We start from the raw sequence: 144,179 nt of genomic DNA, 5'->3' as shown, positions 1-144,179 counted from the left end.
AAGGGAGTCTGTCAGAGCACGTGTTTTGACAACGGTCCCAGCTACATGCCCGTGTTTTGACAGATAGCAGTTTGAAGCATAATAGCATATAAATGACAGATAGCAGTTTGAAGCATAATGGCATATAACACGCTAAGTTCTCGATTTTTAACATGCTTTGTCTTGTCAGAGTTGGGCAAGGTGGCGGGTAGTGTACGCATTTTGACTGTCTTGTCTTCTTAACTAGAGAGAATAGCGCATGCGCAAGGTAGCTGTCAGAGCACATGTGTTTCTTTTGTCGGAATTGTAAACACAAGAAACCATCTGCGTCTTACTCTAAGCTTCGATTTTCTGTTAAGTTATGAAGAAACAACATACCTCGGAGAGACGTTTCATCTTCTTAAGTTAACCTCAATTCGCCCTTACTTATAACGAATGCCACGATGCTGAGCGGCAGATGCATAAGGTAGTTGTTTGACAGCTTCAAGATAGTGGGTAGGTAGAAGATCTTTTTTAAGTTCATAAGTCGCAAGGTACCTGTTTGAACATTGTCTCGAAGACATGCGCTGTAACCTATCCTGCCCCCAACACTACAGAGCCTCTCTTATAAACCCAAACCGTCCAGCGGCGTTTCTACTCTCCGAGACCTAAGCAGCTGTACGGGAGGCGCGCGCATTTCTATGAGCTTGCAAGGAGCGTACACGTGTTCGACCTAGCATCAGTAGCCAGTCTGAATCTCAGCTGTTCACATGACGAGCCAGTTATTGCAACACCATATTTTCATATGTAAATGTTATCTTAAGTACGAGTCGGCTCGACGGGTATGCGATGCGTTTCTTCAGCAATTTTCTGGTGAAGTGCCACCTCCACGAGCACAGATTCACGTAATTGAAAATAAATTTGAAACTACTGGCTCAGTGCTCAATAAAAAACATGCGCGCACAAGAATAGTTTTAATAGAGGAAAAGCTAGATGACACTAGTGCGAATCTTGAACGGTCACCGAAAAAATCACTCTCAAAATTAGCACAACAAGTAGGGGCTTCAGTTTCCTCTGCACACAGAGCTACAAAACTGTTACACATCAAACCTTACAGGTTTACAAGGGCACACTGTTAAAAACCTGATGATCCGGCCACAGGAGTGAGATACTGTGAGTGGTATCTTCCATCACTGAATGATCGTTTATTCTAACCACAGCTTGTGTTCTTTTCGGATGAGACCTGGTTTCATCGTAATGGCCCTGCGATCCGCCATAACTCTCGCTATTCGCGCGCAGAAAATCCAAATGGTGTTTATCAAGTTACTTATTATGAAGGATGACACTTCCAGCATCTTTTATAAGGTAAGAATTCATGTAAAAGTATACACGCTCAAAGCATGGCGGCCGGGCGCGCCGTAAGTTGGGCTGAGCCAGCTGCTGTAGCGCAGAGTACAAACATCCCGCACTCGCTCTGGGTTTATAAGAGATACCCTGTATGATCACGTATGTGGATCATCCGCAGGTCTACAGGCGAAGGTTACCCACTAGGTCCACATACGAGAACTGCCCACGCTACTAGGTCAACAGACGAGGACTACACACACTACTAGTTCGCGTATGTGGGCCATCCATGTGAACAATCTGTAGGTCCACTGATGAGGCCTTCCCTTTCTACTAGGTCCAAAGATGAGTACTGTCCACACTACTAGATCCACACATGTGGAACATGCGTAGGTTCACAGGTGAGGACTACCCATGTATATGGTCCATATATGTGGATATACGTCGGTCATCAGATGAGAAATGCCGTCGCTACTCAATCCACGCATGCGAACCATCCGTAGGTCTACAGACGAGGACTTCCCTCACTACTAGCTCTACATATGTGCACCATCCATAGGTCCATATGCGAGGACTGCTCATGCTACTAGGTCCACATTTCTGCACCATCCCTAGGTCTATGTGCGAGGACTGCCCCCGCTACTATGTCCACATATGTGGATCACGCATAGATCAACAGACGTGGATACCCATGCTGCTAGGTCCACCAAGTGATTGTGAACTATCTGCAGGTCCATAAGAGGACTTCTCTCGCTACTTGGTCCACATTCGTGGACGATTCGTATATCCACAGGCGTGGACTCCCTACGCTACTAGGTCTACGTATGTGGACAATCCGTAGGTCCACAGACAAGGACTGACCAGGCTACTAGGTCCACATATGTGGACCATCCGTTGGTCTACAAATGAGAACTGCACACACTACCAGGTTCAAATAAGTAAACCAGCTTGTCTGTGGACCTGCGAGCGGCAGGTAGACTTGCTCTCGTCTATGAACCTTCTCGAGGAATTCAAGATATTCATACAATACAGCAACATCTACTCATGATTTAACTTTTACGAACCTGGTACGATTTAGGCGCCGGTAAAAATTACAAATGTATCCCTATAAAAGTATTAAAATCAGTCGAAAAGGAATTCTTCCAGTGAATATTCACCCACAAAGGAAACCCTGGCTAGTTGGATTCTCAAAAAACACCACCTAAATAAACGCAGTTTTAAGGAAACCACAAAACACCCCTAAAATGTGGCGTGAGGTAGTCTGCCATTGCTTTTCACAGTGAGGCAGAAACTTCTATTGTAGAAATACTGACCCTATGAGAGAAGTTTTCAGACCATCTAGACATAATAGTCGTATTCTGAATGTCATTACTTAGTACAACCCATAGCTCCTCAGCAGTTTGCACATCGTCACAGCTATAATCGAGGCTGAGACTTCAGGGGAAGCTAGTGTATATTACGGTCTGTGCTTCGAGACATATGCAAAAGCACTGCATCTATAATGCTACAACCACATGTGGGTGAATAGGAATACCGAGCTTGAAAATACTGATTTCCCATGTCCACGGATTGTGGGTCCGTCACCAATGCGTAAGAGTTTTCAACTGTTCTGACCGATAGAAAATTCTATCGGTGCGTTAAGCTAAAGTATATATCTATACTATAATTCCAAATTTGGATATTATTGTGACTATGAAGGCCGAAATTGCGGGGGCCTGACGGAGGGTTAAAATGCCGAAGCAGCGGAAACAATGCGTGTTGGGCTAGCAGCGAACAAAACTACACTCCTGACGAATTGTCGAGGCACGTGATAAGGAAGTTCCTTGGAAGGAGCTAGAAGCGGGGGTAGAAATAAACAAGGCGCCCAGTATGATCTGGAAGTGGAAACTGCGATAGTCGTCCGGCTGTTTATATAAAGAGCGGAGGAAATTTAACCATCATTGTCATCCTTTCCATAAGATCGGTCGCTCGCGACGCCACCAGAAAGATTTCCTTTTACGATGAGAAAGTTTTCAAAATATTCCTTCCACCTGTCCACTGTTCAGAACTCCCAGTTTGCTGTTCCAACATGATTCGGAACTGTTCCGAACTGGTCTAGAGTGAGAACTAGAAGTTCTGGTCATGTGCACTAAAATCTGTACAACTCCATCCGAAGAGTCATCGGCAAACTATAGTATTTGTCGAAAGTTAACCCTGCATTTCTGAGATTTTGGAAAGTAAGGAAAGCAAGGAAAACGAGTTATTTAGATGGTGACAGTGACCTTTGTGAGAACAGTTCAGGTGATGAGGACGAATTAGAGATGAACATAGATATTGAGAAAAAAGAATGCAAATTATTAATGTAACTAACGATTCAAGCTGTACAATTAGATTAGGCCTATAATACTGAATATTTTTACTTGATTCAACAACGTCTTTTTCTCGATATTTTAATCCTGATGTAACCATATTATCAGTATACCTCTGTCCAGGCAAGTACTGCGATCTGCTGTCCTTACTTTGTTGTAATGCGTTCCACTCCGTCAAAAGTCTCGTTTTTGGTCATGCAGCGTCGGATGTAATTCACAATAGAGCAAGAGAATTTCTGACTTATCACATTTATGTCCTGTATCTGAAGTAGACGAATAACATAACGGCAAGCCCTTTGAAACTATATTTAAAAAAAGGGCAGAAATTGTTTTCTTTCTGCTCTTGAAATATAAAACAATGCACATTTACGGCAGAGCACGAAATTACGCGATTTTGAAGACACATTAAGGAGACTGACTAGAAAACACCTCGGTATGCACTAATCTACTTACAGTAGGAATAAGGAAACTAAATATACTTAATTATTTCTGAGAATTCGTGATCTTATTTTACAAATTATATGCACTTCCAAAACATCAAACCGTAATAAGTAAATATTATTACCGAGTGAGTTGGCCGTGCGGTTATGTTCACGCAGCTGTGAGTTTGCAGTCGGGAGATAGTGGGTTCGAACCGCATTGTCGGCAGCCAGAAACATGATTTTCCGTCGTTTCCCATTTTTAAAACAGGCAAGTGCCGGGGCTGTACCTTAATCACGACCAAGGCCGCTCCCTTCTCATTCCTAGCTCTTTCGTATCCTTGTGCCACCGAGAAACCTTCGAGGTGTTAGTGCGACGTTAAAAAAAACTTCTACCTTCTGTACATACTTACATGTACACTCACCTTGTCCATTAATGATCCCTGGAATGTCCTTCTTGGAACCTGTTTATAAAGGTACCACTAAGATACGAACTCGGATTGCTAGATTCAGTGTCCAGAGTGCTAACCATTACACCATAGTTGCTTATCCAATGAACTATGTCTATGTCCACGTTCAAGCGCAAGATGCTCTGTCCATGTAGGTTGGACCCTGTTTTGAATTTTCATTTTGAGTTGCCCAATCCTGGTGCTGAGGAGGGGGTTTCTCTAAAACGGTATAATTTATAGGAGGTATATGGGAAGCGGGGTTGGCGGGGTATTCACATTAGCTAGAAATAATTTTGCTAGTAACCAAGTATTAAAATATAATAACAATGAATTTTAGATATTAGATTTCACATCAACAACACAAGAAAGTTAATCAAGTTTGGGGCATATAGAACAGGGAAAAGAGGAGATGTAAAATGAGTGAATGAACGGGTTGGGCGTCGAAAAATGTGGTAGATGTATTATCGCTGATGGTGACTTAAATATTCCAGATGTGGTATGGGATGGAAATTTAAACTCTGAGAAACGTGACCAACTTTCAGTAACATATAAATAATGCACAGTAGCGTTTTCTACCTATTCAATACTAAGTTGTATTTACACTATTTACATTACATGGGACTAGTTTCAACCCTACCCGGGGTCACCATCAGCCATATTAAAACATACACAAAATATATGGCGAAATCCTAAAACATGTTCAATACGGACCAACAATATGAAGTTCATAACCCTTAACAACTTTTAGTAAGTAAGTTGATCTAGGAAGGGGGATATACCGAACTGTAAAAGAAAATACCAGGGACAATAACTTGCTGGATGTATTCCTGGTCAAACCTGAGGAATTTTATTTAAAAAAAAACAGATGTAATAGAAGGAACGATTGATTATAGCGCAGTTATGTTAGAAATTATTGAAAAAACGGAGAGAAAAGAGAAAGGACGGTAGTTAAAATGTATAAGGCAGACAATAAAGCAATAATTCCTTACGTTGCAAAAATTTTGGTAAGTGGATAAACGGAGGGGAAATATGGAATTGCTATGGGGAGAACTCAAAAATCAAACTCTGGAAGAAGAAAGAGTGTTTGTGTCAACTTATCGTAATGGGTAGGGTTATGTTAGCTTAATATGCCGTATTAAACCTGTATTTGTATGTTTCGAACACCCATTCTAAAATTTAAAAACGCATTATTTATTAATAACATTACGATATTAAAACTACCGAGCTCGATAGCTGCAGTCGCATAAGTGCGGCCAGTATCCAATATTCGGGAGATAGTAGGTTCGAACCTCACTGTCGGCAGCCCTGAAAATGGTTTTCCGTGGTTTCCCATTTTCGCACCAGGCAAATGCTGGGGCTGTACCTTAATTAGGGCCGCGGCCGCTTCCTTCTCATTCCTAGGCCTTCCCTGTCCTATCGTCGCCATAAGACCTATCTGTGTCGGTGCGACGTAAAGCAACTAGCAAAAAAAAAAAATTAATACTGTTATGTATTACATTTATAAAACCCACCTAAATCCATCACTACTTACAGTGGCGGTAATTAGGAGGGGGCGAGCGGGGGACATTCGCATTCGCTTCCCCCCCTCCCCGTTGTGGAGAGAACACTACATTTTTATTCTATTTTTGCCGCCTGAAACTAGGAATTATGGGAATTATTAAAAAGAATTTGTACAAGCCCTGTTGTCTTATCATCTGGTTCTTTCCTTTAATTTATTTAGTTATTAACAAAATTCTTAGAGGAAATACGCACAAAATGTGGTTCTTCGCGACTAACCTATTCGTACAGCACCACAGCAATTAGCGACGACTCGCGCAGCAGCATGTTGCATGAGCTGAAAGGAAGGGTAGCAGGGGTATATTGTTGCAAGGTCGCGGGTACTGAGGTAAGATTAATCCGCATTCCACACGCATTCGTCAGTCTCTTTAGTGTCTGTTTGTTTGTTTGTTTGTTTGTTTGTTTGTTAGTGTGTAGTCAAATACTAAACTATTTTTAATGGTGTGATCACGACGTACTTCTATTTAATTGTAATACATGTGTAATTATAGTTCCTTTGGTGAAAAATTATTATATACTCGTAGTATTGAATCATTTTTTTAAAAAACTACTTTTTTCTCCAAAGTTGCTTTACGTCGCACCTACACAGATAGGTCTTATGACGACGATGGGACAGGAAAGGGATAGGAATGGGAAGAAAACGACCGTGGCCTTAATAAAGGTGCAGCCCCAACATTTGCCTGATGTGAAAATGGGAAACCAGGGAAAACCATCTTCTGGGCTGCCGACATTGGGGTTCGAACCCACTATCTCCCGAGTACTGCATACTGGCCGCACTTATAAAAACTATTATTACCTCACTTAAGTTGGTAGACTGTCAGCCTCTACCTCTTTGTTGAAATTTTCTCAGAGCGCATCAACGATCTAACCGTTTAGCTTTCTTTTTTTCGGTTTTGAAGTATACGCCCCCCCCCCCCCCCCTTCTCCGACTAATCGGCCGCCCGCTATAGCCGTCAGTCCGCCACTTCGAAAACTATTCGCCGCTACTGCCTACTTATTGTAGTTTACAATTACACTAATGCTAAATAAATTATTCGTTTCTCCAGCTTCTCCAGATGACGCTGATTGCGCACAGAGCGATTCCCTGAGCGTTTCAACATGCTGCATAACGAACTGGTTCGGAACGGTAATCTGTAAAGTGCTTGTGCATTCACAGTTGTTGGCATCGGTTCTGAATAAATTCCGAACTCGTTCCAAATTCTTTGTTGGAACAAATCTAATACCACCCATAGAATTCCATTTCGTTCACCAAGTTATTTCCAAGGAGTCCCTCGCCTGTCGAGTGGAAGTGGGACTCCGTTACCCCCATAGATCTGAGGCTAGGTTAAAACGTTATGAGCGTGCTCGGTGAAAATTCTGTGAAGCAGAATGGTACCATACTTACACCCAGTCGCAGAGAGAATCTCTCCTCTGGCGGGTTAGTGACCAGCGGTAGATTGTATAGCCCTAGCCGCCTGAGCACAAGGAGGGCCGTAACTCAGAATATGTCCGAGATGCCCACACCCATTCCATAGCAACTGGTACCCCGACTCTCAGTACCCACTGACTAGGCCACTCAGCCGTAGCTCATGGTTCACGAACTGGGACGTGACTACAATAACCCACACCACGAACTATGGGGAGTTTAATCTTACAGCATCGCTGTAACTCTCACACCACAAACAACACACTCCTCCATCAAAGTAATACACAGTTTTCCGTACACTTTAGATACCGAGCGCCCCGTCGGAGGGACTGCTTTACAAGTGCTGACCAGGCACGGAATTATTATTTGTTAATTTATGAGACTGTCTCCAAGTAGCCTGTGCATGGACTAGCCCTCGGTGCGCAACGCTAGTAACCAACGAGTTAGCCGAAAAATGTATCATTTCAAATAACGGACCAATTATTTCTTGTTTTTTTGTTTGTTTGTTTACAATTTGCTTTACGACGCACCGACACAGATAGGTCTAATGGCGACGATGGAAGAGGAAAATGCTAGGAGTGGGAAGGATGTGACCGTGGCCTTAATTAAGATACAGCCGTAGAATTTGCCTCGGTCTAGAAAGCCAAGAGTAACGGCTGAGAAGAGTTGTTGTGCTGACCACACGGCACCTCGTAATCTGCAGGCCTTCAGGCTCAGCAGCGGTCGCTTAGTACGCCAAGACCCTTCAGGGCTGTAGTGCCATGGGGTTAGATTTTTACCTAGCATTTGCCTGGTGTGAAAATGGGAAACTACGGAAAACCATAGTCAGGGCTGCCGACAGAGGGGTTCGAACTCACTATCTCCCGAATTCAAGCTCACAGCTACGTGACCCAAACCGCACAGCCACTTGCTCGGTACGGACAAATTAAATTGAAATTATGATTTTACTCACTCGAGACAAATGTTTCAAATTCCCTATGGGAATCGAAATCTACATCACTGAAGAAATTATAGCCAAACATTTGCTACTTAAATATCGATAATTAACCCGAAAGAGTCACGGGGACTTCATTATGGAAATAATCGGGCGACGCGTTTATTGATCAACTGTAAAGCTACGGTTTTCGACGCGAGGATTCAGCACCTTTATTACTCATTCATGAAGTCGCCAGCTCATGTCATCTCAATTAGCAGCTGAAGTGGAAGTAATTCTTATTTTCATGCTTTTCGCTCAAGATTACGTCTCACGAGTGACTGGAAATTAATGAAAGGGGCTAATGCAGACATTTCTGTAAACACCTCCCTTCATAACCGTGCGCACTTCAACGTTTACCAGCCTTACAGGCAGCTATTTCAAAATGTTCGATGATTACATCAACTCTTTAGCCTATAGTCCCTCTAAAACTTTGTGTGGTATACTGTATAACATTCATCTCTGAGTCTATGTCAACTCAGTGCTATATTGGACTCGTTATTCTATCTGGGATTTAAGATATGTTCGAGGAATCGGAGCTGCTTGCAAATAGCACAGCTGAGAAAATTAAATCACACTCCCACCGCCAGTTTATACAGAAAATATAGACCATCTTTTACTAGCATACAGGGCGCAGAAAAACGTTGATTCGTAAATTAGTATTAGTTGGTACAAATACCGGTATTTTGAACATAGGAAGCATAGGTCTCCGGTGATAAGTTTCGGTTGCCTACCTCCCTGACGCATTTTTTGCTGAGAAACTATCCGCGTGGCTTCCCTTCTGTCTTTCTTGTGCCCTTCCATCTGTCCGTCGCCACTCCTGCACATCGTGTCCGAGAAGCTCCGGGAATGTTCTAAACAATACGCAAATTCCTGTTGCGTCGATATGAATTGTGCCGCCAAGGTGGAGGGAGACATTTTGAACGCCTGTTCTGAGGTACTGTAATTTTGTCCGTTTTCATTGTATACAGCTAAAATATAAACAAAAAGCAAACAGCGTGTCACGTTTACACTCGAGCATCTGGGAGATTGATAGCCGAACTGAAACGTTTAAGTGCGCGTAGCCCCGAATCTAATTACGGCAGACCACAATCGTTCCCATGTTCACAATACTTGCACTTTTCGCATATAACACTCGTTTACTTTAAGAAACATCCTGCTCCCTGTATAGATCATCCTGCACTTAACATGCAGACAAGTTACAAACAGTGTTTATATTCATATCAGTAGGAAAATGCAGACAATTTCGGAAAGAAGTTCCTACAGGGCCGATTAGAGAACTGGGGCGTGGCTGGCTATGTGTGCAGACTAGCCAACCTAACAGAGGGGGTGCCAACCTTACAGACCCAAGTTCGATACTCAAGAGTGCAAGCATAACCTAACAGACTCCAAGTTCCACACATACGCTAACAGCATTAGAGTGCAAGCTAAACCTTACAGGCTTAATCTAACTACACAAGATGGCGGGTATACACTATTCTTATGGGCCTAACTTTAGAGAGTTACCTCAGACGCTCACAACTTGTAAATTAGGACCTAGGCCTATTAGTTTCATGGCCTTAACTTTTGGAAACTGACGCAAGGGCTATTAGCCAAGATGGCAGCTATACAATATTATTTTGGGCCTAAATCTAGAGAGCTACTTCAGGGGCTCACAACTTATAACGTATGACCTATTAGCTTTATCGGTCTATCTTGCCGGAACTGACGCAAAGGCTAAAGGTAAGAAGTCGGCTATACACTATTCTTATGGGTCTAAGTCTAGAGAGCTACCTCAGGGGCTCATAACGTGTTACTTAGGGCTTATTAGTTTTATCGGTCTAACTTTTGGGAACTGACGCATGGGCTTTTAGGCAGTATGAGAACTATACATTATTCCTATAAACCTAACTTTAAAGAGCCACCTCAGGGGCCAAAAGCTTGAAACTTTGGACCTATTAGCTTTATCGGCCTAACTTTTGGGAACTGGCGCAAGGATTATAAGGCAAGATGGCTGATATACACTATTCTTATGGGTCTGACTCCAGGCAGCTACCTCAGGGCTCCGGTGCTGAGCTAGGAATTCTGAACAAGTTGGCGACTATACATTGTTTTGTGTTGATGATGATGTTTGTTGTTTAAAGGGGGTTAACAGCTAGGTCATCGGCCCCATACATTGTTTTATGGGACTAGGGAGGTGGTGTAAGGCCTAATGCGTACGCATTGCTCATATGGGCATAACTTTGAAGGGTTACTTCATAGACTCGGAGCTGGGCGACCGCGGAGTCAACTGCACTAGCTTCTGTGCTGATGCGTAACTCTCCGTTGTTTTTAGTGTCTGGAACACTCATTTTTTGATTTAACTTTTCGGTATCATAGATTTGAACCCTGGAGACTTGTAATTGCCTACCGTAACATTTACATCACTTAGAGAACCGGAAACCAGTTCGCGCTGCAATTGTAGGAGAGGCTGTGCATTTTTTTTTTTACTTTATGCTGAATAAGTGACCTGTGCATTTGGAAGAGAGAGATGGTGTTGAAACTTAGCAGTATATCAAGTCTATAGATTCCCAAAGGGTAGTGTAAGTTATCAGCCACACAGCATACACGAAAGTGAATTTGGAAATCCAAATAGATATTAATATGGTACATTTCATAAAATCATTTATGCGGGTGGAGCGCTTTATGTCTGTATGCGGACCGAACGTATGGCAAATTAACACTCATCCAGACCGGGCGAGTTGGCCGTGCGGTTAGGAGCGCGTGGCTGTGAGCTTGCATCCGAGAGATAGTGGGTTCGAATCCCACTGTCGGCAGCCCTGAAGATGGTTTTCCGTGGTTTCCCATTTTCACACCAGGCGAATGCTGCGGCTGTAACTTAATTAAGGCCACGGTCGCTTCCTTCCAACTCCTAGGCCTTTCCTATCCCATCGCACCATAAGACCTATCTGTGTCGGTGCGACGTAAAGCCACTAGCAAAGAGCTCATCCAGAATTGTAGAATATTAGCTATAAACATGCATATGTACGTAATATTAATTACTTACCTTGACTATTGGATGTACTCCATCGCAGAGGTCCGTAAGATATTATCGAACATTTTTCGCGATAGCATTTTTGCACAAAAAAAGGCATAGAGTCATTCCACAAATAAGTTTTACGCCAATCAAATCCCTTACAGTTATCAGATAGTGTTTGAGATGATCAGTCTGATTCATCATCTTCTAGTTTGAGGTGTTGCATGTTGTTTCCATTTATTTCCCTGAATTACTCTTTTCTGGCGAATTATCTCAGAATTTTGGTATCAAACAATAGTGAAAAGTCCTCTGTAGGCTCGGCCACCATGACAAAATATGAATGTAAAATTGATCCTTGATTAATATATCAGAATAGTACTGGTTCCAAGTTACATCAGTGCCTTCGTCAGCTGTTTCGTTCTCCGGGGCACCTGAGAAGACTCAGTAAGTAAATTTCCGTCTTCGGACACTTCAAATGATAAATCACCTTTATCTACGTCCATAGAGTCCAAAATTGAAGCAATTTGTTGCTCATTGACTCTATTCTTACTAAACATGTGGCAAATTAGCTATATAAATCGCAAATAGGCGGTCTCAAAACTCATGACCCACGCTCGGCTGAACACGATGCCTCTCACAGCTTGTGCAAAGCTATCAGGGAGATAACGCAACTCTATTCAAGGATTCCCCATACAGTCAGCCATCTGTTGAGTTTTTTATTACTATGTGCGCCGGTGATACTGGATCTCTGAACATTTAATATATTAAATTCCGCTCGCAAGCGACCTGCTGTGGGATTTTATATATTAAATTCCGCCCTCTAAGTTTTACGTCTTAGAGAGTGAAGCACGGTAGGTGCGAGTTTGTCTTCTCGCCAGAAAACTGGCTCTACGAACAGGCTCATTAGTCTTGGAAGAATTTGCTGAGACAGGAAATACAAAGTTGATTCTTTCGTATTTAGCCTTGAGCTCTTAATTACGATGTCATCCAATTCTGAATACGATACAAACATCTATCCATCTTCCGAGTTTGAAAACGGTCTAGCTGAGTGATAAGCAGCTTGAACACTGGACGGTCATCAATCCAAAGGGTCGATCTAAGAATGACACAGAGGTGATGTTGAAACATATCTACATACCAAGTCTACGCTATATAGACTTAGGCTGAGTAGTTCAGGAGGCAGAGCGCCAGTCTTTTGAGTCTTGAAAACTACCGGGTCATCAGCCTAAAAGGTTGATCTAAGAATGACAGAGAAAGGTATAGCATCATATCAAGTCTTGCACGAAAGGGCGAAAGGGCAAGGGGTAAAGGGTACTAAAGGGCTTCTTCTTCCTCTTATTATTATTATTATTATTATTATTATTATTATTATTATTATTATTACTACAGGTACACACAGGAGTGAACGTGAAGTGAAATGTGGTGTTGTACCATTAATTTCTGTTCATTAAAAGTAATAGGCATATTTAAATTTCAGTACGAGTGACTGTGCGATTCGTTTATGATGAAGAGTTTTAATGCTTAAAGACATTTTCTAAATTCGCGTACCGAAACATGAACGATATAGCGTATAAAGACCCTGTGTTCGAAGACGATTATATGTTACTGCCTGATAGGCGACTTACTGCCTATGCTAAACAAGGTGCGTGGATTATGAAACGCCGGGTAGTCGCTCACCCCCCCCCCCCCCCCCGCCCTACATGTCGAGCACGCGTCTGCTGTTCAAAGAACTGGCGGGAAAATTCTCCTAAGTAGTCAAACAGACCACACAACCGACATTATTATCACATACACTCCCCTGTTACTTCATCACAACTCTTCAGGAACACAGATTTTCTGTTTACACCACTATTGAACCCTTAAAAGATACCATTGCCAACATGGAAGACAGCATCAACAAACTAATGCTAACTACGGCGACCAAGAACAAAATCATGTACTCGCTAATCAATGTCCTGAGTTCCAGCCAGCTATTCCAGTTAAATGGAGCATACCAATCCACGAAAGAAAACAACCCAATCCAGACAAACCCGTGTACTTACATCCGCACAGTCCACACAGAGTCGCAACCTGCCGTAACCACAGAAGACATATTCACGCAAACTGACAACAATAGTATCCATCAGTCACATATATAACCATTCAAACAAACAAACAAACAAGTCAAACCTCCACCTCTGAAAACTAAAGGCACTCAGGACCAAACCCATCTAGCTGGCAAGGGACCGAAACCGAAACGAGTCCGAAATCGAGCCATGTTAAATATGATTCAAATCGAGCCGCCCTCTAGGGCAGCCAACTAGTATTCTTTGGTGTTTTTTCTTTGGTTATGAGGCAGCCATCATTTGTTAGTTCAGTTCGCGTCAGTCACTCCACATCTTCAGACGGATTCATTCTATTAAACTTGTTCCTTTTTCGTGTTCAATAAAGCTCTACTCTAAAGTAATGAGTGTCACATTTAAATTCTTAATCTACAGAATCATTAATAGGTTATGGTCCCAGAGTCGCGCGTGTGAAAGTGATGATATAGAAAAACAAGAAAATGAAGTTACGTTGTACAGGAAACTTCCGTAACGTGTCGAGAAAGAACAAGAATTGGCGTCGTCTGCGATAATGCGCATCGAAATGCTTTCAGAAGACTGCTTTGATACGATACGTGGAAAAAATCCAAACGAAAGCATTACACATAAGAAAAATTATGCGAGGACCTACGCAAAGGGCGCAAGAGAGAAGCGCGAGGCAAATGCAGAGAATGCGGCCGCAGTGACGGCGTGGGAATCAAGAGATAGAAAGGCTATGCCAGATTTACTTCTGAAGAACTCTTCAATCGAGTTGAAACAGATGAAGGATTGTACGTCGAGAAAGCTTTGCCGAAGTTGGAAAATGTCTACCAGTTCAAAGGCCCTGCAAGAAAACAACCTGCTGAAACGAATAGTGATTCAACGGATGAATGAGGGAGACGACATTCGTGATAACCTGCAGAACATACTTCGATGCTGTTGAATGACTCAGTGATATGGAAGCGCTGATATAAAATGACCTACTGCCGATATTGTTACTCTACTATTTACCAGCGATTTTTGATTGTTTTCGTATCGCGATCGAGTCACGGGATGAACTCCTGAGCCCCGAAACATTGCGTATAAAATAGTTGAGGAATGTGACGCGCAATCAAGTAACCGACAAACTCATGTGCAGAATGCGATGTTGCTGCAGAAACAAAACAATAAGAGTATTCAGATCTGCAGGAAATCAGGTAAATCGAATAAGCATGACGGTGACAAATTTAGGTCTCTCAAGTGCAAAAAGCCGGATTATAACGCAGCAAATTGTTGATAGGAAGTTAAAAGTGATCAAAACAAAAAACAAGACGGCAAATATCTCGTTGGCTCAGTCGACAGACAAGAAACGGTGGTGATTGTATAATGGGTGTACAGCACACATGGCCAAGAACGTTGACAGTTTATAAGTCAGTCCATTAAATCGAACATTTGTGAAACACTGAGCCTGGCGATCTCCAGCTCCACGAAATTCAGTGCCAAAGGTATTGCATTGTTGGTGACACGAGTGATCGAACGTGATAAGATAGTTGATTTGAGTTAAGTTCTGCATGTGCCGGATTTACGAAACAATATACTATCTTTCGGGAGGATTTTTGACAAGGGTACAGTCGTGTGGCATTGGATGAACACAACGCTGAAGTTATCAACAAAAAGGACAACAGTGCACTTTTGCACGCGGATTGGGTCGGTGGACTGTACTTTGTGAGTGACTCACGCGTGATCGAGCCGGAAAATGTTGTGAAGACAGAAAATCTTTAGTGTACTGGCACAGGAAGATGGGACACCCGAAAGCCAAATATCTTCGAGAAGCAGCGAAAAACCACACAGTGCAAGGACATCAGTGACATTGAAACGGTCATCGAATGTGAGGTTTGTTTTCATGGGCAAATGACGTCAGCCGTTTCCAAAATCGTCTCAAAGGAAACGTGCTCCCGGTGAAGTTATACACATGGATGTGTGTGGGCATATCAAACTCGAATCAAATAGTCGTTCCAGACACTTCGTTACATTAACAGAAATATCTACACGTTGGAGTGAAGTTCGTCTTCTACGGAAGAAAAGCGAAGTACTTCATGAATTCCAGGCCTTCAAAACTATGATTGAGACTTAGTTCGTCAAGGAGATAAAGTTCCTGCAATCTGGTAACGGAACGGAGTACGTTAACAGGTATTTTGAAGACTTATTGAATAGTTACGGCATTAAACGTCGATTGAGGGTCCCGAACAACCCGCAGCAGAAGTGAGTAGCAAAGCGGAAAATCCACATCTTAGTCAAAATGGCTAGGTGTCTACTGATCCAGTCTGGACTTCCACCTTTGTTCTGAGCAGAAGCAGTGTCAACTGCAAATCACATCCGGAAACGCTGCCCAACTGCTGCACTGGATGGAAATACTCCCTTTGAAGAGTGGATGGGAGAATGACCAGATGTGGGCAATTTTCAGGGGGTTGGTTCGTTGGTCTACTGTTCAAATCGAACCAAAACACAGGCAAATTTGAGCCACGCGCGCGAAGTGGCGTGTTCTTGGACTTTGCACCAGATTCCAAGGCCTTCAACATTCGGATCCCTGAGGAACGTCAAGTGGAGATTTCGCGCGATGTGCAACTAATGCAAGAGCTTCGGGGATTCAAAAAATTGTATCGACCATGTGTCGCGACGTTCTAAGAGAAAGTTGCAATATCATGTGCAACGTGAATCACATCTGTAAGTAGGTGATTCTTAGATGTCACATGTGTACAAAAACAAGAATAGGCTCGCTGGCCTCATTTCAGTTATAAACGAAATTACGTATTCAGGCATAGTGTACTACATAATTGCTTTGTGGGCCCCCTGAGCCCGAGGGCATCCCCGCAGGGCGGGCCCGTTAGTAAATCCCCTGCACACAGCACTGCATTTAAATGCTATTATTGTAACCTTGGGCAATGTTCTTGTTGTCAGGTACTCTGAAATGCGATTCCTGATTGAATGGTGACAGGCTATGGCTGTATGACTCATCTGAGATTGTATTATCGTTTTAATTTGATGTGTCCATGTTAGGTAGTTGTGGAGTAATTCATTTATGTTGCTAATGTTAATCATGTCTTATTCTGTCTTGGTACTACTTCCCCTCCTTTCATTTGCCTTCTTCTGCAATGTGCATGTACTTCACTTATGAGGCCTGCTTGTAATGAGGTGTGGTCTTAATTTCTTGGTGAAACTGTGATTTCCTTGACCTGGTTTATTGTAGTCACTGTGGATTGGCTTCTTCCCCTTGCATATTTTTTGTTAGATGTCTGTGTACTTAATTCTTGCTCTGGGGTTTCATTCTCTGCTAATTATGATGTGACCTTGTGCTGGTTAATGATGTCAGTTTTGGCCATGTGCTTGAGTGAATTTTTCATTCTTCCTGACTTTTCATTGCTAGTCCTGGTTGGTTGCTGCATGTGTTGATCCTTGGTCATCCTTACCTCTTGTTGCTATACCTATCTGTTGTTGCTGGTGCTTCATGGTGGTTTGTGGGTTTATTTCCGGATTCTGATGTGGAGTACAGCTGGCTGATAGCTGAAACGACCCTTCGTTTTTATTGTGACTTCATGTTGGGATTTTGGTTGTGGGTCTCGCAATTGTCTTGTAGTTATCGGTACAGTTCCTTACCTAATAATTGTGGAATCTGCCCTGAAATTAAACTTTTACGTTAAATCTTCTTTTGCTGTTTATTTTGCTATGGATTATAGGTGTGTATTTTGTAAATATTGTCATTTTATGGATGTACACTGACTTGATCATGTCTCATTTGATATCTTGTGATACGAGAGCTTAAGTTTCTTTTGAATTGTATCTGTGGGTGGGATGTTGTATGTGATATGGTATTATTGTTGATGATGATGCTTGTTGTTTAAAGGGGCCTAACATCGAAGGTCATCGGCCCATGGTATTAACGGAGAAGTTTTCCTTTGCACCCTACTGCTGTGTATGTGTAGTCTCCTCCGATTGAGCTTATTTGCATGCCCTATTCCTTAGCTCGTGCCTTGGGTATTTCGTCATCTGGTTTAGTAATCTAACCTCTTGTAAACCTGTTGCTTCTGGCTCTTCCTGGCATGTATTTTTTAATTCTATATTGTTGCCTGATTCTAATCTAACCGTTCTAGGTTCTATTCCAATAAGTATGGGATCATTTGGTGTAGTTCCCGGCCGGTTGCTAAAATTCCTTTTCTGTCATTGGGGCATGGGGCCCAATTGATTGGTTGATTGATTGATTGAAGGTTCTTCTCCAACTCGAGAGCTTCGTCATCGTGTTATCTATCATTTCTACACCGTTTATGTTTTATATCCCGTGAATTCCGACTGGCTGGAATGGTGTCTGTGTTGATTAGCATATTCACACGGGGAGGGTTCTCCTTATCCCACCATATTATTAGTCCTGAATTTTCCAGTTGTTCTTTTGAACACTTGATAGTCTGGATAAAACACCTGTGCTCATTATGTTCAAAGATTATTTATATGGAGTTGAACTTTCCTTCAATTTTGGCCCTTGTTAATGCTGCGTAGAGCTGGTTCTGTAATACCATTTTCATTCCTTGTCCGTTGTTCCCTATCATCCTTTCTATATTGTCACCGTCATGGGGTGGTCGGCCTCGGTAATTGTTGCTTTGTAATCTCTTGCGGACACACCTTATGTATAGCCCTCCATCTATTATTATGCTACCGAGGTCTTAAGTTATTGCCATTGCTTCTTTCTTATTCTTGGTCGGTTTTCATGTGATCTCTGCGTTATGGTTACGGATGGTTTGGTTTACCAAATTTTTCTGTCCTTCTACTACCTGTTTTCCTAACCTTCATGTTCTGGGTTATCTGGTTTCTGTAGATGGTTTATCGTTATGAGTACTGCAACGTTCATCTAGTAATAAGCTAATCCATTGTTACCTCCCTGTACCCTCCGTTCATTTATCCTTTCTTTTCGTTGTCTTGGTATCTTTCGGGTATCTGTATTGACCTTTGGAATTATGTAATGTGTGGAAGAATGCTAGTGAAAATGAAAATGAATGTGGGAACTACAGTATAATGGTCTTCGACCTAATAAATTGCTGTCTGATAGTCTTGTTTGGTTTATTAAATTTTACTTAATTTAGCTGGGATTAAATTTACTGTAACTTACCACTGGATTCCATGACCCATCTTAAATATTCAAAATTATTACTCTGTTCTCTTGCATTTACTCTCGATATCAGTATATTGAATTCTTGGAACATTCAGTTATTTTCCCCTTTTCTTAATATGTAATGCTTACTAAAACGATGGATTATTAAAACCATGGCACATAAACTGGTACTTCAAGTAAATTAGTGTATATTGGCTTACACGTCAGCAAGCAAATGTAAAACATCTTCATTATTTTAGCGATCCTTCGAAAGTCAATACCAACAACGTGAACTGACTTAGTTATGTTAATGATGTTACTTGTGTGTTTAACTTAAGCTTAAAATTGGAGCAGTTCTCTCAAGTCATTTTAAGCACGCGGAACTTACTGTTACTCCTCGAAATTTACTAAAACGTTACAAAAAGCGTTTTGAAAACCTGGTTGGAAAAATTACGTGGTCCCTAACATGTGTGGTTGAGCCATTTTAGTTCAGTGTGGTCTGTAAATTTGCACTTTGTCCCTCGCTTTCTGCTCGTGTGTGTGGTGTTTCAGTTTTATTCGCGCGACGTTACACTCATGCATCTGCTGATCGGAGAACCAGTGTGAGATACCTATGGTTGGTACGATTGAACTACAACGTTATGTAGTCAACTTGTGTAGTGTATGATGTGATGCTGGACCCGTTGTATCTCTTCTGGTCACACTTAATGTGTTCATCAGCTGGTACATGGTGAAGATCTGCCTTCCTTCAACCAAGTAAGACCATTCCATGTTTATTGTACATGAAATTTTGGACGGTCACCTTCTGTAATCAACACATGAAGATTTGGTTTGGACATTGAAATTGTACCATATAACCTGGTATCCACCGTTTTAAACTTTTCGCCTCCGTGTTCTGGCTTCTGGAGGGGAGAATCTGTGACATGAATATGGGCAACCCTAATTATTTGGACATATTTTTTGTGTATGGGGATTTTATCTCCACTTATCATCCATTGTTTGAACCGCCGTTAATTAGTGTGACCAGCCACGTCTGTATATCTAAAACTGTTATCTGCGATTATTACGTCAATAGCTGCGATCTTCTCTATTCGCTCTATAAGCGAATCTATAAGTGCGCACGTGCGCAGGACTCACTTGTGAGCTGTGCTTCTACTTCAGCCTTCTCGGCGAGTTGAGTTGTGTTGCGGGTGGGCTCCAAGATCGAAGGAACAAGTCGTGTTCGTTGGGAGACATGTTGGAAAGCTTAAGGGATGGAATTAAACACTCCCGGATAAGGCTATGCCTTAGTACGTTTTCAGTTTGTTATGTTCTTCTACTTACAATAACTTGATATTTTAGTGATTCTTTCTTATGTGAGAGTGTTTACCGCTGCCTGTGGTGCAGGCAGGCATTCTACCACTGATATGTTAATTCTGATGTAAGTTTGATGATATTGGATTACACTAAATTGGATGCGGAACCATCGATATGTAAGTAAACATTCATTTAAAATTGTTTTAGGAGATCATCTACTTCAGTGGATTATTTGGAGGAGACATTATTTACAAACGTGGTCATGGAATTTTCAACAACATTGACTAGACTGTTTACGAGCCAACCTTGGTACCGAAACTGAATGTTAGGCCTATCTTGAGTTTTCGCCAATGTAGTCAAGACTGAATCAAAACTACGTTCTCTTCAGTACTCGAAAATTTAGTAACCGACTCAGAAAAGTTAAATCTGCATCGTTAAGATTTCCATATGTAAGCGAAATGTAAATTTAATTACGTGGTAAATTGGAAACGCGCGGTGCGAGCATATGTCTTATGTCACTCAATTTTTTAGTATTATTGATATAATTGTACGTGTTTTGTTTTCTGCTCCATATGCGGTATGCATATATTTTGGTTTTCGGGTTTATTATTATTTTGGGGTGTTTTTCTTTCTGTCTATTTTCCCTAATCTTATTATGTGTCCTCTAATTGTATCCTAAAATTTTGTGTGACATTCTGACTTGGTGATCTGTTGTAATGTAATCCTTTTCTTGTCGGAATCTTCCGGGCTTAAATCTTATCTCATATGCCCATTGTCGCGGTTCCAAGGCCACCTCGTATTTAATTTAATAACGACCATCTTGGTCGTGTGTAAAATTATTTCTTATATGAAATGTCAAATTCAATGAATTTAAATCTTATCATTTATGTATTATTACTATTCGGTAACTCCTCGGTTGTAGAAAATCGAAATTTGTTTGTGCGGTTCTTGAATTTTCTGGTGGTTAATGCTCACATCTTTTATTCTCACCAGTGTTTGTTTACTTTCTTATCTTTTGTTGCGTCACTAGTTTACTTATCTCTTATCTTGTGGACGCTAAAATTTTGGAAGGCTTTGCCTGTTATTGGAATGAAAGATAGCTTGGCTTGAGTAGCTGCAGGCTCAGTTTGTGTGCGTCATTGTTCTATTTTCACTGTGGAACATAATTTTTTTATCTTCCCTTTGTAAAATTATAATTGGTTTGGGGAATATTTTCTACTAATTGTTATTTATCATTTAATTTAATTATCTATTGTGTAAATTTAACTATTGATCCAGACATATTTTGTGTTTGTGTGTGTCAGAGTTTTGGTAACTGTTTAAAAATTCACATAAGAATTATAGCAAACAATTTAAGATTAACCAGATTAATTGTGACTGGCCAGTATTCTAATTTGAAAGGTATACCTTAACATTAAATTTAAAAAAGTATCTGTTCATAGTACTCATCTAACTTTTAAGTATTCTTACTTTTTAAGCAATGATTTAACTCAATATCTGTTTCTCAAAGTTTGTTTCCACGGTTTTACTAAATTTTAATGGTGGGAACTTTCAACTATAAATTTTTATGAACTTTAATAATTTTATTTATTTACTTATTACGTAATTATTTCAAACCACATTTATTTCTCCTTGAATTTATTATTTTAAAGATAATTCAATTGTAAATATTAATGAATTATTCATTCCTTAAGTAAACATTTTTTTTTGCTAGGGGCTTTACGTCGCACCGACACAGATAGGTCTTATGGCGGCGATGGGATGGGAAAGGCCTAGGAGTTGGAAGGAAGCGGCCGTGGCCTTAATTAAGGTACAGCCCCAGCATTTGCGTGGTGTGAAAATGGGAAACCACGGAAAACCATTTTCAGGGCTGCCGATAGTGGGATTCGAACCTACTATCTCCCGGATGCAAGCTCACAGCCGCACGCCTCTACGCGCACGGCCAACTCGCCCGGTATATTTTAATTTAACTTTTAATTTTGACTTATTTGGTAGCTTCAGTTACTTTGACCTGGCAACCCCTCAAGTATTAATTTAAGATCCTGTCCTCTTATTCCTTAATTTTCTGGGCCCTCCACGCCTTATAGTTAATGCTAAAGCCCCACGGTAAGTTATTTTGTGCTTTATGTTGATATTGACATTTCTGTGTATTCGGTGTTGTATGTGTCCTTGGGCGTTGCAATGTGCAAGTGTATTATGATGTTCTCCTCTTTCTCGTAGGAAGAGAATGCAAGGGAAGATAGAACTGGAAGATTACGACAAACGAGTGATAAGGGACACCATCGAAAACTTCTATACCATCAAAAAAGTGGTGCTTACTCTGCAGAAAAAATTAAGTGGAAGTGGAGCCCAACGTCTCTCCGGAAAGTGTTGAACGCTATGGGTTTTGTGTGGAAGAAGGTCCAAAACAAACGTGTTTTATTGCTGGAGTGGGCAGACTTCGTTGATTGGCGAGCATGATTCCTCGTCCAAATTAAACATGCTAGGGAAGAAGGCAAGGAAGTATTTTACTTGGACGAGTCCTGGATTGATAATACAACTGGAAAATGCTGGCAGAGAGCAAAATATGTTGTGGGTGTTACACCATGCGGAAGCTCTTGAAAACGGCTAATCATGGCAAGTGTTGGATCTGAGAAAGGGTTCATTAGAGAAGCACAGTTAATATTTGAAGCCAGAAGTACCCAAGGCGATTACCATGACCAAATGAATTCCCATAATTTTGAGAAATAGTTCAAAATATCTGTGCTCCCTAATTTGCTTCCTCCATCTGTGATGGTGTTGGATAATAACACCATATCATTCTTGACGTGTGGATAAAATGCCTTGATGTATGAGTTTCATTTCCATATCGACAGATTACACATGTATAGATAAAAAAGGATTTCCACCCTATCAATACTGTTTATTGTAAGAATTAGTTTACAGTACCGGTTAGCTATGAATCGTAGGTCGGCTTTGTTTCTGATGTAAACGACTTTAGTAAATTGAAAAATTGTGGTGCATTTCTTTTGTATACAGAGGTGATAAATCGAATTAAATTTATAAATAAACTATGGTCAGAAAGTGCATTATCTACAACCTTTGTTTTATATTTATCGATAAGACCACTAATAACATAGACATTTGGGAAATAAGTTTTAGGCTTCCCCATAACTCGCATTTCATCAATACACAAATACCAATTTTAAAAAAAATTATGAGCAATGTACAGACAAAACTCTTATTTTATATATATAGATACGCTATACAATTAAACACCCAATCACAGAAGGATATTAAACACTTGTAATTACAATTTAATGTACGTAAGGTACTTACCACTAGTATCAACTACTTTGGCTACAGCTTCCCATGCCTTTTTCAACGTTCTTGTTTGAGTATTCTGGCAAACTATAGTTGAATAAACAAGGGCGCTTTTCCACTGCTTCTCTGAGTTGTATATACAACTGATCACAATCTGACATAATACGATTGAATTATGAAATATAGCAGGAGTGTCTGACGCGAGTTGGGCCACACAACAGATAGCCCAGTCGTTTGTGAGATGGACGTTCGTGAGTCGATTGACGAGCGCGTTCCAGTCTCGCAGGTGGAAGAGAACTGTGCAATTAACAGGGGTCCGACTGTGAAACAACTCCCGTCCAACGCTCATATGATAATATTTAAAGTCGGATCGCAGTTGCGTTGCACCGGTGGATGAAGGGCGTAAAGAGGTCGATGGATAACATCAAGGATGACATGTACAATGTAGATCTCAATTCCAGAGACGTCCAGAAAAGCCCCGTGGAAGAGATGTAGCAGAAAAGCAGACCCCATGTAATGGGAGAAATGCTAGGAAAGAAGAAGTCAAGAGGATGAAACCATTCTTCCTGCCTATGATGTACATCCAGAAATTTAACTAATTCATGACATTCTCTGAATGAACAAAACATTCACTCAGCCAACAGATAGCACAGCCAAAGCAAGCCCAACAGGACCAGTGGTGAGACTTCTAACCATGGGAGCGGGAGGGGCTGGAATTCTAAAAAGGTTGATGTTCAATTGTTTCGTATCATACCAGATTATTTCATAAACTGAACCTAGTCCATCTAATATCTGTTATAACTGGAAATTTCTGTAAAAAATTTAATGTTGCTGACGTTATATTGGTTATATTCAAGAAGAATATTCTAACAATGCCATATAATAGGCTACTAATGGAAACATTGCTTCAGTTTCCAATATGGTTACGCCTACCCTAGTTTTAGGTATGTTTCCATTACACTAATCATCATGACTGGTGACTACCTACTTTTGCCACCCCTCGTATGGTACCTTAGGAATTTTCCCTCGGCAGTGACCATAAGGGAAAGCACGTTCTGGAGATATTTTTATACACTACCACACTTCTAGCAAAGCTCAACCCCTAAACTACGGTCGTATTTGCTGACTGGTAAGACATTAGTCCTGTAAGGTCGTGCTCACAAAGCGGATTATTTATTGTGCTGTCGCCTAATTTTATACTGTTTTATCTTACCGCAATGTTTGTTCGTGCTGTGAAATTCTGTATATTGTTATTTTTACTGTGAGCAATAATACGGTGGCTAATTTCTTGCGTAAAAAGTGACGATTGCTATAATAGAATGGCAGCATGCTATTGTTGTACAGTAGGTTCTTAACATGTAGTGTTATTAAATAATCTACAATCGAATCATTGTATAATAGTTTATTGATTCTGGGATGTTTGTTATCAAAGCGGCTTAGTAAGTGATTTAGTAATTTTTATCTATTAGCGGTTATAAATTACTGCTAATAAAATCAAACGATTTAGCGACTTTTATGCCTTAGGAATGGATATAAGACGGTTTTTCAAAAAGGCTAAACTTAGTAACTTAAGTGAAGGGGCTGACAGTTCTGAGGAAATAAGTGCGTCAAGTGACAGTGTTGAAAAGAACAAAGTGTGCTGTGTTCGCGAACTGGAATCTTCACAAAGATATAGAACAATGCTGTGATAAAGCGGAACTTCAAGGGGGGATTATTATTGAAGTGTTCCTGAAAGGTGAAAGTGACAGAAAAGACATCGGCATGTTCTTAATGCAGGAAAATATATGTGACACTCTTATGTATGAATTATTGTTAAAACCATGGGTCCCACAAGTAACCTGTGATTTTAAAGGTGATTTGCGAGCTGGAACCATCCGCGCTTTCATACACCAGCGGTTGAAGGATTATTCTACGTGGCTATGCTATTATCGTGAACTGTAGGGCGCTTTATGCCGAACGCGATTCTATTTAAGCCGAGCGTTAAAAGAGGTCTTCAAGATTCATAAATTACGAAACCTTTCACAAAATACAAGGACTTCAATGCCAGCGCCAAAGATCATATAAAATCAAATTGGCATAGAAAACCATCAGAAAAGGCAAAAAACTTTGTGAACATCTATGAAGGAAGGCATCTCGCGGTAGCTGATCAAATCAATAGTAGTCTCCACCATCACACTGAACAAAATAGAAAGAAACTGGGACCAATTTTTATCAACTATTATTTTCTGTGGCACCCATGGTATCTCACTTGGAGGGAAAACGTCAGACAGTGGAATTTTCCATGATTTATTGGAATTCCACCTGGAAGCGGGAGATGCTCTACTACAAGAACACCTCTCAAATTCTGCAAAAAATTCCAATTACACTCCTCATCGAATTCAAAATGAAATGAAATTTTGTGAACAGGAATTACGAGAGATACTGGTTATGGAAGCAAATTCATGCAATGCTTTCTCTGTTATTGCTGACGAGACAGCCGAGATATCTGGAACTGAGCAGGTGTCTATTGGAACTCGGTTCGTCATGAATACATCTAGTGATTATTTTAAAGTATGTGAAGAATTCCTTGGGTTTCAGCCGTTGGAAGAAATGAATGCCAAGTCAATCGCAAATTCAATTCTGAATTTTTTAACAAGCTCTGGTCTGGATTTAACCAAACTATGTGGTCAAATTTCGACGGTTGTGCTACTATGGCAGGACGTGAAGGTGGAGTTGGAAAATTAATACAAGGTAGGTATCAAAAGGCTATTTTCTGTCACTGTGCTAGTCATAAACTTAACCTGGTAATAAACGACCTCAATGAACACTCTGTTGTGAATAATGCAGCAGGTACCATCAAAGAAATAATTCACTTTCTTCATGAAAGTCCACTCCAAAGAAAGCAGACCTGCAACTTACCTCTTTTCTGTGAAACAAGATGGTCCTCAAGGTACAAAAGCATTAGGCTCTTTTTAGAAAACTTTTCTAGTATCATGAAGGCTCTCGAAAATATTTCTGAATGGCAAAGTTTCAATTCCAAGACTCGACAACGTGCATATAACCTTCACTGTTCAACACCGAACTCGGCCTTTATTGTTGCAATGCACGTAATGGCAAAATACATTGGCATTTTAGAACCCGTGACAAACTCCCTTCACGCAGACGGACTGGAGCTCTTCAAATTTAGAGAACATATCTTGTTGCTACTGGACCTTTTTAAAAAGCAATGATCAAACGCAATTGCCCACTCTCAAAGAATAATGGTAGATGTGAGGGGACAGCTTCTAATTTGAAATAACGTTCCCTCGCCTCGCTGCCAAGCAGCGACACAGGGCGAACCACAATGAAAGTAGGGCTGAGGACTATTAAGGAGTTTCAATCTACATTCCCTACATGGACTCACTGATACAGTCCCTAGAATCGCGTTTTGGAGAACAAAACAAGACCATACTGATGCTGTATTCTCGCCATCCCTGTGTTATGAAGACATTAAAAAGAGAAGATTTTTTTGCATTCCATGAAATTTGTTTCTAATATCTACAAAATAGACAGGTTAATGGTGGATGCAGATTGATTGATTGAATGAATGTGTAAGCTGGAAATCATATTACAAAACCAAGCCTACATATTCATAATGCTGCAAAATCAGTACAGATTTTTGATTCGTACTTTTTTCTTCTCATTTAAAGTAGACAGAACAGTTGCGTAGCCTGTGCTTTTTACCACCGTCATGAAATTGTGAGGAAATAAAATGAATATTACAAAGTTTATCACTCCGTACAAGTGTTTCAAGAGCACTGCAAGATGTTGAAGATTGGCTGTGAAGAAGAGTACAAACCTAGATTTTTTTAAAACATTTGGGAACATTATTTTTAAGTAACTAACAAATGATTCCAATGTGTGCGCTATTCGAATAATTAGTCAGGTTGAGTTTTAGATATATTTCTACAGTTTAATTTAACATAGTGTTATCTCCAAATATATACATTTGTTTAGAAAATCCGCCAACTTGGTTAACATTACCATTTTAAGAACGGCTTGATTTCTAATTTTTGGAAATACGGCATGATCATTATATTATTTGTAACCATTTTAAGAACTGAACCTTTTGATAATGAATCACAGAAGAGGAAAAACAAAATTTTTTGGTCAAAATCCATGAACTAAATGCTAAATATCCATCCATTCCGGCCATAACGTAGCCAACGGTTTCAGAGCAGCGAAGTGCTGCATTTAACGAAGCAAGTAAGAAATGCAACGAAAAAGGGCAGGGGTGGGGCTGGTTGCGTATCACCATCACCTAATGAAACGAAGTAATGAATATTATTTATAGCAGGAAAGTTGATCTAGAAAAGTGTTAATGTGCCCCTCACCCCCAGAAAAGATCCTGCGGGCACTCATGCTCCTAACTACACATTATTAATGAAAAATAACACTACGTTCCTACCAAACTACAACTATGGTTTAAGGGAGATTCTCCTTGTCCAAATAGAAACTAACATCCACAAAAATGTAAGTAAACAGCACTAATTTCACATAAATATGTTCAAACAACCATTAATATTCATCAAATTACAATGCAGCATTAATGACAATAATAACTTGCTCCTAGAAGAGGAAGAAAAGTAGTCAACTCTCAGCAACACTTTTCCATACCTGCCAACTTTTATAAATCAAAAATAGGAAGATTTTTTAATTCTTGGATTTCATCAAGTGTATTACGCCACGGTCTCGGTAAAAAGAGGACAAGATAAAAGGCATACATATCTACAGTTACAATGCGAATTAACCATTACATTTAAAATCTTAAACTTAGAAAACAAACACGATTGCAAGAAAACGTACCTAATAATCATTCTCATTTATGACACATACATACGAATAGTAACATTTAGACAGATAAGTCAAGAACTTACTACAACTTAGGAAATGGTGAAGAATATACACATGTAGGTGATAGAGACTGTTGTGTCTGGCAACTAACTTTGCCCTCTTCAACAATGCACTGTCACACTGCTGCTCATAACACTTTCCACTTAAGACTTCATTTGACCACCAATAGTTTACTAAGATTTTCATCATTCATAGATGATCGGAATTGTGTCCTCGTCTTTTTTTACCTGCCTGAACAATCTTTCACACTCGGCATTGCTGTGTGGAATTGTCAATATTGAGAGCATTACTTTTGCGATTATATCATATTTGAAACACCCATCTGCACCTCGTATATCCCCTATAGCAGACCAAGAACAATCTACTCTTTCTTCTTACACAACAGACAATAGTAAATCCTCCACTTGGAGAGCACAAAACTGGCACTGTAATGCATCCATTGCTTCTTGGTCATCTTCACCATCTTTCACTGGCAATGTAACAGGAAACTTTGAAACAAAATACTTCATGGCATTGAAGGAAGAAGTCTGCAAAGAATTTATCTGAGCTACTTGAGCATTAACAAAAACATCACTATTCAAATTCAATTTATGAATAATATAATTACAAACTGCAATAAAATAGTTCGTGGCGTGCAAATAAAAGTTTTTCTTCTCAGGTGCCAGATTTTCTACAAGATGAGATGTTGAACAGCCTATTACTAAATCATCATCAGCTTTCTGATTCTCTCTCGTGTGATAGACTACTTCTAAAACTGTAGGATATTTTTTTATATCCACTGGCTTAATAAACCTACACAGAATGTCCTTCAACATATCCGTCAGCATTGACTTTATGACAAGAATGTGAGGTGCTTGCAACTGAAGAACTTTATTAGTTTTCTCAAATGTAGGGATGATAAATGCCAGAAATGAGCAAAATGCTTTATTAAAGTTTGAAGACAGAAAAAGAAATAGTCTCTCCTCTCGTTAAACACTGGCAGTGCAACTAGACTCCTTTATTTTCTTCAGAGATGGAGATGAACTACTCTCCGCCTTCCTTTCTCCAGAAATAACAGAAGCTTGGTCTTGTACTCTACTGACACAAGGACCACGTTCCATTTCTGTATCTTCATGTGCCTTTGGCTTGGGAATTTGGAAATACTTCAGAGATGTGTCTGTGCCATTGGACCGCTATACCTCATCCTTAAAAAAACTGTGAAGTGGGTCCAGTGGCGTATCCTGGAATCTCCACTGAGGCATGCAACTAGTAACCATGCAGTTAACACAATGTATTAAGTAAATTTCAATTCTACTCACCCTAATTACATGTAAGTGAACTCGAGCCAAACAGTTTTACTGTAAGTTCCTGGATTGAACGTGCGTACACAATTCTTGTTTTCTATTTTTAAATTTACGAGAGTCCGCCTCTGTGGTGTAGTGGTTAGTGTGATTAGCTGCCACCCCCGGAGGTCCGGGTTCGATTCCCGGCTCTGCCACGAAATTTGAAAAGTGGTACGAGGGCTGGAACGGGGTTCACTCAGCCTCGGGAGGTCAACTGAGTAGAGGTGTGTTCGATTCCCACCTCAGCCATTCTGGAAGTGGTTTTCCGTGGTTTCCCACTTCTCCAGGCAAATGCCGGGATGGTACCTAACTTCAGGCCACGGCCGCTTCCTTCCCTCTTCCTTGTCTATCCCTTCCAATATTCCCATCCCCCGCAAGGCCCCTGTTCAGCATAGCAGGTGAGGCCGCCTGGGCGAGGTACTGGTCATCCTCCCCAGTTTTGTCCCCGACGCAGTCTGAAGCTCCAGGACACTGCCCTTGAGGCGATACAGGTGGGATACAGTCCGAAAAGCCGAGGGAAAAGCCAACCCTGGAGGGTAAGCAGATTAAGAAGAAGAAGAAGAAGAATTTTTTGCTACGGGCTTTACGTCGCACCGACAAAGATAGGTCTTATGGCGACGATGGGATAGGAAAGGCCTAGGAGTTGGAAGAAAGCGGCCGTGGCCTTAATTAAGGTACAGCCCCAGCATTTGCCTGGTGTGAAAATGGGAAACCACGGAAAACCATCTTCAGGGCTGCCGATAGTGGGATTCGAACCTACTATCTCCCGGATGCAAGCTCACAGCCGCGCGCCTCTACACGCACGGCCAACTCGCCCGGTAAAGAAGAAATATACGAGGGAAGGTAGAGGTCTCCCGGCTTGAACTATTTGAATCTTTTCATCAAACGAACGGCCAGTAAACTGATTTACAATTATATCCGTTTTAGACTCGTCCATCGTTAATACCACAATAAGCGCAAAATATAATAAGAGACCGAAAACGACGAATAGCACAGGAACAGCACACACAGAATGAACTCACTAATCAGCAAAACACACAATGAATTAACTCACTAGTTAGCCACAACTGAAGCACTGGAGGAAAATCACCTCAGTGGCATTGGTCAGTTTCGTCACGTTGGGTTCTCGCTGGGGGATAATCTGTGGGTCCCGTTCGCTGTAAACATGTCGACTTTCTCCAAGTTGCTAACAGATGGCAGAGGGTAGCACGGGTATGGGGTGACAAATTCTGACCAGGTTTCAATTGCAGCGACATCGTTCGGAGGGTTTCAGAACTACGTCTGCCACCGAATGCAATTTTAAGATTGAATGCCTTGCATCCTTAACTCCGCCATGCTGTCTCTTTCTTCCTAGAGAGGAGTAGACGGCGAGACTTACACCAGCACCACACGTAGTCAAGCAACGGAACTAGTACAGTTGCGCGGACCTTTTGAACTTCTGAGAGATGAAATCGTTAATATTTGACTTAAAACAACCTAAAATCGTACATCAGACAGTTCTTTGTGTTATCATAACGCATGCAGTGAATGCCTTGCATTCCAGGAGAATACGCCCCTGAGTGGCTCCCACTCTGAAATCAATCTTTCCAAACATTTCCCCAAGGATAACCAGCGTGTACACACATGCTTTAATATTTTTCTAACATCAGTTTGGTACAAAGCTTGATACATGTTGAAATGATCTTTTCTCTTCGAGCTTTTGTCTAAATAATAATAAATATCAACTAGCATCTCATCACTTTTGACAGGAAGGGAGTCTCCACCCTTCATGGCAGCCAAATTAATCAAATGACATGGGCATCCCATAATAATAATAATAATAATAATAATAATAATAATAATAATAATAATAATAATAATAATAATAATAATAATAATAATAATAATAATAATGTTTTCGCGCTGCTCTCTTAGTTTAGCAGCAACACAGTTTTTTCTTCCCATCATAACAGGAGCATTATCTGCGCTAAAAGCTATACAGTTTGCCATCGGAACGTCATATCTTTTCAGAACATCCAGGAGCAAATTAGCAATATTAATACCAGTAGAGTTGCCTTCCAAATTTTTTTTTTTTTTTTTTGCTAGGGGCTTTACGTCGCGCCGACACAGATAGGTCTTATGGCGACGATGGGATAGGAAAGGCCTAGGAGTTGGAAGGAAGCGGCCGTGGCCTTAATTAAGGTACAGCCCCAGCATTTGCCTGGTGTGAAAATGGGAAACCACGGAAAACCATTTTCAGGGCTGCCGATAGTGGGATTCGAACCTACTATCTCCCGGATGCAAGCTCACAGCCGCGCGCCTCTACGCGCACGGCCAACTCGCCCGGTCTTCCAAATTTTCCATGGATAACAAACGATTTTCATTTTCAATTCTTTGTTGAAAAACGAGACGACGATAGGATCTTTATCATTGCTACTATCAGTTGAAATCGCAAAAGGTTCAGTCTTTAAAGTTTGAATCACCTTACTATCTGCATCACGGGCCATTTCATTAATTATGGCAGATGTTTTTGTTCTAGCACACGCATATTTCTTCGCAATGTCTGAATCTGGGAACATCTTTCGGAACAATAGCCCTGCGTGATCAGAACAAGACAATGCAAGGTTATGTTCGACAATGAACGCCGTAAACAAACATTCTGCTCGAGTGACTGGATCATCTTCCTTCCCACGTACAAAAAATTACTTAATTTTTTGTTCCTCTCGAGACAGCTAGCACTATCTTTGTGTTTCTGTGTGACAATGTGAGCTACAATATCTGTTTTCCCTCCATGCGAGATATTAATATCACACCGACACACGGAACAAAATGCATAATAGTTTCCTTTATTAGACTGTAAAATGAACGGAAATTCAGTTTTATAGTTATCCCTGAAAACTTGGAGATAATGTTTTTTATGTTTTGTAGTCATCATGTGAAGAGAAAATACCACAAACTGTCACCGACACAACTCTCTGAAATACATTGAAGTCATTAAAATTATGAACTCTGATCAACACAAAAGCACTGAAATACGCGAAACTACCACATACAAAAGAGATCAATATGTCTCGTAGAGGGGGAAAATCACAGAACCGCAAGAAGAAAAAAAAAAAAAAACACGTGGTCTAAAACCCAACGAAACTACGCACAGAAACTAGCGCGCGAACCACACAATAACGAACTCACTCTTTCGTCCCGATCAACGGAATCCCTAGCGGTCGCTAGTGCGCATGACCTTCTCTGACTCGTAGGACGATTGCCGTCCCGAATTCCCACCTAAACAGCACACACGCTGCTGTAGTGAGCGGGAAATACGATACACGAAGACGACGGATGATCCGCCCGCCAAATAAAGCATCAAATACCGGTAAATATGCTTAAAAACGAGGTTGCGTAAATTACACAAGCACATAAGAATTCGTCCTAGGAGAAGAGTACTCACCGTACTGGAGATTATATTGGTCAAAAATAGGAAGACATAAAAATAAATCAGAAAACCGGAAGAAGAGTTAAAAATCGTAAAGTTTCCGGGTAAATAGGAAGGTTTGGCAGGTATGCTTTTCATTAGTGCACGTTATTCTTCATAGATTGGAATGTTACCATGCTTTCTTAAGTGTCACCTAACATTTTACCAATGATGAACATATTTTAAACAATTTTAAATCACCTAATCGTTTAATATCTGTGTCATTTTTATTCTGCATGTTTTTTTTAGCTGAAGATGTCCCACAAATCAGAACCTAACATGTACTAATTAGATGTTAAGCTAAGTCTAAAACAGAGGATAGGCTAAGTTTATGTAATCATAGATTAGCCATTAAGAAGTATTGGAACGCAGAAATCATCTCTTATAAACCAAAGTTGAGTTTAATGCCAACATGGAACCCCACAATGGAATTTATAAATTGCAAAAAAATTAGTTAATACCGAGATTAGACACAAAGGCCCAGTCTTAACCTAACTGAACATCATGGAATATACAGGACCCATAATATCTTAGGCATTCTACTTAACCATCAATTCTCCAGAAGCTCACCTCACCAAGGAGACAAGATATTCAAAAGAAATGTTGGCCACCTCACGTGGCCCAAAGTCTCCTAATGTTTGGCACTCATCTGTGCAAATGAGGTAAAAACCTATTATTTTTTAAAACGACTTTTTTCTTTCTTCCATGAGCTGCCTTTCCTTCATCACATTTTATTTCCTAAAGTGTTACTTGTAAAATGATTTAGTTTCATATGCCTCTGTAGTAACGGCAGCTAAAGCAGCACTTCTTTACAATTTCAAAACAATAAATTCTAAACAGAAACTGCATTAAGTCTCCACAAATATGTAAATATTCATCAAAAGAAAAAGGCAACAAGAGGAGAATATTTTCCAGTTGGTGTAAATATGAAAATAGCAGTGTTAAAAGATATTGTGATCTTTTTCAGTCACAAATAGTTCAATATCTGTATAATCTGTAATTTCAACAACTTTCAGTAAATTACAGAAAACCAAACAATTCTTAAGAAACCAGTGTGTAAAATGAAGTCAGGATGTATCAAACCAACACAGATTCCAATACATTTGGCTAATTATGCTCCAAAAATAAAAATAATAAAAGTTGAAGATAAAGGACAAAAAATATTCCAAAGAAAATTATTTCATCTTTTTATTAGTTGCTCCATCTTGATTTTTGCCTTCCAAGTTCTTCACTTCTCTGAGTTTCATTACAGACAAAACAAAGTTTATAGCATTCACAACATATGTACTGACACATACAACACAGAAGTCATACAGAATAAAGTACAGAATATAGGCCAAATACAGAGATGCAACATTTGAAAGAATACATAAGCCAACCAACCACCTTGTAGCAGGAACAGTGTTGATAGTACCTGTAAATAAGGAAAAACATGTTATAAAATTCTGGAATGAAAGAGAAAGGATACAAATTTAAAGCTGCTGGTGATATTTATAAATTACTGCTAATCATGCAAGAGAGATTGCACGAAAACAGTAAACCTATCAGTAAACAACAGGAAATAAGAGACAGGCAACAAACATTATAGACAATTTGGTAACAGAAAACCAGACGAACATGGTAATTGAACTCGCCGTGTGTGCGATGACCTTGAACAATATTCAAGGTCTAATACTATGGTAAAATTTGTTGTTCCGAGTCCCCCAATGCGGATGTTGTGCAGACTATTGTCAACACAGGGAAGGCTTTAGATTAAGGTTTGAAGGACATAACTGATGCATGTCATCGACTGAAAAACGGTCACTAATCATCCAACTTCTGGAATTACAGTTACATTTTCTAGAAGAATCCATAAAGAGCAATTACTAGTCAAGCGAACCTTATGCACAACCTACGTTGGCAAGTCAACTACCACCCAATCTTTATTTATCAGCCACTTTCCTCAGCTAGAAGTCTTATCTGCAAAGGCAAAGCAGCTACAGCGCAAAATGGACCATAAAAACCTCTGAGTTAGTACAAGTGGAAAGATCATGATTACAAAGTACTAATGAGGTCATTAGTAAGCTGTGTTCACCATGTGTTTGCATAGAAATTAATTTTAATTTTTCTTTGAAATTGTTGAATTACACTAGCCTGTGTAACGGTTCAAATCCCGTTACAAGATGATATCTGTATGTTTATTATTTTATCTGTATTATTATTATTATTATTATTATTATTATGTCCGTATTATTATGTTATCTGTGATATTGTTACTATTATTGTAATTATCCGTTTTATTCAATTCGATTTTGCAATTGCCTGTTGCTTGCAAGATTGTACTTAGATGTATGCATATATACGTATGTGTAGAATAACACTCAATACCTGTACAGTGAGAATTGTTGTATATATCAGAGATTGGAAGTGACGTTGTTATATTGCAATAGTGTTGGCGATTCTGCCAAGTCATCGCCACTTCATGGCTACGGCATCGTATTTATTTAGGCCTATATTACACTATCACATTTCTGTGTCACAGAAGTTTGATAATATTTATGTGATAAAATATTTTACAGTGTAATATGGCATCTTTGATCACATCTAGCTGTGACAAAGTTCTGTGATAAAAGTTATACTCACCATCATACCTTTGATCAAATCTCTGACAAGGCAGAAGAAAATGGCGGGTAATAAGTACACATGGTCTGTGGCAACCACAAAACTTCTTATTTCACATTATGAGTCACATGAAATGTTGTACAATTCGAAGCATAAAGATTATAAAAACAGGAACAAAAGACTGGAAATTTATAAAAATATTGCGGAAGCCATAAATGTCATACAAGACGGATGTACAACGAATGACGTAAGGAAGAAATTAAATGGACTGAGAAGCCAATATCTGGGGGAGAAAATGAAAGTGAGTAATTATTACAACTATTTATTAATTACTGTTCTTGCTGCTGTTATAGTTTGTAAAAAATAATAAATTTGATAATTAACATTCATTGAATAATCTTGGTTATTTTTAAGGTTAGATAATAGGTACTTATAGAATGTGAAAACAGGTAGAACACGAATTTGCCATAACATGACTCCAATACCTTATGACGACACATACAATACACATTAAAATAGTACAAATTCAATCTTTTATTATAGTATGTTTTGTAAAGAAACACTATATATAGTATATTATTTTTCTGCTTACCGGTATGAGTTTTTAAAATAAAAGAGAGGCCTATTGCATGTAGATCACATACATTACTGTGAAATTTAATGGAAGTACATTATAGGCTTATTTGGATGTCTATATTTTTTACAGATACTTAATAGCAAAAGGAGTGGTCAAGGTAGCAATGACATTTATACACCTACAGCCTACTGGTATCCATTACTGTCATTCTTGGATGGTTCAACTGCTGCTGACAAATCTATTTCAAACCTCAACGCTTCGGAACCTGAGACACAAAATGACGATATTGAAGAACCAGTAAGTAGGCCTTCAATGCACTTACATATACTTATTTTGCCATGGGACTCTCCCTACGCCATTGTAGAATGTTTTGAATGCCTCACGAATCTCTCGGCCATGACGACCGTATCCTGAATTTAATTGTCTTTCTAAGGCTTGCATTTCCTGATTTTCTTCATGGGTTTTTATTTCTAAATACTGGTAGCCATCGTCTTGAACTGAATAGAGCTCCCTCTGGGTGTACAAAAATCTTCTTTTTTCTGTTAGAAGATTGTGTAGTGTACATGCTGCTAGAGTCAATGTTGTGACTTTGGCAGGAGATAGGTTAATTGTGGTTAAGAAGACACGAAACCGACTAGCCAAAATGCCAAATGAGCTCTCAATCATTCTTCTTCCTCGAGACAATCTATAATTAAATACTTTTTCCTCTTTTGTTATATTTGCTAAAGGATAAGGCTTCATGACGTTGTAACTGAGCGGGAAAGCATCATCAGCGAGTACTACATATGGTAAGGAAATATTAGAGTTGGGCAACTGCTTGTCACCTGGTATTTTCAACATGTCCCTATCAATCAGGCAGCGCCGAAGAGCACTTTTGGCAAATACTCCACTGTCACCTATTCGACCATTTGTTCCAATGTCTACATATATAAATTTATAGTTTGCATCAGCAAGGGCAAATAAAATTATGCTATTGTATGATTTATAATTGAAGTGATGGGATCCGCTATTATGTGGGCAGGTAATGCGGATATGCTTTCCATCCATTGCTCCAATAGTGTTAAAAACATTCCACTTCTTCTCAAAATCATTTGCAATATTTTTCCATTCATCTTCACTTGAAGGTACCTAAAACAGGAAAATATTATTTTATTATTTATTTACTTATTTTCTTACAGGAGCAGCCTCCATATGAAAATAACGATCCCAGGTCTTCAACTTCAAGAGCTGAAACTGTACCTAATGATCACTCTTACATATTAGAACCACCACCAAAAAAGAAGAATAAATCATTGTATGATTCTTTATTGTCGGAGGCTTCTAAAACTATGTCCCAAATGTCTAAAATTGTAAAGGAATACCCAAGCGAAAAAGAAGATGATTCTTTAGATAACTTCGGGAAATTCATTGTTTCTGAATTAAGGGACATCAAGAATGCCAGCAATGATCATATTTTTCAGCAAACCAAGAGAAAAATTCAACAAGTTGTTATGGATACATGGAACATGATTGACTCAGCTTGTCCAGATGTATCACACACTTCTGAGTCAAGCCCTTGTGCTGATTCCTTAAGTCCCCAATCCCTCTCTCTCAGTGAAAATGTAATTCTGAGCCATGCATCTGGTGATTCAATAGATAATGAACAGCTGACACAAGATCATGTGTATTATGTAACCGATATTCTGTAAAGTATTCATCATTCTTGTAGCACAATAAATCATATTGTTATGTGTGCATTTCCATATTTTTGCTTCCTCCTCAGTCCGTATGTAGCATATGCTCTACATGTGGTTTTGTTTACTTACAATAATACAAAACAATTTAAAAAAAATAATAATAATAATAATGGTAGGAAAGGCTGAGGTGGTGGCGGTGGTGATTATTGTTTTAAGAGGAAGTACAACTAGGCAACCATCCTCTATTTAACACTAATCAGAGGGAAAAATGGAAGGGATCCGACTCTTCGAAAAATGAAGATATCGGTCAAAGAAAGAGAAGGGCCACGAAGGGCGTGAAAATGAGACTCCCTAGCCCTCGCAAACCTAATAGCGTCGGGGTCGGAAAAGAACAAGAGTTGACCAAGGGAGGTCGGATAGGATAGATGAAAGTGAGGAGCCTGGCACAAGTGGAAGCAATGCCAAGACTCAGCTGAGGGCCCCATGGTCGCCAACCCACGCTCCAAAGTTCGGAGGCCCCTTTTAGTCACCTTTTACGACAGGCAGGGGATACCGTGGGTGTTATTCTACCACTCCCACCCACAGGGGGAGGAAAGCCTGAGTCCTGATGTAGCATATATGCTACACGTCATAAAACAACTTGGTGAAACACATTAATTTTCTATGGTGATTTTTAAAAGTTATTTGAGAAAAATGTAACACATCGAATGCAAGAACAGGTTCGGGGCTGAAGGGGTACTACTTGTGTTTCAAATTCTACAACAGTGAGCATGATATAAAATAACAACAAAATTACCTTCAAGTATTCATCTTTCATTGATTTGTAGATAGCTTCACAGGTTTCTGGAACAACTTTTGAAATAGTACATTGTGGAATTCTGGTACTAAACTGTAAGCTTGAAAAACTTTCTCCAGTAGCCAAAAATCTCAGTGTTACCATAACACGATCTTCCACACTTATAGGGTTCCTCAAGTGAGTACTTTGTTTTGCTATATACGGTGATACTTTCGAAACAACAAACTGAAATGTTTCATCATCCATTCTTAAGTACTTAGTGTAGGATTTCACATCTTCACATTTAAGCTCTCTCAGTAGTGTCTGGTGTATTCCCCTTGTATCTCTTCTTCCTACCCATTCTCTAACCCAAATGCGTTTCTTCTTTGATCTTTTCTTTAGTATTAATGCGATAACCATTACTGCACTTACAGTTGCAGCACATGCATAGAACTGTTGTGGATCCATCTTTACAGAACTGTGACATAACATATGATAAAAGCTTTGACATAGTGTAATATACTGAATGAGCACATTTGATCACATACATGTGACTAAAGATGTTATCACATTCTGTGACACAGAAATGTGATAGTGTAATATAGGCCTTAGATATGCGCTCAGGAGAGTCGGCCGGCCCGGGGCTATTTCACCACTGGATGTAATATCTGTCGCGTAGGTGGGAGTATGTCATTGTTATTTCTGGAGATTACGTAGCGGTGTCAACCAACGTCTATATAAGGTGGGTGCATATTGTAGCGTCAGTCATTACTTATACGGATGCAGTACAGTGAAGAAGTCTACTAGATCAAGAGGCCTTAGCTGGTCAGTCAACCAGTGTGAACGAGAGATGGTGAAGACTCAGTGAGCCATTATTGGTCATTGAGAGAGTGAGACCAAATGGTTGGTCCGTCACTTAGTGGAAGACACGGACGCAAGGGCTTACCATGAAGTCAGAGAGGGCAACCCGGGACCTACCAAGAGGTAATACCATATTGACTTACAAAGAAGTCAGATGAGATGGAGAAGAAGCAGTCACAAGGATGTATCACCAAGTTAGGCGTGACACATCTACAGTAAACACCAGATCAAAGGAATACGTCGTAATTACACTAAAAGTGTTGAAGGTACAGTCAAGTGAATAAGTGAGGGAAATATTTCGTATAAATTGTTAAATGTCCGGTCAAGAAGAATTCAAATTCATGCCTAGTTTCTTTCAGTTGCAATGTCATAATTTCACATTCTCATCTGTTTTATCGCAACAAGACACACTATTTTTTGATATATTATTTAAAGAATATATATTGTTCTATCAAACGAATTCAGTTTTATTTCAATGAAAGTAAAATATCTTAACCTCAAAATTAATGGGGAAACCGAACGCCAATCTCCTTTTCCCAGAACTTATATGGTATGTTGTCAAAAGTAAGCTTATTACCCCACACCCTAGAGATAGTCAAGAGTCTCATTCTATTATTGCTGTACTGAGTGACAGCTGGCGCCCTTCAAATAACGTATGTGTAAGTAAGCAGGTAACAAGTAAGTGTGAGTACAAGGTACGACGAGTGTGTATTTTATTTAATGAATATTAATTTTCATAATTTCCATTTTAAATGCAGATATTTAATATTTTTCAAGTTAAATGCAGATTTATATGTTTGTAAATTTATTCAGACAGTTAGGAAACTCTCACCTGCAAAAAAAAAAAAAAACTTTTTTTGTGCGGTAAAAACGAAAATAGGTGGGTTTTATGAATTTCTTAACGCAGATTTCAAGAAAAAAATTAGTTGTGGCATATCACGTCTGGTTTAGTGGCAATTTTACAAAATGTTATTTTGTTCTTACGTAAAATTGTTGATACATAGTATTGATTAAATTTGATGTATTAATGTAAATTTCAGCTTGCAAAACGTAATCATATTTTGCATGCGTTAAATACACATAAATGCTGCTTTGTAAGCAAGTAGATGGTTTGTATTATATTTTAATGTATATTGAAATTTGTGAAACTGAAGCATAAAGCGCCTATTCATTTTCGGATGTACAGTTGCTTTTAAATTAATATAACCGTACCTTGAATAAACATTACATGGTTAAACATACATAGTTTTGTTACTTACATTATGTGCAGGTTAGATTCACACCTCCGTCTTTTCCCGTTTTCCATGGAATTTCCGTTTTTTTTTTTTTTTTTACGATCCTGAATGATCTCTAGAAGGGTCGTCCCGTGCAATCAACCAACACTAATCGCCCATCATATTCACATCCCAACGTCCCTGATAGAGTCGTTCTGCATCTTTGAGATCCTGGTGAAACCTTTCACCTTGTTCTTCACAGACAGCTCCTAAATTTGGAGGGGCTGGGCTGAGTGGCTCAGACGGTTGAGGCTGGCCTTCTGACCCCAACTTGGCAGCTTCGATCCTGACCCAGTCCGGTGGTATTTGAAGGTGCTCAAATACGTCAGCCTCGTGTCGGTAGATTTACTGTCATGTAAAAGAACTCCTGCGGGACTAGATTCCGGCACCTCGGCGTCCCCGAAGACCGAAAAAGTAGTTAGTGGGATGTAAAGCAAATAGCATCAAAATTATTATTAAATTTGGAGGGAAGTAATCCAGATGCGAAGCTAAGAAATGAAGCTTAAAGCTCATATTACAACAGTTCCTTAAACTTTACCAACATTTTCCTTACAATTTCTTTGTATTGAGGGTCCTTAATGTTGCCAAGGAATTTAGTTACTACATCTCTGAATGCATTCCATGCCTCTTTCTCAATTTTGGTCATCATGTCTGAAATTTTTATCCTTCATCAGTTTAAGAGTCTGTGGTCCATCAAATAACCTTCTTTGATTTTTGCATCTGATAATGAGGGAAATTTAGTGGATAAATATTGGAAGCATCAGCTACTTTTATCTAATGCCTTGACATACTGTTTCATCAATCCTAATTTGATTTGCAAGGATAGAAGTAGAATTTTTTCACGGTCAATAAGACATTTTTGGATCCTGGTTGTAGTTGTTTCCTTTCTGGCCAATTCACTGTATCCCAATGTTTATCCCGTGCCCTGCTATTCCATTCGCATAGGAAACAGGGAAATATTGTATAGCCTTTTTGTTGTCCCAGCAACAATCCAATGATCTTCAAATCACTGCAAATTTGCCACCCATGCTTGAGATATTTAACTTTTTCAAGCACCAACTTTAAGGTCTCGTGTGTTTCAGACATTTTTGTGGAGTGTGCAAGTGGTACGGATGCCAGAGCATTTGTATTATGAAGCAAAACAGCCTTTAAACTTCTTTTGGAAGAGTCAATAAAAACACGCCAGTTACTAGGATCATACTCTTTCTCTCCCAATTGACGTAGAAGATTTGAAACATCCGTACAAAATACAAATTCAACTTCTTGAGTATAATACTTTCGGACTGTTATATTTGAAAGGAAACTGTTTTATCAGTCCATCATAAACATTCCATACGGGCTGGGGCTTTTAACACGTCTGATTATTCAAGTGGTCTAAGATGAAAGATAAACGCTCAACTGTCATATCTTCAATCCTACATACCTCGCGGTCTATTCCATATCTGCGGGAGTTTCTTATGAATTTACCAGGAAGCCCCTAACTACAAAATGAAAATTTAGACAGCAATAAACCTATAATAAAATGCAAACAATAACAAATCAAATCACATAATTGTATTCTAAAAAATTTGCGGGAGAACATCTCTCGACATTACATCTTACGAATTCATGCAGATACTATAACACCGAATTGCATCAAAACTAGACGTGATAGGAAAAGAATAGCATCACTTTTGGAATCAGGGCAGCAATTTCAATAAAAATTACATATTTTCTATTTTACAGCAAAATCATGTTGGCTAGTGTTATTTTTATCTAGTATTTTACTGATATCTGGAAATTAATTATCCATTTTATTATTAAAATATTTGAGGCCATAGAATAATAACTGTTACATTTCTTAAAAATCTTATCTGCTGCGATTGTGATGTAATTGTACTGATAGAGAGGTTCTTGGGTCAGAATATAATATAGTAAGTTCTGCAATGATCGCTATGTAGTGTTCAGAAATAACAGGGATTTCATTATACCTGGGAAGACTGGAGGGGGTGGAGTTATAGTAGCCGTCAAAAAGGGGGTATAAGTCCAAACTGTGTTACAGTTATAATGAGCAATGGTGTGAGTCACTAACTCTTTACCTTCAGGGTTATACTCAGCATTTATATATAACTTGCATCTACATTACTCCTTCTTCCAAAGTTTCCATATCTGAAGGATACATAGATTGTCTTACAACATCTGACTGCCTTATTGTGGGCGATTTCAACATAACTGAAATTAGCAATGCCAGTTATAGCCTTAATCAAGAATCAATGACAAGTTGTCTATCAGTTTATCTCATATCTCAGAGTAACATCACATACTATTCAAAATTGTAATTTCAGGACATTTTTCTCAGGACATTAAATATGGTATTATATAATATTCAAGTTGAACTGAAGCATGACAAATTCATTTTGGTACCTGAAGACTTACGTCACCCTGTAGTTTGATTAATTTTGCCACCAATTAAAAAGGTTCCATTGCCCCCTAAAATTAATAGTGAATATTACAACTTTAAAAAGGCTAATTTTTTTGCGGCTTTATGGTAATATACGAAACTTTGACTGGAGTTTATTGTATTCCTTAAAAAGTCTAGACATCCAGTCTGGTTCACACATGATATTACTCAATTCATAAAAATTAAAAAGAAATATGCTATCACAAGACAATTTTCCAAAATATTACAATAAGAGATTTAGACAGCTTCGACCGGACCTGAAAATAAAATTACACATGGTTATGCTGTTTATATTCATAATTTAGAAAATGGAGTTAAGAAAAATTATTAGACAGTTTTGAACATATTTGAAAAGTAAGTGGGAATCATGTCCAAGTGACAACTTATTTCCACTGAATGAAAATTGTTAAACACCTGGGAAGATTGCAGACAGGTTTGCCGAATATTTCTCATCGGTGTATGTTAACACAGATTTTTCTTATAACATGGAACAACTGTCTTTGAATTAATTTTATGTTTTGCCCAGGGTCGATAAGTTGAACATAACTCACACACCAGTAGACTAAGTAAGAACAGTTATTAATAGAAAGTTAAAACCTAAGAAATCCAGTGGATTGGCTGGCATTTCACCATATTTAATCAAGGGCTGTTGTTGACATACTGGTTAATCGTTAACCTTCATTTAGATCTTTCTTTAGAGATGTCCTGCTTTCCGGGAAAGCAGAAAAAAGGCAAAAATTACTCCAGTCCTCAAGGGATGCAACTCAGAGATGATACCAAACTACGGCCCTGTTTCAGTAATTAATGCTATAACAAAAGTATATGAACACATTCTGTATTCTGGAATTTACAATCATATTAAGGAAGAGCTCACGATATCAGCATAGCTTTATGCCTGGCAGACCTTTTGTTACAAACTTGCTTGGTTTTAGTCAAAAGTTTTATACACTGCATTAGACACCAATAGAAGAACTGATGTAATATATATGGATCTAGAAAAGGCCTTTGATAAGGTTGACCATAAAATTCTTTCAACAAAGCTGCATCAGTTTGGAGTTTCTAAACCATTACTCCAATTATCATGTTCTTATTTAAATTATAGACAACAATCTCTTTCCTTCAAAAGTGACATTTCATGTAATTCTAATAGTTCTTCTGGTGTGCCATAAGTTTCCAATCTTGGCCCTCTCCTATTTCTCATTATACTTAATGATTTGCCTGATATGCTTCATTACTCTGATGGTTTGTTGTCTGCTGATGGCGTCAAGTTGTATAGGACCATCCATATATAATAGAAGGGATGAGAAGGATTTGCAACAGAACATTAATTATATTACATTGTGATACTAATAAGTTATTCCTTAATGTTAACAAATGTAGAGTTATGGTATTTACAAGGAAAAAATAATGTATAAATAAATCCAACATAATGTATTGGTGAAACAACAATTGAAATTGACCATCTATTAACAATTTTGGAACTAATTTTGACAGCAAATTAAAAATAACAGCTATATTGCAAAACTGTACAGTTCTGCTAACAAGAGGGTTGGTTTCATTATTAGGAACTCCAATTATTTACTCAACCAGAAGAAACTGTTAAGTTGTATATGAGTTTAGTACGAAGCAAATTAGAATATTCATCAATAATTTTGGCCCCCCTTTATACAGACTAAATTTCTAAGATATTGGTACTATAAAACTATAAAACTTTTAATGTATTTTGTCCACTTAGCACTTCAACTCAGGTTTTATGAAATTTGTTCAATTTCATGTCTACGCCAGCGTAGCAGGTTCGTGGGCGATGCAGATGGTCTGAAAGAATGTCCACATAACGTGCACCTGTCAGTGCTCCCAGCAACCAGATAATGGGCCCTCATTGTGAGCAAGACAATGCCATTCAGACCAGAACTTAGCCACCTCCCGCCTGGACACGACCTTGTTGATACGCAGGATCCATAGATTCATGGGGCATACACCACACTCTCACGTGCCCATCAGCTCGATACAACTGGAATCGAGATTCATCGGACCACACCACACGCCGCTACTGTTCCATGGTCCATTGCCGATGCTCGCGGGTCCATGCACGCCGTTGAGCTGTGTCGAAGCGTCAGCAAAGGGACACGACTTGGTCGTCAGCTGGTGAAGCCCATGAGGTGCACTTGCCTCCTTACAGTCCTGGGAGAAATGGATTCCTGACACCCAATATTCAATTGGGCTGTGATCTGACTCACAGTAGACCGTCGAGCGCCCAGTATGGTTCTGCAAAGACAACGTGATGCCCATTCGTTAAACACCCGTGGCCTTCCCGAGTGGTGGTTTATGCGAGTGGTAATATTCTCTCTGCAATATTGAGATCCACACTCAATACTGTTGAACTTGGAAACCCGAATTTGCATGTATACTCCGCAATGCTATGACCCATGCGCCATGCGTCGATGATCATCGCACGTTCACAGTCGGTTAACTCACGACATGATGCCACCTTCACGACAATGGTGTCTGTGACAGACTGCTCAGCTACGCTGCAGCTAACTGTGACGCTCAGGGGTCATACACGGCACATTATCTAATGGGACACCCCTTCCTGTGACTTTTGGCCACTGAGTGTAATACAACTGATGCTCAAGTTGATCTATACACTGGCACAATGTTGTTCAATAAGAAAATAAAGGCAAGTATTACAAAACCATAATTATTAATGAATTCCTTTTCGCATGAACGCTAGTTAATCTGTAGCCAATAGCATTATGTTTTTTTTTCTTTGTAGTGTTAATCTTCAATTGTGTTTTCTGGGCATTTTTCAATGATACAGACCACTATCTGATCTGTAGTGAACTAAGTATCTATAGGCCTAGGATAGAGAAAGTGAAATCTGTCTGCAAACGAGTAAGGATAGAAAATCTCCAGGATGAGGAAATTAGACAGAAGTACATGGATATGATTAGTGAGAAGTTACGAAGAGTGGAAAGTAAGCAGGGTCAGGATATAGAAAGGGAATGGGTGGCGTACTGGGATGCTGTAGTAGAAACAGCAAGGGAATGCCTAGGAACAACTGTGTGTAAAGATGAGAAAAAGTGAACATCTTGATAGAATAATGAAGTAAGAGCAGCTTGTAAACGTAAAAAGAAGGCTTATCCGAAATGGCTTCAAACAAGGGGTGATGCAGACATGGAATTGTACATAGATGAAAGAAACAAAGCAAAAGAAGTAGTTGTTGAATACAAAAAGAAGTCGTAGGAAGATTTTAGTAATAACCGGGAAAGACTAGGTCATGCAGCAGGAAAACCTTTCTGGACAGTAATGAAGAATCTTAAGAAGGGAGAGAAAAAGAATATGAAAAGTGTTTTGGGTAATTCAGGTGAACTCAAAATAGATCCCAGGGAATCACTGGACAGGTGGAAGGAATATTTTGAAAAACTTCTCAATGTAAAAGAAAATCTTCCTGGTGGTGTCATGAACAACCAAGCTCATGGGGAGGAGGAAAAGAATGTTGGTGAAATTACGCTTGAGGAAGTGGAAAAGGTGGTAAATAACTCCACTGTCATAAAGCAGCAGGAATAGATGAATAAGATTAGCATGGAGTGTTGGTAAGGTACCTTCAGACTGGACAAAAGGAGTAAATGCACGTATCTATAAACAAGGGAACAGGAAGGATTGCAGCAACTATTGAGGTATCTCATTGATTAGTATACCAGGCAGGGTATTCACTGGCATCTTGGAAGGGAGGCTGTGATCAGTGGTTGAGGGGAAGTTGGATGAAAACCAGTGTGGTTTCAGATCACAGGGGCTGTCAGGATCAGATTTTCAGTATGCGCCAGGTAAATGAAAAATGCTATGAGAGGAATAGACAGTTATGTTTAGGTTTCGTAGATCCAGAGAAAGTATATGACAGGGTACCGAGGGAAAAGATGTTGGCCATACTGGGGGACTATAAGATTAAGGGTAGATTATTAAAATCAATCAAAGGCATTTATGTTGAAAACTGTGCTGCAGTGAGAATTGATGGTAGAATGAGTTCTTGGTTCAGGATACTTACAGGGGTTAGACAAGGCTGTAATCTTTCACCTTAGTTGTTCGTAGTTTACGTGGATCATCTGCTGAAAGGAATAAAGTGGCAGGCAGGGATTCAGTCAGGTGGAAATGTAGTAAGCAGTCTGGCCTGATGTTTTAAAGGCAGATTGTGACGAAAGTTTGCAGTCCAATATCTTTGAACTTGAAAATATGTGCAATGAGTTATGGTATGAAATGTAGCCTTTCAAAAACTAAACTGATGTCAGCGGGTAAGAAATCCCAAAGAAATGAATGTCAGATTAGTGATACAAAGCTGGAACAGATAGATAATTTCAGGTATTTATGATGTGTGTTCTCCCAGGATGGTATGAGGATTGGGGCAAAAGTCATGGCAACTTTTTTTTCCCTTGTAGATATGTGAATGGATCGCAAACGTATATGTGTCATGTGGAAGTTCTGCAGGCATACTGTGTATGCAGAACAACAGATGGCTCTGCGATAGCTGGTAGTAGCGCAGTGAGAGCTGTGAAATCAGTCAGTTGGTGAGTGTTGTGCGAGATGGACGTAACAGGTGTTGAGCAGCGCGCTTACATCAAAATAGCCATTCTCCGAGGGAGAAATGCAATTGAATGTCACAGTGAATTAGTGGAAGCCCTTGGGAATAATGCCCCATCATACCGTACAGTAGCACGGTGGGTAGGAAAGTTTCAGTAAGGACGTGTGTCAACCAGTGATTAGCAATGTTCGGGATGACCTGTCAGTGTGTGGACCGACGTGACACGTGCCGTCATCGAGCAGCTCCCGGATGAAGACAGACGGTGGACGCTACTGGAGTTTGAGAGGGCAAGTGGCATCGAGAAACGCACCGTCCACAGGATATTGCATAATGAGCTGCAACTGCACAAAATCGCATCACGGTGGGTACCGCATGCACTGACGGAAATTCAAAGGTGGGTGCGCTATGCAATATGCTCCGACCACCTTGCACGCTGGCAACAGGATGGCAATCAATTCGTCACGAATAATCGCCATCGATGAATTTTGGGCCAGGTCATACGAACCAAAACTGAAAGGTCAGTCCACGGATTGGCGACATGCTGGACCATCCAGGAGGCAGAACGTCCGTCAGAATCCTTCCCCAGTCAAATTGATGGTGATCGTCGCGTATGACGTCAGGGGTGTCATTGTTTGCCACTTTGTTCCACATGGCAGAACAGTGACTACACAGTATTACAGGGACTTCCTGGTGCGACAGGTACGACGTACGTCCCGATCTTGCGGACAGCGCAATAATCCTGCACGACAATGCAAAACCACATAAAGTAGAGTGTGTAGGGCAGCTACTGTGACGTTGGCGATGGGAAGAATTGGAGCGCCCACTGTACTCTCCTGAAATTTCGCCCTGTGACTTTGACCTCATTCGAAAGATTAAGGAACCACTACGTGGTAGGAGGTTTGCAACAAGAGAGGACATTGTTAATGCTGTGCGCCAACAGGTGACCCAATTCACACATGGTGCGGAAAATGCTGAAGCAGATGGTATTCAGCGCCTCCCACATAGTTGGCAGCGTGTGGTGTCAGTAGAAGGGGACTACTTTGAGGGTCTTTAAGCCCAGGTTTGTCATGTCAACTTTATGTGTACTGTGTTGTCATTCTTTTGCACCGGGAAGGCCATATTGCCCTGTATACTACCGCAATAAATTAGTGTGTTACGATATTTCAGTGCTATTCATAGTCCACACATGTAGTTAAGACCTTATTCTTTCGATGTATATGTCACATTTTCCAACCGGACTGGTATCTTCAAGAAAAAAAAAAATAGTTGCCATGACTCTTGCCCCAACCCTAGTAATATAGTAAGTGAGAATGAATTAAGATGCAGTAAAGCTAATGCAGTGAGCTCGTAGTTGTGATCAATAGTATACTGTAAGAAGGAAGTCAGTTCCCAGATGAAACTATTTTTCCATTGCTCTGCGTTCAGACCAACTGTACTTTATGGGAGCGAAAGCTGGGTGGACTTAGGATATCCTATTCATAACTTAGACGTAACATATATGAAAGTAGCAAGAATGATTTCTGGTACAAACAGGTGGGAACAATGAAATGAAATGTCGTATGCCTTTTAGTGCCGGGATATCCCACAACAGGTTTGACTCGCCAGGTGCAGGTCTTTCTATTTGACTCCCGTAGGCGACCTGCGCGTCGTGATGAGGATGAAATGATGAAGACAACACATAAACCCAGCCCCCGTGCCACTGGAATTAACCAATTAAGGTTAAAATCCCCGACCCAGCCGGGAATCGAACCGGGACTCTCTGGACTGAAGGCCAGTACGCTGACCGTTCAGCCAACGAGTTGGACGGTGGGAACAATGGCAGGAGAGTACTCGGAATGAGGCGATAAAGGCTAAGTTAGGAATGAACTCAATCGATGAAGCTGTACGCACAAACCGGCTTTGGCGGTGTGGTCATGTGAGGCGAATGGAGGAGAACAGGTCACCTAGGGGAATAATGGATTCTGTTATGGACAGTAAGAGAAGGAGAGGGAGACCAAGACGACGACAGTTAGACTCAGTTTCTAACAATTTAAAGATAAAAGGTGTAGAACCAAATGAGGCTGCAGTTCTAATTGCAAAGAGAGGATTGTGGCGAAGTTTAGTAAATTCACAGAGACATGCAGACTAAACGCTGAAAGGCATAATGGTCTATGATGATGTATGTACGAGGGTGAGTCAATAAATAAGTCGCAAACATGTGTATGCCTTATACCATTTGAAATAACGCGCTCAAGTTTTGCCAGCAGATGGCAGCATATGTATGCTTGTCCTACGACATCTCGCAGGCACTCGGTCAGTCAGAGGCTGTTCGTGCACGATGGCACATGTGTTGCATGACTGTACACGAGAAGAACAGCGTGTAGTTGTGCGTTTCTTGTGGGCCAAAGGACTGTCCACAGAAGAAGTGCATCCCGTCTATGGTGAAAACTGTTTCTCACGGAAAGCTGTGTTCAACTGGATCCAGAAGTTTAACCATGGAAGGAAAAGCATCAGAAATGGGGAGCGTCCTGGTCGTACTGTGGAGGTGTCAACTGCAACCACATTGCAGCGTGTGGATCAACTCCTGATTTAGCCCCCAGTGATTTTCATCTGTTTGGGCCCCTAAAAATCATTTGGGTGGCCGTCATTTTGATATAGATGATTCTGTAATCGATGAGGTTACACCTTGGCTGGGACAGCAACCAAAGGGCTTCTTTGCTGCTGGCTTTCAAAGACTTATAAAGAGATGGGATAAGTGCATGAATGTACAGGGTGAATATGTGGAAAAGTGAAATCAATGTTAAGAAAGTTACTTTCATTATTTTTGCCGCAATTCACTTTTGCGACTTATTTATTGACTCGCCCTCGTATATATGACTTACTGTTTTTCTGAAAATAAATTAATTAACTGAAAATATAACAATATACAGTAAAAATTCGTTAGTGCGTTCCTCATTAACATGGTTTCCCGCTTTGCATGTCGTAAATTCAAAGTCCCAATTCTCATCGTATGAAATCTATATAAAAATACCTCACTTATCATGTCACGAAAATGTTATTTGCCATCCCTTGCGAAACAAACGTGATTTCCAACTCTGGTAAGATCCGTTGCCATAATGGCATGATTACCACGAAAAACGGCCTTAAATTCCTGAATTTCATAGCGTAAGTCGCACGTTCGGGGAGCAAGCTGTTAGTCTCAGGAATGTTCAGTTTTGCTTGCCGGTTAGCAGCAAGGTTCCTGAATAACACAGTGAGTTATTTGTGTTTGTATTTCTCATTCCATTCAGAAGTTAGAAATTTATTTTGTGTTGAATGGTACATTGAGCGAAGTGTAGCGAATATTTGTCGCGTGATACGGTAGCCTATATCTGGACTATGAACATAATCGTATGAAATTGACTAGCGTGGTGCGTATTTGTCTTATGATAGTCTAGGTATGGATACAGAAAAAGTGAAATTCCTTTCTAATGAAGAATACATTAAAATATTTCAGAAAGTAGATTGGCATCTGTATCTTCAAGTGCACAGAGGTCGCGAATGTTGAACTTGCACCTTCGAGTTTCAACTCGATCGATTCGTCTTGGTCGGGGGTCGAAGTTTTCAAAAAGGCAGCCAAACGCCAAAGTCATTCTGACGGAGTCGAACATACGAAGCAGTGTGGACAGGACGGCTGCGATCGACGCGACATCTTGCGGTGAACATCTCGTCTTCGTGAGTATAACTTTCAATTCATTTTCTAAGAGTATGACCAGAAAATACTGTTTTATAACCCACTGCTCCGAAATAAAAGACTTCTACTAATATTTGTTTCAGAAAGAGCGTGATCTGCAATAACACCTGAATAATTTTATTGGCCCCAGTGCATTTTTGCTTTTTGGTGTTTTTCAAACCGTTCAGTGCACTTGTTATTTTATAAGCCCCAGCAGAGAAGGTTTTTATATTTGATCTCTCTTGTTTTTCACGCCTTTTAATACTTTCCTCTCATCTTGAGAAATGGCAGATATAGTTTTCAATGTACCCGCAGATACATGACGTAAAATGCCTTCATGTCGGAAAAAATTGTATCTAATATTTCCATAGTACGTATTCCTCTCATAGACATTACCATACGAAAAGTACCAGAAGTTAAGTACTTGGGAAAATGGATCTCTGCGAATCAGAGCTAGAATCTAGCCATAGATGTCAGATGTACCAAGTTTGAAAGGGCTTATCACTCCTGTTGTAGTATCTATTCTTGTAAGTGCCTCTCCAAGAACCTCAAACTCAGACACTACAACTCGGTCATCAAACCATCTGTTCTGTATGCTTCTGAATGCCTTGTAATGGCCAGGAAGGGCCCACTCAGAAAGCTGGATTTAAAAGAGAGGAAGATCCTGAGGAGGATATTAGGACGAATCAAGAGGAAGGAGGCATTTACAGAATCCACCATAATGATGAAGTGTATGAACACAAGGAGGACATCGTCACGCCTATATGGAAAAGGCGCCTGACCTATTGGGGAGACTTGGCCCGTCTGGATTCCAAAAGACTCACCAACAGGATATTCACAGTAACAGGAAGAGACAAGGCTTCTAAGAACAAAGGGATCATGTCAGTTAAGTCGGACATGGAACAACTAGATACCCCACTGGGACAAACTCATGACTGACTTACTGTTCCGTCAAGCCACCCAACAGGGAGTTTTCCCAACGTCCCTTACAAGTAAGAAGACTACAGGAACTAAGTGGACAGAGGAGAGAAAGCAACAACCTTACCGAAGAGTAGATAGAAGCCCCTTGGTCCTCAGTAGACCTAAACGACAAAGAAGAAGAAAGAAGAAGACTGCTGTTTTTTCCTTGCGTATATATGATTTACTATTTTTCTGCCATTAAATAAATTAATACTATTGATATTGTGATCACAGCCACAGAACCTCTAGTCCTGCATGGAATCCAAACCAGAGGGATGCAACTTTACAAATTAAGAGTATTTATATGATCCTCCTTTTATATGTAAAGTCATAACAGTCAATACGGAATGAGATTTATAACATGCAGAAGGATGCAACTTCATAACAAAAATTGTACATGCATAGGCCAGGATCTGAACTGCAATGGCCTAGGCGAGAAGTTTGTTGCAAAGTCATTAGGCTAATACAACTCTTCAGATCACACCCAAGGTAATTTGTCTTGGAGACCAAATGAATTCTTCGACACTATCCCTGCCTAAAATCACTTGTTAGTTCTGTAAAACTTCAGTGATATGGTACAGAGCAGTCTCATTTGAAGTAAAGAAGGGCTAAACAAATTTATACTGAACCACCCCATGTTGTCATAACCTTTTTTCTTCTCTCTATGCGAGGAATCCATTCCTAAATTTTGCCGTCCAGTTTTGGTACACCCTGTATACTGAACAAGTCTCTCATGGGAAAGGGGTATCCATAAAGCACCAGTGCCATCACTATTCATCTCCCCAGCAACTCCAATATCCTACATTCTCACATAACCACAAGTTGACCGGGCATTGGATCTGAAGATCCTGATGCTTTTACAATCACCGGAGTGAGTATAGTTGATAATATGTACAAAAAACTTTAAAGAAAGAAAGAAAGAAAGAAAGAAAGAAGGTAGGAAAGGAAGACAGAAAGAAAATATAGACAATTTTTATTTGCATAAGGACACTTGGTAAACAGTTTCAACCCACTTAAATTGAGCAACTTGGACAAACTGAAAGAAAAAGTTTGGAGACTGTCTCAATGTAACTGTGTAAATATCTTTAATCCAGCCATGAAAATCCTAATACAAAAATTTTCAGAGATTTAAAAATCTTTCAATCTGTTGTGTGTACTTGAGTCATCAATCCAAAGGCTAGTTTGATACAGCTCATCATGTCACCCTATCCAGTGTTAAACCTTTTAATTTCTACGTAACTACTACATCATACATTTGCTCTAATCTGCTCGTCATATTCATACCTTGGTCTATCCCCTACTGTTCTTACTGCCTACACTTCCCTCAAAAACCAACTGACCGGGCGAGTTGGCCGTGCGGTTAGGAGCGCGCAGCTGTGAGCTCACATCCGGGAGATAGTGGGTTCGAACCCCACTGTCAGCAGCCCTGAAAATGGTTTTCCGTGGTTTCCCATTTTCACACCAGGCAAATGCTGGGGCTGTACCTTAATTAAGGCCATGGCCGCTTCCTTCCCATTCCTTTCCTCTCCCATCGTCACCATAAGACCTATCTGTTTCAGTGCGATGTTTAAAACACCACCATTTCAAAGGCTGATATCTAATTTTCTTTTTTTGAGCTAGCTATCGTTCAGTGTTTCTTTTCCATGCAGTGCCATGCTCCAGACAAAACCTTCAAAAACATCTAATTCTTATATCAATGCTCGAAGCAAGCAAATTTCTTTTCTTAAGAAAGGCCTTCTTTGCCAGAAACTTAAGATTGGCATGAGGGTTGGTACGTGGTTAAAATGGTACATGCAGCTCATTGCCATTATGGGTGTGCTTGAAAAGAAATGCACCACCTCAGGACGAGGACATGAATTTACAGATGTAAAATACAGTATTTTTGTGAGCTATTAATATTGCGTAATGGAGGCCTATTTGTGTAATTATATTTGTCTACTGCCTTTCCAAATCCATTTCGTTAGGTTGTAATGAAATACAGTACCTACTATATAAGTTCACACTTTGGTCTGTAGTAAAGTACGGTATATTATTATTATTATTCTTATTATTATTATTATATTAATTATAATATAATAATAATAATAGCACCGTCTTTTCAAATGCATTTCATGAGGTCATGAAGAAAACCTTTGTATCACAGTATCTATTAATGCAGACAACAACAAGCCTATAGTTCTTCCCTACAGTTATGATATTAAAAAATAATCATCTGAAGACAGCATTGTAAAATGATTCTTCTTCTTCTTCTTCTAATTCTCCTTCTTAATTTACTTATTGGGTTTCGCTTTCGCATTATACCCAGCCACAGCCTAAACTATGAAGGATGGTGTATTAATTGCAAAGAGGGGGAAGATAAAAAAATTAGCTGAAAAAACATACGCAGGTATCATGTACTTTGTCAAAAACAAAACAAAACTTGAGATAGAGAATGTACAGGCACACAAGATCCTACTCTTCATGTCAGTGTGTTCCATCACGGCAGCTATATACATCGCAAACATGACCGGATCAACACACAGGGAATGTGGTTTTATATTCTAATAATAATGGCTTTAGAAACATAGAAAGGGATTCAGCGATAGAGGGCGACTGTAAAATGATTGAGTATATGATCAGCTGTGAATGAAGGTGCCCCTAAGTAGTTCTCGTAATTTCCACCCACAGCAGCACATTGCTACACGCACGGAGTCTATAGATAATTCTTCTTTCTTGGTATCTGATACTGATCACCATCAGAATCTCAGATAGCTTGGTCCGATCAACAATATCGAATATCGAATGTCTTTTCTAGATCTACAAACGCCATGCACGTTGGCTTGTCCTTCTTAATTCGGTCCTCTAAGATCAAACAAAGTCAAGTTAGCTTACATGTTCCTACATTTCTTCTGAAGCCAAATTGATCTTCTCCTAATTCAGTTTCATCTTGTCTTTCCATTCTTCTGTATATAATACTAGGGCTTTGCCGGCGGCTTCGCTCGTGTCATAGTTGAGTTATGTCCCATTATATTATTTTATTTCCCATTTTCTATTGAAGTCCACCGAACCAACCTCATGCGTTCATCGACTTTCGTAAGAAATGTAAGACATGAACGTAAATTATGCGTCTTCCCGCCCCTGCTTCGGCCGGAATTGAAAAGTTTCACTTGTATTCAGAGTTCGCAGTTAAATGAAATTCTGTAGCTGGGCTGAGTGGCTCAGACGGTTAAGGCGCTAGCCTTCTGACCCCAACTTGGCAGGTTCGATCTTGGCTCAGTCCGGTGGTATTTGAAGGTGCTCAAATACGTCAGCCTCGTGTCGGTAGATTTACTGGCACGTAAAAGAACTCCTGCGGGACTAAATTCCGGCACCTCGAAAACCGTAACAGAGTAGTTAGTGGGACGTAAAACAAATAACATTAACATTATTATTATTATTATTATTGAAATTCTGTAATAACAGTAGCTTCTAATATTTTTTTAACCCCGTCACACATAATCTAGTGCCACTGCACAACTTAGGTGGTTTGAGGTTACGTAACAACATTACAATTTGTGGGATGGGAATCCTGGAGGATTAAGAGCGTTTAGGAATTCTACTGGATAATTGACAGCATCGTCCGTTTGTAATACCGTGTCGACCAATTTAGACTATTTCTTCTGCATCAAAATATGTAAGCAATAGTTCATTTAATTCAGGGCCTCTCAAATGCCCAAAATCTCACGCGTGCAAATCGAGGCGCAAGAGCTCCATGCACTGTGCATCGGTCCAGCTCGGCTCGCACCAACGCTTCGTCCCTGGGCTACTTGGCTAAGCTCAGCTCGGATTTGGAGCGCTACGGAGCAAGTGAGGAAGAGGGAGACAGGGGGAACGAGCGAGACAGGCGTGGGGAAAGAGAGAGACAGCACTATTGCTCCAAATCGAGGAGTGGGGGTCTGCACTCTGGTCAACCAAGCAAAGTCGTCTTTTTCACCACGCACAGTGCATGCACCACGCGCATGCACCCTGGAGGCCCTGATTTAATTCATTCGCCGTCTCATTAAAGTAAATCTGCAAAAATCCAGGATCTTGATGAGCATTTGGCAATAGACTGCCTGTAGAATGCTAAATTTAACCTTGTACTTTGAAAGTTGGCATAAAGCCGGGTTGGATGACTTGTTTAGCACCAAAAGATGTCATTTGAAAACAGCTGCTATGTTTTCTAATTTGATTAAAAAAATGACCATGATCTGGATGGGCACCCATTAGTAACTGTACAATGGTTCAGGTGGAGATTAGAGTGGTGGCAACTGAACCTTGCCAGAATTGCATCACATGCCTGGTGTTTAATCTTTCCACTTGAGAGCATTGCAGAATTGGCATTTATGGATCATTGTACCAGCAGTTATCAAGCTGTTATCTTCCTGATTAATTTCAGGATCGTAAGACATCCCGGAACAAAACTTAATTTTACATGGACGCAATCGTCTTTCTTTTCGGACCCCCGGGTGATGTTGCTCATACTGCATTTGAATTGTCCTGTGATATTCGCGATTATTCTGCTGGCGTGTAGCTGCCGCTGCTCTAGGAAACTCGGGATTTTTCTTTTGGTATTTACTTCCAGCAATGGTATGTGCGGAAGGATTATTCTGTAAAAATGTGGCTGCTGCTTTTTTTAAATTGTATTTTTCTCGTAGCATTTGAGTATCGAGTACGACGTTTTTCAGAAACTTTTGTAACAACGAATGAAGCACTTGTTTCTTCGCACAGACATTCATATACAGTACTTCAAAATGTCCGTTAGAGAGATTACCAGTAAATCGCAATCTTTTTACGGGATTAGCTTCATCACTAAATGTCCAGTATAACTTTTTATCACGATAAACTTCAAAGCGGAATGGAAATATTTTGCCTGCTGCTGTCAACTCACATGTTCCACCATAAGTTGAATCTTCTGACACGAAAAGTCGGCACTATTCTGAATAGGAATGGTTATTACCAAGATGATTTTCGGACAAAATGGAGACAGGTTACGAAACAACAGCTTCACAAACTTCATTACGCCGTAACTGAGTAGAATATAAAATGTAAGAAAGAGATTTAAATAGACATGCACCGTCACCTACAATAGAAACAATGTTATGTGGCAACACTTCACCATTAATGTTTAGATAACTTACTGCCATTATGCTGTGTGCGTGAAAAAGACGTTATCGCGCTGCAGTCTGTTATTTAGCTGTCTCCTTGAAATATCACACACCAGTACGTTGAATCTTCTGATATGAAATGTTGGTACTCTTCTGAGGAGGAATAGTTATTAGCAAGGATTGCGAAGGTTCAAAACCTTATTGCTCAAGAGTTCTATCACACTCACTTCATTATGCAAGTTGCCTCCTTCGTCAATCGAGTGACATATCTTTGAACCATAGAAGCTTGCGCGTGCCGAACTGGTACTGCTTTTGCCTAGCCTGTTTTACCAGTTATACAGATGAAACAATTCATTTAAACTGTAAGCGGCTGAACTCACTAACAAAATATAAAACTGTAATAAATCTCCTTGATAAAATAATATTCCTGAGTTTAAAAAAAAAGGAGGCCAACAGGCAGATTCGAATTGGCGCGTACACTTATGCGTTGGAGAAAGTGCCACGGCCATTTTTAATTGGCAAAAGCCAAAGATTCATGCGTGCAAGGGAAGTATTTCAACTGGAAAACCTTGAAAATAAATATATTTCCGTTGACTTTTCAAGAAATGCAAGATTTGTAAGACTGAACGAATATATATGTAGCACATTGTTTAAAAAAAGTGAGATTTTGAACACAAATGTAAAACCATATATCACACCTTTAAGATTGGAATTTTAAAAATTTATTTTACAATAATATTTATGATATATGAAAATAAATATCTGAATGAATATAAGTACAATATTTTTCACAGAAATGGAGAAATTCAACAAAAAAGTAAAATCACCTTTCACCCCTTTAAAATACGAATTTTGAAAAATCCTTTCTTAGCGTGCATCTAAGCTACGGTAGGAACATGTCCTCTAATTTTCATGCAATTATCTCCAGTAGGTTTCACTGTGCGTTGATTATCAGTCAGTCAGGACATCTTGCTTTATATATATATATATATATATATATATAAAAGATGTGTTAAGATTTTGCAGGCAAGATACTAAACTAATGGTGCAGTAGTTTTCACACATGCCAGCACCTGTTTTCTTGGGAATATGCATAACAAAACAACATTCTGCCTAAAATCAAATGGCACATCTTCAGTATCATACATCTTACACACTAAATGGAATAACCTCACCATACTGATTTCTCCTAAGGCAGTCAGTAATTCTGAGGATGTCATCAAATCCACATGCCTTGCTCCTATTCAAGTCTCACAAAGCTCTGTTGAATTCTGACCTCAAAATTGGCTCTCTAATTTCATCATCAGCATTAACAGACTCTTCTTGTTCCAGAATCATATCTACTTCTTTACCTTGATACAACTGTTGGATAAGTTACAGCCATCTTTATGCCTAGTCTTCTTTCCCTATAAGTGGTTTTCCATCTCAGCCTCAATATTCATACACCTAGTATTCTTTTCTCCAAAGGTTTCCTTGATTTTCCTGTATATGCAGTATCTACCCTTCCTAGGACCATACAATCTTCAACATCCTTGCACTTCTCTTTCAGCCATTCTTCCTTAACTGTCCTGCACTTTCTATCTGCTTCATTCTTTAATTGCCTGTATTCTTTCCTGCTCTCCTCACTTTTTTTTTTTTTGTTGGCATTCTTGTATTTTTGTTGTTCTTCAATCAGGTCTGGTATCTCCTGAGTTATCCAATGATTCTTAGTTGACCTTTCCTTTCTTCCTAACCTTTATTCAGCCACCCTACTGATCCCATTCTCATGACTGTCCATTCTCCTTCGACTGTGTTTCCTTCAGCCTTTCCATTTAGTAAACATGCAACATGTTGCTTGAAACAATCCCTCACATTCTTTTCTTTTAATTTGTCTAGATCCCATCTCCTTGCATTCCTTTCTTCATTCAATTTCTTCACTTTCAGATGGCATTTCATCACCAACAAGTTGTAGTCAGAGTTCCTCCTGGGAAAGTCTTGCAATCCAACACCTGGTTTCTGAATCTCAGCCTAATCATAATTAAGTCTATTTGATAACTTCCACTGTCTGTAGGTCTCATCCACATACACAGCCGTCGTTTGAGGTGTTCCAACCAAGTATTAGCAAGGACTACTTTATGACTGGTGCACAATTCAACCAGCGAACTCTGTCTTTCATTCCTTTGTCCCAGTCTTAATTCTCCTACTGCATTACCTTCTCTTCCTTGTTCTGCCACTGCATTCCAGTCTCAAATCACAATTAGATTCTCGTCACCTTTTATATATTGTATTAGATCCTCTATCTCTTCATATATTCTTTTATTAATCATCCGCTGAACAAGTAGGTATATAGACCGGCACTATTGTGATGGGCATTTGGCCTGGTGTCATATCCTGACAACGATAATCCTTTCACTATGCTGATAATAGTAGCTTACCCACTGCCCTTATTTTCTTAGTCACTATTAAACCAACTCATGCATTCCCCCTCTCCGTTTGATTTTGTGTTGATAATTCTGTAGACACCTGATAAAAAAATCCTGCTCTTCCAGCCAACATACTTCTCTTATACCAACTACATCAAATTTTAGTCTATGCATTTCCCTTTTCAGATAATCTAACCTACCAGTACGATTCAGACTTCTAACATTCCATGCTCTAACTTGCAGAATGTAAGTATCCATCTACCTGATGATTGCCCTTTCTTGTGTAGTATCCACCTGAAAATCTAAATGGGGGACTACTTTACCTCCAGAATATTTTACTTCAAAGGAAGCCATAACCAGTACATCATTCATACAGAGAGAGCAGCATGTCCTCGGGAGTTAGTTACTGCTGTAGATTCCAGTAGATTTCAGCCTTTCAATCTATCATGTGAAACCATTAAACAGAATTTGTTTCTTGGTATGTTTGTTAAAATGGAGGGACAGCAATCTGCTTAATTCACATTCATTTTGAAACCTACACTTGTAGCCTACAACAACATGAAATATTTTTGAAGTTTCAAATTCTTCCAAAAATACAAATATTGCATCAAATATTACACATAAAATACTGTATAACATTTAAGTAAGACCATCAATGGCAAACATCCTACAAGTCACAGGTAACTACACTCATGTTCATAAAAAACACAACACCTTGAAAGACTAGAGATAGGAAGTTCATATTCACAGGACATGTTCATTAGCATGTTCTGCAGAAACGATTAGCATTTCAGTCATCTAGGTTCAGCATGTGTCCTGTTGTCTAGTAGACATTCGGTCCTCCATGGGCACTGATAACTTGTTCCATACATGATGGCATCGACGCGTATAAGGCGCGAATGGCGTCCTAGGGTATAGCCATCCATGCTGCATTCACCTGGTTCCACAGTTCACCTTAGGTGGCTGGCATTGGGTCACAGCGCCGCATCCCTCGTTTCACCATATCCCACATATTTTTGATTGGCGACAAGTATGGTGATCGGGCAGGCCAGGGCAACAGTATGACATGCTGTGAAAACAAGAAGGCACGTCTTCGTGTAGCAACACGTGGTCGCACATTGTCCTGCAGAAAAGGTATGGCTACGGGTCGCAGGATGTCATTCACATAGGTCAAACTAGCCATAGTGCCCTGAACATGCACCAACTGTGATTTGTGGTTGTACCCAATAACACCCCACAGCATAAAGGCCCTGAGTTGGCGCTGTATGTCTTGTGCGAATGCAGTCAATGTGATACCTCTCCCCCTGTCTGCGGCGAACCAAAATGTGGCCATCATTTTCAAACAAACAAAACCTGGATTCGTCCAAAAGCACTATTTGCTGCCATTCCTGTCCCCAGTGATGCCGTTCCATTTACCATTGCAGTCTAGCATGTTTATGCACATTAGTCAAAGTTAAGTGGAGAAGTGGATGATGCACCAGTAACCAAGACTGTAATAAACGGCGACGGACTGTCACTCCTGATAGTGTAAGATAGGTTATGCTGTCTCACTGTTGTGCCAGAGCCGAGGAGGATGCAGATCAGTCCTGCAATGCGATTCGGATCTCAAGTGTCCATCTTCTCAGGGGGGAAGGGTCTGGGTGCTGCGACCAGACCTACCTTATAGTGTTCCATGGCCTTCTGTGAACCATTCTGTACACGCCCGTTGCATTGCCGACACAGTTCGTCCCACATGAGCAGCAATTTCCCGGATGGATGCATCACGTTCCTTCATGCCAATAATGCACCCTCCTTCAAACTCACTCATATGATGGTACAGTTCTCGCATACGTCTGCGAGGCATCCTGCACATCTGCTCAAGTCCACCAATCATTTACCTTTGGTTTATAGCGACAACGAGAGCCGCAGACACACTTTACCAGTCGGTAGTGGTGCGCCGAGATATCGATGTGGACCTTGAACCTGAGGTCCAATACGGTTCAAATGCTAATCATTTCTTCAGAAAATACTAATGAACAAGTCCTGTGAACATGAACTTCCTATCTCTAGTCTTTCAAGGTGTTCTGGTTTTTATGAACATGAGTGTAGCATTAAATATTCTGACCAGCTATCAAGATAAAAATTCACCAATGAAGTCTGAAACAGGATCATGTAACACTTACCAAGACATGCCAGAATACAGTAGAATATTATTCCCGAGATACTGTTAGGCTGATTCACTATGGATTCTTCGCCAAAGATTCGTCCCAATATTCCAAACCCTTTGCCATATCTGTAAATAATTTTAAAATTTGAACTAAAGACACTCACTAAATGAACATTTAAGCAAGAAAGGTGTAAAGTAAACTTGGCTTAAATAGGATAACAATACAGGTAACAGAAACAAGGAGATTAGTTACCTGCAATGATTTTGTTTGTATATAAGTGATAAATTCATTTCTGGAGACAAATGTACACCTGAAACAATGTTCTGAATGACATCATAAAGTAGAATTGTTAAGAAGGCACCCATACTCTCCAGCGTCAACTAACAAGGGAAGGGCACGTACCGGGAAATCACGGATCTCAAGTAAATTTTGCACACACATTAAATAAGCAAACAATAACACAACGGCCAAAACATTTATTTCGGAAATCAACTTATGTGACCTACAGGAAGCGTTAAATTTTGCAAGTTTGAATTGGCGCGCTTGGCTACCCAGGACTGCAGCGCGTGCTGGTTTCATCATAGTGTATTAGCTTCATTGGCCCCGTATTGATAATTCCAACAATAACAATTATAAACCTGGATTTCCCCACCTAATTAATACTTTATTTATTTCCATGTATTTAACAGAGGCCGAAACCAGTACTGCAAAATATATTAAATACATCAAAATAAATAAAAAAGTATTGATTAGGTGGGAAATACAGCTTTATAATTCTCATTGCTGGTTTCAATCATCGAGGGACCGCGCCACTGATGAAAATGAAAATCCACAGCCTGTTTCCAGTCATTCGACCTGGTCAGGAATGGAATAAATGAAGCCCCAATCTAGCAGGGAGGATAGGAAATGTGCTGGCTACAGAAGCCTGTCACACTCCTCTGGTGCAATGATAAATGACTGACAAATGAGATGAAATATTAATGGAGTGTGTTACTGGAATGAGAGATGACAGGGAAAAGCGGAGTACCCGGAGAAAAACCTGTCCCACCTCTGCTTTGTCCAGCACAAATCTCACATTGAGTGACTGGGATTTAAACCATGGTATCCAGCAGCGAGTGGCCAGAGCGCTGCCGCCTGAGCCACGGAGGTTCCACGCCATTGATCTTCTTTCTTATTCCGTTAGTAATTGTCTAGCGCGTCACGAAGGTGATGTAGCAGCATTAAGAGAAATAATTTAGTTCATACATTGATTGTGGGTCAATAAAGGCAATAGAATAAGACTGTTATGATGAAAATAAAGGTTAATCAGTATAACAAGGGACATTACACATGAAAACAAGTTACTCTATATAGTTCCTGCAACAATGATGCTCATGGAAGAAATGCTGAGAGCAGAATACTTAAGAAAGTACCTAAAATGAGAATGTTCTTTACTTTGACTCATTCAACTCCAACCTCGGAATCGGAATGCCAAGATGACTTAACAAAACCTTCGACTTCGTCATCGGTCCCATTTAACTTTACACAAGAAAACTTACAAGGTCTAGATATACAGACTGATCAGCTCTGTGTTAGTATTAAATTGAACAATGAGCCTGAAGTTGTCCAGCAGCCGTTTGAAACTATTACACAATCACTACCTGAGGTAACCTTACCTAATTCATTTTCGATAGTTGATCCTGCTACTTGTAATGTCAAGTTAAATTCAGTAGTTGAGAATGTTATTAAACACTATCCAAAACGTAATGGTGGAATTTTTAAAATCTCTGTGAACTTACAATGATGGTAAAAGAACATTGTCTCAAAACATGTTTAAGAGTACTCTTCCTAATGGAGACGTTGTTTTAAGGGTTTGGTTATTCTATTCACAGTCACCTGGGAAAATATTCTGTATTAAATGCTATTTATTTTAACCAGACAATGCAAAAACACATTTTTCTACCGGTTTTAATGACTGCAAGCACAGCTACGTACTACTGAAACATCATGAACATTCTCATGACCACAGGCATAATGTTCTTACGTACATCACCAGACAAAAACAGTTAATTCAGGTTGATAAAATTCTGTTTACACAGTATGAAGAAGAGGTAAACTATTGGCGAAGTATAATCTCAAGAATAGTTTCTGTTGTACGATTTTTGGCAGTTTACCTTTCCAAGGACACAACGAGGATTTTGGATCAACTTCAAATGGTTTATGTCTTGGTTGCCTCAAGTTAATCAGTGAATATGACCCTTACCTTGCCCAGAACATCGGGAAATATGGTAAAGTTCAAGGGCACACCTCATACCTGTCTTCTCAAATATGTAATGAATTTATTTAAGTTATGGGGAACTGTGTGCTTAAAGCTGTAGTTGATGAAGTAAAACAAGCTAGATACTCTCTCATTGTAGATTCGACACCTGATTGCTCTCACACTGTCCAGTTGGCTATTGTTTTAAAATATGTACCTCAAACAGAACCAAAGACTGTAGAACGATGTCCAGCGATCGGGTATTCGGCTTCCTCTTCTGACGTCAATCCAGTCTTGAACTAGGCCCTGATTTTTCTCCTAACTGGGCCTCGACGTTTTTAGCCATGGAAATTAACTGTTTGAACATCACCACGGTCCTTTGGTCGTTCTTCATTTTCGATTCGAATGGATTCTGCTAATCCTGTCGCGGTTACCAGTTAATGTTTCCACAAAGACTCACACGAGATGCTGTTAGTGGGTACTATTTTTATTCACATCTATTTACAAATTAAACACACACATAACCTTTATCACTGTTGTCACAAACAAAAAACTCACATCACAAACTGCCATTAAATTTAAAAAAGCCAACCGCTGCACATGGAGAATTCAACCTTGAAACACAGTTGACTACTGACTGCCTACATCGGCATGTCAGTTAACCACAACACGTGTTCACCAGTGAAACTCCTGCTGAACAATAACGTGTCGTTACCATCAAGACCACCTCCTTATATATGTGCCTGGCCAGGCTTCTAGAAAGCTACATTACAAAATATACCTTCTCGAAAATTCGAGTGCCTAATACATACTTTATAATGTACAGAGTAGTCTCCATCATTCTCGTCAACCTATACCATTCTGGAAGTTACAGTGTGTTTCACAGTTAAGGATTACAAATTATATATACAGGTTCTTACACTAATTGAACTGATATAAATATCTATATACAGTGCATGTTTCATGACATAACCTCACAAACAATGTGATCGTATCGAATGTTCATATGATGTAATACTAATACTAAATGGCTGTAACACTTCATATCCATAATACAAGTAATGATGGTAATAATAATAATAATAATAATAATAATAATAATAATAATCATAAAATAATGATAATTCGAGCTCAATATTTGCATTAGTCACCCGGGTGAGAGAATATTGTTTTCAAGTTATATCCAGGCCACGATTTCAAGTAGTTAGCGCCCTGGGCAAACAATATTTAGCCGCCGCCCCCAACCCCCCGCTCGTTTTTCTGTTCCACTAAAATAATAATTTACAAATCAAAGGTTACAGTTTTCAACATGAGTTTTAAAACAGCACATTATCCAAATGAAGTTAATTCTCATAATTAAATTTATCAAGCCAAATTCAGGTAACAGCCAAATAAAAATCAAGTTGTATTTATTGTTATTTTAAAAGCCGTTGGTTCAGTTTGATAGTGTCCGATTCGTTGGCTGAATGGTCAGCATACCGGCCTTCGGTTCAGAGGGTCCCGGGTTCGATTCCCGGCCAGGTTGGGGATTTTAACCTTCATTGGTTAATTCCAATGGCCTGGGGACTGGGTGTTTGTGCTGTTTCCAACATACCTGCAACTCACACACCACATATAACACTACCCTCCACCACAATAACATGCAGTTACCTAAACGTGGCAGATGCCGCCTACCCTCATCGGAGGGCTGCACTCGGCTAGAAAAAGCCACACGAAATTAAAAAAAATTAAGTTTGATAGTTTGTGTGTAAGTAAATAATTTAAAAATAAGACACATAGATCCTCCGTGGCTCAGGTGGCAGCGCGCCGGCCTGTCACCGCTAGGTTCCATGGTTCAAATCCCTCTATGTGAGATTTATGCTGGACAAAGCGGAGGCCGGGCAGACTTTTCTCCGGGTACTCCGGGTTTCCCTGTCATATTTCATTCCAGCAACACTCTCCAATATCATTTCATTTCATCTGTCATTCATCAATCATTGCCCCAGAGGAGTGCGACAGGCTTCGGCAGCCGACACAATTCCTATCCTCGCCACTAGATGGGGGACTTCATTCATTCCATCCCTGACCTGGTCGAATGACTGGAAACATGCTATGGATTTTCATAAATTATCATTAATTTATTGTAATTTATTTCGTTCACATTTAAAAATACAAGTGTTGTTTATAGGCTACTTGTATATAATACTACTTTACATAAAATAAATATATTTCCTTCATTTTTCTTATCAAACTCGTGAACAATTTCATCAAAGTTGGTTTTCAAAGTTAAATCTTTCTCAGTGCTAATTACCTTAACTTTTCATTAAGAAGAGTTTCCCTTTCAGCATTTTTTACTCTGCTTAAAACTGAAAACTACCGGGCGAGTTGGCCGTCCGCGTAGAGGCGCACGGTTGTGAGCTTGCATCCGGGAGATAGTAGGTTCGAATCCCACTATCGGCAGCCCTGAAAATGGTTTTCCGTGGTTTCCCATTTTCACACCAGGCAAATGCTGGGGCTGTACCTTAATTAAAGCCACGGCCGCTTCCTTCCAACTCCTAGGCCTTTCCTATCCCATCGTCGCCATAAGACCTATCTGTGTCGGCGTGACGTAAAGCTCCTAGCAAAAAAAATAAAAAAGAAAACTCACTTTCTGCAGTACAGTTTGTTATTGGTAAGCTCAAAAACATCCTAATTGCAATTTCAAGGTAGGGAAAAGTACTTGAAAAACTGTTTTGTTCTTTGTAAGAATACACTTTAGGCAAGTTTTGGAATCCCTCGAGTTCAACATACATTTGAAACTGTACACACTCATTTACAAAATCTTGACTGATGTCTTCAATGTACAGCGAACTAAGTTTCAAAGCAGCGTTCTTCACTTCTGATGATTAGGAAGATCAAGTCAGTATTAGAGGCAACACTTGAAATCTGGAAGCTACAACTTCATATGCTTCTTTCGTTCTTGCTATGTTTCCTATAAGTGTGTCCATTATTTTAAGGAACACATTATTTTTGAAATTTGTTCTTGCATCTAGGACTCCTTTAATCCCACGTGTTTCACCTGCAAATATTTTCTGTTTTCTTACTCTTGAGTAGCTTGGAACATCACATCCACCTATTTGCAAAGCAGATTGCTCATACATGTCAAACTCATCCCTTTTCGCGTCGATTAACCCTTCCAGGGTTTTCAACTGTTCTACTCCTCCCTCAAGATTAAGATATTCATATTGCAAGTTTTTGGAACACTTGTCAACTCTTTCCAAAATGTCATTCCACACAACTAACAGAAAGTGGTCTCAAAATTCGGAAATTTAGTTTCAAGGTTTTGTGCCTCAAGTCTACTAGCAGGTTTTATACTGGAGTCTTCAAATAGCTGCCTCAACGATTGTCGTATTCCTTCATAACATTTTACCAAAGCTCTGAAAGGGTATGCTCTTGCAAACCATCTGGTTTCTTATACAGATTTTATCACTGGCGTACCGTTCTTAGCCAAGAATTGCTTCATATTATTCCACCTGTACGTTGACACAGAAAAGTAAATATACAACTCCTGGACGAAGCCACACAAAACTACTGTGGCAATGCAGCATTCTGCGGCAGCCGAACGAACAAGATTTAATGAATATGCTGCACACGGTATGTATTCAACAAGGGGACTTTGCTGCTTTATTCGGGCCTGAAGACCTGAGTAAGCTCCTGACATATTGGAAGCATTATCATAACTTTGGCCCCCACAATTCTTGATTGTTGTTGCGAAACTCTCAAGACAGTCAACTACAGCTTTTTCTAGTCCAGCAAATGTATGTGATATTTCAGACAGAAGCTATTATAAAGTATGTATTAGGCACTCGAATTTTCGAGAAGGTATATTTTGTAATGTAGCTTTCTAGAAGCCTGGCCAGGCACATATATAAGGAGGTGGTCTTGATGGTAACGACACGTTATTGTTCAGCAGGAGTTTCACTGGTGAACACGTGTTGTGGTTAACTGACATGCCGATGTAGGCAGTCAGTAGTCAACTGTGTTTCAAGGTTGAATTCTCCATGTGCAGCGGTTGGCTTTTTTAAATTTAATGGCAGTTTGTGATGTGAGTTTTTTTGTTTGTGACAGCAGTGATAAAGGTTATGTGTGTGTTTAATTTGTAAATAGATGTGAATAAAAATAGTACCCACTAACAGCATCTCGTGTGAGTCTTTGTGGAAACATTAACTGGTAACCGCGACAGGATTAGCAGAATCCATTCGAATCGAAAATGAAGAACGACCAAAGGACCGTGGTGATGTTCAAACAGTTAATTTCCATGGCTAAAAACGTCGAGGCCCAGTTAGGAGAAAAATCAGGGTCTAGTTCAAGACTGGATTGACGTCAGAAGAGGAAGCCAAATACCCGATCGCTGGACATCGTGGGCAGGAGATGGAAGTACGATGCAGCCCGCAGTCATGTTCGACCTGCGAGGATGTTGTGGGAGAGTTCAGCGGGCGCGGCAGTGTCCACCAACCAAGAGTCAACTACAGAGTCCAGCTGCAGGAGAGGACTCAGCGTACCGATAGAACACCGCAGGTTTCGACGCCGAGACCGAACAACCAGACGACGTGACGGCGAATGGGCCGTACCAGTATCACACCAAGAGCGAGGTGCTCGACAGTTGCAGTAAGCTCCACGGCACCGTGAACTGTCCAGGGAGGACGTTCAGCGTGGAGCAGAACTATGGGGAAGGTCATACGATGTCCCAGGAGATGGAGGCAGCGATAGCAATGACACAGCCAGTGGGATCCCCTCTAGGAGATTGAGAACCAATACGGTCCGAACCGACAACCAACAAACGAGATTGCTACCTGACAGAACACAAAGGTACAAACAAGGGGAAAGCCAATGGAGCTTTGAATGCCTCGCAAGGACCTGTGGATCACCATCACCGGGAATGAAGACAACAATTTAAGATTATTAAAATTTTATTAGTCAACCTATTCAATACAAATGATATTTGCAAAGTTAGGACTTACATCCTATTAAACTAAGGTCTAAAGGGACATGTTTCACCCTTTAAAAGGCATCATCAGCCTTTTTACACTCATGCTAAAGGTAAAAATCAGGATCCTGATTGTCGATATAAGAAAAAGTATATAAAATGAGAATAAAAATTAGAATGACTATTATACAATATGTGCAATCATGAGTTCTTAAATGACAATTGACAATTAAAAATCATTTAAAATGTTTGCGAAGAAATAAGAGTTTGTATGGTTATTACATCAGCAATCTTAAAATGATCTTATAAAACTGTACAAACTAGGCCTTGACCAAATAAATAATAAGAGTCTATGGCTAAAGTTGCCGTATCAAGGTTCGTGAAATTCGGCTGGAAGCAACCTGATTTTAAATGGAGAGCAAATTAGAATCCAATGGCCACTCAAGACAACATAAAACCTCTCTCGTTGAAAAGTCGTAATGAAACTGTAGTATGGCGCATGTAGATTATAAAGTTGTGTCCAATCAATCCATTAATTTCATATTTTACGAAGTGGGATCGCGGTCTCGGTATTTTTGTTGAAGGAGTTGTGAGAAGTTAACTAATAAGTGCCACTGTACAGATTTTGTCAGCTCGTATACCGATGGTTAAATGGGAACATTCTTACGTGTTGGCTGTAGTTTTGAATGTGGATTGACTATTGAAGAAATATGGTGCAGAATCTGTAATGAAAAGGAGAATGAAAAGGTAAGAAGTTTAGAGGAAAAACGGTTAAATTAGGGGAATTGATATAAATTCAATTACTTACATTCGGTTTTTGCGGTAAGAACTTGTTGCTTGTATGGTCTCGGAACGAGTGAGGTTTGAATGGCGCGTGTTGTATCTGTGTGGAACTGAGGGAGGGGGGTGTGATGGATGAACGGAAATAGGCGGAGCGTTGAGCTTGCGCGCTATTGGCTGTTGAAGCTGGGGAGTTAAGGAAGAGGAGTGTAATGGAGAAGAGGAGGTGGACGGAGGGTTTAACCTACATGCCGTTGGCTGTGGAACATTAGCAGGGGCGGGGACGGAGGGAGTTACTTTTAAGGGGAAGTTGGAATCTTTATTGGAAGTTAGTTTGAGGTTTTTAAGGATTTTATTTAAATTTGGATTTGAAGATTGTAATAAATTGGGTAAAGTCTCGTATAGGGGATTTTTTATTTCGACGGGATCATTGAGATTTAGGTCTTTGTTGTAATGTTGATCTAGATATATGTAAATGTTTTCTAATTCATTCATTAATTTTCCTTTATCTACTATTTTAATGATTGTTAGGTCCTGTTCGATAGTTGTGAAATGATGACCTGTATCTTTCATATGTGAACTCATGGTGGAAAATTTATTATATCTATTGGCATTATAGTGTTCCTGGTATCTAGTAAGGAAGCTCCGGCCTGTTTGCCCTATGTATGATTTTTCACACTGCGTGCATTTGAGCCTGTATATGCCTGAGTTTGAGTAAATACTACTGTTCATGTTGAGTGTATTGTGGTTGAAAAATAGGCTGTGATTGGTGTTTGTCGTCTTGAAGGCAATGTTAATGTTTGGTTTTTTCAGAGGGTTTGTTGCTTGGTAAATGCCTGGATTATTGTATGTAAAGGTGGCGAATTTAGATTTTTTAGGTTTTTTTGGACACAACTTTATAATCTACATGCGCCATACTACAGTTTCATTACGACTTTTCAACGAGAGAGGTTTTATGTTGTCTTGAGTGGCCATTGGATTCTAATTTGCTCTCCATTTAAAATCAGGTTGCTTCCAGCCGAATTTCACGAACCTTGATACGGCAACTTTAGCCATAGACACTCTTATTATTTATTTGGTCAAGGCCTAGTTTGCACAGTTTTATAAGATCATTTTAAGATTGCTGATGTAATAACCATACAAACTCTTATTTCTTCGCAAACATTTTAAATGATTTTTTAATTGTCAATTGTCATTTAAGAACTCATGATTGCACATATTGTATAATATTCATTCTAATTTTTATTCTCATTTTATATACTTTTTCTTATATCGACAATCAGGATCCTGATTTTTACCTTTAGCATGAGTGTAAAAAGGCTGATGATGCCCTTTTAAAGGGCGAAACATGTCCCTTTAGACCTTAGTTTAATAGGATGCAAGTCCTAACTTTGCAAATATCATTTGTATTGAATAGCTTGACTAATAAAATTTTAATAATCTTAAATTGATGTACATTTTCAATACGGACCAAATATGAAGTTTGTAACATGTAAATGAAGACAACATCGAACGGACCCAATGGACCCACCATGGGAAGGTAGTGGTCCCCGATGGAACCGCCAGGCTGTGAACTGTGGACTTTGACAGCGTCAACAGGAGGGCTGAGTGACTGAGGTAGTCTGTGTGTAGTTAAATGGTGAAGACCAAGAGAGTGTGACAAAGTGTGGAAATTGTTTCAAGTTATAGGGGGGATACTGACGTAAGTGCGATAAACGGATGTAACTTGAAAACAATATTCTCTCACCCATGGGAAACTAATGCAAATATCGAGCTTGAATTATCATTATTTTATGATTATTATTATTATTATTATCATCATCATTACATCATATGTACATACGATACAATCACGTTGTTTGTGAGGTTATGTCATGAAACATGCACTGTATATAGACATTTATATAAGTTTAATTAATGTAAGAACCTGTATATAATTCATTCTTACCTGTATATATAATTTGTAATCCTTAATTGTGAAACACATTGTAACTTCCAGAATGGTACAGGTAGATGAGAACGATGGAGAATATTCTGTACATTATAATCTATGTATTAGGCACTTACATTTTTGAGAAGGTATATTTTGTAATGTAGCTTTCTAAAAGCCTGGCCAGGCACATATTTAAGGAGGTGGTCTTGATGGTAACGACGAGTTATTGGTTAGAGAGTTATTGTTCAGTAGAGTTATTGTACAGCAGGAGTGTCACTGGTGAACACGTGTTGGGGTTAACTGACATGCCGATGTAGGCAGTCGGTAGTCAACTGTTTCAACTGTGTTTCAAGGTTGCAATCTCTATGTGCAGCGATTGGCATTTCTTTTAAATAGCAGTTTGTGATGTGTTTTGTTTGTGACAGCAGTGGTTAAGGTTATGTGTGTGTGTTTAATTTGTAAATAGATGTGAATAAAAATTGTACCAACTGACAGCATCTCGTGTGCGTCTTTGTGGAAAAATTAAGCTGTGGCCCCAGGAGGGATCATCAAGTAGTAGATTTATAATAGGTAATAAATTTCATATTAATTCGTATTGAAGATTTATGTCCAGAAAAGGAATCCAGAATGAGCATAACTTTACCTGACAATGTATTTTGCTTGAATACATAATTCAACCATTCCTTCACTTCATATAGATCCCAATCTTCCAGATTTAGTGTAACTAATATGAACATTTTCATGTGAAAACATGTTCTTTTGCACTGTCTTACAAAACACACCTTTTGACTCTCTTCTAGTGACTATCAAAGGGTAGAGAAGTGTCCACCTATTCAATACCATTAGCTTGTATAGTGACTTATATAACTGGGACTAGTTTCAACCCCACATACATTGGGTCATCTTCAGCCACGATCCAATTGGAAAACATATGTTCACATACAACCAATAATATAGAAAACAATCCGGTATATTTCAATTTAAAATCCAAATTTAAAACATTGAAGAAGTCCAACAACACATCCAAAATTCAAACCTAATGACACATCAAAACTGCTGCGGTTGGTGCCAAACTATAAATTTTCTCAATCAGGTGTCTACAAACTACAATGCAATAGCTGTGAAAGTACATATATAGGACAATTTTTCAATAAGATACATGGAACATGTCAATGCCTCAAGATATAGTCATTTCTCTACCATGGCAAAACACATGACAGACTTAAAACATTTTACATCAACTGACCAAGATTTACACATACTGAAAGTGGATAAGAAGGGCACCATGCTCAATATATTAGAGAACTATTACATTCATTTAGAACAGTACTTTAACCCTAACCATAATATTAATGAAATGAATGAAAAACCTAATATTCACTTTGATATAATCACTCCTATATATGCAAAGTATAAACAGAAAAAAGACACATTAAGTCCGCCAATCAGTTCATTCTTACCTACCCGCCCCTCCTCACACAACCCCCCTCCAACCCCTGCCATCATAAGCTATACCCCTGCTCCCTCTCAACAGTCAATCTGGTGTTGGTGTCTGTGCCAAGTGCATACAATTTATGAGTAACATAGGGGTGAGTCTCATATAGCCATATATTAATCTCGATCTCCTAGCTTCCCTCCTTTTCTCAATAATTTACTTCAAATAATTTCTTTTCAGACATTCACTTCAAACCAAATTAAACAATAGATCACTACATCTGATGAAAAGGAATACTTATTCTACATCTGATGAAAAGGAATACTTATTCAAGTTATGAATGTTACCCTTCAAGCTACATACAAACCATTACCCATATTACTATTGAATAAAACATACCTAATTTATAAATCAAGTGGCTCGTCTATACAGATGGGGAATGCCAACTCCCAGATCAACTCAGGAATGTTTGGTTGCTGTAGGAGCGACGACACAGTTCGGCACCAACCACAGCAGTTTTCAATTTTGGATGTGTTGTCAGACTTCATCAATGTTTTAAATTTGGATTTTAAATTGAAACATACCAGACTGTTTTCTTTATTATTGGTTGTATGTGTTTTCCAATTGGATCGTGGCTGAAGATGACCCAATGTATGTGGGGTGAAAACAAGTCCCAGTTATATACAAGCTAATGGTATTGAAAGTAGGTGGACCCTTCTCTACCCTTTGATAATAATCAATTGTCAATGAAGACCTAATGAAATTCATAACTTATGATCTCTTAAAGTGATATGTAAAGGCCCCATAAGTTTACCACTTGCAGTAAATATCGGCATTACGGTGTAAATGTGTGTGGTGGACACCACTGCCACAGTAATTGATTCGATTCCCCCCCCTTTAAAGTCTATGTCCTTTCCGTACACATTTCCAGGCTGAACACATTCTGATCATTTACACATGTTTTCGGGCCCAAAGGGCTCTGTAACAGTCTTTAACTTCCTCGATAAATATTTCTGCTGTTGCCATGGTCCGCTGTTTCGTCATTACAAATGCTATTTTTTATGGCACAATACCATTGCGCTTCTTAAAGTTACGCACCCAAGTGTCCATGCTTTAAGCCCCGTGCATTGCTCTTCATTAACTACTTGCATAGCCCACTGCTTGATGGTCATATTGTGCATTATTTCAATTTTTTTCTGATGGTATGTACTATTGCCCTCTATTTGTCATGGGATGTCCCTCTGTTTTCTTACATGCTTTTCCCACAAATATATTCTTTTTTGCTCTTGACACAATGGAACTTTTGTTTCACAGACGAAAAGGAAAGCGGGTCCTGCTTACCACTTCTCCAAAAATGAACAGTCTTCCTTCTTAAGCGTATGTCTGCGTTGCCTCAAATCAGCTGTTGGACAGTGCACGTTGTGGGTAGGGTATGGAGTAGCAACCTCTCGACGAGTCAACTCAGCATGCGCTGCAGTACCGCATAGCTGAGCGCGCCAATTCAAACATACAAACTTTAACGCTTTCTGTAGTTCGCACAAATTAATTTCCGATTGGTCATTGTGTTATTCCTGGGTCAATTAAAATGTGTGCAAAAGTTATGTAAGATCAGCGATTCCTCAGTACATGCCCTTCCCTTGTAAATTAGCATAACTTTAAATATAGTCTGTCGAAAACACTCATTATAACACATATAAAACACTATAACAAACCTGCAAAAGAAACGTCACACTAACACATCAAAGGTTTTCAGCGATACAAGGATAAGAATAAGGTTACAATTGGGAAGAAAGTGGCTATGGCCTTAATCAGGTACAGCCCCAGCATTTTCCTGGTGTAAAAATTGGAAACCAAAGAAAAACCACCTTCACGGCTGCAGACAGATGATTCGAACCCACCACCTCCCAAGTGCAAGATCACAGCTCACTTCATTCCTGTCCTCAGCATTTTCCTATGCCATTAAGACGCCTATCTGTGTTGATGCGTCGTGAAGCAAACTGTTGAGCTTTCTTTAGAATGCTAGCTGGCAAAGAAATTGGTTTTGAAGTTATTTAAGAAATTGTTTGCTATTATACCTGATAATGGTGGACCCAAGGAAGGGATCTTCCTTCTGACAACAGATTTTATCACTGAACGTAAAAGTGATTTGGTTTAAGGCTGTTCTTAGAAGCTTAATTAGCAAGTTTGTTTCTTGTAGAGAACTGTTGTCTTTTGGATGGTTTTCTATATTGGTTCTTCTTCTATTGGTACATTAGTATACATGGTGATGTCAATGGAAACCATTCTTTTGCTCTGTTATTTTTAGCTTATTCAGTTCTTTGGTTAGGTATAGGGTGTTTTAAACCAGCCTGTATTCTTTCAGTGAGATTTTTCCTTTCAGTAGTTTGTGTACATTATAAACTGGCACATCTTTGGAATTTACTACTAGTCTCAAGAGACACCAGCCTTTGTGTATTTCGGGGAAGGGTCATAGCGTGGGAAGTTTGGGATTCTTGATGGCAAATCTTTCTTTTTCCTGTTTTATGATGATAAGGTCTGTTTTCTTGATTGCTTGTTTCATCTGGTTTTGAAATTTATTTGTTGGGTCACGCTCTATTTCTTGAATTTGATTGTTACTAATAAACTCCTCTGTTTTTTCTATATACTCTACTTTTTCCACTGTGAGTGCTGTGTTCCATTCATCTGCTTTTGTGACAATTTGGTTCTTGGTTTTTATTTAGTTCTTAACTGCTTTTAATGCTGAGTATTGAAATTTGCTTGTTTATGGAATTTTCATGTGTAATTATTTTAAGAGCTCCCGTTGGTGGCTACATTTTAAAAATTATGTCTCTTCTTATTGATGGAGCTCCACTCAAAATCTGACTGAAACTTAAGTCCACACTGGAAGATGTGAGAAGCCAGCACAAGCCCAGAGGCATTATGCTTCATAGTTCCTTAGAGGTTTGTAGGTCAGTCTCCCAAAGAGAAGAAAATGCCCTTTCAGCATGCTTGGGTTATGCCCATAAAGGATATGAAGCTTTTATACACAAATATCAAGCTTTTCAACTGAACCTGTTAGAATGTGGCTGCTGAGGTTCACCATTTGCAGCCAAGGTATCTTAATCAGGATGCTCTTGAAAAAGTGTTTGGTTAATTTGGTCACTGTGGTTGCAATGATCATACCACAATATGGCAGTTTGTACATGCACTGAAAACCTGCATCGTCACAGAGGTCAATAATGTAGAGTTTCTGTCCAATTTACGACAGTTCCTTTGTGGTGATCATGAACCTGATGTGCTTGAAGATGGCAATTTTCCTATTTCCAAGCTTGTGGGTAACATAATGCCTGTTGCTGTTGATTCTGACCAGGCCAGATTTCCATGTGACAGCATAATGTACTCTACATCAAATGCTAGTGGTTATACTGCCAAGGTACTGGGACCTGGGTCCTTTCAAGAGTTTCAGGTCTGTTTCATGACGTGCTGACACAAGATATTTGCCTGCATGAATTCAGTACACATATATATATATATATATATATAGATAGATAGATAGAGAGAGAGAGAGAGAGAGAGAGAGATAGACCCCAATCAAAGCCCCATTGCACTGGCGTTGCCTACGAGATACACAAGGCCGGGAAATACAGCACTCTAAACTTGTCTCGAGATACTTCCGACAAGCGCCGCTAGAGTTCTCTTTACTATTCTGTCTCGCGCGCTCATTGCAACACGTTGGTTTGCGAAAAACTATAAAATTTAATTAAAACTAGTAATTTCAGAGGACACCAAACAGATATAAGATAAAAAATAGACTAAGAGCAATTGTATGACTTATTTTTCTAGAACGTAGGCCTTTGTCTCACACTGTGTTAAGACGAAATAAGTAATTCACGAAAACTTCGTGATCAATTAAGACAAATACATATCAGCAGCATTAATGCTCAAATGATCAGAAGAAACAATTCATTTAATCTCATAGAATATTATCTATAATGTATGACGTACCGGTACATAAGATTAGCTTACCTGAGGTGCAGGAAGTTATCAAAATTTCAGCACTTTGCGGTTCAGGGATTTCCTTCAGAAATCATCCTGATCGGAAATTTTCGATGAAGTTCAGATATCTTAAAACGTTTTTCTGATTTCATTGCCCGTATCCTACTTCTCAATTTAAATATTGTTTCCCTTAACCTGGTATTTGACTTTCTCGTCAATAAATATTTCGATTTAAAAGAGCTACTCGTAGACTTTCCCTTAGAAACGAGACTTGTAACCCTTTTTCGTTTGTGACTGGTATAGAACCGTTATTTGTTGAAGATATATCATTATCTGAATCAGAAATTCTACTAAATTTTGATGGTACGTCATTTCTGGGAGCTGGATCCTTCCTGCGCTTGTTACTGTTCTGTTTATGAACAGGGTACACACTAAAAACAGAAGGAACTTTGTTGGGAAGAATTCGCTTGATTGATGTGCTTACACTAAAATCTTTTCTTTTTTTTTTGCTAGTTGCTTTACGTCGCACAGACACAGATATGTCTTATGGCGACGATAGGACTGGAAAGGGCTAGGAGTGGGAAGGAAGCATCCGTGGCCTTAATTAAGGTACAGCCCCAGCATTTTCCTGGTGTGAAAATGGGAAACCACGGAAAACCATATTCAGGGCTGCCGACAGTGGGGTTCGAACCTACTATCTCCCGAATACTGGATACTGGCTGCACTTAAGCGACTGCACCTATCGAGCTCGGTGAATCTGACGTATTAAAATGCGAGCTACACACTCGATAAGATTTGTTAGGTACCTAAAGACATCCTAGTTTACCACCTTGCCTGGAAATGACTTGCCTCCACTTCTCCCTTAAACCGCGCTCCGAAGGGAAGCTATGAAACGTCACATTTTCTTACTTTTTAGCAGTATCGGAAGTACACAGAGGTACACAACAGTTCGCCATCTTCTCAACCTCACATACACACACCGACAGAAAAAATACTGACAATAAATTGCACAAAATCAACACAACATCACTATTAGTCCGCACATCACAATGTTAAAAGTCCGCCAAGAACAGAACGGAAACCTGACATCTAGCGGCCAAGCCGTGAACACGATCGGGCCGCTTTTTCAGCGGCAAATTGCTTCCTATTTCCCGGCCTTATGTATCTCGTAGGCAACGGCACTGGCAACCAGGAATAAGCTGGAAAATTTATAATGTCCAATAACGGACCAACTATATTGGTATTATAAATTTACTCATTTGGGACAAATATTTCAGGTTCCCTACGGGAATGTACATCTATATTATATGTTTTCTGACCTCAACATCCATATTCGTCAGGAACTTCATCTCACTGGCCTGAATTTTACTCTCATTTCTTGCTGTCGAAGTCCAAGTCTCTAGTGCATACACTGAAATGAAATGGCGTATGGCTTTTAGTGTCAGGATGTGTCCGAGGACTTCGGCTCGCCAGGTGCAGGTCTTTTGATTTGACATCCGTAGGCGACCTGCGTGTTGTGATGAGGATGAAATGATGATGAAGACGATACATACACCCAGTCCCCGTGCCAGGGGAATTAACCAATTATGGTTAAAATTCCCAACCCTGCCGGGAATCGAACCCGGGACCGTGTGACCACAGGCCAGCACGCTAACTATTCAGCCATGGAGCCGGACAGGTGCATATATTACCTTCAGTCAGCAGTACATAAAGTTTGTTGGTTACAAGGATAATGTCCAGATTGGGGAGGTGACTAATACTAAAGTATTAAAATTTACCTATGATAATGACATTTACAATTGATACAAAAGTTGAAAGCTACAAAAGCAGCTGGAATTGATAAGATTTCTGCAGATATACTAAAGACAATGGGCTGGGATATACCCTATTACCATATCTGAGGTACTTATTTGATTATTGTTTGCATGAAGGAGCTATATCAAATGGAGTGTTGCTATAGTAGCCCCTGTGTATAAAGGAAAGGGTGATAAACATAAAGCTGAAAATTACAGGCCAGTAAGTTTGACATGCATTGCATGTAAGCTTTGGGAAAACATTCTTTCTAATTATATTAGACATGTTTGCAAAATTAATAACTGGTTCGACAGAATGCAGTTCGGGTTTCGTAACTGTATCGTGATTTGTAAGGGTAGATCATGGGAGACTACTGGCAAAGATGAGTGCAATTGAACTAGGCAAAAGAGTGGTTGAATGGGTGACTATATTTGTAGAAGATAGTACTCAGAGAATTAAGAGTAGGCAAAACTTTATCTGACCCTATAATAATTAAGAGGAGAATTCCTCAAGGCAGCATTACTGGACCTTTATTTTTTCTTATATTTATAAATGATATGAGTAAAGAAGTGGAATCAGAGATAAGGCTTTTTGCAGATGATGTTATTCTGTATAGAGTAATAAATAAGATACAAGAGTGTGAGCATCTGCAAAATAACCTCAATAATGTTGTGAGATGGACAGTAGGCAATAGTATGATGATAAACGGGGTTAAAAGACAGGTTGAGAGTTTCACAAATAGGAAAAGTCCTCTCAGTTTTAATTACGGCATTGATGGGGAGAAAGTTTCATTTGGGGATCATTGTAAGTACATAAGTGTTAATATAAGGAAAGATCTTCATTGAGGTAATCTCATAAATGGAATTGTAAATGAAGTGTACAGATCTCTGCACATGATTATGTGGGTGTTAAGGGGTTGTAGTAAGGTTGTAAATTAGATGGCATATAAGTCTCTGGTAAGACACCAACTAGAGTACGGTTCCAGTATATGGTACCCTCACAAGGATTACTTGATTCAAGAACTGCACAAAAAGAAAAGCAGCTTGATTTGTTCTGAGTGATTTCAACAAAAGAGTAGTGTTTCAAAAATATTGCATAGTTTGGGCTGGGAAGACTAGAGAGAATGGAGACGAGCTGCTCGACTATGTGGTATGTGTAAGAAATGTGTTTTTCCACCATTCAATACACAATTTATTTTAATAGATTAAACTAGTACCGGTTTCGGCTCTTTAACGGCCATCATCAGCTAGTACATGATTTGTTTTCAATTCAATTCAACAATTCACAAGCTGTTATTGTATTAGGCATCCGGATGTCTAATGGGGGATGGAAATGTATACAATAGCATATAATTAAAATATCAGTAGTCAGGGTACAAAGTTACAAATTAGAACATGAATATGTAAAAATATTAAAACACACAGGCATTTTTAAATTTACAATTAATGTAGTATTTAACACATTAAAATGGTACTTATAGGTAGACACTTGTTAAAATTTTCAATTCATGCTACAGGACAGAAGAATGGAATCTATGTAGCATGAATTGAAAATTTTAACAAGTGTCTACCTATAAGTACCATTTTAATGTGTTAAATACTACATTAATTGTAAATTTAAAAATGCCTGTGTGTTTTAATATTTTTACATATTCATGTTCTAATTTGTAACTTTTTACCCTGACTACTGATATTTTAATTATATGCTATTGTATACATTTCCATCCCCCATTAGACATCCGGATGCCTAATACAATAACAACTTGTGAATTGTCTAATGGCTAAAACAAATCATGTACTAGCTGATGATGGCCGTTAAAGAGCCGAAACCGGTACTAGTTTAATCTATTAAAATAAATTGTGTATTGAATGGTGGAAAAACACATTTCTTATCTATACTTTGAATCTGTCATTACGGAAAATGAAATTTATAAATAATAATATGTGGTATGTTGCAAGTAAAATCAGAATCAATAGAATCATTGTAGAATCAGTAAAATTTCTAAAGATAAGTTTCTTAAAGGAATGCCTGAAGTTTAGATTAGTTCCAAATTTTTAAAACAAATACAAGGAAAAAGCATTCCAACCTCCAATTTAAAAGCTACTCAAAATATAGTCAACGAAATCTGGTTGATAGACGAAATTAAATTACACTATAAAAAGAAGGCATTTTTAAATTTACAATTATATCGAGCACATTTAGCAATTTTCCAATACATGCCTCCATTAGAATAGAACTCATTCCTAAGATATGTTAATAATAAACTAATGGATATACTGAACATGAAACAAAAACACTGGACAATACGCTCGCTTATTTGAAAGAAACCAAACCAAAATATAAGATTAAAATAAATATACTTCTCATTTAAGCAACATTCCCACTACAGTTAATTTGTCAGACACTACATTTTCTGCTAATGAAGTAAACCTTCTCAACAGAGGTTTGAAGTTTAATTCGCCCAATTCACACAAAGTAAATGACTTAATTACTACAATCTAATCTAATGTTGAAAAACTTCCCTTACAAAAACAGAATGACACCCGGTATGAAATAAAAAAACTCCCTACTCTGGTTAAAGAAATAAAAACCAATTCCGATTCTACCCTTTTAAAACAAATCCATGAATTAAAAACAAAAATAAACAAGAATAATGTAATTGATATTACAAAAGCTGACAAAAGAGGAACAACTATTGTAATGAGCAAGAGCGACTATGTTAAAAAGACTGAAGACTTCTTTTTTGACAAATCCTACATAACAGTAAACAAAGACCCTATAGCAAAAAATACAACGGAAGCTGAAGACATTACTAAGAAATTCAACATTTCTCCTACAAGAACAAGAGTACCAAAAACTCGTTAGCATGAATCCAAAATTACTGACAGCCAAAGCATTGCCCAAAATCCATAAAAAGAAGATACCTGTGCGTCCAATTATAAATAGCAGAAATAGTCCTACATATAAAATCTCAAAATTCTTATACAATTTTCTTAAAAAACACTTTAAATTAGAAGATTCTATTAAAAACTCAATTGAATTATGTGAGAAAATAAATAGATTTAATCTACAACCCAAGCACACAATGTGTTCCTTTGACATTATGAATATGTATCCTAATATTCCTGTGAGACCATTAACATTATCAAAACTAATCTTTCTAAACATAGTAACCTAAGTAAATTTGAAATAGAAGATTTCATCAAGTTATTAAGTTTTGTGCTGAATAAAAACTATTTTACTTTTAACAAAATTTACCATCAGAAGCGTTTGGCAATTTCAGGAATTTTGGCGAATATTTACATGGACAATTTGGAGTGAAACAAGATAGTGAAGAAAATTAATGGGCTGTGCTTATGGCTTTGGTACGTTGATGATACGTTTGCAATAATAGACAAACAACAAAAATATAGTGAAAAGATCTTAGATTTTCTAAATAGATTAGATAACAATATAAAGTTTACAAAAGAGGACTAAATTAACAACTCTCTTCATTTTCTAGACATGAACATAACATGCACCATTAATAAGTTCGAGTTTCAAATTTACAGTAAACCAACTTCTGCCCCACTGACAATAAAAAATTATTCTCTATATCCTAACTCCCACAAACAGTTTGGTCTACAAAGTCATAACATAGTCAACTCAACAAATAAGCATTATTCAGGCTCTGGGATCTATAGACTTACGTGTTTGCAATGCAATTTTTCATACACTGGGCAAACAGGCCGCAGTTTCCATACCAGGTATTTGAAACATTTCAATGCGTCAAAATATAATAAAAAATACTCTGCTATGAGCTCCCACATAAAGGAAACTGGGCATCAATTTACCACAAGGGAACAAGATTTAAAGATCATTAAAAGAACAGACAAAGGCAAACTAATGACAGAATTCTAAAACATATACATATATTTAGACCAGCATTTCAATAAGAACCAGAACTTGAATGATGTAATAGAAATAAAAAGTCCGTTATATGGACAGATTCCGGAGTTAGTACAAACATTCAATTTAAAGGATAAAGATTTTTTTGTAATATTTAATTCTACGTCTATAAACACTCCCACTACACCATTGAATGCAACTCCCCCCCTCTTCAGTTTACGCCAATTTTCCTCTGGACACAACTAGTGATTCCAAAGCCCCACCCACCCCTCCTTCCCTGACACACCCCCTGTTGCAACATTCACACCGCTATAACACGAGAACCAGAAGCGTAGCAACTGCCAGACTTTCCGGTGCAGTTAACGCTGCAAGACAACATTGCAACAGTTAAGGGGGTACGTGACAAAATATCAACATCACCAATTAAATCAGATACTCCTACTGACCTAAGGAAGACATTGGAAGGATCGAAGAGGAATGGGCGTACTTTAAAACAGTCATGGTGGAGTCTGCAGAAAAGACCTGTGGAAGAGTATCAGGAAGGAAGAAAGATCAAGAAACGCCCTGGTTTAATGACAGGGTAAAAGATAATACTTAAACGGAAGAAACAAGCTTGGAAAAGATGACTGAGAAACAGAACAACAGAATGCAAAACAGAATACAGGCATTGCAAGAAAGAATGGTCCATGGTGGTTCATGAAGAGAAAAAAATGCTGGCAAAAATTCAGTGAATCTCTGCAAGAAGATACAACTGGAAGCAAAATGATCTTATTCCAGTGGGTAAAAAAAGAAGAAAAACAAGGTGAAGGTGCTAACTTCATTACAAAATGAACAGGAGGAAGTGATGACACAGAAGCAGGACATATTGAAGAGGGGGGAAAACAATTTTAAACAGCTTCACAACGTGCAAAATACGTTAGTACAAGGAGAAATCAAAGAACCAGATTTGGTGCAGATGCCTTTTCTTATTTTTGGCAAGTGGCTTTACGTCGCACCGACACAGATAGGTCTTATGGCGACGATAGGATAGAAAAGGCCTAGGAGTTGGAAGGAAGCGGCTGTGGCCCCAGCGTTCGCCTGGTGTGAAAATGGGAAAGCACGGAAAACCATCTTCAGGCCTGCCGACAGTGGGATTCGAACAAACTATCTCATGAATGCAAGCTCAAAGCCGCGCGCCATCAACCGCATGAGGTGTCCACGGCAGAAATTGAGTGGAAGAATGAAACGAGGCAAGGCAGCTGGAATTGACAAGGTCACCATACAAATGACAATAGCAGAAGGAGCAGTTGGTCTACAGTGGTTGTATAGACTTCAGATTGATATGGAGAGGATAGACTGTTCCAAAAGAGTGGACAAAAGGGGTCATTATACCAATTTTCAAGAAAGGAGACAGGAAGCAATGTGAAAACTACAGAGGAGTGACACTGGTACCTCATAGAGCTAACATCCTTGAAAGAATCTTGGATTAACAAATAAGACACAGAGTAGAGGGAAAATTGGCAGAACACCAGTATGGATTCAGAAGAGGCAGGTCCACATTTGACCCAATATTTACATTGCGTCAAATGATAAAAAGGTATTGGGAATATGGAAAGGACATGGTAATAACATTTCTAGATACTGAAAAGGCATATGACAGTGTCCCAAGGAATTTGGTATGGAAAACATTGAAAGAGGCACAGACTGGGAATGAAACAATGCAGATGGTAATAGCACTATATCAAAGTTGCGAAAGCTGTGTTAGAACCAAAGTGGGTCAAACTGAATGGTTCAGAGTTGAGACAGGCTTAAGACAGGGAAGTGTATTGGCTCCCTTACTCTCCATTATCACCATGGATAGAATTCTACATTATATCAAGGAGAAGATGATGGGCGAGCAAGTAAAGTCTATGCTCTTTTCTGATGACATTGTAGTTTGGGGAGATAATGAAGAGGAAAGACAGACACAAGTTGATTTATGGAATGAGGAGATAAGAAATTTTGGAATGGAGATTAGTACTGCGAAAAGCAAGACTTAGATCATGACGAGAGGTAACAGAAAATCCAGGGGAGTGATAAAAATAGGAAATGAACCTCTTGAAGTAGTGACAAATTTTAAATATTTGGGCAGCATGATGTCACAAGATGGAAATTTGGATGGAGAAATAGATTTAAGAATACAGCAGTCTGCAAGTGTGTGAGAGACATTGTATGGAACAAAGATGTGCCAATGAAGTGCAAGAAGGTTTTATACTCGTCCTATTATAAACCTATACTGACCTATGCTTCAGCAGCCTGGACGTTGTCTAAGCGGAACCAAAGTAATATACAAGCAGCTAATATGAGGTTCTTGAGGAGCACACAGGGAAAGACAAGATGAGATAGAATATGAAATAAGGAAAGTAGTAGTGTGGGAGTGTGTAAACTTCAAGAAGAGATTGATATAACAAAGTTAAATGGTTTGGACACATGAGGAGAATGCCAGGAGAGAGAATACCAAAGAGAACTTTCATGGATACAGAGACTGCAAAGAGGCCTAGAATGAGATGGAGGAGCTCCGTTGTAGACTGTACTGCAAATAGAGAAGTCGATAGCAATAAAGTACTAGAAGAGGAATGGTGGAAAGATCGAGTAAGGTGGAGGGCTTTAGTACACTACCCTACCCGGAGAGAATCTAGAAAAGGGAAAGGATGAAGAAGAAGACTCCTATTGACTCTTAAATTTACACGGCGTTCTTTTAATTGCAAAACTTCAACACGCATTTGGCAATCCTGGCTATCTTTGCAATCATTAAAGAAAAGGCTAGGAAAACAACAGATAGGGAATCTGCCTCCTGGTAGACTGCCCTAAATGCAGATCAGTAGTGATTTATTTATGTGTCGGTGCGACGTAAAGCAACTTGATTTATTGATGGACTCCCTACAACAATATTTTCATACCCCCACCATACCTTGGCTTTGTTTCCTTTAGAATTTTGTCCATAAACATTATAAACATAAGTGAAGACAATATACTTCCCTTCTTCAGTTTCTATACCAATCTGATCTCCCCACTGGAGTCGGGACACTACTAAAAGATTTCTTATACATTGCTTCCACTAGTTCCCTTGATTGCCTTCCACATCCTTTTATTTCTATGGTTTTCCACACCTTTTCTCTATGAACACCATCGTATGCCTTCTCTAACCCAAGGAATACCATCATCAGACCTTTTCCATATCCCACTGTTTTTCCATCAGTAATCTCATGGTAAATATAGGGTCTATCGTTGACATGACCTGTCGAAATCCATACTGCTCTTCTAAATCTCTTTCCACCCTTCCACTCATCCTCCTTTCTATTACTTTCTCCAAAATTTTGGCTACTTGTGGCAACAGTGTAATTCCTCGGTAACTGTCACATACTTTCCTGTCACCTTTCTTAAATACTGGTATTATCACATCTTTACACCAATCATCAGGTACTTGCTTTTTTCCTCCATATACACCTTAGCAGCCTATATAACCAATGTAGATCAATAGGTCTTATCATTTCCACACATATTCCATAGATCCCTGATGCTTTTCCTGTTTTCATTTGTTTAATAGCCATCTCCACCTCTGCCATTGTAATATCACTCTCCCTTTCTGGATCATCCTCATTTACCATTACGCTCTCTTCTGCATCATTTCTCATATTCAGGAGTTTATCGATATTGTTTTTTCACCTTTTCTTTATCTTCTCTGGGTCTGCTATTATATTTCTACTTTCTTCCTTCACTTGTTTTGTGTAGATTTTTTTTCTTTTTTCTTACTTTTTATCCATCCATACAACATCTTTTTTGTACCATTTACATCCTTTTCCAACTCCTGTGTGAATCTCTCCCAACTTCTTTTTTCTTTTCCTCATTTACCACTTTTTTTTACTTTTATTTCCTGATACAATCTTACTTCTTTCCTATCACTATTCCATTCTTGCCATGCTTTCTTCTTTTGTTTAACAACCTCCTTCACCTTTTCATTCCACCAAGGAGTCTCCTTTCACTCTCGTCAAAGTTCTGCCACAAAATTTCTCTGCACAACTTACAAATTAAAAAAAAAAAAACTTGGTCCATTCTTCTTCTACACTTTCTATTTCTGATATAAGAATGTGCTGCTTTAATTCCTTTTATCTTATTTTATCTTATAATTTCTATACTTTTATTTTCTTCTGTCTTATTTCATCTACCCTTACAATTTTACCCATTTTCAATTTTACCATGACTTCTCTGTGGTCTGCAAGAAATCAGCTTCATTTCCTGTGACAAATCTTATTTACAATGAATCAGTAACAGTAAATTGCCACCATTTTGACACTTATATTTGCAGTAAGCAAATCAATTAATCATTTACAGTACATGTTTCATTCCATTTGGAACATCTTCAGCTGTTTTACAACACTTAGGTAAAATTACAACGTATTTATCTTCTGAAGAACCTCTTAACGAGTACCTTGCTTTACTTAAAATCTACGTGAATTTAAAAATTAAAATAATTAAAATCAATGTGGATGGTTGGATGGAGTGGTGAAATGGGAAGGAAAATGGATTTACTTATAATAGCCTATTTTAAAACTATATCTATTCATTTGAACAGATGTTAAAAAATGTTTTTGTTTCTTTACTCAGTGGTCTCCATCAAATGCCTCACATGGTAGTGCTGTTACATCCACGAACATTTTATCACTTATTTTCTCAATCAAAAAAAAAAATTCTAACTTTTTTTGTCCTTCTTTCACCCCAGCCATATCTAGTGATCTTTCGCGTATTCTTCTTTTTTACCCGCCAGTGGTCACTAGGATGAAAGTAACGCGAGTGGTCGCACATTGAGCAAGATGCTCACGGTATGATATGACGTGTTTACATAATAAATACCAACCGATTTCAAGCGTAAATGTATTAACACATTAAATGAACGTAAGAATAAATCTCAAATTGTTATAAAGAACACTAAAAATTACAATAAAATTACAAATAGTAATAAACCCCAAATGGTTATAACTGTATCTGGAAAAAAAAAATTCCCAACTTTCTAAAATTGTGTGTGTGTCTTTCCCAATGCCCTTCACACAAGGAGGACGAGTCACAATATTTTCAGCACAAGTACGTGAGCGTGGATCTCTTCTAGGTGGGTGTCTGCCCCACTTTGTCACCTTATATTTCCCTATATAAACATTTGTCACCAAACATGAAATTCTCATTTGCTTCCAACACATGTTGTTCGACAGCTACAGATTGCTCTCCAGGTACGGTTCCATCAGCACGTTTTTTGGGCTCGGACTGTTCAGTATCCGTAGGCCTATTATGTTCACTCGGTCCACTTTCACAGTCCGAGTCACTGTTTTCGGCCTCGAGGTGATCACTAGGAATTTCATCAAATCAAGCTAAAATGTCACGACTTGAAGCCATGGACACGCACTAATTACACAACACATTAATATAATAAGTTGCGAAGAACTGTTTCAGCTACGAAACAACATACGGCAATAGTGAAACTATAATGCACACAGAAATTAGCGCCAACGTGACTGGTCGCGTGTGAAGCAAAATGCTCACCGTTGACGTTCGCTGATAATTCCTCCTTCCCTGTCCCTTCTCAAGGTCACAGATGTGCGTTTCAATGCATCCGTCCTTCTCTCAAAACTGCAGTGCGAAGGTACATCAGGGCTTAAGTTGGAAACTACATGCGGTATAAATGAGCAGATGATTTTTAATGACCGTGAGCATTTTGCTCATATAGCGACCACTGGCGGGTTTAACCAAGTGTTATCCACAATAATTCCATTTCGTTCACAAAAATCAATCAACTTATCTCCCTCGCTGTTTCATTTTCCATATCCAAATAGACCAATCACATCTTTTCCAAATCTGTCATTTCCAACCCGCGCATTGAGGTCTCCCACGACTATCACTTCCTCATTGGTGATTACTTCCTCGAGTGTCTCCAAGAATTCCTCTACATTTTCCTTACTGTTACCAGTTTGGGGTGAAAAATTTTTTTTTTTTTGCAAGCTGCTTTACGTAGCACTGACACAGATGTGGGGTGTATAAACTTGGATGAAATCTTCCACTCCCTATTCCATCCTCAGCCATACTCTGATTATTCTATCACTACCGTAGTCTACCCTATCCACAAATTTTCTTACCAGTCATTCTGAAATCCAGCATTTCCTGTTTGAGTACACCCCGAGAGCTAGAAACTGAATGCCTCTATTCATCTATTTCTTTATACTTCCTGTATCAGTGCATTGTAATTCTGATATTTTTATTTTCATGTGGTATATAATCTCTTACTTCAATAGTTATTGCAATCCTTCCTGTTCCCCTGCTTATAGATAGGTGCATTAGTGCTTTTGTCCAATCAGAAGGTACCTTACTAATAATCCATGCTAATCTTATTATTTCATGAAACAATTTAATCAGTGCCGTCCCAGTATACTTCACAATTTCAGGTCTAATTTCATCTATTCCTACTGCTTTATGACAATAGAGTTTATTTACCATCCTTTCCACATCCTCAAGCGCAATTGTACCAACAATGCCCTCCTCCCCATGAGCTTGATTGTTTGCGATGTTACCAGAATGAGTTCCCTTTATGTTGAGAAGATTTTCAAAATATTCCTTCGACCAGCCCTGTGATTTCCTTGGATCTATTATGAGTTCATCTAATTTATTCAAAATACTAATAATTTCCTTTTCCCCTTCCTTTCTAAGGTTCTTTATTACTGGCCAGAGAGGTTTCCCTGCCGCATGACCAGGCCTTTCCAGGTTATTACTGAAATCTTACCATGACTTCTTCTTGGATTCAACATTCATTTATTTTGCAATGTTTCCTTCATTGATGTACAGTTTCCTAACTGCATCAGTCCTAGTTTGGAGCCATGTCTGATACACCTCCTTTCTGTGTTTACAAACTGCTCTCCTTTCATCATTCCACAAAGATGTTCACTTTTTACCCCCATCTTTAAAACCCCCTAAAACCCCATGCCACCACAGCCCTTGAGGGGCCTTGGCCTACCAAGCAACCGCTGCTCAGCCCAAAGGCCTACATTTGCGAAGGGTCGTGTGGTCAGCACAACGAATTCTCTTGGTTGTTAATCTTGGCTTTCTAGACCAGAGCCGCTATCTCATCGTCATATAGCTCCTCGATTCTAATCAAGTAGGCTGAGTGGACCTCGAACCAGCCCTCAGTTCCTGGCCGGGAATCAAACCCGGCGCCTCCAGGTAAGAGGCAGGCACGCTACCCCTACACCACGGGGGCGGCACTTTTCCCCATCTTTACACACAGTTATTCCTAGGCATTCCGTTGCTGATTCTTCTACAGCATCCTTGTATGCCACTCATTCTCCTTCTATATCCTGAGCCTGAATACTGTCTATTGTTCGGAACTTTTCACTAATCATAACCATGTACTTCAGTCTAATTTCCTCATACTGGAGATTTTCTACCCTTATTCGTCTGCAGACAGATTTCACTTTTCCTATCCTACGCTTAGAGATACTTAGTTCACTACAAATCACATAGTGGTCAGTATCATCATTATCCCATGAATACCCACACATTCCTAACAGATTTCCTGAATAAAAAATTGGTTATGATATAGTATAGCAGATTATCAGTGGTGTCATCAAAACACCACCACTGCACTGGCTTCCAGTCCTTAGCCACATCCTTCCTCCAGATCTACACCGCATGAACAATCTTGTTCGAGAAGCAAGTAAAATACAGGCCAATACATCACTTCCAATTCATCAAGACATCCAAAGAATCGCTTCAACCCGACTGAAATCCAGACACCCTCCCCTGCTGCTGGCTCAAAAACTGATGAAAGAAATTTACTGTGGACTGCAAACAAGGAATGAAGAATGGACTGTTAAGGCCCCCGACGAATGGAGATCGATCTTTGACCCTACGCAGCCCCCGTTTGGATTTCATCTGCCGTGGAGTGTATGGGTCCCACTAAACAGAATGTGCACTGGGCACGGAAGAAGTGGCTCTGCAATGCATTCTTGAGGCCTGCAACCTTCTCGAAGCTGTGACTGTGGTGAAGAATTCCATACAATACGACACATCACCTCCAGATACTCACACAGAGCCTTCCGCGGAACTATCAACAACCTCCTGACTGCTTCAACAACGGCTATTCAATGGCTGCAACAACTGGTCATCCTAGTTTTGTTTCCATTTTTCATTTGTTAATTTATGTACATATTTACTTATACTTTACACCATTTCTGTGTTTTTGTATTTTTCTGTATTGTACATATCTCTCTTGATTTCTATTTTGTTTTACCTTGACTTTTTATATTTATTCTGTTTTGTAAATTATCGGTTGCTTTCACAATGTCACTCAATTTGTGTGGGGTTTAATTTGTACCATAAGCTAAATAAATCCTCCCATGTGATGCTGTGAATAGCGTTATGCTTGAAGAATGTATTCATAACTGATAATCCCATACTAGCACAGAGTAAACACTTTCCATTCCTATTAGCTTCCATAACTTCCCCCACATTCACCCAGCACCCTTCTCGTATCCTCCAGTTCTATTTCCAACTCTCGCATTGAAATCACCCATGAGCACTATCTTATCCTTGCTGTTGACCATGACTGTGTCAGACTTTCATAAAATTTATCAATTTTCTCCTCCTCTGCACCATTACATGGTGAGTACACTGAGACAATTCTTATCCTAATTCCTCCAACTGACAAATCTATCCACATCATTCGCTCATTTACATGTCATACAGAAACCATGTTGTGTGTAATAGCGTTCTTGATGAACAGTCCTACACCACACTGTCTCTGCCCTTCCCATTTATACCACCAAAAACACTATAATCTATCTCTTCCTTGTCATCTCCCCTTACCCAAATATTAACTCATAACAGATACAGATGCATCCTCTTTGCTGACTCAGTCAGTTTTACTTTCTTTCCTTCATAAACCCCATTAATACTGATAGCTCCCCATCAATTTCCATTTCCATCCCCAAGTTGTTTCCAAGAAATCCCCCGCCTGTCAAACGGACGTGGAACTCCGTTAATCCCATAGGTCCGAAGCTTTCTTATAACATTCTGAGCATGCTCGGTGAAAATTCTGTGAAGCAGAATGCTACCGTACCCTACTCCCAGTGAGGATTTCTCCTCTAACAGGTTAGGGACCATGGTGGATTGTATAATCATAGCCGCCTGAGCACAAGGAGAGCCATGACTCAGAATATGTCCAAGATGCCCACTCCCATTCCATAGCAACTGGTATCCCGACTCTCAGGAGCATTTACCAGGCCACTCAGCCATTGCCCTTGGTTCATGAACTACGATGCAACAACAGTAACCCATACCATTCATTGATCAGTATACCACACAAAATGTTAAATGGCATTTTGGAAGAGAGGGTGCAATCCGTGGTTGAGAGTAAGTTGCATGAAAACCAGTGTGGTTTCAGAACACAGTCGGCAGGATTAGATTTTCAGTATGCGCCAGGTAACTGAAAAATGCTACAGAAGAATAAACAGCTATGTTTATGTTCCGTAGATTAAGAGAAGGTATATCACAAAATACCGATGGAAAAGATGTTTGCTATACTGGGGGGGGAGGGACTACGGGATTAAGAACAGATTACCAAAAGCTATCAAAGGCATTTATGTTGAAAATTGGGCTGCAGTGAGAATTGATGGCAGAGCAAGTTCTTGGTTCAAGGTACTTACGGGGTCAGACAAGGCTGTAATCTTTCACCTTTGCTGTTCATTGTTTACATGGATCATGTACTGAAAGGTATAAACTGGCAGGGAGGGATTCAGTAAAGTGGAAATTTAGTAAGCAGTTTGGCCTATACTGACGACTTTGTCTTAACACTTGAACCGCCAGAACACATAGTATACCTAGAACCGATGATGCAGTCATTTTGACTGCTGTATTGGAATTACAGTATTATTTTTATTCTCAATATGTATAGTAACTCATTATCATCCTTTCAAATATGTATTAGTAAGTTTATAAAACATTAATTATGGGATCTAACATGGAAAAGGAACAAATTATTTAATTGTATTGCAAATGTAATATTTTCCTCATTTTTTACAAACACAAAAACGTTTCTATAAAACACACTTATCTAATAAACAATCATTGTTTTTACTTCAAATTCTTTTAGTCTAAATGGTAAAATAGTTATTGCTCATTATCAGAAAAGAAATTAACTGTAACATTTTATTTATTGCAATTCATAACCTGAAACATGTTTGCCAAATCCACGTACCACAGCATATTTGTGAAATGCTGTTTTTATTTTCCTTCAGTGTATTTGCACACGCTGATGCAATTCTGCATCTTTAGAAGTAGGAACTACATCCCACAACCTAAGTTATGTCCTTTGAGCAAAAACTACACACTCGTTGTTTGCACTTTCTGCAGGTAAAGCTTGTCTTATTCCTGCATTTCTTCATTTGGCATTGACTCCTCTGTACATTTCCTTCCACAGGCTCCCTAAATTCGGGTTCTGTATCCATAGACTTAGGTTTCGATCACATGTACCCCATACAAAGCACCTCTGCTAGCTTCAGGATGTAATTTTGGCGAGTGATCTTCTCTGTCACTTTTTGAAAATGATCCAGGAATTGATAACTGCCAAGTCGAGAATATTATGAAATACAGTATATTTCCTTCCCAATTGATCCACCATGTCCACACCATATTTTGTATTGTTGTAGAAGTCTACTGTTTTGGGAATCCTTTTGGGATTAGCTTGAGGTGCAAAATACTGTATAGAAGGACGTTCTTGTTTTGTTTACCATGATAAACTGTAAGTGTGCCATTGAACGTTTCAGGAGAGTTGAGTCGTAAAGACTAGCTTTCATAGTCTTCACAGCTGTAGGAATTTCTCTCCTTTACCATCTAATGGTTCCAACAATACTCACACCATTACTTTCAACTTCTTATCAAGTTTCACTGTTGTAAAAAAGTTGTCTGCAGTCACGTTTCACCCCTTCTTTTGAAACGGCTCCAGCAACTTCATTACTACACTATCGAGAAGAGTCTCGTCACGTGGTCTGCGGTTGTCTTTTCCTAGGTAAGGAAACCCAATGCACAGATCAGTATACCAATCCAAATTACAACATAAATGAAATTAGAGAAAAAACTATCATTATCTTCAATACAGTTATCCCAGCCCTAAAAAACTGTTACCTTAAGATAATCAATAAACAGAACACGACAGAGAAACATCAAAAAATACACCTAGCTCCACCCCTACCCCCACAACAGCAACTCTTCTTACCCCTCCTTCCCTTCCCCTCACAGCAGCTAATATGAGCCCAAGAAGTAGTACACAACGAGCTTGCATATCAAACACAACTCCGCCACACCAATAACAGTAAGCACATATTCAAATTAGCACACACAACCCTTAGACATTCCTCCAACATAAAATATCACTCACAGCTCAATCTTATCTTCCACAGATAATATAACATCACTGCACAGCTACAAATGGGAAAGGAGCCACAACTTTGAACCCAATGCCACTCAATTTATACGGACATCACAGGACAACATGATTCGATTTTAACAAAGCAACAAGATTCAACACACAGCAGAGCTGAATATACACATTTCAGCCTAATTCTATCCATACGTCCGGCACCCTTTTTAAAGTGTTTTATTCTATGTATATACATGAAGACAAAATCTTTTATACATACGTGACAATTTTACAAGCAAATCATATCATTCAAACTCCAGAAACAGCAACCACGTGTACAACTATGTAAATAAAACTTGAACACAGAAGTCAACCAATGAACTGAACAACACGCAAGACACGAACATTCATGTGCATGAAGTGTTTCTACATATATTGTATTTATCTTATTTATTTATATATATATATATATGTTAGTTTTAAGTAGAGATGTGTTTTATAAACTAATTTCAAGACCTAAAGCATATCATTATAGACATACAATTGCATTGTCGCACAGTGACATACACGCCAGTTCCCGTTTCAACATGCCCCATTTGGATGTGACCAAATGTTTATTATCATATGGCATTCCCCAAACAAAGTAATCTTAATCATAGCTTCATGATATAGATGTGAATGTATGGTTCAGCTGAAGATGACCCTATGTAGGAGGTCGAAACCGGTACTGTAGCATAATAAGTGCAATAAATAAGTATTGATAGGTGGAAGTCTTTTCCTATTTCTAATTAAATAAAGTTTGGTCGCAAAATAAGTTAAGCCCCAATTCGCGATTTAGGCAGTGGAGCACTATTACTATGGGAGAGGTGAAAAGGTTTCTTGCAATTTTATAGCACATTTGTATTACCCGGGATCTGACGATAGAGAATCATTGAAGCACAGATCCAGTTCTCAGTTGTAATTTTTGTCCCAATTTATCCAGGGAGAGGTTTCTGAACATTCTCTCCATGTTTCACCTATCTGACAATACTAGTCAGAAGAACCCAAGCAAATTAGAGCATGTTCTGCATATAAGTTCGGCCTCTCTTGAATAAATTAGTCGCTAAATTTTGAGAGACATATTACCCAGGAGAAGCCATAACTATTTATGAAGCTATGTGCCCATTTAGGGGTAGGATATATTTCAAAGTACATATGCCCCAGAAGCCAAATAAGTATGGTATCAAATTGTATATTCTGGCCAAGTTGAGCACAGGGTATATATGGAACTCTGAGGTGTATCACGAAATGGACGCACGACTTGACAACAGTCACAAATATGAAGTTTTTGAAGCTTCCTCCTAATCAATACTTTATTTATACATACATACATTATAATTATTCTGCAAGCCTCTGTGAATTTACTAAACATCGCCACAGTCCTTGATTTGCAACTAGTGTTGTGGCCTCATTTTATTCTATACCTCTTATCTTTAAATAGTTAGAAACCGAGTCTAACCATCGTCATCTTGGTCTACCTCTACTTCTCTTACCCTCCATAATAGAGACCATTATTCTCCTAGGTAACCTATCCTCCTCCATTCGCCTCACATGACCCCACCACCGAAGCTGGTTTATGCGTACAGCTTCATCCATAGAGTTCACTCCTCATTCCAAGTACCCTCCTGCCACTGTTCCCACCTGTTTGTACCAGCAATCATTCTTGCTACTTTCATGTCTGTTACTTCTAACTTATGAATAAGATATCCTGAGTCCACCCAGCTTTCGCTCCCGTAAAGCAAAGTTGGTCTGAAAACAGACCGATGTAAAGATAGTTTCGCCTGTGAGCTGACTTCCTTCTTATAGAATACTGTTGATCGCAACTGCAAGCTCACTGCATTAGCTTTACGACACCTTGATTCAATCTCACTTACTATATTACCATCCTGGGAGAACACACAACCTAAATACTTGAAATTATCGACATGTTCTAGCTTTGTATCACCAATCTGACATTCAATTCTGTTGAATTTTACTCTATTTCATGGTTCATGGCGTGGGTTAATGTAGTCACGTCCTAGTTCGTGAACCATGGGCAATGGCTCAGTGGCCTAGTAAGCAGTCCTGAGAGTCGGGATACCAGTTGTTATGGAGTGGGAGTGGGCATCTCGGACATATTCTGAGTCATGGCCCTCCTTGTGTTCAGGCGGCTTAGGACTATACAATTCACCGGTGGTCCATAACTGTGAAACTGACGTAAAACAATAGGATTACTGACCAATGGACTGCTGCTAGAGCATAACACTGAATCGATGATGCTTGCAGTCTAAAGGGGGTCCAAAATCCAAGTTATCGTCCCCTCATAACGGTACTTATAGCTAGGAAAGTAGAACCATGGTATTTGTCATGTTGCGGTACTAATCAAAAGTAGCAGAGACTCGCGGTATTCCACACATTATGGTACTACTCACAGGTTATGAAATTCGACATATAATACAGATCTATGGTTTTTCTCACTTTGCGGCGCCATTTACAGGCAACGCAAACCTATGGTGTTCATCACATAAGAGTACTAACCACAGGGACCCGCACTATCCCGTGGTGTTCCTCATATAGTGGGTACTAATCATAGGCAAGGCAGAACTATGGTAGCTATCATCCCATAGTCCTGCTCATATGGTGGTACTAATCACAGGTACTGCAAAAGCCGACCGCACGGTGCTCCTGTGTGCTACTAATCACAAACCTATTTGGTACCTAATATAGTGGTACTACGCGCAAGTAAAAGCGACCCACGGTGTTCTCCGCGTGGTGGTACTTATCACAAGTAGTTTCATGGTTCCAAGACAATCATCCCTTAGTCGCCTCTTACGACAGGCAGGGGATACCGCACGTGTATTCTACATGTGCGTCCCCCACCCGCAGCGTAACAGGTTCGTGGACAAAACAGTGAAGTGGTGGAATAAAAACTGGCCTTCCATCTCATCGTGATGGCAATAGAAAATGGTTGCATTGTTCACAACAGTCTGAAAGCAAAGGAACTCGGCACCTCCCAGTTTGTTTAAGAAGTTTGCTCAAGATTAGTGCTATCTGCAGCCAATGAATTTGAACCCAGCACCTAGAGTTCGAAGAGAGATCGGATCACTCGAAAACATTTTCCAGAGTTCCTCTTTCTGAAGGTAAAATGAAGGCACAGAGAAGATATATGGTTTGTAGTGACAAGGAAAAACATTGCACGGGCAAAGCCGGGAGAAAAAGACACTTCTTATCAGTGTACTGACTGTGACGTTGGACTTTGTGTCACCACTTGTTTCAAAATTTACCATACCGTAATGCATTATGATAAGTGACCTTTTTGATTTTAAGTTCAAAGTAGTGTGTTATAACAATTACATGATTATTGAGATTTATTTCAACAGTGTAGTGCAGGCATATTTGATTTTACAATTTTTATTTTCTTCTTCCTGAAAATAGAATGGTGTAATTTTGCAGCATTGTTTTACAATATAGATTTTTTCAATCGTATCTGAAATTTATTAAACATGTACCGTTAAGGATTCAGAAATCAAATGGAATTTTCAATTAATTTGTAATTCAAACCACATTCATTTTATGCCATTCTGAATGTAGCCATAAATTCTAGAAATAATCCAGCATACAGATGATGAGCAATATTTAAGGCATCAACAGGGTAAGAGTTTAAATATATTAGGTAGCAGAGCGTGGTTTAAATGTACCGTAAAAAAATCAATAAACACACAAGGGAAAGATAAACAAATTATGCTTAACAAGGACAACTCAAAGCAATAGGAACAGATGGAGAACAGGATGTAGAAGAATGCTGGGCAACCCTACAGGGATCATAAACCAGAGATCCTTAAATTCTTGAACTCAGGCAATCATGTTCCTTAAAATAGTGTTTATTAAACATAAACAACTTAACCTTCGAAATAGATTTAAGAAGGAGATAGCCCACAGACATTAACAGGCACAATTTATGTTGGACATTAGATCTACTGTTAAAATATACACATTCATGACATACAAAGTTCTTAAATGAGTAATTTCACTGTGGAAGTGTGGATAGGCACTTGCATTCGTGGTCCTGCCCTCAGAACCCGGGTGATGTTCCGTGCACCAAGTGAACAGAGACAGTTTTAAAGGCGATATAAAGGAATCCATTTTCTAACTACGGTTCAACAGTAGTAATTTAGAAAATACAAGTGAACTACCAACATCACGGGGATCCTACGGGCATGACCCCCCCCCCCCCTACACCAGAATTGGATATTCCTTTTGGGGGCTAGCCCCATTCTACCAAGACAGGCAACAAAGAAAAATACAATGACATTACTTTTATATTACCATTTACATGGTAAAGTTGCCTACTCCCCCCCCAAAAAAAATTTGTCACTGTCATGATATTCTCCAAAATGCCCTGAAGTTTGCCAGAACACACGAAACAAGGTTTAATTCTAGCATCATCCCCACACTCTTTGACATAAATCAGAACACAGTAAACAAGGGTTCTTCCTGGCGCCAGCGATACATGAGAATGACATAGCCAGGCCTGCATTAGGGTGTTCCAACAGTTGTTACTTCTCAATTTTACTGAGTAGTACGAAAACTACATTTTATTTATTACAATAATAATAATAATAATAATAATAATAATAATAATAATAATAATAATAATAATAATAATAATAATAATAATAATAATAACAAACTTCACAACAAAGCTTCCCTCCTGTACACATGCAACCCCAAGGATGATCTCATATTTATTTTCCATACTGGTACACATACTATGAAGGCGCTGATAGGAATGAGTACTTTACAGCCGCAAATCAGATGGCTTTTTGCCATTTACCTGAACCACCTACAAGGCTGACCTGTCAAAGAGCAGTATGATAGCTAGTATTGAACAAAGCTGATGAAACCAACAGTCGCATTGAATCCACATCACAAAAACTGAAAACAATATTGCTAAAAAGTACTCCACAAATATGCATTAGAAATAAACTTAAATTGTTTAATTGATACTGCTTTCATAATACACGAGGCCAACCAATTACATTTTCTAAGTGAATATACCTATAATACGCTTAAAAATTATACGAACATTGCATATCTGACCTACTCCCTTTAAACAACACTAAAAAGTCAGTGCTGTTGCTGCACTGTATGCCATACATTTCAGAATATAAGGTGAATATGCTTTCCACAATGTTAAATGAAATTATACCTAGTCTTTTTCATCTTGAAGTCACACAAAATGGATCAGTTTTCCTAGAGATTCAAACTACAATAAAATCCTCTGTACTGCAGTTCCAGAAAGTCACTCATGGCTATCAGGTCAGCCTTCTTTTCCTTCCTGGTTGGAAGACTGTCACTATACAGTACACTGGACAGAGTTCTTTAACTGGAACGATGCGATGTGATTCATGACTGTTCCTTTCCCTCTTTGGCACTTAGTAGTACTGAACATACTCCAGTGTTCTAGTATGTTGTGCCCTCTCCTCAATCGAACAGTAGGGTCATCTGAAGATACCTGTAACCATAGTGCCGAGGTGATTTTACAATTCGGGTCTTTCTGCACATTTTGTTTAAGAACAGAAAACTCCAGAGAATGTTCCCTACCCATCTCCATCACCACAAATGGATTGCTTGGACGAGCATTCTCAAACACTTTTCCATAAAATACTACAGTCGCCCATCGAGAGTAATCGTCTGACACTCATTACGTATGCAAGAGCAGCTACGTTCCTAAAACAATCAATTATGTGTTACATTAATCATGATGTAGGATATGACATATGGTCTTCATTTTATACTTGCTTCATTTGGAGGCTTCGGTCTTGATCTTATTACATTCTTCCTTGCTGTATATGCCTTTCCGATGTTTCTCAATTTCTTGTTTTTCATATCCTTCCAATCATTTATATTTAGCAACCATCGCTTTTCTTTATTTACGAGATTTATGGACCCTCCAGACACAAATGTGCTGCTTGCGCACGCCATCTTCTTAACTATATGCAACGTGTTTCTAGCGACCGCCAACTTAATGGCTTCATAATTCTATGTATGGTAAATATTTCAACTTTCTAATACTACAGCACCGTCAGGTATGGAATATGCAATGTTTTTCCATCATTAACTCCATTTCGACAAAAATGGGTTATACAATGTTATTCTGGAGAGCTACTCAATTATCTGCAAAGCATTTCAAGCATGGAAGTATTTCCACCACAGCCTATGGATATCAAAGGATGAAGGAAGATCAAAGAGCATGTATTATATGCAAAGACAATAGTACATTACAAGCTTTTTGGAAACATGAGATTAGAGAAGAACAGGGGTACCAATATTGTTTTCCATTAAATTCCCCCTATTTTTCTTTAAATTTTTATCTCGCAATGGCAGCAACTTCCCCCAATCCGCACTTGTGTCAACTTCAATCTTGACTTTTTATTCATAAATCTGCTGCACTTGATAGTTCACACAGTGGGTTACTGTAGGCAGGACCTAATTCGTGATCCATGGGCAATGGCTGAGTGGCCTAGTAAGTAGTCGTGAGTGTCAGGACAGCAGCTACTATGGAATACGAGTGGGCATCACAGACATAATCGGAGTCATTGCATACCTTGTGTTCAGGCAGGTAGGGCTATGCAATCCACTGGGTGTCTCTAAACTGTTAGAGGAGAGATTCTCACTGGGACTATGTGTAATTGGGCAGCATCCTACTTCACAGAAATTACAGAACTCAGGATATTTTAAGCCTCCCGCAGGTAATGCCACCTTGACGAAGGCAATATGACATTGTTGGGTGTTTTTGGAGACTTGCATGCTCAAATGACCCTTAGAGCTATGCCAACAGGAGCTACGGCTCCTGATAGGGCCACCCAAGTTGGACAAGTCGAAGGCGATGGGCCAGACTAAGAGCAGTACCCTGGTCCTCCAGGTTGGGGGTTGGGCGTGGGGTCAACAACCCTAACCCAGAAAAACACTCTTGTTATGGAACCAAAGAACAAAGGAAACCGGATGGATGTAATGGATAAACAACCCTGGCAAAGTAAACGGCGTATGAAGTGGTATTTCGCGACATGAAATGTGAGAACACTGAATAAACAATGATCACACTGACCATTTTAACCTATTTTCAACCTGGCTGCATAATACATCAACCGAAGATAATGGCAGGACTCCAAGTTTTAACGCAACTTCATTTAATCTTGTACAAATCCAACTGAACTTCGCAAGATAGTATTACAATTCCAAGGACACCGTAAATTCACATCATTATACGACGTTGTGTCCAATATTTTAATTTAAATAGACATCATTTTAACACCCATTAACGATGGATATCGGCAGGACTTCAAGTTTTAATGCAATTTCATTCATTCCTAACTCAACTTTTTTGAACTACGCAAGGCAACTTCAAGGATACTGTGAATTTATATCATCACAAGACGTTGTATTTAATTAGACATTGCTATATTGTGTTTTTAATTTGTACTTGACAAAATGGGATTTTAATTCTATGTTTGTACCATCCAAATTTTTAAGTGTTACATTGTAATACTCATTGTTTTGAATTTTTAATGCCCCCCCCCAATTTTAGTCAGGTCTTATTGTATACTGAATTTTAATCCACTAGCTGAGGAAGAGAATGCATAATATTCTCGAAACATGTACTAGATGGTAAGGTGAAAGGTAAATATATAAATAAATAAATAAATAAATAAATAAATAAATAAATAAATAAATAAATAAATAGTATTGACTAGGCGGACCATCTTCCAACATATTTACTGTTACTAAGTCAATACAGATCCAATCCCGACCATCATGGTCAAGATTATTAATAATCATCTACCAGATTCAATAGAGACTCTGTCCAGCTTTGCACATTGGCTTAATTACCAACACTGTAACCACACAAACATACGACCATCACACTACTTGCAATAACAAATACATGATTTGATTATTGCTACACAGTTGAAGTCATTCAACAATACTTATCCCACACACACTTCTACCATCAGAGATTTCAATCAAGTGTTTTTCAGATCTGGGGAAGCACCCAGCCTTAACATAAGATAACTGCTCCTTTTCCCTGTTATCTTGTCTTGTCAATCTCTTTGCTCCTTCCTCCCTTTACCTCGTAAGAGCATCTACTTGTGGTTAACCAACAACATTAACTTCATGTTACACTTTAATAGGTAGCTTGCATCTTTAGAAAGGTGAAAATGATGTGAAATGATACTTAAGTTGATGATAGGAGAGATGATTCTTCTATGCTTGCCAGTGATACACCAACCCATTCTTACTTATTTAGTAAAATTAAAACTGACACTATGTCAATTTCTGAGATGTGGCCATTTCCCGTGTTCTTATTGGCTGCAGGGCAGTTCCTATTGTCTCCGATGGAGCTTGCATCATGTGTGGCCCACAACTACCACATTCTGCGAAAATAATGAAACCACAATGTTTGAAAGTGATGTATAATGGCATCATATTATCTCATGTTCTTATCACTAAGCCGGCCTCGTGGTGTAGGGGTAGCGTGCCTGCCTCTTACCCGGAGGCCCCGGGTTCGATTCCCGGCCAGGTCAGGGATTTTTACCTGGACCTGAGGGCTGGTTCGAGGTCCACTCAGCCTACGTGATTAGAATTGAGGAGCTATCTGACGGTGAGATGCGGCCCCGGTCTATAAAGCCAAGAATAACAGCCAAGAGGAATCGTCGTGCTGACCACACGACACCTCGTAATCTGCAGGCCTTAAGGCTGAACAGCGGTCGCTTGGTAGGCGAAGGCCCTTCAAGGGCTGTAGTGCCATGGGGTTTGGGGGTTTGGTCTTATCACTAACCAATGGTCTTCTCAATAGCCAATACTGTCACAGGGGATACCGGAGGTCTATGGGATGCTTCGCAGTTCTAACCTGGGAGCTTATGCCCTCAGACCCCTTGTACTTGTCCTAGCCCAATGGCCTTGTCACTAGCCAGACTTAAGTTCACAAGCTGGCAGCTTCAAGCTGTGTGCTGTGACATCATGCAAGATGCTCCATGTTGGATTCTTAACCTCTCTTCTGCACACTAGTTAGTAAACTTTACCATACATTTCAACAATCTTATTTTACCCTCTACTAATGTGGGCCACAGCCAAAAATACTGGACTCAGGTTTTTTTTGTGTCATCTATTCGCTCGTGCTTTCATGGTAATTTTTTTTTTTTGCTTTATGTCGCACCGACACAGATAGGTCTTATGGCGACGATGGGATAGGAAAGGGCTAGGAGTGGGAAGGAAGCGTCCGTGGCCTTAATTAAGGTACAGCCCCAGCATTTTGCCTGGTGTGAAAGTGGGAAACCACGGAAAACCATCTTCACTCAGGGCTGACGACAGTGGAATTCGAACCCACTATCTCCCAAATACTGGATAATGGCCGCACTTGAGCGACTGCAGCTATCGAGCTCGGTCTTTTATGGTAAGTCACTGTTTTATACACATACATGGTTAAATACAGACGGTGTACGAGCAATACCTCGTATACCATAAAGTTCTTCCAATCTATTATCCTGCGTAAGACTGGTCACGCCTCTCAGCCACACGCAGATATGCAGTCCATCAGAACAATGTTCATTGTGTTCATTTTCCTGTGTTAATGTGTAAATGAAAATGAACCTTAAATGCATTATCAGGCATTCCATTGTAATGGGTGTTACAGTTGAACAGTTAAAAAGACAAATTTGGAGAATGAAGTAACTGACCAAAATCTCATCAATTGCCAAAGATAACTCTTATTTTTGCGTGTACTTTGGGCTGTTATTTTCTGAAATAAAACTCTTCCCAGTATTTTAAATAGTAAAAGAACATACTGCAACGGGTGTTACACAAATGCAACTCACTCGTTGAGGTAGAACAGGTAGTAATAGAAACTTACAAATTTTATTGCAGATCAAAGTAACTCTAGAAAAAAAACATGAAATTTAAAAAAAAAGGACAATCACAGTTTTTCTTGTTATTTCACTATTATGAATGTAACAGGTGTTACAGGAATTTTAACGGGTGTTACACAGTTGACAGAAAACATTATAACTGAGCAAAATTGGCCAAATGCTTATCAGATTAAAGGTGATAATAATACACCAGTAGGCCTATAAAAAAAAATTAAAGTAAGATTGTTTAAATGAGTAAATTAAGCAATAGAGCTCATGATCAAATTTAACAACTTCTTAAAAATGATTCTGAAACTCTTTGTATTATAATACGTATTTGTTATTAAATGCACATTAAATCATATTTATAATTAGAGCATTAATATTGTTACAAATTTGACTATTTTTCTTTTTGAAACCTCAAAAACTGCAACTAAACTTTAGTAATAATGATTTTAAAAATATGTTCATCACTAGATATAGCTATTTATAATATATCTGTTCATACAGTTAAACACACCACTATTTTTTGATAGGTTTACAAAAACATGCCAAGGTTGCATTTTTCATGGAATCCATGTTATAGGCGTGTAGCAGTGCGTAAATACTTCGTGAAAATATACATTCCTACAGTACAGTACAATAAGACTCATTTTCCTTTACATACTGGCATAGGAAAATGAACACAATGCCGGGCTGAGTGACTCAGACGATTGAGGCGTTGGCCTTCTGACTCCAACTTGGCAGGTTCGATCCTGGCTCAGTCCGGTGGTAGAAGGTGCTCAAATACGTCAGCCACATATCGTTAGATTTACTGGCACATAAAAGGACTTGTGCAGGACAAAATTCCGGCACCTCGGTGTTTCCAAAAACCGTTAAAAGTAGTTGGTGGGACATAAAAACAGTAACATTATTATAACAACATTATTATGAATGCAACGAACACTGTTCTAATGGACTGCATATCCACGTGTGGCTGAGAGATGTAACCAGTCTTAAGGAAAATAATGCATAGGAAGAGCATTGTAGGACACGAGGTGTTGCTTGTGCACTGTTGATATGTATGTTTCCTATACATATTGCTCTTGTGAGAATTTACAACTCCCTCACAGTTATACGGCATTGGAATGCACATCATTGAAGGTGCTCCCAAAAGTTATCACCAAATGAGATTACCCGAACTGGTAGCAGGAATCTCAAAAGAAAATTTTTAAGCATAATGCAGAAATCCAGAGAGAAACCTCACACCATTTTCAATGATTATTAAAATATTTTTGACACCCTGAACAGAAGGAATATGTAGGAAAAGGTAGAAACTAACTACATCTCCCAAATGATCTGCAGTATATTGTCCAGAAATTATGTGCGGATCGACGAAAACCTGTCCAAGTATAGACTCATCACGCAGATAATTGGTGTGTTACACAATGTGCCTACTACTATTCAATATAGTAACCGCAGATACAGTAGAATCAGTGAAGGAATAAAAAAAAATGTCCATATAGCAAGATGACAAGGTAACCTACCGATATAAATTTCAACCTAGTAAGAATACTTGTAGGGGCGGGATGGTAGGTTCCTAGCAAGCATAAAGGAAGGATATCTCGTTTCAGCTACTTAAGGTATCGCTACAAATAGTCTTCCTATGCTTTTCCTCCTTCCTAAATACACAACTCTAATAGAGAACCCCCATCAGATGTAGTAACCTACGATTCCAAACTGATATGGTACCATCTTAACAAAGGAAACCAGGAATATACTGAACGAGCCAGTTGAAATTAACCACATCCCACTTGATTAGCAAACTTGCGAAGGAGTCATTCTTCATAGGCGAGTATGAATTATCATGTCACACTCAGTTATGATAGGCCCGGGACGGACGCTGTGGTACACACAGCCCGGAGACAATCAAATCATGTCACACAGACACAGTTAGGTCTTATGGCGACGATGGGATAGGAAAGGGCTACTAGCGGGAAGCGACCGTGGCCTTAAGTAGGGTACAGCCCCCGCATTCGCCTGGTGTGAAAATAGGAAAAAACGTAAAACCACCTTTACTGCTGCCAACAGTGATGTTCCAACCTACTATCTCCCGAATGCAAGTTGGCAGCTACATGACGCAGACCACGCAGCCACTCACTCGGTACCAAATTATGAACACACACATATTACGATGACCGGGCGAGTTGCCTGTGCGGTTAGGGACACGTACCTGTGAGCTTGCATCCGGGAGATAGTGGGTTCGAGCCCCATTGTCGGCAGCCCTGAATATGGTTTTCCCCATTTTTACACCAGGCAAATGCTGGGGCTGTACCTTAATTAGGGCCATGGCCGATTGCTTCCCACACCTAGGCCTTTCCTATCCCGTCGCCGTAAGACATATCTGTGTCGGTACGACGTAAAGCAAATGCAATTTTTTCACATTACCATACGCTTTGCAGGCATGGCTTCCATCATCAACTGTCAGCAAGTAAACAGTATCTTCCACAGCGTGGGATATTGCGTGATGGATACAACGCACTGTGATGAGAAAGACAATGTCACTTTATATCTTGCAATGTACAAACCATTTCTTCCTGAACATACAACCTCCTTCTTCTTTCTTGATGCTTATGGACTCTTTAACATACAACCTAAATGTCACATTATGTTCCACAAAGTTTCATAAAACATGCAACGAGACGTAAAAATATCCTACTTTCAAGTCATCAGGTTAGACCTCAAATATTGCGAATTTTTATATGTATGAATAATGGTATAAATAAGCAAACATTGAAAATAAACTGCTTACTTACGGGGACATGAAGGCTTTTGAGCAACTCATATTTTCACTAATGTCACACATAGCAGTGTATTCCTTGTCGTGCTCCTTCCGGCTTTCTACAATATAAGCATACAATGACAATTGAACTCCCGCCAAGCAAAAGAAAATAAGAGCCTTGTTTATACCTGAAAGGCTTAACATTGTCGCTCACTGCTGTCAACAATCAGTTCATAAAATAATCACTCAAACGCACAAGTATAAACTACCCGAACCTACCACTTCAAACAAGATACACCAACAATCCAAAGTACACAAATACTCGGCACGGACAGCTAGAGTACTTGCTTAATATAGTAGCGCAGAAAATGAGTGAAGGATTAATGCAAGTAATTTCCGCTAGATGATGATAGTATCATTAAACTAGAAGCTCTTATGCAGGAAAGTAACAGGAAAATTAGATATCACGTATTCTCTAAACCTGAGCTCTAATATAAACGTTCAATTCAAAATGTCAACAAATTTCAGCAATGCCGTTGCCTTCCTCAATCGTGACGAGTAGCTCTCGTCGAGCAGGGTATAGATATTTGGTTTTTTTAAATGTCTCGTATGAAGATGAAATTTTTGGAATCACGGAATATTATTTATATTTCAATCTTAGTTGCGGGATAACCGTTGCCTACGAGATATACAAGGCCGGGACATAGTTACTAATTTGCCGCTGAAAAGACAGCCCGACCGAGTTCTCTGTTTTGCCGCTAGATGTCAGGTTCCTACCCTGCACTTGGCGGATTTTAACATTATGATGTTGTGTTGATTATATGCAATTTATTGTGCGTATTGTTTCTGTCGGTGAGTGTCCGTGAGGTTAAAAGCATGGTGCACTGTTGTGTACCTCTATGTACTTCGGATACCGCTAAAAAGCAAGAAAATATAACGTTCAAAAATTTTCCTTGGGAGTGCGGTTTAAGAAAGAAATGCAGGCAAGCTATTTCGAGGCACGAGTATGTAGCTTGCGTTATAATACATCAGATTTCAGTGTAAGCATCAATAAAACATGAAGATGAAAAACATCAAGACGAGTGATGTAGACATTCAGGCTGCCCCTAAAATAGTCTATATAAACGAACACCTGACACCTACCAATAAATACGGTACCTACATAAACTGGCGAGGGATCTGATGGGACATTCTTATAAATTTGTGTGGACTAAAGACTGCAAAATATACGTAAGGAAATCGGAGAATCGCCGATCAATCCGCATTCAGAACACCGAGGATATTAAACGCCTTCAAGGGGAAGATACTACCAAGGCTATGCCACCCAGGCACATTGTTCAACCTCGAAATGACTAGTGATAGTGCTGCTTTAAATAATCTTATAACAGGATACCCTAAACTTCCTCTAGGTTGGTATGAAGTCAATTCCGACTGTTTGGACGATTTCATTCAGCAAAAATCCTTGGATAATACTGTGAACTCGTGTCATACTTCAAGTTCATTTAATTTACTTAGTGAGATTAGGATTGTCTACTCTAACACCAGAAGTATCCGAAATAAGCTTGACGATATTGAGTTGTTGTTATTCCTCATTGGTGAAGTGGATATTGTTGTCGTGTCTGAAGTTTGGATAACTAACAATGAAGCTAAATTCTATAATCTAAGGAATCATGCTTGTGTATTAGCACACAGAGATGGCAGAGAGGGACGGGGAGTAGGTATTTACGTATCGCATAGTTTGAAAGTAAACTTGATATCAAAATGTGAGTTGAATCATAGCTTGTTGTGGATTGAGATTTACAGATATCAGTTCAAAAGGAAACGTTGCAATCACATTACCATTATTGCCAGATACAATCCTAACCGGAATAGAGCCGTTCCATTTCGGAAATCTCTTGAAGAATTTCTCAGTCAGCCTAATAGGCCCTAACAAGCTGTGTTTGTTCCTAGGTGATGTCAATATTGATGTTTTATCCAGTGACCAAATAAAAAGAATGTATCTCAATCTTCTAACTTGCTATGGTTTTGCTCAGTGCAGTAGAACATATCCAAATCGAATAAGTGAAACTGCTAGCACATTACTTGACCACATAGTGAATAATTCTGAATTATGCTATACAGTATCAAATATTAATAATGACTTAAGTGACCATAATATTTTAGTTTTTGACATGCTATAGCCAAACCAAAACACTCATCCATGTTCTCCTCACCCTAATATTTCTGCAATACCTAGTAGATGTAAGAAGAATGAATCGAACAATACTTTTATGAACACCGATGTACACAATACAGATACATATCATGCGAACAGTTGCCACATAGATATATTATATGATTCATTCATTAGCCAAATACAACAAAAGGACAATTATACAAGCTGTCATAATAAATAAAGAACATAATCCATGAGCAATTATAAGTGTGTAACTTCCTCTAAACCCTCAAACTCTTAATGTTATTAAACCTCCTAGGACAATCCCTATATGATAAACCGAAGAATAAGCAATTAAAGCCTTTAAATCCGTTTGATATAAACATACTAAACTAACTAATACACCCCAACTAAACTAATGACAACTCAAACGTAATTATACTTTAATCCCAAAGAAACCATTATTGAATAAACACGTAACAATCCGTATCCTCCCAACTTTAATAATACACCTGCCAAAATTATAGATCCGGATACTGGGGCTTCCACATGCGCTTTTGGTAATCATAAATGAACAAGAAATATCGGAATTTTTACTAAAAAGGCCAAAATTAAAACCAAGTAAAACATAACATTAAACAAACTTACATTTCTCAATAAACTTAAATCCAAATTACCATAAATTCTATATACATTAAATAACCCGACTAATAAAGTTAAGAAGCCAATAAAGTATAAAACAATAAATATATCCCAGCTTGTAACCGTTCAGGCTGATACCCCCTACCTAAAATCAAAAACAAAGTAGGGATTAATCTACTTTCAAAAAACAAATAAAAAGAAAATATACTTATTCTTCTAAAAGTAGAGTATAATATCAATAATAAAAACAAAACATAAATTTGAAATAATTGATTATAAAATTTAACTCGATAAACCGTCTCTCTCGCCGTAATCATCAGTGCACAAATTCAAAATCTTAATAAAATAAGTCCATAAGATAAAATATCTCCCCCAAAACAATAGCTTAAATTACCAAAATCGCCTGATAAGATGCAACCCATAAAAAATATAAAAGTTATAAAATATATCAAAGATTGAACCACCCATCAATAATCAACTAAAAACATAAGGGGATTAAAAATACGATCATAAATATAAACTTTAACATTGTAATACTCTAAATGTTTGAAAAATATCATTACCATGAGTTCGAATTATAGAAACCAACACAGATAATCCTAAAGCCCCTTCACAAACAGAAAATGTTAAAAAACTATACTAAAATACAATTCGTAATAAAAAAAATTAAATATAAATAAAGCAACCCAAATAAACTCAACACAATAAATTCCAAACTCAACAATATAGACAATAAATGCTTACGTTTAGAACAAAAAGTTCACACTCCTATTAAAAATACTAGAATCAAGACAACTCAACTTATATTTATTACCATTGTTTTAGTAGTTTAATAAAAACACTGGTCTTGTAAACCAATATTAAGATTTTCTCCTAAAACTCAGAGGAAAGAAAAATTCTTTTCACTAATCCCCAAAATTAATATTTTATACTTAAACTACCCTCTGAATTTTAAATTTAAGAATTCTTGTCTTCAATCTTCTTAATAGTATAATGATCTTCTTACCCTTATAAAGAGACGAGATTGCTTTCATGCAAAACCCAAACATCGTACACACAAGACTAACATGCTTCTGAGACAAGAATACAGCAGATGTAGAAATACAGTAACAAATTTAAAAAGAAAACTCGAATATGACTATTACTCAAACGCATTGAAATCTCATAATAACAATCCAAAACACACATGGAAATGAATGAACGAAATCATTCATAATAAAAAAGTAAAGAATGCCTCTTGTACCATGCTTGAAATCGAAGGCAAAGTAGTAATTGATAAACAGGTTCTGTGTGACTCATTCAACTCCTTTTCTATAAACATTTCCAAAAACCTAGCTCTAAATATTCCTGAACATAATACTGTGTCTTTCTGTGAATTTACTAGTCTTGAATCCCTTTACCTGTACCCAACGGATGTAGCAGAAGTAAAGTCCATCATATCTAACCTTAAAAGTGTGAATAGCTGCGGAAGAGATGATATTACTACCTCACAATTTAAAAAAGCAAAGGACCCTATAATAGGATTACTGGTAGAGACCATTAATGAGTCCCTGAATACCGGTATAATACCCAATAAACTAAAGATAGCTAAATTGATCCACGTGTTTAGGGGAAGGAATAGACTAAATCCGAGTGAGTATAGACCAATCTCGATTTTTCAATTGTTTCCAAAATTATGGAAACAGTTGTGAAGAAAACACTTTTGGCTTTTCTAAACAAAAAGAATTTCTTCTATAAGGGGCAATATGGGTTCAAGGAGAGATCTAGTACCGAGAAAGATATTGTTGATCTCATTACAATGTTACAATTCACCATAGATAACATCAATATTGCAGCAGGCTTATTTATTGAACTTAACAAAGCTTTTGATACTGTTGATCATAGTATTCTTTTAGAAATGTTAGAAAAGGTTGGAATTCATGGCCTTGCCCTCAAATGGTTTCAAAATTACTTAACAGGACGAAAACAACTTGTTACCTTGAATAATTACTCGAGCTCTGCCAAATATGTGACACATGGTGACCCACAAGGTTCCATACTAGGTCCCGTTTTATTTCTCATTTGTATTGAACCGTTTGGTCCATACTGAAGGATACCTACCTTCCTTACCTATCAGCAAAAGTTCAAAAGATCTGTCTCTTGGTTCGTATCGGGTTCTTCGTCACTTGCTGAGGTAAAAGTAGGGTTCAGTAATTCTAATCTATCTACTCAAATGAAAGGTCTGTTTAAAATATTCCTATTTATTCAAGTAATTCCTGAAGAATTTATGATTTATCAACGGTATCATTGAACTCAATCGTGTCCACTGGACACCACAATCATTTTTACATAGACGGTCAGAACACTGGTGTGAGCCTTTGACGTAACTGCCTGATGGGCATCCTTACAAGAAAACATTGTCTCAATTTTTAATTAAAGAAAGGAGAGTCTGGAAATCCTTAAATTCGGTTTCCATGTGAGACTACATGTACCATCATAGTGATTCTTTATGGTCCAGCCCTCGTAACATGAACTCTGGACTCTGGCTATAATTAAGGCAGTCCAATCGGTGCGTGCCACACAGTGGTTATACGGAATGGACCCTTAATTGAATCGATGTGACCTGCGACTATGTCATGGACCGACATCTATACTTCTCAGTTACTTTAAAGTCATGGTGGATGATGACCGCAAGGAAAATGATTCTACGGTGGCATATGGCCCTACTCTAAGTCACTGAGATTGATGACCCCATAACCATCCAAGTCTCTAAGCTGAAGGCTAAACACAATTAAGTTACATCGGTTGATGGCCAAAGTTCCCACTTTACTAACCCCAGCACATTTACAGCTCAATCAATCAAAGACAAACAATGCAACAACAACAATGCTCACAATACTTTGTGGCAGTAAAATCCATTATCTTCGGATATGTCCCCTTAAACGTTACGTTAACATTTACATATACCCCAGAAAATAAACTACGATTTCCAGAATGCATCTTCAAATTATTCGCTTGATTTAAAGTTATTTCAAAATACGGTTTTCACTTAATTTAATATATAAATAAATTTAAATGAGTTAATGAAATCTTAAAAAACAACAAATTCTATCTCCACGGACGAATGGTTTCTTCACAAGTCCGTACACAATTCTTGACGTAATTCATTTTAATCATGTTTGATGTTTATCTGTTGATTCCTGTTGCTGGAAAAGAAATATTACATCATTCATGTCCAGTTTATATCTTGTTTCATGACCTCACACTTTAAATCTAATCTAACCCTAGCCATTATTAACACTTGGATAACCCTAATAATTACGTACAAACCAAAAGTAACTCGCCATAAAATGTAAGCCAATTACGATGTCATATCTTGTCATAACATTTCATAAAGTTTGCGCACCCCTCACAAACAAAACAATCATCACTACCACCGCTCTATATTTTGGACAACCCTGAAATTGGCTAACCTTACTCATTATACTCTAAGTTCGTTGTCTCAAATGTACATTGCGATCTCAATTAAATAAATGCACAGCATCCAACAACTCGCACGTTATTCCCGGATGGAAATTTCAACTAGAGTGCGTAATTATTTATCTCCGTTGCCACGATTGCAATCTCCATCCTACAAGTAAACCACTACACGTACCGTTATACAAAACTGCCCCCATCGATCAGCTGGCGGTCTCGGCACAAACGACCCGTCTCTCTCTGCCAGTCTCGATATGAAACATCTGTTCATCTTGCCTGCCTGATCTCAAAGAATGAAACATTTAACTTCGCAAAAAGACTAATTACAAAATACGATATATTCTGACCAATCAAATATGCACATAGATTTACATTTTAAAGTCCCACAATCATTTTTACACGTCGCAAACTAATACCAGCGCGGATTCTCATTTTCTGCTTTCCATTCCCAACATTATAAAATCTTCCTCGGGCTCCCACAAATTCCGGCTTCATCGACAGGTTTCCAAACACCTGATTCACAAATCCTATCTCGACTCACACGACAAACTAACCTCTGTTTCCCAAACTCAATGACTATCACTGACAAAAGAACTGGAATAATGATCCTTACTAGAATCCACGACGTCTAATAACGCACAATGCTTTAATAATGAATAACTTCGCATAAAATGATATCGCATTTTAATAACTGGATTTTCACGAAAATGACTGAGAAATTTCCTGATATTATTGTCACTCATACACAGTTTAAACGGACAAAGAATACATTACACTCATGACATGCGTTACTCAACACTACGTACAGCGCTTCCATCCGATTGAAAATGGGAAACCACGGATCCCTTTTGCACCAACTCCATCAAAATTCCAACTGAAAAGTTTACGTCGAAGTAGCATATTAATTTGACATCACAAAATATATGCAATAAACACACGGAAATGACGATCTACATTGGACGTGATATCACCTCGAAACCCTATTTAATAACTTTTTACGACATCATACGGCACTCGCAAGACTTCAAAAATGTATCCAAGTGGAAAATAAACAAATGACCATTTTTCGTCGTATTCTGACATTTACAAAAACCACATAGGGGGGACCAAGTGCGTCGTATATATCCCCTCCAAATACATATCAGTTAGACATCATGAAACAAGATAAAGTAGGCGCTAAGATGGCAAGTCACATACCTTAAGTCACGCCAGCATTCATCCTAGGGCTCACCTGTGACCCTGGCATTTTTATTTAGCCATTTTTATATTTCTGGCTGTACAGATCATTTTATCTTCCGGTGTCCTGGAAATAAAGTATATAAAAAAGAAAATGACTTTCACTTGTCGTTCTTGTTAATCGCACACGACGGATTGTAATTATTTCCCGCACAAGAATTACTTTCTTTACCACACACAATTTATACAAATTTCTTCGGTACATTGACCGTACTTTTTGTGCAATCTCCACATGGAGTCAAGACCCCAGCCACATCGGCTAAAATCTGTTTGTTGGGCTTAGTCTACTTTTGTCGTTCGATTTTACAGAGCAGTTCAACCCTCTGTCTTCAGCCTCGTGATACAAAATGCAGGGGCTTCATCATGGCGTCCCTTCTTATTTGTAGAAAATACCCCTTCTCTCCGGGCATTTTCCTTTGCCGCCAAGAAAATTTCCGTAACTTTTCTGACTTAACTGAACTGTAACTAAAAGAGTTTTGAAGGTAACAACTTACTTGCTACATTGCTGGCGGTAGTGTTCATGGACATTTAAATTTTATACATATTAAATTAGCTGGATAAATGAACTCATTTGATAGGCACTATATTTTTGTCGACTTGGCGTGGGTACGCCATACACAGGCGCTCTTCTGAAATAACCCACCAAAATGGCTTAGCAGTCTCAAACGTTCTTCGGTATCCTATCACGTGCTACACGTGCAGATGACGTCACGTATCGCAGAGCGTCGGACGGAAAGTAGCTATTCCCTTGCCGCGTGTCAACTTCGTGCTATCAAGAAATCGAACTTCTTATTCCAATTGGCAAATAATACATAATATTCTTAGGGCACAAAGGTCATGGGTTCAGTATAAATGATATTTCTTCATGTAATCTAAATGGCTATATCACATTATACGCCGATGACACCAATATATTCTATACAGGCAAAAGTAAGGACAGAGTTTTAGAAAACATGCAGCAGGACACACTCTCTTACATTTGGTACCAGTGCAACAACCTGACAATGAATCTGCAGAAAACTAAATATATAATTACTTCAAAATAGAAAATAATTCACTCAAATAGTGACAAATTACTCATAAATGATACGGAAATAGAGAAGGTAAATAAAGTGAAATATCTTGGATTAATTATTGATGAGAACCTGACCTGGAATTATCATGTTAAATACATAACTAAGAAAATCGCTCCATTTGCTGGCATACTAAAAAGACTTTTAGATATTTAATCCCTAAACACCTCCTCCTACAAATTTACTATTCACTAGTGCATAGCCACTTGCAGTACTTAAGTGTAATTTGGTCACATTGTATCAAGCAGTGGCGGCGCCTGATTTTTACAGTAAGGGAAGCACATATCATAAGCTAAGAAGATAATTATATACAGTAAAATAAATACAAAAACCCACATTGTCTTGTGCTATTTGAATGTTAATTCCATTCGCCTCTCCTTCTTGACGAATTCTTCTATGACAAGGATGTAGAATTATTCTTCATTCTTTGATGGCTTCAATTTCAGTAACGTCTTCTCAATCGACAGTAGAGACAAGTTCGAGAGTCTCTATTGTCCCTGTGTGTTTCTGCAGTAGGTGCGGATTCTCCGAAGTGCCGAAAATGAACGTTCGGCACTAGCACTGGGCACTGGGATAGTTGAAATCAACGCACATTACTTACACAGTTCAGAAATGGCAGAAATGGCCACTACTTTTAAAATAAAACAAAAGTTTTAGAACACCCCTCGTAAGATACTCATCGGAAGAATAAGCTACGCTGTGCTCGTTCTGAGACGGGCAAAGTCAAAATTCTGACCGTAACTTTGTTTCTAAGTACAGAATGCTGCTTCAGGAAAACATTTCTTCGTATTCTTTTGATCAACTAATTGTAAAAATTTTAATTTCTTGAGTGCGTGGAACCGAAATTCTAGTTGGGTACGTATATTGTCATATATCTCGCAAAATATGCGATGGTAGTGTAAATTTATGTCGCAGGTTTCATTTTGACGTAGCCTCTTCTTTGGCAGCTCGTAGCTCTCTTGACATTTGTTACATACTCTTTCGAATTCATTTCTTTTTCCTTGAATGATACTTTTTGTTTCCTCTACTTTGGCAGTACAGAAATTAACATCCAGTGCTTTCGTTTGAAGAATTTCAAAGAGAGAATCGGTTAAGTAAAATATCTCGCTGAAAACTAATAAAATGAAATTGAACTGGAATTCCTAGAGAACACTGCTAGGACTTCGAACTTCGTGATACGTTTGACTATCCCATTGCTCTGGATTATCAAGAATATTCTCGAACAACTGAACTAATTCTTCTTTTTGTTCACGAACTGTTTCAACAAGTCTTCCGTTGTAATTACCTCGTGTTGGACACACTTTAGCAAATCGTCTCTTGACTTCTTTATCTAATACAGCAGTTAGTCGAATTAAAAAGGAAAGAGGCCAAGCTACTCAGAGTCATGAAGAATAGTTTACATTCCTTTATATTAGAAGTTGTCTGTGTAAGGACAAGGTTCAATCTGTGAGCTAAACAATGTATGAATATAGAGTCGGAATATTTGATTTTCACTCCTTTCTGTAAACCACTGAGGGCTCATGACATCACTGCGGCCCCATAGTAACATTGAGAGACTAGTTTAGAACCACTGTTGAACTCGTCCATTGTGTGGAACACGTGATCTGTAAGAGCAGGAGCACTGCGATCTGCGCTTACATCGGTAAATACCAGAAATCACTCCTGTACTTCTCCATCAGCAGACGTGTACCTAACAACAGTTGAATGTTGGGAATGGCCAGGAATATCAGTAGTTTCATCAATAATAATCGCCACGAATGGTGACTGTGATATTTCATTCTTTATTTCGGTCAATAACACGCTGGCTACCCCGTCAATTACATCATTCTGTACATGATGTAAAAAGACCTATGAACACCGTTGCTTTCTGCAAATGATTTGTCAGTGTTGTGAGTTCTATGTAATTTCCACGATTTAAGAAGCTGTCATCTTCTGCATGCGCTCTGAAGGAAGTTCTTGTTTTGTAAGATACATTACAACGTCAGTCAGTCCTTGGATCAACTTTCTATTCTGTTTTACCAAATCGTTACGTTTCATTATCTCCAGTTTACGCTGCTGATCGAGTTAAAAATCTATTCTGGTCGTTCCGAAAGTTGTTAACAGAATTTCAGCTCAGATATATGTTTGTGATTGCTGATGACGGTGCGATACTTTAAGCAAATTATTCATGTCATCGAAGCCTACACTGTTCCACACCCCCCTTTCATTTGAAAATAGAACGCCAGGCCAACAGTAGAGTACTGATGTTTTTGACAAGCACATAATCAGCCTATATATCCATACTGCTCTGTATTAAAGTGTCGAACACAATGTTTCGTTTTAGTTTTTACACCCGGTAAATCAGGCGTTGGGCTGCCACCGGAAATTATATTAATATTGCCTTTAAAAGCCGTCGAACTCATGCCCTGGATTAAGAGAAATTCTAATACGCATCCACACACCCCTCCGCTCTCCTCACTCGCGCCGACAGTTGTCATGCTTCAGAGACTAAAAGCAGGGAATGAGCACAGTGAATGCAGACAAGGACGAGTTCGACAGCCGTAGTGGAAGGACGTGTTCCTCCCGCTCGCTCTCTCTCTCCTTGCCAGGCGCTCTGTACTTTCCCCGTACTAGTCAGGCAGCTGTACTTGTTAGTACATCTTCGAAAGAGCATTGTCTGAGCTGAGCACTTCTCAGTGCTCGCTCTTTCTCTTTCAGAGTTTGTTACAGGAGGACCAGGATGGACAACCAGGCGGATACGATGACGACCCAGGAACGGGCGGTGGCGATCGGGCACTTGCTCCGAGATCTCTTCACCGGCATGACACCGACACCGGAGAGCAACACGGAGCCGCAGACGCTGGAACCTGTGCCGGAGACCCCGGCACCCGAGCCGGAGCTGCCACAGGAGGACCCGGAGATCGAGGTGGAGACGGAGCCTTACAGGGACGGGTGTGACCCCCCTAACGGCTTCTTCTTCTCCGAAGGCTACACCGACCCGGCGCATGAAGCGCTGCTCGTGTACTACAGGCCGGGGCGCCCTGTAACTTCTGAACGGGGCCTCGTCCTGGACAGAATGCGGCGCCCTCGCCGAGGAGGCAGGATCATCTCGACAACCATGGCCGTCGAGAGCTTCCTACCAGGAGGCCTCATCATCAGGCATCACGACCAGGAGCGGATGCGCGACGCAGAGAGGGAGCTTTCTTCTCTGTTCCAGGTCATCCGTCTACCAGGGAGGGACGGAGTGCCAGGGATGAACACCGGCGCAGTCAGGGCCGCGACGGAGACCAGGGAGACGCCGAGGAGGCTAAGGAATAGGGCGGTTAATACCGACCTAGTCCTGGCCACCCAGCCGGCGACCAGCGACGCCACCACGGAGGTGGGGCATGACGCCCCCTGGCGTCGCGACTGTGCGACTTCTGTGGAGGAGGACGCCCCCTGGCGTTCTGAGGTTGCTGTCCAGGCCCAGCCTGACAGCACGTCTGTCGAGCTGCAGACATCGATGTGCGCCCCACAGGACAGGGAACGCAGTCAAGCGTTAGCAGCGACCGACGCCGCCGCCGCCAGCCAGGAGAAGGAAGAAGACGGCGACGCAGCGGAACCACCAGCTACCCTGGGGTCACCAGGCCGGGAGGAGGGCCACCAGGACGAGGCCTCTTCCCCAGCCGAGAAGCAACCCCCGGGAAGAAGAAGAAGAAGACGACGCCGCACCAGGAAGCAGAAGGCGTCGCTGGCTCACCAGGAGAGGACCGCCAAGCCGCAACCCAGGACTGCTCCCAGGACAGCAGTCAACCGAGGAGCCAATCAGGAGAGGACCTCAGCGGGTAGCGGCAGTCAGGTGAGAGTCAAACGTCCCCCTCAGCAGCTCTTGCAGTGTTTCCGCTGTCTGAGGTGGGGCCACCGTCAAGTTAGCTGTGGACTCCAAGTGAAGTGCAACCGCTGTGGTGGTGATCACCACTACACGGCCTGCGCAACACTTAAGGAGGCGCCGGTGTGCGCCAATTGCGCGGGGGGCCACCCGGCCTCCCACCGCAGTTGCCCAGTCTACAGGGCCATGGCGCGGGCAGAGAGGAGGGAGGCCCGGCGCCATGACCCACCCCATTCCAGGAGGCCCCCGCCTCGGCGGGCTTGGCCTCATTCTCCGGGATCGGAGACTGGGTACGAGGTACCCCAAGGAGGTGGAGTCGTGCGACAGGCCCTAGTGGTACTTGACGCATGGCTCCGCAGCCGGCAAGGACCGCGCTAGTCCCAGCAGTGCCCAGACGGACTGATCCCCAGGCGATGGAATGGCGAGGAATTGGTTTATGTTTTGTGCATGTTACCTGTTCCTAACTAACACAACCTCTGGTCTTTTTCCAGCCCACATCCTTGCATGTGCTATCACAAGATGTCAGGTTTTACATGTAGGTTCTTTCTTCTTTCTGCCTATGTGGTTTTTCCCTGACCCTTCAATACCATACCTTAACACTATCCAACCAACACAAACTTTGCCGTGGTAGCGAGTCTGACTCGGAAACCGGCAGATACTCCTTGTATCACTTCCCACTCTTCCCTGCTATCTCTTTCTTCTTCTTAGAAATAATAGCATGTCGGAGGCCATGTAGATTGAGTCGTTGGTCACGCGGGGGGAGCGGGCTTCGGGGGCCCCCCCGAAGAAAAAAAAAAAACAGTGAATGCATTCCCTTCCAAGGCGGCAGAATCGCAGTAGTTCCTTTAATTTATATGTGTGCACGTAAATTTGGTGCAATTTTCACAAATAACGCGAAGTAAATTAAGTGGTACAACTCACTGTACGATATTTCACTTCAGTTGAAAACACAAGCACAATTAACACTTTTTCTCACAAGTTTTATCACATACAAATACACTCGAACGGAATGAGTCGTGAGATGCATTCCCATCGGCGGATCTTCCCGAACCCAAGCGAATAATTACGAAGGGACCAGAGTGAAGCCATGGTCAGTCTGCAAGCCACTTGCCTAACGAACGGCTGTGATAGCACATACTTGCTTAGCTCTTGGAGACAGACGTATGTTTGCAACTCTCAACTGCCCATACATTACTGTCACGTTAAAATAAAGTTAATTATACATTATAAAAAACCGACACAAAATTTAAAATAAATTTGGCTCGTTGGAATTAATTATTGAAATATATATATATCTAATTTGAACAAAGTTCTTTCTGTTTTAGTGTATATCCTCTTCACAACAGAAAAGTGTCAAACGTAGGAAGGCCCCACCTCCAAGGAATGACGTGCCGATATTGCCATCAAAATTTAGTAAAATTTATGCTTCAGATAACGATGAACATACCATATGCCAGTCTTCAGAATATAACTTATCGACGTCACCCACAAATAAAAAAGTAGTACCTACAAGTCTCGTTTCTATGCCAGGGAAAGGCTACGAGTATCTGTGTTAAATATAAATGTATATTAATGAGATTTCAAATGCCACATTACGGAAAACCGTCTTTATGTTGAGAAGTAGGATACGGTAATAAAATTAGAAAAATGATTTAAGGTATCTGAAATTGACCAAAATCTAAACCAAATTGAAAATAATTGTACAAATGATCATTTAGGAGCTTTATTCCTGTTAGAGCAAACTGAATCTTATGGGAAGAAAGAGTGAAATGCGGAGAAACTATGCTAAAAATTTTCTTCCTCTGGCACAGGAAACCACCTACAGCCTACAGATTTGAGATCCTTGCACGGCCTAACTGTACCACATCAGAAGATGCTGAAAAATTATATAGGATTTTCTAATGGGGAAAAGGGCATAACATCGCTCTCCAAATAGTGGCATCAATTTCGAATGTCGCAACATCAGATGTGTGGAGGAAAAGATAGGATAGCTGATAATTTTTTAGATCGTGATTAAACACAAACTTATTTATGGCCGCAATCTCGATCAGTTTATCGGATACACTGAGGCAGAATTTGAGAAAACGGGAAGAAGTGACAAACTCGCTAATTGACTTCTCTGCTTATTTCGTGAAATTCTTATTTCGTGTAAGCAAAGTGTAAGAAATACGTTGTGGAGAGTAAGTCATGCAACTGCTCCTGGTCTATTTTTTATCTCACATCTGTTTGGTGTCTTGTGAAATTGCTATTTTTAATGAATTTTATATAGGTCTTCGTACTGGAACGTGTTGCAATGAACGCGCGAGACAGCTCAGTAAAGAGAACTCTAGTGACGCTTGTCGGAAGTATCTCGAAACCGAGTCTAGTGTGCTGTATTTCCCGGCCTTATGCATCTCGTAGGCAACAGTATAACAGTAAGAAAATTGAAATACCGTTGATAAAACTTTCTATATCTACATTAGGCATCTTGTTAAGATAGTCTCTGACAAGACAGAAACCCACACTGTAGAATGTGATGCCACGGCAAGTCAACGTCACTCTTGTTAAAACCAAGGTAATATAGAGGAATATGATATCAAAGGTCGCAATTAGCCGTTAATCTACACTGAAATCTTAACAATTGAAATACTTATTTCGTGTAAGCAAATTGTAAGAAATACGTTGTGGAGAGTAAGTCATGCAACTGCTCCTGGTCTATTTTTTATCTCACATCTGTTTGGTGTCTTGTGAAATGCTACGTGCAGTTCCTGCAGTGTCGCTGACGGAGACTGATAAAACCTGGAAGCTGGAGTAGGGAATAATAGCGTTCTTCAACAAGCTATTATAGTTGAAATGATATTAATATATATTTTTAAAATAGTCAACAGCCCTCGTTAGAAAAATATCATACATTTAAAGAATATGAATCCCTGAAATAAATTAGGTTATATTGAAAAGCGTAAAATGTCCACCCACTGAGCCTACCTACTAAACTTACATAAATATTATCCATTGTCCTACACTAACATAACATTTCCTTCTCCTTAAACTTAGATATTTTTGATAAGGCAGTAAAGACGTCCTTTGGTAAGATTACCCGAAATATGTCCGGCTCCATGGCTAAATGGTTAGCGCGCTGGCATTTGGACATTGGGGTCCCGGGTTCGATACCCGGCAGGATCGGTACGGGGGCAGGGTGTATGTGTCGTCATTTCATCCTCATCAAATCAAAAGACTTGCACCTGGCGAGCCGAACTTGTCCTCGGAAAATCCATACGCCATTCCATACCAAAAATATTACAAACCATACTATAGCATGACTTCGCAGATTGCAACAACATCTGTGTGCATTTGAGGAAGAATACAGGCAGATTTCTACTCTTTGTAGGAGGAAGTATGATCCTTAAAATACATTTTAAAAAATTTAAAAATTAAAGAAATACAACAAGTCCTCCAAATTAATGACAGTGCAAATGCAGAAATACAAAAGTGGGAGCATGGATATCGCGTCAAGGAAAATATTGTATGAAATGAATATACTATTTAGTATGACAGTATGACAGATATTTCTTCTGAAACCTGAAGCAAATTCGTTGAGACCATAGAGAGTAATGATCAAATCAACAGGACTTAGAAAGCCTCTAGTCAACATTGTGGTTATATCCAGACAAACGCAAGAAAGGCAAAGAACGAATTAAAAGGAGGAAATGAGATGCACGAAGTTCACAAATGTAAGTTAATGTAATCAAATAGAATACACTAGCAATCTCTCCCAATCATGGACTACCATCAAATGCAAGGATGGGGACAAAATTAATATTTGATGATCTTTATCGATACATGCCAATAAGCTCTTCCTAATTGATAACACAAATAGTATTTTAAAACAAATAAAAATGTTAATAAAAACGAAATAATAATAATAATAATAATAATAATAATAATAATAATAATAATAATAATAATAATAATAATAATAATAATAATAATAATAATGTTATTTGCTTTACGTTCCACTAACTACTTTTTGCTTTTCGGAGACGCTGGGGTGCCGGAATTTTGTAGCGCAGGAGTCCGTTTACGTGCCACTAAATCTACCTACACGAGGCTGTCGTATTTGAGCACATTCAAATACTAGCGGACTGAGCCAGGATCGAAGCTGCCAAATTGAGGTCAGAAGTCCAGCGCCTCAAACGTCTGAACCACTCAGCCCGGTGAAATATAATAATTTTGAAATTGATTAATCGCTCATATGGCACTAAAAATCATGTGGAATGATTTTCTAATAAAACTATATAAAAGTACCTTCCATGTAGGACAGAATTTGCTTGTATATTTTCATCTAAATCATCGATCATGACCAATAGGAGAAACAGACAAAGAGCGAACATTTAGGACAGTCCCTATTTCACCTCGGCTTCTTTCGGAGCAATACCGAACCCTCCCCCAAAATTACGTCCACATATTTGGTTCGGCATGATGAACATGATCAATACATTTTAAGTTAATTTCGACAAATGACAAAATAAGGTAATATTTCAAACAGAATAGCATTTCCTACGCAATAAAATGCACTACCGAGGTTACAGAGGGAATACTAAATATAATTTGTTTCTTCAAAATTATTAATTCTATAACTAATATTATCGAGTGCATTTATGGTTGATCTCCCTCGTACAAAGTGATATTGAGGATATGACAAAAGTATATTAAACATAAAATAATCATATATTTATGTTAGTATTAAATATTAAAAAATCTGATTTTTCTACATGGTTACATGGTTCCCAATAAGATAAATGCTACGTGCAGTTCCTGCAGTGTCGCTGACGGAGATTGATAAAACCTGGAAGCTGGAGTAGGGAAGGGCAGTCGGTTAGCAGGTGAGGTGCAAGTAGGTATCTAGTGAGGATCGAGTAAGTATCAGGTGAAGATCAAGTAGGTAACAGGGTGAGGATCGAGTGAAGACCTAGTGAGAAGCACGTAAGGAGAAAGGTGAAGATATAGCGAGTAACTTCTCTTATCTTCTATTGCTTAAAGATGTTAGTTAACATCATTTCTACTATTTAAGTTAGGAATTGGAGTGGAGTAGGACTGATTTTAAAAATTAAACAACAATTGCATTATGTTTCACAAATCGTATGTATTTTAGCATGTGTGCATTTTTTTCTTTCAACAAGTAAATCTATTCAGTCCTTAGATTTTAACAGCTGTCTTCGTCTCCTAATGTGTCCGCCCAGCAATATTTTCCCTTTCATTGACCCAGCAGCAAAAAGCGCTACTATCTCTTCAGCAACTGTAGCATTAACTGACGTTACACGCTGCTTAGCTGTACGAAGCAGAATTTCATCAGCGACATTTCTCAGTTCAAGTTTGTTTTTAAGTTTACTAGTGCGACAAGCAAGATCATGCTATTTTGTAAGCAGCATCTAATATATTAATAGCAGCGAAAATTGAGTCGAGTGCCAGGAACACAGTATAGGTAGTTAGGAATATGAAGCTCAAAAGGAAGAAGATCGATTGCTTTATTGATAAGGCCATGCCCAGCAGGCTTCATCAGAGCACGTCCCTTCTTAGTTTGCTTGGTCACTCTCTTCACAACCACAATAAGTGTTCATAAGCGAAGTCAACTCGTTAGTTTTAGGTGTGCTGCCATACAGTTTAATCAGCTGACACTCGTGACCCCGTCTCACTGGAGGTCTCATAGATAAACTTACTTGTTGATAATGTAGACTACCTGTTTCAATCTCCGACGCAACAGGATCTTGCGTTCACTCACAAGGCACCTTTCCCCAGATCGTCTAATAATAATGTTATTGGCATTACGTCCCACTAACTACTTTTACGGTTTTCGGAGGGGGCGAGGTGCCAGAATTTAGTCCAGCAGGAGTTCTCTTACGTGTTAGTAAATCTACCAACACGAGGATGACGTAATTGAGCACCTTCATACCACACTACTAAACCAAGATCAAACCTCTGAAGTTGGCATCAGAAGGCCAACGCTTCAAAAGTCTGAACCACTAACCAGGCCCCAGATCTTCTTTACAGCATTCACGACTACATTCACTTGAGGTATCTTTGGTAATGCCTTCAGCTCTTCTCCAGTAAAATATTCAGTGCTTTATCGCAAACATAAAACTTAACGATTGACTTTTCAACAGCTTTGCTCATAGTACCAGACAGGAAAGTCATGCTGTCTTTACTCTACTTATGTTCCTTTCTCTCTGACGAGTTTTGAACACTGCACACTTCCCTGAATGCGTTACGACACAACCAATCAAAAAGTATACACACATGCCGTAGAAACGGTTTCATCCTTTCCATACTGGGCTCCTGGAGAAGAGTTTGAAATGTTGAATATCCTAATTCATGCAGATCGATAACTTTACATCATGCTGGTAGATACTCACGCCACCATTACTTCTTTTCACAACACTTCACGAACACTAGATCTGTTCCTGATAAATAAGCATTCATAGTCATAGCTAGAAAGGGATATGGCGTACATTTATATTCTGACTGCAGTCCTAAATTATTTTTAATCCATTGCGTCTGCATTTTAGTTTCATCTGTTTGCAAACAGCAAGGGAAAGGTGGGCTAAATACAAAACCCACAACTTTTGGTGCCCACAACATAGTGAAATCTAACACAGCCATTTCCTTTAATATGAATTGGTTTCCGTTCACTTTGAAACCTTGCACATTAAATATCAAAGCCCTTGTCATGATGAACTAAAACGGCTGACGACTGTCTAGCATACAATCAAGCCAACCAAGTTAAATATTCCTACTCATAGCATATATAAAGACTTGAGTTTACGAGAGAGAGAGAGAGAGAGAGAGAGAGAGAGAAACCCTGTTAGCAAACAAGTCTAAACATGCATAACAATGTCCACGTGATTACTACATGGCTGACCCACACAGTGCACCGGCGAAAGTATCGAAAATTCTTATATTTGGTGATAGCCAGGCGAGGGGAATTGCGGAGAAAATGGTCAATGAAGATATTGCAGCATCGGCAGTCATCTATCCTGGGGCCCCAATGAAGAAGGTATTGGAAAACACAGAGCAGGCGGCAAGAAATCTCGGAAGTCGTGATGCAGTAGTGATCATCGGCGGGACGAACGACGTAGCTCACAACGACGCTAAGAATGTTATTTCTGAACTTAAATGTACACTAGGTAAGCTGACTCACATTAACATCTTTGTAGTGAACGTGCCTCACAAGCATGATTTGATTAGAGACTCGTGTGTGAACATTGAAGTGGACAACGTTAATACAGATATGGTTAAAATAAGTAAACATTTTCGTAATACATAGGTAATTGATAGCAGAAGTTTCGAGAGACACTGTTACACAAAGCATGGCCTTCATCTAAACAATTCAGGTAAACAAAAGAGAGCAAATATTGTTCTAGATTTTATTAATCATAAGATATTTACTGTAAAAAAGGCAACTCCCTTGAGTTATAATACTGACCAGGAAAACTACTAGAAAGAGCCAGCTGTACTTCAAGCTGGCTCAGCCAACTAGTAAATGAAACTCAGGAAAGTAAGGAATTTCAAGTTACCCAATTGCAACTGTCAATTTTTAGGGAGAAAGGGGGTCTGAGATTGCTCTTGGTAAACTGTCAGAGTGTAGTAAATAAACAATTAAAATTCGGTACATTGATGGAATCTTATGAGACTGATGTGGTGATAGGAGTGGAATCGTGGTTGAAAGAGGGGTGGGTAATAGAGAAGTATTTCCAGAAGGGTACACAGTCTATCGTAGAGACCGAGGAGATAAAAAGGGAGGGAAGTGTTTATTCTGGTGAAGGAAACATATTGTTCACATGAATGGTTTACCGACGAAAGGGATGAAATATTAGGGATAAAATTAATATGTGATAATATGAAGGAGGTGGGAATTATAGGAACATACAGGCCAGGAAGAGAGGAAAGAGACATGGAAATATTTGAGAAAATAATAGGTTATACTCATAAAAACAATAATAATGATGTGGTAATAATTGGGGGAGATCTAAACTTGCCTGAGGTAGAATGGAATGGAGCTGCAAGTGAAGCCCATGAACAGAAACTGGCAAATAAGTTAATTTGGGAGGGAGGATTTACACAAGTAGTGCAAGAACCGACTCGTCTCAATAACTTACTAGATGTATTCTTGGTTAAACCATGGGAAATTGTTGATAAAACTGAGGTAATTGAAGGAATAGGTGACCATAAGGCTGTAATAATGGATGTAGGACTGGTACCAAAAAGGCTTAATAAGAGGGTCACACAAGACAAGAAATTATACAGATAAACTAAAGTTGATGAATTTGGGACTTACCTTAAATCACAATTCAGTTGTTGGATAAGTGAAGAGAGTAATGTGGACGCACTTTGGGCTAAATTCAAAGGAATCGTTTGGGAAGGAGAGAAAAGATTTGTACCTGTTAAGAAGGGTAAAATGACCTCAGAACCTGTTTATTATACAAGGGAAATAAGAAAATTAAAAAGAAAATGTAGAACAGTAAACAGGAAAATCAAAGAAGGTAGGGGGAGTAGAGAAAGTAGAAAACAGCTAATGAGGGAACTGAATAGAGTAAAAAAGGAAGCAAAAGAGAATTATATGAACGGCATTCTTCAAGAGCGTAATGACCACAAAGGGAAATTGAAAAAGATGTATTCATATATCAGGAATCAAAAAGGAAAAGGAATCCAAATTCCTACAATGGTGGGAGAAGGGGGTGAACCTTATTTAACAGATACTGAGAAAGCAAACCCCTTTAGTAGGGAATTTAGAGATTCAGTAGATGATTGTCAGGAGTTGGACACCGAAACAGAAGTTACAGATGGACAGACACAGAGGGAAACAAGAAGCTTCTCGCTCACAAACGAAGATATTTTCAGAGAAAACCAACTGCTTCAGCAAGGAAACGCAGCAGGAAGTGATCAAATTACTGGGGAGGTGATAAAGACAATGGGGTGGTACATAGTGCCTTACTTAAGATTTCTCTTTGACTATGTCATATATAATTGTGTAATACCAAAGGAATGGAAGGAATCTATAATAATACCAATTTATAAAGGAAAGGGTGATAAAAGGAAACCAGAGAACTACAGACTAATCAGCCTGACCAGTATAGTTTGTAAAATACTGGAGAGTTTAATATCAAAGTACATCAGAGGGATATGTGATGATAAAATTGGTTCATTAGGAGCCAGTATGGATTTAGAAAGAAATTTTCTTGTGAGGCACAACTGGTGGGATTTCAGCAGGATATATCAGATCAATTGGATTCAGGAGGCCAGTTAGATTGCATAGCCATAGATCTTTCCAAAGCCTTTGATAGAGTGGAACATGGAATAATATTAAAGATATTGGAGGGAATAGGATTGGACGTAAGGGTTACACGTTGGGTAAAAACATTTCTAAATTCAAGGGTTCAGAAAGTCAAAGTAGGAATTAACGTATCGCAGGAAGAGAAAGTTTGGTAGGGAATTGCACAGGGTAGTATGATAGGTCCGTTACTTTTCTTAATATACGTAAATGATTTAGGGAATAATATAACATAAAAATAAGATTGTATGCAGATGACATAATTGTTTATAGGGAACTAAACAACATTGAGGATTGTTCCGAATTACAAAGGGACCTTGAGAGTATCCAACAATGGGTTGAAGAGAATAACATGAAGGTTAATGGAGGCAAATCAACTGTTACAACATTTACAAACAGGAGTTTTAAAACTGAATTTGAATATAATTTCGAAGGGGTAGTTATCCCAAAAGATGGCAAGTGCAAATACTTAGGTGTAAGATTTGAAAGTAATTTGCATTGGAAGGGTCATGTGAATGACATTGTTGGGAAAGCATACAGATCGTTACATGTCATAATGAGGCTACTTAAAGGATGCAACAAAGAATTTGTTACAAGTGAACTATGTAATGCGAGTGGAATGTATTTTTTTGAAGACTTTGTTTGTGAAATACGATATGATGTTTTATTTTTATTGACCTAACCTGTACTGTATAATGTTGTAACATAGGCATTTGTAAATAGTAGAATTCTGTCTATAGTTCCTGGAAAGATCGAGAAAGTTACATAACTTTTGTACAGGGTGTGTTACTTTGTTGGCATGTGTTCTAGAAAAGGTGTCTGTCTATTCTGGAAAAATACGACTTTCGCGATCATGCGTATTCTAGAATGTTAGTCAAAGTTCGCGATCGAAAGTAAGGTTGTGATTGGTGAGTCTAGGTGCGATAGGGAACTCGTGCACGCTGATTGACTGCCTCCAAGGCCAGTAATTCCTATATATAGTGAGCGAGGCAGTGTTCGAATTAATTCTGTATCCTGAAATCTGTCGGTCTTGGTCTATCTGTCTGCGAGCAGCCTATCTGGATGAGGTCTCCCGGTTTCCGGGATGGCACTCTCCTCGGGTAAGCACTCTTGAATTCCGTTCCTGCTAAAATTTCCGTAATGTTCCGATTTGCTTTTCATACAGGGGTCTGCCCTAACCTCGCCTAGATTCACCAAACTAGTCACTTATGACGCCTTAGTTTTTCAGCTGGACTTACCTGTTCGTTTCCGAGGCATTCCCATTTCTTGTTTCACTAAAATATGTATATTGTAGTTTAACATTATTTCCCTTGGGGGTTGCCTCTGGTAGTTCTGTATCACTTGAGGTACGCTAGATTTTGGATAACCTGTAAATTGCATTGTACTACTGCATTGGTAACTAGATGTATAGTTGATTTGAAATTTGAATTTACACTGCTACGAAATGACCTATGTATATCACTGAACTTATAGCTCATAACTTGGATGTATTTGTAAAATTATCTTGTAAATAATATTTTAAAAATCTAAGGATCACGGTGATTTATTTCGGAATCCGCTATCTAAGCCATGTCCATGCCTTTGGTAGGTTCCCAGACTTTTCATCTTCCCGGTTTGTTGTTCACTGGTTGGCCCTACTGATATTTACGTACATGTTTTGTTGGAGATCCGAATAATGCCAGCTACTGTTTTTCCGAGTGTGTAGTGATTTCTTATATTGTGTAGTTTGCTCTTACCTTCCCCTTTTAACTCCGTTTGTGCCTTGTTTTGAGTTACCCCTGTAGTCTGAGGTAGCATTTTGGTAGCAGAGGCAAGCGCTAGATTGCGGAAGAAGAAAAGTGAACCGTGATCATACGTAACCTAGAAACTCCGTAAAAGTTGTGGTTCGTATATCGCTTGAAATCTTGTTTCTACCTGTCAGGATGGCTCGCGCTGTTCCTAATCCTTTCCATTTAAGAAAGGCAGAACTGATTTACGAGTTAAAAATTCGCAAAATTTATTCGACAGGGAATATCAGAGATGACACTAGCGTGTTAAAGCAGTCCCTTGACCTACCTATAACCATACCTGAGTTAACTACAGACGAGTTGCGTGAGTCTTTGGCCGTGATTGAAGATAGGCTACCTGAATTTAACGCCATTCTTGTGTCCTTTAGTGCTTCTAAGCCCTCGCATGGACAATTAGCGCGGGTTAAGGGGCAGTTATTACATTATTTGGACACGATTAAGGATTTATTGTCTATTGAATTGCCGGAAGTTGAGCGGCAGAAATGTCAGACCTTATTAGAACAGTTTTCCAAAGTTTTCGACAGAATCAGTGGTTTGCTTGAAGGCAAAAAGTTAAATAATACCGTTTCTCAAATTCAAGTGTCGATCCCATCTGGAACGAGTGACAGTGTTAATTGTGGCGAGGCATCTGTTGCTGCTCGAGGGTGCGATCTGACACCTAATACTGATGTTAGGCCTATTCAGGAGTCTGAGGTAAACAATACTGTCCTGGGATCTTCGCTTTCGTTATCTGGACCTAGGACACCTGTATGTCATTCCAATGATACATCTCTTTTGCATGTTGGTAACCTTACAAGTTCTCCTGTGGTTTCTTCTAATTCCGTTGAAGCTCAGTGTTTACCTTATATTCCTAATCAACCCGGTTTTTATTCAATGGTGAAAAACCACCCCCTGTCTTAGCGCTACCCGTATCGAGTTGCATAACCTCTACACAACCAGTTAATGCCCAAATGGTCTCTCAGATTAGTGAGAACCTTTCTCAAATTATGTTGTCTGCGCCCGTAACATTGCAGGATAACGTTAGTCCTAACCTGTCCTGTACTCCGTCCTTTTTACAAGGGCACCCAAACCAAAGGTACGATGCCTTAGTAAACCCGCTAGACTATTCTAAGCCTTCCCAAGCACCCCCTACACCTGACTTTCCCCAGATTTTCTCCAGTCTGCCTCACCCGTTGACCACTGTGTTTGAAGGTATCTCGAAATTTTCAGCTAACTCCGTTGATGAAGTTATTTCCTTCCTTCGGTTCCTAACTGAATTCAAGGATCAGGCAGTTGTGTATGGTCTTAGGAACGACAACGTATTTCAAATTCTATACCCACATGTCTCTGGAGCTCTTTCTGAGCACATTGTCAGGGCCATTACTGAAAGTTGGTCAGTAGATCAATTTCATGCCCATGTTCTTGAATATTTCATTCCTGCTCGTGCCTTGTCTGCATTAGTGCAGAAGCACTATTTTAGAGTACAACATTTTAATGAGTCACTATCTGAGTATGTTCAAGACATTAAGCTCCAAGCTAAGATTTTCCGGCTCAACTATTCAGAGGCTCAGATGGTTGCCAACATAGTTGAAGGTATCGCCCCGTTCTATAGATCATATCTGGCTCTTTCACCCCGACCTGCAACATTCGCCCAGTTGGAAGCAATTACAGTGTCCGCTGAAGGCATTCGATATGCTGACCAGCTACGCCTGGCATTAGCCCCACCTCCTATAACCATACCCCCTACTCAGGATTCTAAAACCGCCCCGTCACCTGCTTCCAAATCGCGTAATCCCCGTTCATGTTTCAATTGTGGCTCCACGGCTCATCTCAAGCGGGACTGTCCCAAGGCCGGGACATTAGGCAATAGGAAACCTGCGATGGGTGGAGGCTCTTCCACCAATACTTCTTGCCGTAACTGTGGATCAACTAGGCATTTCTCTAGGCAGTGCCCACGGAACACTTCTGGCTCTGGACCGCCAGGCCATAGTAGTGCTAGATGACTAACCGCCAGTTCTGATGACAAATCCCAAAGCATGGCTTCTTATCTTGTCGATCATGACTGTACATTGGTTGATTTACCTTATTCTGAGGCTAATGATTGCTCCCAGGCTGACTCGGGTCTTCATTTCTTACAATCTTGTAGGATTTATGCCGTACCTTCTTGTAAACTACCATATTCATGCATAGAGGTCAATAATGAACCTGTCTGTGCGTTGCTAGACTCTGGGAGTAGTGTCACCTTGATGAGTGAGACCTGGTATGATCCTATGGAATCTGTTTGCAAGCTACCTACATTACAACCCGTGTCCTTAACCTGCCATATTGCTAATTCCAATTCATTGAATATTGTAGGGTCCCTAGAGGTCAAGATTAGAGTCCGTGATTTCACCTGTAAAATGCCAGTGCTAGTGGCAAAAGATTTGTCCTGCCAGTTCATATTGCGTGCAAATTTTATTGCAAAAACAGGCATGATTTTGGACCTCCAGTTCAACAGATTCCATTTTAAATTTTGTGCAAGAACATTTGAGCTGCGTGATCGCTCCCCTATTCTGCCTTGCCATGTTAACGCTGTTCCCGAAGATTCTGATGAACCCAAGGCTTTTGATTTTAATCACTTACCCGAAGAGCAGGCCAATCAACTTAGGAAACTCTGCGATAAGTTCCCTGATGTCTTCACCGACAGGTTAGGCGTCACCAATGTATTGGAATACAAAAATGAGGTTACAGATAACATACCTGTTCGCTCTCCTCCGTACTGGTTGTCACCTCCCAAAATGAAAGCCCTGAAGGCTATCATTGATCAAATGCTCGCTGACGGAGTGATACGGCCTTCCAAGTCAGCCTATTCTTCCTCAATATTTCTGGTCCCCAAACCACAAGGTGGTTATCGGCCTGTAGTCGACTATCGGATGTTGAACCGTAAGGTAGTCCTCCAATCTGTCCCACTTCCTGATTCGCTCTCTTGTTTTTCTTGGTTCGCTAATGCAAAAATTTTCACCACTTTCGATTTAAATCAGGCTTATTACTAGATACCCCTTGCCGAAGAATCCAAGCATCTCACTGCATTTGCAACCGATTGGAACATATATGATTTCGAACGTGTCCCTTTTGGCCTAGCAACTGGAGCAGCTGTCCTTACACGGTTACTAGATTATGTCTTATCGGACATTAAGTTCAAGTTTGTTTATAATTACCTTGACGATCTCGTAATTTTTAGCGAAACCATCGAGGAACACCTACTCCATCTCAAGGAAGTGCTTGAAAGACTGCGTAAATCAGGTCTAACCCTCAAGGCATCCAAGGTTTCCTTTGCACAACCCCAGATGTCCTTCTTAGGACATATCGTGTCGGGGAGGGGTGTCTCAATCGATCAGTCTCGTACTGCCGCCATCCAGAATTTTCCCCCTCCAAAGGACGTCAAGGCTGTAGCCAGATTCATTGGCATGGTGAATTTCTTTCGCAAATTCATTCCTAATTTTGCTGAACGTGCAGCTCCATTGAGCGATTTGAGAAGAAAGGTTGCCAAATTTGTGTGGGGTGATGCCCAACGTGAAGCCTTCATGGACTTGAAATCTGCCTTATGTAACGCCCCTGTACTGGCTATGCCAGACTTTTCTAAACGCTTCATCCTTCAGACTGACGCCTCTTCCTCAGGCATATCCGGAGTTCTTCTACAGGAATTTCAAGAAGGCGTCGTCCTATTTCTTATGCTTCCCGTGCGCTGAATCCTCCTGAGCGCAATTATTCCATTTATGAGTTGGGAGCCCTGGCTGTTGTCTTCTCCTTAGAACGCTTCAGAATGTACCTGGAACATCTCCCTTTCGATCTCGAAACTGACAATCAGGCGTTGAGTTGGGTACTGACCAAGCCGCGAAAGACCGGTCGTCTAGCACGATGGGCAGTGCGCATCTCAGCCTTCCAATTTGAAGCCCGCCTCGTTCGTGGCACGGCAAACGTTGTGGCTGATGGCCTCAGTACAATGTTCCATCCAGACAGCTCTGACCCTCAATCCGAGCCAGTAGACTCATCTCCCGAACAAGTATCAGCTTTTGTCAATATAGTTCTCACTGACTCTCCCATCCTTTTCAAGGATATTGCCAAACATCAAGAGGATGATCCTGAGTTAAAAGCCATTGTCGACAGGATTAAATCCGGTGAGCATGTTAAGCCCTATATTCTTAAGAATGGTGTCTTCTGTTGTCCTGCTCGTAGTCGCAGAGACCCCAAAATTGTAGTCCCAACTAACCTGGTCCCGGCTCTCTTCAAATACTTTCATGAATCCCCAGTGGGCGGTCATCTGGGCGTTTTCAAAACAAGAGAAAAATCCGTAACCACTTTATTTGGAAATCCATGGATAGTGAGATCCGTACCCTTGTCAAGTCTTGTAAGACTTGCAACATCAGTAAACCTGCCCCGAATACTCGTCTAGGTCTCTTGTCTTCTGAGCAAGCTTCTCGCCCCATGGAAAGACAGTTCATAGACTATATTGGTCCTTTCCCGAGATCTCGGAATGGTCATCGTTTCATACTGTGTGCGTTGACGCCTTTTCGCGTTTTACGTGGCTGTTCCCCACTCCTTGGGGTTAGGTTCCTTTTACGCACCTCAGTTATGAAACAGTGGAAATAATCAATTATATCACTTTTGCACCACTGTTGAATATTATTTTCATCCCTCAATCGTACCTCTTGCTTACGAATTTCAGGATATTTCCGGAGTTGACTAACTTTTGTAGTCAGGTAAAATGAAATGGCGTATGGCTTTTAGTGCCGGGAGTGTCCGAGGACATGTTCGGCTCGCCAGATGTAGGTATTTTGATTTGACCCCCGTGGGTGACCTGCGCGTCATGATGAGGATGAAATGATGATGGAGACGACAATACACCCAGCCCCTGCGCCAGCGAAATTAAAAAAATAAGGTTAAAATTCCCGACCCTGCCGGGAATCGAACCCGGGACCCCTGTGACCAAAGGCCAGCACGCTAACCATTTAGCCATGGAGCCGGACTGTAGTCAGGTATGTTGGCTGATTGGGGAAAATGCTAGGATAAGCATCAGTAGTTAACTTTGGAAATGTGCCTGGCACTCGAACTTGATCACCACCACCATCTATAGGTATAATGTCTTTCCTAACAATACATTTAGGACCAAAATGATAAATGCACACAACACTATTATCATTTAGTTCGAACTTCTCCCTGTGAATGCACCTAGCCCATTTTTGATTTAATACTGTGACTTTCGGAAATCTGAACACTGAAACTTGTATACTACCCTTATAATTGGACTTACATCCAGGCACACAGTACATACAACTCATCATATTAAACTATACACATACTGCACAGTTAATTGAATATATACCGAAAACCCTCTTAGTGAAGAACACTAGAACAATAACATAATCGACACGTAACTTTCTAAAATAAATAAGCCTTTTAAGAACAAACAGCTCCTTATGGCACTGAAAGGGTCTCCATAGCTTCTTCACAGCCACAAATATATAAAATTTACTATTAATAATATTCAAACTCCACGTAATTCTTTAGCAACAGCACGATTTCTACGATGAAAAACATAACAATCACATGGTAGCATACCGATATCCGCCATATGGGACAGTTCTGATAGGTCGGTTAAGGTCTGAGCAAGACCATCTACAATAATATCAGACTTTAATACAAAAACAACATGGCCGACGCATCGGTTCCATGTAAACACGCCTGTGATACATAAACATGCCATTTTGATTATCCTATTGAGTTGTCAAGCGGTCAATAATAACAAACAGAATATTTAATTTTCGGTAATAGACCAATACTATTTAGAGATACCCTATTTAATTTAATTTCCGGGTTGAACCGTGTTGTACTTGTACGCATATCACGTACAGTTTGCCGACGTTTCGAATACATTGCAGTACTCTTTGTCAAGGCGACAGAAATACCCCTACTCGATCCGACGTAATCAGTCTCCCAGGCAGAAATTACACTACTAGAGTGGCCTTGATCTTGGCCTTTTATATCCTAGTCTTTCTGGCTGACGTAAGCCCTGGCTGTCTCGCGAGACTTCTGGAAAGTATATGTCACAGTCAGGTAGTGGGGGCTTGCTCGTGCTGTTATGTAATGGGGTTGCGGCCCGTGTGTTTATGTTGTGGTCTGTATGTCTTAAACTATGAATGATAGGCATCCAGGAATTACTGATTTTGTATCCTTCTTCTAAATTTATGTTGTTCGGATGTTTCTTGATTTCGATAGCCTCGCGGATTTTCCTTCCCAGATTCCAAGGGATAGCTGCTAGGATCTTGGTCTTGTCAAATGATATTCCGTGCCTAGTTTTGTAGGAATGCTTGACTACTGCTGAAATATCTGTGTTTTGGCTCTTGGTGTGACAGATATGTTCTTTTAGGCGGGTGGAGATCAGACGTTTTGTCTCACCTACATAACAAGCTCCGCAGCTACATTCAATGTGATACACTCCAGGGGCCTGTAATTCTATTGTGTCTTTTACTGGTGGTAGATAACGGGCTAGCTTACGGTGAGGTTTATAGATAGTTTTTATGTTGTATTTGTCCAGTATCTTGCCGATCCTGTCTGTAGTGTTTTAATGTATGGCAGTATCGCTGTTTTCTGGCGGGTCAGTTCTTCTTTCCCGTTGTTTTCTCCTGCGGCGGCCTTTTCTTTGTTCTCTTCTGATTTTTTAAGGACTCGTCGGATGTTATTGAGCGAGTAGCCATTTTTCCTAAGGGTTTCTGTGAGGTGTTCTTTTTCTTCCTCGAGGTGCTCTGCGTCAGATATCGCTATGGCCCTGTTCACTAGTGATGTTAGGACAGCCTGCTTTTGTGATGGGTGATGATGAGACGAGGCGTGTAGGTACCTGTCTGTGTGAGTGGGTTTCCTGTATACTGCGCGACTCAGCGTCCCATTGGGGTTACGTATTACTAGCACATCCAGGAACGGTAGTTTTCCGTCTACTTCTATTTCCATGGTGAACTGAATATTTACGTGTATGGAGTTGAGATGATCGAGAAATAGCTGTAGGTTATTGCTCCCGTGAGGTCAGATTACAAAAGTGTCGTCCACAAACCGGAGAAAACATTTCGGTTTCACGGCAGATGTAGCTAAGGCTTTCTGTTCGAAGTGTTCCATATACATGTTTGCTATTATTGGAGAGGGTGGCGACCCCATCGCGGCCCCTTCTGTCTGTTCGTAGAACTCCCCGTTGAAATAGAAATAAGTGGCGCTAAGGCATCCTTTAGCTAGTGTTGACAGGTCTTCTGGAAGTTTCTGGTCTAATAGCGGAAATACTTCTGTTAGCGGCAACTTGGTGAAAAGTGACGTGACGTCAAAACTTACTAATAGGTCCGTATTTTCAATGGATTGGTCCTTAAGGAGCTGGATGAAATGTCGGGAGTCCTTCACGTAGGTTTCAGTGTTTCCTGTATGTGGCTGAAGTAATCCAGGTAGGTAACGGGCGATATCGTGTGTGGGAGAGCCTATAGCGCTCACGATAGGTCGCAGAGGTATGCCTTCTTTGTGGATTTTAGGCAGGACATACAATTTTGGAGGTATCGGGTCCGAGGATATCAGTTTCTTCTGTATTTCGGCTGGGATACTGGAATTTTTTACTAGTGTGTGGAGTTTGTTCTTAATGAGGTTGGTAGGGTTCCTAATTTTCCTGTATGTAGAATCGGTGAGTAATTGTTCTATTTTCCGAGTGTCGCCACTCTCTCCAATAATAGCAAACATGTATATTGAACACTTCGAACAGAAAGCCTTAGCTACATCTGCCCTGAAACCGAAATGTATTCTCCGTTTTGTGGACGACACTTTTGTAATCTGGCCTCACGGGAGCAATAACCTACAGCTATTTCTCGACCATCTCAACTCCATACACGTAAATATTCAGTTCACCATGGAAATAGAAGTAGACGGAAAACTACCGTTCCTGGATGTGCTAGTAATACGTAACCCCAATGGGACGCTGAGTCGCGCAGTATACAGGAAACCCACTCACACAGACAGGTACCTACACGCCTCGTCTCATCATCACCCATCACAAAAGCAAGCTGTCCTAACATCACTAGTGAACAGGGCCATAGCGATATCTGACGCAGAGCACCTCGAGGAAGAAAAAGAACACCTCACGGAAACCCTTAGGAAAAATGGCTACTCGCTCAATAACATCCGACGAGTCCTTAAAAAATCAGAAGAGAACAAAGAAAAGGCCGCCGCAGGAGAAAACAACGGGAAAGAAGAACTGACCCGCCAGAAAACAGCGATACTGCCATACATTAAAACACTACAGACAGGATCGGCAAGATACTGGACAAATACAACATAAAAACTATCTATAAACCTCACCGTAAGCTAGCCCGTTATCTACCACCAGTAAAAGACACAATAGAATTACAGGCCCCTGGAGTGTATCACATTGAATGTAGCTGCGGAGCTTGTTATGTAGGTGAGACAAAACGTCTGATCTCCACCCGCCTAAAAGAACATATCTGTCACACCAAGAGCCAAAACACAGATATTTCAGCAGTAGCCAAGCATTCCTACGAAACTAGGCACGGAATATCATTTGACAAGACCAAGATCCTAGCAGCTATCCCTTGGAATCTGGAAAGGAAAATCCGCGAGGCTATCGAAATCAAGAAACATCCGAACAACATAAATTTAGAAGAAGGATACAAAATCAGTAATTCCTGGATGCCTATCATTCATAGTTTAAGACATACAGACCACAACATAAACACACGGGCCGCAACCCCATTACATAACAGCGCGGGCAAGCCCCACTACCTGGCTGTGACATATATTTTCCAGAAGTCTCGCGAGGCAGCCAGGGCTTACGTCTGCCAGAAAGACTAGGATATAAAAGGCCAAGATCAAGGCCACTCTAGTAGTGTAATTTCTGCCTGGGAGACTGATTACGTCGGATCGAGTAGGGGTATTTCTGTCGCCTTGACAAAGAATACTGCAATGTATTCGAAACGTCGGCAAACTGTACGTGATATGCGTACAAGTACAACACGGTTCAACCCGGAAATTAAATTAAATAATTCTTCACACAGTGGAAGCTTCACTTCTAAGATAGAGATGCCCTATATTTAGATAAGCATTATGTTTATAATTAAAAATATACATATTTTCTATGAACTTGTATGGTAAAGAAAATAGGTAATATAGGATTGCATTCTAAAATCACAGTTCTGTGTGAATATTTGATGCGTTTCAATTCAGTCAATTAATTAATCAAGCACAAATGGTCCGAATTTAGGGCTGTCGTCCAAGTGGAAGGTTGCGTATGAATTGTCTACCTAGAGTTTTCTTAAATGATTTCAAAGAAGTTGGAAATGTATCTAATTGGTGTAGATATAGTAGGGGGCACTCTTGGTAAATTATTCCAGATCGTAATTCTTCTTCCTGTAAATCAATACTTGTTTTAGAAATACATTTATTTGCTATTTGCTTTACGTCGCACTGACGCAGATAGGTCTTATGGCGACGATGGGACAGGAAAGGCCTAGGAATGGGAAGGAAGCGCCGTGGCCTTAATTAAGGTACAGCCCCAGCCTTTGCCTGGTATGAAAATTGGAAACCATGGAAAACCATATTCAGGGCTACCTCGGCAAGGTCAGACTACGTTTTAAAAATCGCATGAGGATTCATACCACGAACACGGTATGAAAGTCATGGTTTGAAACCATGGTCTGAACCTCGTTTTATAAATCCACCCTAAATGAACTTATTCTGTACATCTACCCTGTAGATTGGACACCCAAGTACATTGGACACATTTTCACGGACCGTAGGCGTGCAACTGTATTAAGAAGAGAAGTATTTTAAGTCATGAATCGCAGCCAGAAGACCCAGGTCCGAATCGTGCCATACGCAGGAATGTACAGCCATATGGGAGCCTTGGTACGGCTCACTATTCATCGAGGGCAGAATAATAGTTTATTCCTTTTGTTTATCTATTTTAAGAACGGCTCGTGTGTGTATATTCTGCAGAAAATGTAGTGTGTAGAGTCAACAGAGCCTGTGTTTCATCATCTTGTTTTTCTTGTCTTAGTAACGTTAGGTTACGTTCAACAGGCGAATTTTCTCATGGCTTGTGTAGGTATTTATTATGGAGGTGTTTTGTTTATAATCAAATTAATGTACTCATGGAAACCATATGTTTACTCTCATGGTAGAATATTGTAGTATGCTAGGTTGACGTCTACTCACAACTACGTAAAAAATAACTTGTCCTGACTGACTGATTCATCATCGCCGAGTCAAAACTACTGGACATAAACAAATGAAATTTTGGGGATACATATATATTAGAGCCTAGGTGCTCACTTAGGGAGGATTTTTTTAAATATTCTTTCACTAATTGGGTGAAAAGGGCGATGAATTATTTAAAGGAGCATATTTATTTCTCAAAAGCTTATAAGTTTACAGACGTAAAAATTATATTTATAATTGATGTGAAAGAACATGTAATCACCTTTTATAAGGTTTTATTAAACTTAAGACGACCAACTTGTGCATAAACAAATTCAGTGGCAACAGTAACATCTGACTAGAAAGTGTCAGAGAAAATATACAAATAAGGCAACTTTAAAACTGGATTAAGACATGTCAAGGAGATCACACAAATAAATTATATCATTCACCCCCACCTATATAATAGTCCTTAAGTTGGGCGGGACAGCGACGGATTCTTATGCTCCGTCTCGGTAGCTGGTCAGGAGTGGGAGACGCGGTTGGACCCCTTTCTTCTAACCTTAATGATTCAGGAGATTCCGTCTCGCATGGAGCTGGATCTGAGGATCCGGGTGAGGAGACAGAAATGCCTATTGAAGTAGGCAATGGTGCCAGGTCTCTAGTCGAAACAGTAGTTTCCCTTCCATCTTGGTGTTGTATATGAGCATACTCGGGATTTGCTTCAAGAAGAGTAACTTCTTCCACGAGTGGTCCGTACTTAGATTGCCTGACATGCTTCCTTAGGAGTATTGGACCTGGAGTCAGAAGCCACGAGGGGATTGAGTGTCCGTAACTGGATTTTCTCTGATGCTTAAACATCCGCTCGTGGGGAGTTTCGTTGGTAGTAGTACACAGGAGTGATCTGACGGCATGGAGGGCATCATGTACAACTTCTTCCCACTGTTGGATATGCATTCCCTTGATTTCAAAGATAGTTCTATAGTTTTCCACACAACTCCAACATATTTTTCTGCTTGGCCATTACCTCTTGGATTGTATGGAGTCGTTCTGCTTGTCGCCACACCAACAGCCGTGAAGAATGTCTTCAATTCCTGGGACATGAATGCTGAGCCTCGATCGGAATGAACATATGAAGGCAATCCAAATATGGAGAAAAGTTGCTTAAGTTTAGAAATGACAGTGGACGAGGTGACATCTGGGCAAGGAAAGGCGAAGGGGAATCTGGAATATTCATCAGCTAATATGAGGAGATAACGGTTTCTAGATTTGGATGGTAGAGGTCCCTTAAAGTCCATGTTGATACGCTCAAAGGGACGGGTAGCTTTGACGAGATTACCTTCATGCCTGATGAATCTAGGTTTCAATTCAGCACAAATTTTACAAGCTGATATGACCTTCTTTACATCTTCTAGCGAATAAGGCAAGTTCTTCGACTTAATAAAGTGATTAAGCCGTGTTATACCAGGGTGACATAAAGCTTCATGGAGGATTTTCAGTTTAGGTCCGCAACACTCAATAGCCAAACAAACTCTGGAGAAGGCATCTGCAGCTTCGTTATGTTGGCCTGGTCTGTAAACTATTTTATAATCAAAACACGAGAGTTCAAGTCTCAAGCGCAATATCCTCTCATTCTTCACCTTACCAAGATGTCTAGTATCAAACATAAAGGCTACTGACTTCTGGTCAGTGATGAGTCGAAAATGTCTTCCTAGCAGGAAATGTCTCCATTTTTTCACGGATTCAATGATAGCCTGCGCTTCTTTCTCCACGTATGAATGTCGTTGTTCAGATCGGTTTAGTGTGCGAGAGAAGAACGCAATGGGACGTCCATTTTGTGTTAGTGTTGCTCCAATGATGTGTTCTGAAGCATCAGTCTTTACAGTGAACATAGCTTTGTCATCTATAGCTGATACTAGTGCATTTTTCACATCATCTTTCAGCGCTTTGAATGCTTCAATAGCTTTGTCATTTAATGGAAAACTACCACTTGAAAGGTTATGTATTTTCTGGGAGAATCTTGGGATGAAGTTGGCGAAATGAGCGAACATGCCCATCGCTCTTCGAAGAGAAGCAGTGTCAGTTGGTAATGGGAGCTCTTGTAAAGGTGTCAATCGGTCGGGATCTGTGCGAATTTCATGATTCGAGATGATATAACCCAGTAGCTTTATTGTTTTGACCGAATAAACGCTCTTCTTCTCGTTGATCGTGAATTCATACTTTTGCACGGCTTTCAGAAACTTCTTCAAATTGAAGTCGTGTTCTTCCTTGGTCTTGCCACCCACAATGATATCGTCTAGGTAAGCAGTAACCCCATTAAGTCTTTCATTTTTGATAATCGTATCTATTGTTCTTTGGAAACAAGGTACCCTATTTGTGGGGCCAAATGGAATCCGTTTGAACTGCCAAAGTTTACCGCATGCCTCGAATGCTGTGTAAGGGCGATCCTCCTCACAGATGGGGATCTGGTGATAGGCGTTTTTCAAATCAACTGAACTGAACACTTCATAATTTGCTACCTTGTTGACTATATCCTCGATACGTGGGAGTGGGTAAGCATCTAGCTCGGTATACTGATTTATTGTTCGTGAATAGTCAACTACCATACGGCGTTTGTGGTTTTCTGATTGGGTAACAAGAACCTGAGCACGCCATGGAGGAAAGCTTTCTTCTATAACATCCTCATTCAAAAGTCGCTGAACTTCTTGTTCAATGAATTTGGTATCAGTTGCTGTTTGGCGTCGGGGCTTTATGGCGATTGGCTTGCAACCTGGAGGTATATTTCGGAAAAGTCGAACAGGTTCGACCTTCGCGACTGTTAATCCGCAGATACTCAGAGGTTCTCTGTGACCCCCAAACTTAATCTCTACAGATGAATGACAGCCAAGTATATCATGTCCTAAAATGACGTCAGAGCAAAGGTCTGCCAAAATGTTAAGTTCAACATCTTTGTAAATGTGGTCTTCAATTTTTATATCTACAGAACAGGCTCCTTTCACTAGAGAGCTAAGCGACGTTGAAGCCATAGTAACAGTGAGGCCGCTAGCAGAAATAGGTACTTTGAGCTTTTGGACCAGCTTCTCGGAAATAAAACTTGTTGAACTGCCCGTATCAACTAGAGCGTTGGTCTTCATTCCATTCAAACGGATGGGTATTATAGCTTTAGATAAACAACCCAGTGGAGAAATAGAAGCTAAAAGTATGGTATGACAATGGCAAGATTTGTTGGAGCTTGAAGATTTTGAGCTCTTACACACCTTTGCGTAGTGGCCGATTTTTGAGCAGGCACGGCAAATGGCCTCCCTTGCTGGACAAGAGTTTCTATTGTGATAATTAAGTCCACAGAAGTAGCATTTCTTTGTTGTTGCGGCGACAACCTCACCTGCTATTTCACTACCCGCAGAGCTACATTCACGTCTTTCGCCGATTGAGTGAGATGAACTAGAGAAACGGTG

General features: G+C 39.6%; 1 protein-coding gene across 2 annotated transcripts; it reads right to left on the bottom strand.

The window, feature by feature from the left end:
* Window positions 1–34,039: 34,039 nt before the first annotated feature.
* Vkor (Vitamin-K epoxide reductase) lies at window positions 34,040–107,351 on the bottom strand. 2 transcript variants are annotated; one of them, XM_067139822.2, is made up of 4 exons: window positions 107,219–107,275; window positions 107,065–107,149; window positions 61,963–62,072; window positions 34,040–34,279 (listed from the first exon to the last, which is right to left on the bottom strand). In XM_067139822.2, exons 1-4 carry the CDS (start codon window positions 107,232–107,234, stop codon window positions 34,041–34,043), a joined length of 450 nt encoding a protein of 149 aa, XP_066995923.1. In that variant the 5' UTR covers window positions 107,235–107,275; the 3' UTR covers window position 34,040. The 2 variants fall into 2 exon arrangements, with proteins under 2 accessions (XP_066995923.1, XP_066995922.1); XM_067139821.2 differs by having other exon boundaries at window positions 107,065–107,351.
* Between the last annotated feature and the right edge of the window lie 36,828 nt (window positions 107,352–144,179).

This window comes from Anabrus simplex, chromosome 2, assembly GCF_040414725.1.
Source record: "Anabrus simplex isolate iqAnaSimp1 chromosome 2, ASM4041472v1, whole genome shotgun sequence".
In the NCBI taxonomy this organism is placed as follows: Eukaryota; Metazoa; Arthropoda; class Insecta; order Orthoptera; family Tettigoniidae; genus Anabrus; species Anabrus simplex.
This window is presented reverse-complemented; position numbering and strand designations above follow the sequence as displayed.

Bases quoted from the DNA above. Each gene is read 5' to 3' on its own strand.
- Vkor (XM_067139821.2), bottom strand. From the start codon at position 107,234: ATGTTAAGCCTTTCAGGTATAAACAAGGCTCTTATTTTCTTTTGCTTG. The intron at 62,073-107,064 runs GTAAGTAAGCAG...AATTATTTACAG, and splicing joins TCAAAAGCCTTCATGTCCCC to ATATGGCAAAGGGTTTGGAA. The intron at 34,280-61,962 runs GTAAGTGTTACA...CCTTATTTACAG, and splicing joins CTGTATTCTGGCATGTCTTG to GTACTATCAACACTGTTCCT.